General features: G+C 38.3%; 4 protein-coding genes across 12 annotated transcripts in view; all 4 read right to left on the bottom strand.

Annotated features, from left to right (window-relative positions):
• Positions 1-9,790, bottom strand: part of zgc:114200 (Gamma-secretase subunit Aph-1b-like) — a 12,706-nt gene extending 2,916 nt beyond the window's left edge. The window contains exons 1-6 of the mRNA XM_053475742.1: positions 9,228-9,790; positions 7,985-8,155; positions 6,346-6,419; positions 5,010-5,132; positions 3,480-3,607; positions 1,369-1,492 (exon numbers count right to left, since the gene is read on the bottom strand). Coding sequence (XP_053331717.1) covers positions 1,369-1,492; positions 3,480-3,607; positions 5,010-5,132; positions 6,346-6,419; positions 7,985-8,155; positions 9,228-9,340 — 733 coding nt within the window. The 5' untranslated portion in view covers positions 9,341-9,790. The remainder of the gene's footprint in view (positions 1-1,368; positions 1,493-3,479; positions 3,608-5,009; positions 5,133-6,345; positions 6,420-7,984; positions 8,156-9,227) is intronic.
• A 3,695-nt stretch (positions 9,791-13,485) lies between these two features.
• tpm2 (tropomyosin 2 (beta)) lies at positions 13,486-39,780 on the bottom strand. Of its 8 annotated transcripts, none has more exons than XM_053515602.1 (9): positions 39,488-39,776; positions 36,703-36,828; positions 26,093-26,226; positions 25,719-25,836; positions 24,284-24,354; positions 22,348-22,423; positions 21,868-21,930; positions 21,676-21,745; positions 13,486-14,678 (listed from the first exon to the last, which is right to left on the bottom strand). In XM_053515602.1, the coding sequence occupies exons 1-9, from the start codon at positions 39,599-39,601 to the stop codon at positions 14,596-14,598; spliced, it is 855 nt and encodes a 284-aa protein (XP_053371577.1). In that variant the 5' UTR covers positions 39,602-39,776; the 3' UTR covers positions 13,486-14,595. The 8 variants fall into 8 exon arrangements, with proteins under 8 accessions (XP_053371577.1, XP_053371575.1, XP_053371582.1 ...); XM_053515600.1 differs by lacking the exon at positions 22,348-22,423 and adding an exon at positions 22,936-23,011 and having other exon boundaries at positions 39,488-39,773; XM_053515603.1 differs by lacking the exon at positions 13,486-14,678 and adding an exon at positions 19,344-19,906 and having other exon boundaries at positions 39,488-39,780.
• Positions 39,781-42,307: 2,527 nt separating this feature from the next.
• On the bottom strand, positions 42,308-125,939 carry tln1 (talin 1). The gene is made up of 57 exons (XM_053476223.1): positions 125,772-125,939; positions 98,759-98,829; positions 91,626-91,788; positions 90,378-90,475; positions 89,224-89,353; positions 88,935-89,087; positions 88,521-88,663; positions 86,172-86,299; positions 84,823-84,883; positions 84,221-84,325; positions 83,889-84,044; positions 82,806-82,907; positions 81,445-81,521; positions 80,855-81,035; positions 80,139-80,252; positions 79,910-80,018; positions 79,508-79,716; positions 79,321-79,419; positions 77,227-77,394; positions 76,730-77,024; positions 76,203-76,369; positions 75,685-75,813; positions 74,412-74,525; positions 74,017-74,130; positions 73,774-73,908; positions 73,488-73,616; positions 72,819-72,921; positions 71,932-72,140; positions 71,561-71,680; positions 69,899-70,096; positions 69,665-69,804; positions 66,525-66,618; positions 65,533-65,622; positions 65,330-65,452; positions 62,154-62,297; positions 61,390-61,551; positions 61,026-61,166; positions 60,562-60,743; positions 60,113-60,245; positions 59,744-59,845; positions 59,457-59,627; positions 58,944-59,189; positions 58,661-58,780; positions 58,350-58,496; positions 58,023-58,189; positions 56,576-56,759; positions 54,645-54,770; positions 53,745-53,861; positions 53,143-53,328; positions 52,938-53,045; positions 50,946-51,051; positions 49,972-50,096; positions 49,280-49,405; positions 49,029-49,091; positions 47,108-47,290; positions 44,707-44,832; positions 42,308-43,789 (listed from the first exon to the last, which is right to left on the bottom strand). Exons 3-57 carry the CDS (start codon positions 91,753-91,755, stop codon positions 43,655-43,657), a joined length of 7,623 nt encoding a protein of 2,540 aa, XP_053332198.1. The 5' UTR covers positions 91,756-91,788; positions 98,759-98,829; positions 125,772-125,939; the 3' UTR covers positions 42,308-43,654.
• Positions 125,940-129,789: 3,850 nt separating this feature from the next.
• On the bottom strand, positions 129,790-141,433 carry hmgcs1 (3-hydroxy-3-methylglutaryl-CoA synthase 1 (soluble)). 2 transcript variants are annotated; one of them, XM_053476283.1, is made up of 10 exons: positions 141,331-141,433; positions 137,328-137,785; positions 137,008-137,133; positions 135,978-136,142; positions 135,516-135,684; positions 134,109-134,279; positions 133,404-133,510; positions 133,176-133,301; positions 132,863-133,020; positions 129,790-132,175 (listed from the first exon to the last, which is right to left on the bottom strand). In XM_053476283.1, exons 2-10 carry the CDS (start codon positions 137,773-137,775, stop codon positions 132,086-132,088), a joined length of 1,560 nt encoding a protein of 519 aa, XP_053332258.1. In that variant the 5' UTR covers positions 137,776-137,785; positions 141,331-141,433; the 3' UTR covers positions 129,790-132,085. The 2 variants fall into 2 exon arrangements, with proteins under 2 accessions (XP_053332258.1, XP_053332256.1); XM_053476281.1 differs by lacking the exon at positions 141,331-141,433 and adding an exon at positions 139,173-139,275.
• Positions 141,434-144,179: the final 2,746 nt, after the last annotated feature.

The raw sequence follows: 144,179 nt of genomic DNA, 5'->3' as shown, positions 1-144,179 counted from the left end.
CATTCTACAATGAGAAAGATTTTTTACAAATGAAAACATTTAAGACAAATGCCAAGCTTCCCAAGAGTGGACGTCCCAGCACATTCATCCCCACGTCAGACTTTGCAATGCTCAGAGTTACATCTCAGACCCCACAGGCCTCAGTGAGCATGTTAAATGTCCATGACAGCACAATTAGATGAAGACTACAAAGTACGGTTTGTTTGCGACCCTATGGGGTTGCCAGGAGAAACACTTCTTTTTTTTTTTTTAAAGTAAATTTCTTTAAAAAAAAAAAAACATGTGGTTTAGCCTTAATGCCAAACACATAATTGCAGCCAAAACACATCATATGGAGGGGGAATGATTTGGGCTTGCTTTGCAGCCACAGCGTCTGGTGGTCACCTTGCAGTCATTGATTTGACCATGACCTAGTCTGTATATACCACAGAGGTAAATGTGAGGCCTTCTGTACAACAGATGAAGATTTGGCTGAAATTGGTTCATGCAACAGTACAATGATCCAAAGCACGCCAGTAAAACTACATCAGAATGGTTTTGGAATGGATTAGTCAAAGTCCAGACCGCAGCCCAGTTGAAAGGCTGTGGTGGGCTCTTAGGAGAGCTGTTTATACGTGAATTCCCAAAAACCTCAATGAACTGAAACAATGTTGTAAAGAAGAATAGGCCAACATTCCTCCACAATGACGTGAGAGGTTGATAAAGTCATACAGGAAATGATTACTTCAAGTTGTTGCTACTAAAAAGTGGCACTACAAGCTACTGAATCATGGGGGTATTTAGTATTGCACACGTTTCTGGCTTCATTTTTGTGAAATAAATAATGTCACAATAAAAAAAAGTGATATGTTGTTGTTTGAGGTGGTATTTGTGTAATACAGTACTAATACCTGCTAGTTTAATAGTGTTTTGAAACAAAACCACATAGAATTAAAAGACGGAGCACTGACTCTTACGCATGTGACTGCACAGTATATGGCGGTTCCCTCTTTTGTTCTTAAGAGCCCAGGATAGGACATGTTGGCTCATGCTCTTCGATGGATTAGCAGATAAGGGCGTTTGGTGCAGGAATTAAAAACCTTTTAAGGCACATATACATAATATATATATATATATATATATTTTTTTTTTTTTTTTTTTTTTTTTTTTTTTTTTTTTACCAGAACCTACAGTAAAGGTGAACCGAGACAGAGGAATAATGATATTTCCCGTAAATCTGAATTTTGTTCAGAGACTATAGTTGATATCCGTGTAGGGATTTTATAAATAACCTCATTAGTCCTGTTACATTATTCACATGCAATTTAAGTAAAAACTATGAAGGTTTAAAAAAAAAAATTATAATAAAATAACAAGTACAGATCTTACGTGTGCAGAGCTTTGAGAGGTTGTTCAGAGACCCTCCTGAAGAGAAGAACGCCCACACAGCCATGACTGCTGTTACAACATACACAGGAGGCAGGCTACCTTCGTACAGCGGGTTCATCAGAGACTGTCGGTGTACAGGAGTGTATGAAAGACAAAGAGGATAATGCAGAGTATGAAAGGGTGTGAGACAGTAAAGCAGGACGTCTGGCTAAAATGATAATGAAATGCAGTATTATTGTAGCAGTAGTCATGACTGCAATCCCATCCTGTGTCACTGGGGACTCTTGAGCGGATTGTTTTGTTACAAGTCCTAACCACTAATGTATTTCTGTTCTGATTGGATGCAATCATGTGGTTTAATTCTTATCGACACATCAAAGTACATTCCCAAGCTTTACCTTTTTATACACAATGAAGATACCATACCATAGATACCATGTGGGTCATGAAAGAAACATCCAAAATATTTTGGATTCCTTTTTCTCACTAGTATTATGCGATAAGTACAGACATGCAAACATCTGCAAGGAAGTTTAACAGAAATGGGTCATATTAAATAGACTAGATCAAGAAGTCACCATGTTCTGCTGAGGGCTAGAGAGAAATCTAGAGGGAGTCAATTACAAGTGTTTGATTTACATTTTGTTGTACTTATTTATTAGCCGTTATAATGTGTAAAAGTGATAACAGGAAGTACCTCATCAACATTCCTTTTCCTTAAACGCAACAATAAGTGGTTAAAAAGCATGTCTTGTTCTTTAATTTATTATTAGAATTTTTTTTAGAAAACATATGTATTAAAACTTTTAAAATATTAGTTGGCATGTCTGTACATTAAAAATATTTGCAAAAAAATTATAGAATGTAAGATAATGATGGAACACATCAAGATAGAAATTTTCTCTGTCTGTGCACGCATTATGTAAAAACTACTGAACAAATTTTAATCGGGTTTTCACAAATGCATTTGGCTGTATAGGCTTTGTTTCATCGCAATCGGCCCACGGGAAGCGAAGATACCCTACTTAAAACAATTATTAGGGAAAGAAAAAAAGAAAGAAAGAAATCGACCTTGAAAAAATCATTAGTTCATCTCAAAATTCAACAGATCAGTACATTTTCTAATATGTGCTTATGAGTGTTCAATTAAAATCTACTTAATAAACGTGATCGCACACTTTCATTCCACACACTTCATGGTAACACGTAAAAGTTTTAGTTCATTCCAAAATTCAACATATAGCACAGTAAATTTTTTAAAACTTGTTTATGAGTGTGCAACGAAGTCGCGGGCACACTTTAGGATGAGCTGTTAATGGGAATTAATTAACTTCCAGTTACTTGGAGATTTTGAATGCCGTTGCCATTGTTTTACAATTTGGAAAGAAATAAAACCCAAACGTTTGACTGGTAGAGTACATTTTCCTCTTGAATGGCAACTTATTTAAAAAAACCATGGAAGAAAAAAGTTAAATGTAGGTTTATTGACAGAATTCATTGTGCTTTTTCTTCAGCATTAAGTGTACAGGCAATTTCTCAACCACTTGCACTTACCATTTGTCTTTACCAGCTTTGTTTCACTCTTGCTGCTACTGGAATTAGGTTTTTAAGTTCAGTGCTTAGTAAAAAAAACTCTTTTTGAGGCTATAAAGCATTTAGAAAATATTAGATGAGGGAACAGAAGTAACCTGAACTGGCTATGTCAAAGACAAGCAGCGTCTCCCCCCGGTGGCTATAAATGATGCTAATGAGTTTCTTCAACGCTCCTTAGTTTAGAGTTTTTTTTTTCAAGTCATTCTCAAATCAAAATAGGTGACTTGTTTCTTTCCCCATGACTAGCTGTATACTAGTCGTACGTCTATTTCCAGGAAAAGTAAAAAGCTAAACCCATAAACCTGGGGTTAAGCGTGGTTTAAGAGCAACATTAACAGACAGCGCAGGTCAAATTATTCAAATGATTCAGTTTAAACTGTTTTCTCTCTTTAAATGAATCACAAGGTCACATTTTACACTCCTGTAAAGCACATAGTAAAACCAGGCGAAAAAAATTAGATTCACCTGATGAGTGCAGAACCTGAGGCTGAGGGTCATGTGACAGCTTGGTTGCTTACCAGACTGGAGACCAGCAGATGGAGACACACCACCACAACGATGACCCACCAGCGGCTCTTCTCACAGCCCTCGAAGAACACCACACCCCAGAACGTGTGCAGCAACGTCATGGCCAGAGTCATCAGAGCTGTCATTAAGTCCACAGGTCAACTTTAATACCAACCACTCACAACTTCAATACAATCACACTCTCAAATCAATAACAGCATACAAACCTAAGCTAGAAGTTCTACTGATCTGCTAATGACACATTGACATGAGAAAAATATCTCAGGAATCTCTATACATTGAATGAATGACTGCACTTCCTTACTTCCTTAATAAGGATCAACACTGACTAATGTTTAATAAAGTACTTTTACTTTTAAAGTACTTTTATGTTTAAAAAAAGTCACATTTATCAGTATAATTCACTGTAGCAGCATCATTATGAAGAATAATTAACTTTTATTTTAACATTATGTAGAATGCATTTATTCTCATGATTACTATTTTTATTGTTCACAAATAGTTTATTTATAATATAATTAACGTGTATACAATTTACGTTTCGAAAGTAAATGTGTACAATTTACACACATTTACTTGCAAGAAATTTTAACATAAAGACTTTAAAAAAATTACCTTACTAAAATAAGCGTTATCAAGCATTTATGTAAAGTTTGCTTTAAATAAACAAATTCATGTCAACTTTACAAATATTTACAATAAGTATATTCCAAAATTTTGGAATATGGCCAATAGTTTGTGGACACCTGACCATCACATCCATATGTACACTAACAATCAAAGTTTTAACTTTTAATTCTTGGACTTTTTTTTATTTTTTTATTTTTCTTGAAATTATATTAGAATGTGTCTGCTACTTATGCTCTGTAAAACATTCATAATAACATCAATGTATAATGTTTGAGTCTGGTAACTCCAAATTAACTTCTCTGCAGCAGTGGTAAGTTTTGGCCTTGCTTTTCTGGGATGGTCTTCATGAGAGTCAGTTTGATCATGCTGCTTGAATGCACTTTCACAATCACAATACTGTTCTTGCAAGGACTATATGGAACAGTGGAACTTTGTGTCTTATAATAAAAACGAACTACCTAATGCCATACCTTATTTCATAATAAAAAAAATCAGTATTGTTCTGAAATGTAGAAATTTGGAAAGACACTATTGTACAGTATACGATGTCCCTATATGCTATAGCATTACACTTTCCCTTCCCTGAATTTTATTAAACAATTATAAAATATCTTACACAAAGTTCATATTATTAAAATACTGTAATTATTATGTCCTTTATTTATCAAACTAGGTTCAAAAAGCCTGAAGAAATAAAATCGACACACTTGGTACTTGTGTCATCAATCACAGAACATGCTATTTGGTCTTTGCATTCATAATGACTCAAAATCAGCAAAAAAAAAAAAAAATCTTTTCCTATTATTTTTAATTACACTACTTTTAGAAAAGAAACAATTGCATCACATTCACAGGGGAAAAAAGAGGAAGATGTATGTGCGTGGACTGACCTGAGGTGATAAAATAGTACTGAGAGTCTCCAAAGATGCCCACAGTACCTGGGCCCAGAGAGTCAGACAGGATGTTGATCATAGAGAAAGCGCCGCTCATTATCCCAAAGCCGAGCCCTGCCACTGTACACATACATACACACTTATATATACAAACATACATAAACAAAATATATATTTACAGTCCAGACAAATCATTCTTTAGTACACAGTTAAGAGGTTAACTGAATTATTTATCTGACGTTCTCTGAAAGTCGATAAAACTAAAGAGATGGTTGTTGACTTCAGGAGGACATCAATGGCTCCTCTGTGGAAATCGTCAACAGCACCATCAAATTCCTGGGTGTCCACCTGGAGGAGAACCTCACCCTCACCAGCTCTGTGCACATAAACAGCCCAGAAGCTTCTTTTGGAATTGTACCGTCTAGGACCACAACACCCTACAGCGGACAGTGTGGACAGCCGAGAAGAACATCGAGATCTCTCCTCTTCATCATTGACAGCTACACCACACACATTGTGGCTGATCATACACACCCCTCACACTCACTTTTCACCTTCCTACCACCTGGAAAACGGTACTCACATCCAGACTGTTCAACAGCTTCTTCCCACATGCCAACCGTCTCCTCAATAAGGAAGGACTGGACTGATGCACACACACACTCAGATAAACATTAACCTTAATAAAATAGTTTTCTTTTATATAATATTTATAGAAATATATACAATATTTATATTTTTAGCTGCTATTTACACAAGTACTCTTTTCTGTCTCTGGTTCTACTTTTACAAGAAACGTTTACTGTTTTTTATTGAACATGTCATTAACTTGCACTCATCTCAACTCACTCTCGCAGTATATTGTTGTATATATCTGTTGTATAATACTAAAAATAGTTTTCCTTTAATTGATGGTATCAATTTGGTTTGTCTTAGTCAGCTAATTAGGTGTCCTAGTTAGTTAGTTTCTGTTAATTTATGTTGCATGTATGGACCTGGAGGAACAGTGTTTTGTTCCACTGTGTAATGAACTGTACAAGGTTGAAATGACAGTAAAAGCCTACTTGACTTGATTTAATCATAATAATTACAACAAAACATCCAGCACAGTCCAGTAATGAGACTTATAGACGCAGTAAAACATCTGAATGGTGCGGACGTTTTAAAGAAGCCAGTACATTCGTGAATGATGATCCCGGCTGACGTGGCTCAGAGCTCACTGCAGTTGTTCTCGTGAGCACTGTGAGTGAAATTCCTTGAAAATCGACGGATAAATCTGTCTGTTGGAACTGTACACACAATCATTCACAAATTACCAAAAAAGAGATCTTACCATAAGCCATTTGCCGGACGGAAATGGGTGAAGTTTCTTCATCACTAATCGCTGCCAGGCCTTCGGTAGCCTTCCTGATGATGCGAAACACACACATAAAAACACACACATGCTGCAAAGCTCAGGTTTGTTTCCATTGGAAGTGTAACTGAACATTCATCCTCCTCCTCCTCTTTTGTTCCAGCTTCAATGTTTTTTTTTTTTTTTTTAAGTCATACGTCTATACTTAATTATGTTTATAATACACTGAGGTTTAGGTTTAAAACTCCCTGTTGAACATTTTTAATGACTTTCTTCTCAAGTTACACATTTTACGAAAATAATAATGATAATACCATGCATGCATTTCAAATACATGCCCATATCTACAGGTGGAACCACGGACAGGGTGCCAACCCACACACTCTCACACCCAATAATACACCACGGGGAATTTTGAAATGTCAATTAGCCTACACCTCAGGAACAACATGCAACTTACACACACACACACACACACACACAGATTCTAACTGTAAAAAATACAGGCAGGAAGCAGACTGATTGTAAGGCTGAGTTACAGCTACAGCTTATGTTCCTTCTGTACGAAAACATTATATATAGTACATGTTTCACTTTACAGCATTAGACACGCCTAACAAGAGTAAAAGAGGAAGTAGAGGAAATGCTAAAAGCAAATCACATGCAACATTAAACCGATTCCTGCTGATGGTAAAAAGCGTAAATGCTACACGCCAGGACGTCTTACTGGAGTTTAACTGACTGTGCTGCTCCTCATGAAACTCAAATCAGTGGTGTTAAACCATGGCATGACACCTCTAACCAGCTCTACATAAACCTTTGACACTGTTATAAAAACCACTGACGCCTCGTCAACTCATCATCTCATTTCCCAGTTGTTCATTAATAAACCCTTCCTGTAGACACTGTGCCTCCTCGGCTGGAATGTCGAGACAATAAAGACGACAGACGTGAGCGATGTTGGATCTGGGCTGTATTAGAGTGGAGGAGACACCCTGGTAGCATTTTCATGCTCAAAGCACCGACAGCTTCATCGGTTACCTTTTTTCCCTCCCCAATCTAAACTAAAAACATATATAGAGGGGCCCAAAAAAATGTAAACACACTTCAATAAGAAAAATATATGCCTCTCTTCTGATGGTCACATGATAGCATCAATTATGGTGTGACTACTGACATCTGTAGAGGAAACATAATACTATGCATTGCTGCCATAATTGAATTTTTAAAAAACTCTTAACTCTTATTTTATTCTCAAGTACTGTATAGAACTCTGGACAACGACTGTTGTTGTAGTAAATGTGCTTTATAAATAAAACTTGCTTGTTAACAGACAAACTTTTTAGCAAGAGTCACTTGTTCATATTTGCCATGAAAATCCTGTTATACAGTACATAACTGTTTTTGAACAATTTGCTGAAGTTTCTGGCTATTCAGGCTACATCATGGAAGTCTTGAAAGCTGTGTTGAAATTGATGCATCCCAGAATGCACCATGACAAAGAACTCTGTCCAACAATGCCATAATTTCTAAGTCAGAACATGTGTGAAAGGGTTTGTATCAACCTACTTACAAACTATTGACTATCTGTTGACTATTGAACAGCGAGAGCTCTCACCTGAGCAGTCTGTAGTAGGTAAATCTGAAAACTTCCTGAAGGAGGACTGAGAAGACGACCCCGAATATCAGCAGACCCTTTTGTAACTTGACATCTTCTGCACTGCTAGCTTTCACCGCAATGAACCAAACCAGAGAGGATAACAGGAGGGACAGAAGCCAGAAGAAAGCCCTGAAACACGCGCACACACAAACACACATATACAGTATATATTCAATTAACTTTATGCATGATTAAATGAGTGTCAAACAGACACAGCTCATTACTCATAATTCTGTAGTTCAATCAGGAGCAAAAAATTTTTTGTGAACACATTAAATAAACCTCTTTTGATTGAATTGGCTTTATTGGCTTATTTTTTCTCCCTATATTGGCCTAAACATTATATTCAACATATACTGAGCATATTCAACTTTATGACTGATCAAAAGTTTGTGGACACCTGGGTGGAAATATTTAAGACGCAAAAGATGCTGCATCCACAGACTTGTCCATGTTTGTGAAAGCAGATTTCTTTTGTGTTATAATGATTTATATTTATCTTTACTATCTTAACAAGTTCATTGATAACTAAAGACACTAAAGTGACAAATATTATTTTTTAGAATCGACAGTGAAGATTGTTTGGACAAATGATAATAAGATGACAAACAATAAAACTCAACAGCAGTAATCTAACATCTATAATGAAGTGTAAGAAGAAAAAGATAGGGAAAACGCTTTGTTTTTCATTAGTAGTTTAGAGCACGGTGAAACTCTTCTTTGCAAATCCAAACTTGTTAGGAAGTTGAGGTCGGAGCAAAGGGTCAGCCATGATACACTGAAGCAAACAGGGTTGAGGAAGGGCCACTGACATTGGTGGTACTGAGACATAAAACTGATAACAGCATGCGTTAACAAAAGCTGACTTCAATGGATACTAACAAAGCCATAAAGACAAACTTCTTCAGGTTAGTGTTATCTGAGAAGGAAAAGTAATGCTGAACCAAACCCTGGGTAACCCTTGAGCTGCTGTAAAAGCACAGATCATGCATCAGACTTAACCTAGAGATCCATTACAGTATCTCAGTGTTTCTCTTCTACAGTCACCTGAGGATCTAACAGTGAGTTGGGTGCGCGAGAGGGTCTGCGCGTCTATGCGAGAGTGTGCGCGTCTATGCGAGAGTGTGCGCGAGGGTCTGCGTGTCTCTGCATGTCTATGCGGGAGTGTGCGCGAGAGTCCGCGCGTGAGCTCTCTACTCACCCTGCGATCAGGATGATGACTCGCAGTGGATCTCTGGCGATGGTAAAAATAAACAGCGCGAACGCAGGGCCAAATGCTATAAAAGCACAGCCGAAAAACACCGCCACAGTCATCCTCCTTCTTCCCCTCCTCCTTCACAAACTTCCAGCTAGCCAGTTAGCACCAGGGCTGTTCACAAACAGCTAACAAGTCAAGGGTGGAAGTTTTTTCGACTCCTGGCAAAAGCTTTATCAGATAATGAGAGCTAAACTTCCCTTAAACAGAACAAAGAAAGCACCCATGCGAGCACACAGTCATTTCACCGGCTGCCACACACACACACACAGACACAGACAAACACACAGTTCCAGCAGGAAAAGCTAAAACAACAGCACTGCTGCTAGCCGCCTCAGAACTAAAACCTGAGCCGTTTTTTTGACTGAACGCCACTTAAACGCGATTTTATATCCGTTTTTTCTCTTGTGTCATCTTCAAAGTAGGGAATTCCTCTTTTTCCTCTCGTAGCGGAGCATGCGACTTCCTGAGGCTTTTGTTTGTCAGATGATTTGCTTTGTTGTACTTCCGGGTTTTCCAGACCAGCAGCTCTGGGCCGTGTTCCAATCACACCAACCTCTCTCTCTCTCTCTCTCTCTCTCTCTTTCTCTCTCACCACAGAGTGTGCACTCCAGTGTTAAAGTGAGACTTGGCCCGCAGGAATAAGACGGGATTGTAACATTCATGGCTTGTGGTCTAGTTGTTCTATCTTAAGAGATAATTCTGTTAACAGTTACAATGAGTAATTTAAATAAAACAAGGCAGTAAAGGTTTATTTTTGTTTTTTTCTTTCATATACATATACAGAAGTACATATACATATACTGAATGCATGTTCTTCCGGTACTTGGTGGGTTTCCTCCAGGTACTCCGTTTTTTTCCCACAGCTCAAAGACATGCAGATTAACTATTAACTAACTGGCCTTCCCAAATTGCTCACTGCGCACCATAAGTTGGATAGGCACCCTGTCCGTGGTGTACCCCACCATGGGTACCCAAAGTCTCCTGGGGACCTTTTTAAAATATATTTATATATGCTGGAAAAGCATCACTTGACTGCTGCTTAATTAGAAGATCAGGTCGATCTGGTCCAAGCTCTGTAACTTTTTTTCTTTCTTCGCTCGATCGGCTTGCGAAAGAGTATTTTTGCAAAGAAATTACAGAATTTTCTCTCCTATTAAGCTGGCTTTCACGTCAATCACTATTCAATACATTAACTAACAATCTGCTGACCGTTAATAAGACTCGTTGAGAATGGTCCAATCACATGAGCCCAAATATTTAAAAACAATATTGATTCGCTAAGTGGGAGGGTTCAAAAGATGATTAAAAAAAATTCAATTAGAGCTCAGCCTCAAATCACATTCTTTTCAAAAATTTTCATGCCTACATATTTTCATGGCACCCGTTTGTCTGGCGCCCCGCGTACACGAACACAAATTAACGTAATGCAGTTTGGATTTTTTTTTTTAAATCGTAAATAAATTATATTAAGTAAACAGGAGAATATTGTGACTAAAGGCCTTTATTTCATTATTTAAATAAATCATTATTATGTTAAAGTAGCATTCTTCTCTGCCTAACTTTAAGGGGGCGACGCCCCAGCGCCCCTTATTGACCGGCTGCCACTGGTCCTGGGATAGCCTCCTGGCCCCTGCGACCAGAATAAGTGTTATAGAAGATGAATGAATGAATGAATGAATGAATAAAACATATTGTATAACATGACTAGTTGTTCCAGTAAAAAAGACATGAAAAATTTTCTTAGTACTTATTCATGTGACTAGGGCTCATTCAAATTTTCGAAAAAGAAACATGGCTGACACAGAGATCACAAAATTAAACAGTAACAGACGCTACAAAAAACAGATGAAAAATCATTAGTAATTAAGGTAGCGTTCACATAGGGCTGCAGTTTGAAAGATGGCCTTCATGTGATTTTCTCACACGTTGCATTAATGTGAGTTTAATGATGGTCACTAAACTGACTGCATTAATACAGTCTATAAGGTTGGTTGTTCCAGATCTGCGTGAAAAAAGGCACTAAACGATCAGTAAAATTAACTTCAGAAACAACGCGAATAAAAAGATTTTTCACCGATTCTGAATTAAAATTTTCTTTTTCTTTTTTTTTAATAGAATGGCATGTTAGATTGTGTCCCACAAGCTTTGGTGGATTTTCCATAAGTGAATGTGTTAGAGAAATGTATAAATGGTACAATTGGTATTTTTCAAAATATTTAATAAAAGACTGCAATTCTTGGAGTTGTGCCTCTCATGGTGTTTATTAAACTGTATTTAAATTTTTAATAGAGAACACAGGGTATTATCTGCACAAGTGTCAGAAGAATTTCTGTGCTGGGAATCACGAGCATGAGTGCATGTTGACGAACACTGATGCATAGGCGGTTTTTTTGTCTAACATTTTAATATATTAACCTTAAAGCAGATAAATCCTAAATATTACTTTTAACACTGTTGACTACTTATGTCACACACTTATTAAGTATGCATAATGTACTTAAGTTGCATACTATCCATTGTAGTATGCATACTTATTTTTTAATACTGTACATACATGTGTACCTGCTAATTTTACTGATTTTTATAGACTTATGTTTCTGTGTTTCAATTATTATAAGACAGGATACGATTAAACCTTTCATCTATGCTTAATGTCAAATGTTTATTGTGCACTTTGTGTGCTTTTGTACTTTATCACCATAAAGTCTTTAAGTAGGGTAGGGAACTAGCAGACAGATTACTAGCATTTGCTTACCATTTGTTTTTATTTATTTGTGGGATTTTTAGGGACATTTCATGTTGTTACAGGTTAACATTCATTACACTGCCCTCAGTTATTTTTTTTAAGCCAATGTAGATAAATAATACCAGCTTTAATACACCATGGTAATAATTTGAAGTGTAAATCATGAAACAGGAAGAATTTAACACATTCTAAAAAGAATTCCTGCAAATAGGAAAACTAACAGTAAAAACTGTGATATTATGTATGCATACAAAAGATAGCTTAATAACATTTATAAAAAAATATATAGATTAAAACTGATATGGTATACATGCATAATAAGTATACATTTTTATATTTTTCAAGAAAGTTAGTGTAAAATAAATATGCATACTTTAAAAGGAAGGCAAAACCAACATTTATCACCCTGTATTATGGTGTATTCAATACTAAGGGTATCTCTCATCTTACCTTTAATATTTTATTTTAAGAAAAGTTACAAATGTTAGGATAAAGTTTTGTATTACCAGATACAAGGGAATTAGTTAAGATGTACAGTACATTTATGACATTTGGTAGCCCCCCTGATCTATAGTGATTTACAGAAGCAACTTACGCTAGATGGACCAATCAAATAAAAAGGAGAAATACAGTACATCTTCTATCGCCACAAATATCTTATAAATCTCATTTGAGTGTGATGTAGAAACTTTCACTGAAAATCTTTCATGTTACACACTCCATTGGTCAGCACAGATATTCATTTTGCATACCAGGATTTTTTATTATGCATGCTTATCATGAGTTTATATGAAAATATACACAGTATATGGTATATAAGTAAAGTTAAACCCTGACGTTTAATAGTTTAACTTACAACTTTACAGTGCAAAAATGAATGGTTAGCATTTTTGACTTAAGATATTTACCACAGGCAATGGATCCTAAGTTGGGAAAATACAAAATGTTTTCCTAATAATTTACCCGCAGCTCCCCCACATGCAGATCATGACGCCCACATGCTACGTACACATGCTACGAGTTAACTCGCTGCCACTCCTCGTGCAGCTCCAGTGATTCGGCAGATATATTATTACCTCACAGTATGCGTGTAAATAATAATAGTATGCAAAATAGGTATGCATGTCTTCCAAATAAGTGTGCAAAATAATTATGCAAACTTCTGAAAAACAATGCAAAATAATAAAATAAAAATAAGCATAAAATACCCAAAATTTAAGCAGCAATGTCTCAAAACAAGAATATGTCTTTGCTAAACGTTTGCCTGATCATCATCAGCAAAACAATTAATAATCATACACTAAAACTTTAAGGCATGAAAACTACCCAATACCACTAAACTAATGTGGGTAACACTGTGTGTATTGAATTAGTATTTATTGTATAATGAACTCTTGAACAAGTTTTTATGAAGACAGCAGAAAAAGAGTAAAAATAAAGGCACAAAGAGATCGCTTGTATTCAACATTTTAATAATCTTTAACAAAGAGCTTACACAATTGCATAGTTAGATGATACTTGGTGGGCTGTTGCTGATCAATATAACGTCACATTCCTGTCAATTATTCTAAAAGGCCACAACCTTAAAAAAATCCTGTTTATAAAAAAAAAAAAAAAAAAAAAAAGTAACTCAATGGCATATGCGTCAGATTTAATACATCACGGGAAGAATTTGAGGGGAAACACCATGAAACAGGAAGTACCCTAGACATTATATACTGTCCAAATCAGAAATAAAAAATTGTGAGTGTGTTTAATTAGCATGGCTACTTTGGCTATGACAGACATTTTCGATGGAAAAAAAAATAGACTGATTTCAAATCTGTAAACATGCACTTGTGTTTACTCTGAGAGCCGTCTGGTCCTGACCCATATATTAAGAACAAATTTGACAAAAAAGTACTAAAACCAGTTCCCTAGCTGATCTTTAGTACAGTAGAGAGTGTGTGAACTGCACATGAATTAATGACCCGTCATGGACTGTTCATGAATAGAAGCAGTAACAGCCATGCAGGTGGTCTATTTGATGGTAGTAATCGGTAAACATTTAAGATTATTCTGTGCTTTGTTTACACACAAGTAATCAGTCCATATTACATAAACAAAAAACAAAATCCATAATTAAAAAACGATGAGTCCCCCTGTTGTTTTGATATATTTGGTCAAGTAAAACAATGGAATGACTAAAGCACAGGGGATGAGGCAGTGGAGTAGTTAAAGCATCACTGTTATTGAATAAGCAAACAGCTCCTAGGTTAGAACGAACACCTATTAGTAATTAGATCAAGAAGTAATTTTGGTCTTGTGTCAGGACTACTTCAAAAGCCAAAACATTGTCGTGTCCCTGGTCTCGATGGGTATACTATTGGTTCTAGAACTACGAATAAAACTTGATCATATGGGCCTAGGGTCTAGAGTGTAATTTCAGGGAATCTGGAGCTATTAAACTAAAGCTACTCAGACCTTACCCCTCTGAGGGATGTGTTTGCAAACGTTTGCTGCATGGACTCCACTGGAAAGCTCTATGCCATGTAAGACTCTTGTTTGTGGCGCAGATTTCGCACTTTATAAATTGTTCAGCTCCATTAGAGTCTGGTCCAGCACTTGCTGCATGCCTAGGTTCTCCTCTTTAGCCTGGGCTAGTTTCTCTGGTGGCAAAAATGAACAAAAAGGACAAAGTCAGAAATCTAAAAGTAGACATAAATCCATTTTTCCACTTAGTAACCATCGGAGCTGCCTTTAATAGAGTAGACAGTTAAAGCAAGCATGTGATTTTGTTTAGACGATCATTAGCAGGAAGCAGATTCCAGACTCTCGGTTCGTCCCTAAACGAGACGAGCCTGAGGTCTCTCTCAGCACAGAGACTGGTTAGTGTGTGCTGTGCGAGTGAAATGTCAGGTAAGGTTTGGGTTTCACTCAGCACAAAGGAGCAGTCACAGAGGACAGCGTCTGCTTCAGCTCAGCGCCTCAACCACACCGGAGTGATCAGCCAAAACATTCAGGCACAATTAATGGGACAAAATTATACTGTAAATGTCCCAATAATGCTTCTTCTGGTAAAAGGAAAAATATTAATTTGAAACCATATATTTGATGGACTGGGAAAAGTTGTTGGGTAATTCTGTGGTCAAATTCTGGTAAACAGCCAATAAAGGACAAAAACAAAATGTTTTAGGCCACTTTTATCTACTTTACACATTAGTATATGCTAACTTCCTGCACGAGGAACCAGTTTAACAAATTCAAGGGTAAGTTCAGTTAGCTTGCCTAAAAGCCTTTAAAGTGTTAAAAACTTCCTAGTTAAGTGTGAGTTCCTCAGATAGTGGAGATCAGCCATGTGCTATAGCAAACACACACAGATCTAATCGTGTCGGTTTGTAATCTGCCGCTGGAGGTCAAAATGCCTAAGAGGCACAAAGAACTGAGTGCGACAGTTACAGTAATTAACAATATTGTAGATGTATTCAAAGAGCTAAGTCAGCAGTCACAGTGGAATATGACCTCATAAACACAGAGGTTTATTTAATAGTTAATTTACAATCAGCTGAAAAACAATAATGCATTAGTCCAAAAGAAACAAGCATATTTACAAAGCATAAAAAATATCACAGCCTGAAAATCAGAACATGTCTTTGTATATAAATGTTTGTCCAGTTCACATAACCATAAGTAATCCCATAAAGGGACAGATGGAATCATATAAACCATATTCCCATGCTCCAATTACTCCCACTAATAAACAGCAGTCTTGATTTCAAAGTCACAGCTAAAGTATAGACAAATATTTCCTGTGAGGTTAAAAAATGGCATTTATGTTTGTTACTGTTGCTTTGAACAAGATTAAAGTCCTCAGAGCTGAAATTATGATAAATAATAAGTTCATGTATTTCCCATCATGGAGAATTAAGCTCGATATGACGCTTAGCTGAGCGCCCAGTCCAAAAGACAAGAAAAGTCCAGTCCCTGTACCTGACCAGTTTCAGACGGAAGTCTTTTAGTTTGTTAAGCCACACCCATGAACCTATGAAACATTAAAGCATAAAAAACTTCTAACAAAAGCCATGAACCAGTGAGAAACAGGTGCAGATGATGACAGATCATCAGACCAGTGACTGGTATACTGGTAATGCTGAATGTTTGGAACAGATGAGAGGGGAAATAAGGTTGCTGCTGAGGTTGATATGAATGCTAAACTGCAAAGTTTGTAAAAGTGTACATCCTTTACTACAAGAATGACTTTGGAAAGTTACGCATTCTGCTTTCTTATAACTTTCAAGTAAAATGCTGTTGAGGCAACGACTCATTCTTCCTATAGTTATAATGATAAGAAGCAAAAACATGTTTTGCAGACGTTCCTAAACATAAACTGTAACTATAAATAGCCACAGTAGAGTATCTTCACAGTGCATATTACACCACCACACCATTGATTAGTTTCCTATCACAGCATTCTCTCTTGTGTACGTTTAAAATCCAAATGTGGCACATTTGACTGGAATATGCTGGGTTTTTTACTTTATTTCTATGATTGATTGATTAACAGGGCTGATAATAGTGAACAGCATCAACCTGCAGCTACGTGGAAGGTGAACATTACAAATGACCTTATATACCCAACAGCCACATCAGTAGGTACTCCTTGCAATCACATTGCAGCAACTCAATGCAGTTAGGCATGTAGACATCTTATAAAGTTTAAACTGAGCATTAAAATAGGAAAGAAAGGTGATTTAAGTGACTTTGAACTTGGCATAGTTCCAAGCATACATAGGCAAAGTATGCTTTGGGTTCTAGTAGTTTTCCGAGTATTTCCTGAACTGCTGCTTTTTTGAAGTCTACTGGGATTTTCATGCACAACCATCTTTAGGGTTTACAAAGAATGGAAAAAGAGAAAATATCCCATGAGAGCCAGTTCTCTGGGCAAAAATGTCTTGTAGATGCCATGAGGTCCAAGGAGACTGGTATGAGCTTAGGGAAAGAAAACTGTAACTGAAATAATAGGTTAGTTAGGTAGACTGAAGACCATCTCTGAACGGATGGGCTACAGCAGCAGACCTGTCAGCTAAGAACAGAAACTAAGGCTACAATTGGCAAGGACTCAACAAAATTGGACAATAAAAGATCTGGTCAGATCTGATGAGTAGCACAGACATTCAGATGATAGGATCAGAATTTGGCAATAAGAATAAACGAAATGAACGCAAGGATATAAACATTGTTTTAATAGTTTAGGCTGCTGGTTGTGTACCGGTGTGGGGGTAATTTCTTGGTGCACATTGGACCCTTTAGAACCAGTTGAGCAGTATTTAAATGCCACAGCATACCTGATTACTGTTGCTTACCATGTCCAACCCTTTATGACCATAAGATAATGTGTCATGTCACAAAGCTAAAATCATTTCAAATTGGTTTCTTGAACATGACAATGAGCTCATTGTACCCAAATGGCCCTGAAAGTCACCAGACAAGCAAAGGAACTGTGTGAAGCCCATATATTAGTATGGACCAGGATCCAGCACCTTGCTAAATCTTGGCCATGAAGAATGCAGTTCTGGGGGGAGGGGCGGGAAGGTCAACCCAGAACTAGCAAGGTGTATCTAATGAAGTGGCCGGTGAATGTGTGTCATTTTTCTGGAGCTGTAGATATGGTTTTTATTTATACTGTTGGGTTTTATATTTCCAGGCAGGAATATACATGCCTGGCTAAACAATTACTGCATTAGAAGGTTGAGACCATTAGCCTGCATTAAGCAAGGAAAACAACTAAGGATTTTTTTACTTATTGAAATTGGGTTAAGAAATGTTCAATGTTTTTCTTTAGTTTTTTTCCTGGCTGCAAAACAACAAATAGAACAGTAAGAGTAATATGCACAATGTAATGAAAACATCAATGACTGGGACTAAAAATCAGTGTAGTCATAAGAAAACCACACGGTGAGTCTAATCATAATTTTTTTTTTTTTTTTTTGATAATGACCATAAAGACTGGACTATTAAGCAAGTAAAGGTCGTGTAGTCTGATGGGTCCTGGTAGACCCTATTTCAGAAAGATGGGTGGGGTGGTTCAAGGCAAGAAGAATCATGCACATTAGTTACTGTACAAGCCTCTGGATGCAGTGTTATGATGTGGGGCTGCTTCAGTTGGTCATGCCTAGGCTCAGCAACGATATGTGACAATAAAATGAAGACCTGAATGTACTGAATGACCAGGATATCACAATTTCCTTCAGGTTTTTCCTTCCCTGATGGCACAGGCTATATGCCAAAACTTAAATTGTAAAAAAAAAGGTTCTGGGAGTGATGAGGAATCATTTTCACATTGCATGCGATAAATAAAGCTACTGTATTATTACTGTATATTGCAGCTGTTGATTTAGAGCTGATGCACGATCTATTTCAACTGCTATTTGTCCTAAAATGGCATGCAAAGGTTTCATTTTATGAGCCAAAAGATACAACTCACCAAAGTACCCTTCAGTCTGCTGTCTGACAGAATAGGTTTAGAGTTTACACTATTACCCCTAAAGTCGGCCAAATTTTTAGTCACCACATATGAGGGTGAATAATCTTGAATACGAAAAGAATTTCATCTGGACAGACTCAGCTGCTAAGCTCATTTAGACCTACTCTCATGGTCGTAAGTGTGTTTTTCTCCACCATCTTGTGTAAGGTAATCTATTTCAACATCAATGTTAGAGCAGAGAGGATAGAGAGAATGATAAATGAGGAAAGAAAGACAGGGAGTGAGAGGTTAGTGCAGTAAGAAAGCACAAGCTGCTTCTTAAAACTACAAAAATAAACTACAATACGCCAATACACATGAATGATATGGGAAAGACATCATGGATACAAACATGTTTCTTAGGCCTGGTTTTATTATAACTATTAACACTATGATCATTCATATGACAATCATCTGAGGGTTTTTGAGTTATGTATTTCATGGTTTAAAAAGACTTTTGCTTTTTGGAATTTTGATTACAAATTAAAGTAACGTGATATGTATGAGATAAATAAAAACTGTTTTAATGAAATAATACTAAATAATAAGACATAATTCTCAATGTACTGTATCAACGTCCTTCTCTCTTTTCAAAACTCCAGTGACGAAGTGAATCTTAAAATTACTAACAGACATTTGGCACATCCCTGCTGAAGGTAACAAATAGGACAAATAATCTTAGTTAACACAGGACATAAATCATAATATTCTTGGCAGCGAAATGCAAAAATTCCATCCAAAGCTATAAATGAACTGGCGACGAAGAAGCATTAATAGTGTCTGAGTGGAAAAATAAAGAGGAACGAAAGGAAAGGTTTTTTGCTTTTTATTACAGAGGGAGAAAATAAAGCACTACAGAAACACAGAGAACAAATAGTGAACAAGTTCCAGCAGAACAATGAAGCAGATGTGTAAACACTGACAAACTGCCAAAGCTCAAGAAGTGAAATATATTTTAAACAGAAAGGCAATGAAACAGAACACAGTGTTGTTACCTCGAAAAAGAGGAAGGGGAAAAAAAAAAAAAAAAAAAAGTAGGACCCAGACCAGTTCCCTGGGCTACACAGTATCAAACTCGTTTATTAAGAAACTATACATTCGTTTTTTTCTGAAAACTGAATTTATGACTGAGCCCGGGATCTGATTTAAATAGTTAAGTTAAATAAAAACATGCCAGGATAACAATAAATGAACCCCAGATGAGCCTGATGTAGGAAGCGCCAAGGAAGAAGGACGGAGGAAACAGGGATGACGAAGAAGGCACAGGTGAAGAAAGGGTGAGAGAGTGCGTTTAGAGGGTTGTCATGTCGTTGAGAGCCAGATCCAGCTCCTCGCTGAGGGCTTTGCCCTTCAGCTTCTGAGCGTATACTTCGTCTGCGTTTCATCCACGAGCACACAGCAGGGGAACAGTAAAAGAATAGGCAGAAAAAGACAGAGGGAAACAAAGAGTGGGGGGGGGGGGAAGCAGAGACAGTCAGAAAGCAGAAATAGTTCTGTTAGCTGCATAAAGCAAACCTATGACTGGCAACTACACTGACAAATTGGATTAGATTAATCCCGGTAGGTAAGAGTCATCAATCTTATCTGCTGGAGTGGCTGTAAGGCTCGTATTCTAAGCAGGAGTCACATCTGATTCCACTGGTTTACTAGGCTTTTTTGTTTTATCTCATCATGAAAGCTGGCAGCCACATAGGTAATTTGCTGATAAGATTGAAGACTGCTTTAAATCATATAAATCCATAGTGGCGATCGTAACTATTGGGCAGTATGTAGCTTATGTGCGAAATAAAACATGCGTTCTGGACTTTAAACTCAGCATACACCACTTGTTCCAAAGCCAGTTAATGAACTCCACAACGATTACTTGTTAGTGTTGTGCGGTCGGTTCACACAGATATGACGATGTACAGCTTTGATGGTGTTAAAATATCTGTCTAACGAACAGGCAATAAAGCAAAAAGACCTGATTCAATTTAATCCTTACAATTAAGCATGCTAAGCCGAACCATATTTATCATGATCTGTCATCCAAGTACGTTATCAGCATTAATAGCAGCAATTAGTTAACGTTAATATTAGCAAATTTCACTCCTCCACCTACACCATGTTTGTTCAATGATAAAACGCAATACTTCATACCACATCACATAGGTTAGTTCTTAACCACAGCAGACAATTGTCAATCCACATGTTTTAATGTAATTATCCTACAGGCAGGTGACACAATGAAACATCTACCGATTTAAACATTGACTAGTCAGTTCTCCGTGGCAGTATATTATTTATATACAGTATGGACTTGAGAGTATAGCAATCATAGCCAGTACCGCTCATTAAAATTAAATTCATTAGTGCACATTTTGAAAAAATACTTTTTAAAAAACTTTTTGAAAAAATTAATTCTCAGTAATGGTTTATAGCAGAGATTTGACCCTAAATGGTTTATAATGAACTGCGGACAGAATAAGAATGAGAGACGACAGGTATAAATCCCTAAATGGGATAATCTTTTAATTTTTTAGTCTCTGATAGGTCACACCATATCAAGCTGTACTGTCTTATGCAAAAGTTTGAAAATCATACACATATTTTATTGGTTTTCATAAAGTGCTGACTGTATGGTTAGTTCTACAATGAGCCTGTCTACAGTCCACACACGCCATTTGCCCAAAAGGGTTAAAACAGTCCACTGTACAAGTTGCGCCAATCTACACTCACTAGCAAGCTCTCTCATATCATTGAGAAAGGTGAAGACTAAAGCATGCCTCTTTGGAACACCAAGTTAGCAACCTTTAGCAACCGCCATCTGTCCTCTTCCATATACATGAGTTTTACATAGCCTAATGACTGGCTGATATTTTGCTGACTGACGCATACCGTCCTTCTCATCAATTGCTCATGGAACATTTTACTTTCTAGGACTCCTAGCAATAAACGGCTGTGGCATGGGCGGGATTTGTACTCGCATGCTTCCGCATACTGGGTTAAACACTTCCCAGTGAATACATGCATATGTTAACAACACACCTTGGTAAAAAACTTAATACATGTTAGCGCAAAACATTCTTAATACAAATGCAGTTAATGTCCAGGAGGTCAATTATTTATAAAAAGCCATGATTTTTGATAACTTGCTAACGTACCTTCCAAATCATCGATGGTCTTCTCAAGTTTAGCCACAGATCTCTCTGCAAACTCAGCACGAGTCTCAGCCTAGAAATAAACATAATAATAATAATAATAAGTCAACCAACAGGTTAAAAAAAAAAAAACAGCTGCATCAAGCACAAGCACTTTATTTGATTCTAATAATAAAGCGTGAACAGACCGCTCACCTCTTTCAGTTTTTCAGTAAGAACTTTGATTTCCTCTTCATATTTGTCTTCTTTTGTTGAGTACTAAATATTAAAAAGTGTAAAACAACATTAATAATAAGATCAGCATTACGTGATGCTAACAAGTGATTGCATTATGCACGATTTGTAGCAATACAGAGGAAAGGAAGAGCAGTCTACCAGAAGAGAAGTTTTAGAGACTAATACACTAGTGTGGCACAGACAAGCACAATCTTATTTTAAAACAATTACTGATAACTTGAGCAAAGAAGTAAAAGCGCTATTTATCAGTTGGGACAATTTTTTATTTTACTTTACTAGTCCTACTGTGTTGTAATCAAGCCTTTTGGCTTCATACTGCCCCACTTAGTGCTTCAGTAACCGTATCTATAGTTACCCAAACACCCGTGAGCTTGTAACTGGGAGGCCCTGATGGCTTTTCACAGATACACAGCTACCAGCTGTTGCTGCTTGGCCTACCTTCTCTGCCTGGGCCTCCAAAGACTTCAAGTTGTTGGTGACATTTTTCAACTCTTCTTCAAGGTCACCGGATTTGCTGTGCCATAGCAGGAGAGGTAGATGAAAAGTAAGGGGGGAAAAGAGGAGGGAGAGAAAAGACAAGAAAAAGAAAGTGCATTTTAAGCAGATGGAAAAAGCAAAGGTCTAGGCTAAGGAGACCCCAACCTGAAGAGGTTTTTCTGATAATACCAGAGACTACGGACACAGCTAGGAATAAAAACTTACCTGAGCAACATTTAAAAAGTGCTTAGCTAATATGCTTTAGGAAAAAGACTTACTATGTGGTTTTATACATGTATAGAGGTGTAGCGACTATTTTTTGCCAATGTTTCTACTCATTAGAAGTCTCTTTCCTAAGGCTTTAGTAGGGGCCACCTTTGCCAGGCAGAAGAGATGGTTCACCTACGAGCTAAGAAACAGGAGCCATTCGAGGCACAGGGTAGGAGTCGCACAAAGCTCAATTGAAGGTTAGTGAGTTCCAGCAAGAAAGAAGGAAAGAAAAAGGCCAGCATTAATATCAGGCTGCTTGAGCAACAGTCACTGCTGTACCTCTTCCTCCCCGCACATCATGGACTTCAAATTCTGATCCATGAGTCTAAGCTCCTCCTCCAGCTGTCTGGCTCGACTGGGTTAGTCCAACATGAGCGGGGAATGGGGGAGAAGAGGGAGCCACAAACGTGGTGTGTCCCAGGGTGGAGTGCATTGGAGCATGCGTTTAGGAAACAAACGAAGAGAAAAGACCAAGATCCTCACTGTGGTTAGTGAACCCAAGAGCTTTTTCTTATATTTTTTTTTTTTTTTTTTTTTTTTTTTTACATACAGTATTGGGGTGACTGAAAGACCACAGGCATCTGGTGAACAAATAGACAGTGATACAAATTCGAATCTCAAGCCCCATCCTTTTTTTCCCCTCAGCCACACAATTATTGCCGAGCAACCACTTTGCGATGGTGAATCCGTTATTACTTTAGTCAAGCATTTAGAGCTTTAGCAGGCACACTGGGTTGGTCTGTTCTGTGGATCTGCAGACATTTCCCTATGTGGCTAGTTTATATGCAGTAGCGAGAGAAAGTTTGACTGAGTACTCATGTTGTGCAAGTGACATTTTGTACTGTATATGGTTTTGAAAACTGAAATGTGTTAAATTGCATGGAACTTTGCATGCCTTTCAATCACGAGTGAAGATTAAATCATGTGAAAAGTGAAGAAAATCATTCCTAAAGATTGCTTTCTGGCTGCAGATAATCTGACAGTGTCTGAAGACAAACTGAATCGATTAGACATAAGTCGGACAAAGATATCGGACAAATTGATCCATGTCTTGACACATCACACATAGTTAGGAAAATTATTATTTCCAATTTAGACATAATCCATTTACTGTAATTCTGTAAACGTTTCTTGAATTCCAAAACTGTCTTTCATGCCCAGTGGTAGTAGACTTAACTAAATGCCTGTCCCTTTTCCAGCATGACCTACACTGTAACAGTAAACATACTATGTGGGTGTGGCTTGAGATTAGACAACAGTACCTTGGGGTGGATTCTTAGAAATGATCTAGCATCATAAAAGGATCATTCACAACATGAAATATGAGACAGTATCCTGCCTGTTGCTTTAGAAAGTCGTTCAGACCCCATGAACATGCAGCATTTGGCATCATGGTTCATGCAAAATATAACTATAACAGCAAATACTATATTACACAACCATAGCTCTAGTCTAGGATATACATTTAGTATGGACAAACATGTAACATTCAAACTATTAATACAATTTTAAATTGGATAAATAGTATCTATAACATAAACAGACAAAGCAAAAATTATTTTGTCATTGTTAACATATAACGGTTGAACTTCATGCATGTGTTCTGTTGATTGTAAATAATACTTACGCCTCAGCCACTTCAGCGCGCTCCTCAGAACGCTCAAGGTCACCCTCAAGGATGACCAGCTTCCGGGCCACCTGCAGGTAAACAACAAATAAACAGTTAACAACACAGTAATACAGCGACAAGGACAAGTGCTGCTTCCTCCTTAATACGCTGCGGGTCTCAGGGGACTTGACAGACTTGGGGAAAGGAACTGTAGATAAGTGACATACTGTAGGTAGGACAATAACATGATAGCACTATATCTATAAGTTTTCTCGAATCTGAAGTTGAACTGCACTACACATGTAATTGAACTGAAACCAAACTGTACGATTCTGGCACTTTACTTGAGCTGTAAGGATTTAAAAAATTGCTCTGCAAGCACTAAATCAGAAGGTCTGTATTCCAAAGGTTAATGCAGTGTTGACTTTACTGTGGGATCAAGAGTCGAGTCACATGTGTAGCTGCTCTTGAAATTGTTAACAAGCATGCACAACGAGGTGGGTAAACCTGCTGCGGCATTGCGTAAAATGTAACGGTGATTGTCTTAAAGTTGTTGATTCTCTAATCAATATTGTATAAAAAAAAGCAAGTCTAAACCGTTGTGGCGCATTAGGAGGGAGTTTAATTATTAGCTAAATCCTAATGTAGCTTTCATAGCAAAGTCATTTCATTTCTAACTAAACAACAAGACAAACAAAAGAGCAAAAGAAACACAAAAACAGTCACATTAAATAGTACCATGTGTGCCAAAAGGGGGAACCGATTGGGCATTGGGAACGTATTAAAAGATGTAAAAGGAACCCCTGTAGAGAAGGAAATTGACTCCACAATAAAGGAAAAACACTTTTAAAAAAACTTTAAAAGTTAGAAGGCCCTGAGAAGCCAAAGGGAAATGTAGGAACTCTATTGGGCTACATGTAATACAGACTTATAAATGTTTTTCAACCCAAGACATTTACATTACAGCATTGGCAGACACCCTTATCCAGAGCTACTTACATTTTTATCTCATTATACATCTGCGCAGCTGAAGGTTAAGGGCCTTTCTTAAAGGCCCAACAGTGGCAACTTTGTGGTTCTGGGATTTGAACCTGGCACCTTCTGAACCTGGTCCAATGCCTTAACTACTCTGTTGCCTCTGACACCAGTGTTAGACTGCGTCAGAACTGACAACAAAAGATCAACCAAAACCAGACATAACACCACTCCTAATATCTGAAATCACAAGTCTATTTGAATCGACCCAGAACCATCAATGCCCTAAAAGCCGAATCAACTCTGCATGTATCAGTTCAGTAAGATTTTTAAAATGTTCAGCTTTTTTGCATTTATCATATAACCAGGTGCTGCAGCTTCGGAGACCATTAGTTTTTGCAGTAATCAAAATTTTTTAATTGATTTTTGCTTATGGAGCTAGACGTTTGGCCCACCCTGTATAACTGAGGGTACACACCTCTTCATATTTGCGGTCAGCCTCCTCTGCAATGTGTTTGGCCTCCTTCAGCTGCATCTCCTGAAGCTCCATCTTCTCCTCATCTTTTGTTGCTCTGTTCTCAATGACCTTCATTCCTCTGTGGACAAACGAATTGAAAAAAAAGGGAGGGGGGGGGCAATAAATCTTGGTTAGTCCACCACTTCCTGAATGTCACTATTTAGTTGTGGCGGCCTCCATTACAATGAACCACATAATTATTAGCTGGATTGGAAGTCTTTGATTGACATTATAGAAGAACAAATTTTTGTCCAAGTAAACTCGTCAGAGACTCGCAGACCGGTCTTACTTTCTACACGCCCATTTTCTAGAAATTCTAGGTCCAAATAAATCACCTCTCGCTCTCATCTGCAGCTTTCTCGGCCTCCTCGAGTTTCTGCAGCGCTGTGGCCAGTCTCTCCTGGGCCCTGTCCAACTCCTCCTCAACCAGCTGGATACGTCTGTTCAGGGAGGCCACTTCAGCCTCTGCCTGTGAGGACAAAACAGCCATGATCAAATACACTTATCAAAACACATAGTTTTTTGTACTATACTGGCACGTTTAATGCTGTAGTATAAAGTGTACATGTTCTGTTAAATAGAATTTTAATAGAATAGAAACTGGGTCACCACTGTAAATCAGGGTATGCAGCTGTTCTGCTAAACTTTTTTTACACTCTCTGAACAAAACAGCCTTCAGGATATTATTAAACCCATCAATGTATGTTACTTAGACATACACCATGGGAACCAGTGATTTTAGGGGTTATATCATGTATGAACTTCCTCTCATGAGACATAAAGAATAATTTTCTTTCAGAAGCTTCTCGGATAAGAATCCCAGTGTGAAGTTTATTTCCCCTTGGGAAATGTAAACCAGCTAGCTACTCATCACCCCGCCAGCTTCCTAAAGCAGATTTACAGTTTAGGTGCAAAAACTGAAAGGTTTAATAACCTACAAGAAAAAAAACTATAAAGGTGGCCGTATATTATCAGGCCTAAGTCTATGTTTTAAAATAGAGGTGCATTTGAATAAACTAGTAAATGCACAGGTAGGTGTTGTATTAAATTACTAAGGTCATGATTTGGTTAGTTTTTCATTTTACATTAAAATTAAAGTTATGCACACAATTTGATGAAAATAAAAATGTCATGCACACAATCTTTGGGTCCACAAAAAAAAAAGGCACTTGATGCTCACTAACACAGCAATTCTCATAAGTAAAACTCTTTCACCATACAGTTTTGACTCAAGGTTTTACAAGGATTACTGTACAAATTAATAGAAAATAATATTATTATTGCAATTAGTCAGCTTCTGGGTGATTAGAACTATGAAACGATTCTATTGTTAAAAAAATTTAAATTACAGCACGCCCAAAGTGTTTTATTGTGTACTTAAGGTTCTTGCCAACAATAAAAAACCTCATAGCTCTAATATTCAATAAAGCTTTTGTTGTACATTCATACATTTAATTAACTATGTCCACTCTGCCTAACCAGAAAGGTCATCATTGTAGAATTGTAAAATTAGTTATGTTCATCAAGCAATGAAAACAACTAAGGAAATATAAAATTCCTAGAACTCTTTATAAAAACCTTATTTATAAAAACCTGGAAGGATAGGGCTGAAATGTCAACTTTTTGGAAGAAATGTGGCAGGAAAAAAATCATGAATAAAGATCATTTTAACACTTGAAGTTGCATGGGAAAAACAAACAAAAACAAAAAAAAAAAAAACAACAGTCACCATAGCTATGTTTAATAATAGCTAAAAGAGAACTCACAGGATTGGAACAAAACAGCATGGCCATAACAAAACAACCTTTAAGTGAGATTAATCAGAAAACAAGGCATGAATTTACTAGGGGGCATAAAAATTGGACTTGGGACCAATGGAAAAGGTCATGTGGTCTAATGAGTCCAGATTGACCCTATTCCAAAGCAATGGGCATGTCAAGGTAAGAAGGGAAGCGCATGAAGAGATGCACCCATCATCAGTGTTGGGGAACATTACTTTTTAAAGTAACTAATTACATTACAAAATTACTGTCTTTTAAAGTAATCAGTTACATTACAGGGTAACATTCTGATAAAAGTAACTAGTTAGTGTACTTTTCCATTGCAGAAAATTAAAACTTCTTTGTGATTCCTCATGCATGTTGTTATACTTAAAGCCCTCATAATTATTCTACCATCATCACTCAGTGGAGTTTGGCCCATAATCTGCTAACTACTAATACCCCAATCTTACCTATGCAGTTTCGCGCGGTGGCCGTAAGTACAGTACATCGAGATTCACCGCTAGTTTTGGCGCTGTGATTAGGTTTTCATCTTTCCGCCCTTCAGTCCTCGTATAATCAAACCACATAGGTGAGATAGGGGTATAACAGCAGGAATAAAATAGGGGGGGGGGGTTATTGGGGCGGGGCTTGTAGGATGATTTTCACACACACTAAAGGATTGGGAATGACTGGTGTCTGGCTTACGGATTACATTAATTGTCTGAATAACATTACATTTTTGAAAAAATAACTAAATAACTGAGTACTTAAATGACGGACCTAACGCATTAGATTACTTGTTACATCAAAAAAGTAATCCAAGTACTCTGACGCTACTTTGTAACACGTAACACCCAACACTGCCCATCATACACAGTGCTCACTATACAAACATCTAAAAGCATTGCTTCAGTTAGTCAGTGGTTCGCTCAGCAACATTATGTGGCAATAAAATGAACTCGGCTGACAACTTAAATGTACAACAGACTATCACATAAATGGAATTTTTCTTCACAGGCAAAACCTAAAAGCTGTTTTCTTATGGAACTGCACAAATTTGTGTCTAGAACTCCTGATTTTAAGCAATGAGTTTGTACTCTAAATATTGACTGTTTATTTTATTACTCTTAATTGCTCTTTATAAAAGTTTATTTTATGCGGAAATGTTTTCAAAAGCATCTTTTGCTTATGCCATATTTTTGTATGTGCCCAGGACTTTTGCATAGTACTATATGTAAAATAGTTGTTAGGTTTTATTGAGCTTGCTGGAGAATATGGGTTCTTCTGATACACTCACTCCTTTCAATTTTTATGCAAATCCCAGTGTACATTAGGTTTTTTGTTTCCCTCTGAAAACTTGTCTGTCTTGTACTATTCTTTACAGCCATGTATATATTTTTCCGTAATGTTATTTATTTATTCATTTTTAAGTTATATATGGAAATACTGAATAATTTTGTACATAATTATGCAGACATGATAAACATATAGAACAAAATTGGTACAGCATATAATATGGTGCCTAAGACTTTCACACACTACTGTATATACGTCTTAGCTTTGTCCAACACAAATAAATGCACCAATAACTGGGGGTTAGTTAGCTGAAAATAAGAATAATTGCATATGATAGACTGATCTCAACCTCAATTGCAGTTCCTCCACACGGATATCCAAATGTGTTCAATAATCCTTTCAAGTACTCAAGTATCATGTGTCCTCAGAAAGCTGCAGCAAATATATACAAGAGTCTGTAATGCCAATGATGTTAAGACCAATGCCTGAATTGCATAGAAACCACAAATTATGTGAATCTCAATGTGAATGCAAGGCAACCTTCTAGGCCACATAAAAAGGAAATGCTCCCGTGCCTGTAAAAAGAACAGCATTGTTTCTTCTTCAAAAGAAAGATCTACTGTATATCCCAGCCCCAAATGTTCAACCATTCAACTCCCTGCATACTAATTTTAGTCTACAAATAACAAATAGCTGGAAAGTTACATAACCTTTTTATTTATTTATTTATTTTTTAACTGTAGACTTTTTGATTAAAATGGAATTTACATCCATATTAATCCTATCTATTAACAATGAATGGGGAATGTAGGAATTTAGGCTAGGAACAAAAACATGCCACATACTGGTGTACAAAGCAAAGCCCGAATGCCAATCCCATGCAAGGAATTTGGTTACTATTTATTACTATGCTTTTGGGTTAAAGGTGTGTACACCAGTGTAAACCCATTATTGCTCCAACTGTGGAGAGATGAAGCAGCAGGTTCAGGAAGAGATGCTGATGACTGAGATGATTAGACTTTGGCTTTAACATTCCACGTTTCCCACTGAGCCAGAGGGAGCACAAAAGAGCTAGTGTTCTACTCTCACTCCTTAGCAGACGACAGCTATAATCAGACCCCCGCTTCGTCAAATCCTCACAGTCTGAACCAATTGCAGTGTGCTTCAGCAGGGCAGCTGTGGAATGCCGCAAATGGCATCTCAAATATTCCTTATTGCTAAAGGAAATAGTTCATAATAAATGCAAGTCTCTTTGTCGATTTAAGTGCTAAAGGGCAACTGGTTAAGAAAAAGCAACAGTTCCAAGAGCCCTCAAGGACTCAAAGTGAGAGCAGCTTTGTTTGGTGAAGTATCTGCACACCTTGGATTCTTTTTTTTCTTCTTCATATAATCCCACTTAAACTACAACCTGTATTCACTCTTAACTTATGATGTAATCTTATTTTTTTCGCCTTCAAAGTTTTTAAGGTTTGTACATTTAGGAATCTGGCAGGTGGTCTTATCCAAAGCAACTTACAAAAAGTGCTTTGAAGTTTCCATCATTGAATAGATTCCTACACTAGGTTACCAGGTTACTAACTAAGTGCCATCAGTCAAACATAGTTTTTGGAAAGGGGATTTTTTATTTTAATATGTGGAGGGGGTTATTCCAAGTTTTTAAAGTTTTTTTTATTTTAATGTAGAAGTATTGGTTCAGATCTTTCACTCTTTTCATAAATGATTTGAAAGATTATTTTGAGCACATAAGTTTACACAAAGTCTTCAGTGGCAGTTTTCAGTTGGCTCAGAGTTTTCCCGTCTGCATGAAATCTCCCTAGAGTGAAATCAACCGCTAGGTATCTGATACATACGAGAAGCCTGGACATTCCCAAGGTCTTTATTTGCTCACATGCAATGAAGAGCACAGGAAATGATTAACCTCGTACTCTCTGGGATCGAGGCCAGGTTGAGTCAAGCCAATGGAGATGAAGACTGGGAGGAGACACAGGAAGTGAGAGAGCAGGCTGGCTAAACAGTCTAGCTGGGTCAAACCATTAAAGTCTCTACTTCAGCTATAGGGTTAGGCTGTGGAAATGAGGTGTAACCTGGAGGCATCTGTGTCAGCAGAATGTCCCAGAAACAGCTAACATGACATGGACAGTACATGTAATGAGGGGTATTGTCAACTCTCTCATACACAAAAAGTATATTTGAGTGTTAATAGGGCGGCACAATGAAGCATATGCCTTTTAGTATGTTTAGTATCTTCCACCTTGAAAAGTTTATCCATCCATCAAAAATCTTAAGCGCAATAATGTACTTTAATCATTTTAAAATATATAATAAGTTTAGGATACATGTTTCCATATCTTTTTGATATTAGATAACCAGACTTTATTGATAAACAATCTTTATCGATGTGAAGAGTACCTTGCCAAGTTAGTAGTGACGAGGAAAGCCATAGTTTAGTATCTTTTATTTCCGGAAAAATGAGTTCAGTTAAAATGAAAGTGTATTGTAATAACTGAAATGTCAAAGTATATGATCTTGATCGATATCACCATGAATGGTTGAAAGCTCTTATTGAAAGCTGCCCTTTTCTTTCTTTCTTTCTTTCTTTCTTTTTTAAGTTAGACACACTTTATAACCCGAAAAAATTCCCCTTTGTTTTTACTCCATATTGCTTAAGTATGCTTGTTATTATTTCCTTCATGGTCATTTTAGTTTATGAATGACACTAAGTCTCATGTTGCCTGAAGGCCATAAGCAGCCTGGGGCAGAGTCTCTATAGTAACCCTGTAACTTGATCTGCTCTCCACAAGCAGAAACCAACATCTACAAACATCTCGAGATCATAGCAAATAACCACAAACGCACATTAATAAAAGGAATAATGAAAAAAATAAATTCTCGTCTCTGTATCTCTGTGTTAGGGGGACAAAGTCTCCGTCTGTCTCTGAGGTCTTACCCTCTCCCTGGCATGTCTCTCCGAGTCCACCTCCCTCTGCAGAGCCTCGGCTCGGTCCTCTGCATCGTCCGCCTGCTGCTGCAGAGTCTGGATTTTCCTTTTCACAGCCTCGATGGATGACATTCCGATCCTTTAAATCCCACTCTATAACCGCCAAGTGTTTTTGTTTGTTTCTCGTTCGCTTTTGTTACTAATATTCAGGCCTGACACCTTAGAGAGAGAGAGAATATCTTTTGGGCCACCTCCGGACCCTGAAAGCACCAAACCTGCTAAAGTTTTCTTCTTTATAGCAGACTTGGGGAAAGGCGGTTACTTAGTTTCAGAGCTCTGTGCAGAAGGAGCAAATTGCGTTTGTAGAAGTTACACACTCCACTGCGTCACAAAGGCTCCACCCCCTCTCTCGCGCTTATCTGAAGTGACGCCACCAGGCCGCTCGCGCTGCTAAACAACCGACTTTTTAAATCTCTTTGTTCTTTTTTTCCTCCCTATAATTCAAAAAAAGTAACGGTTAATGTTACCGTTTAACGGTACTAGTGCTAGCTAACACATTTTACTCACTTTAACCGTTACTCGGGACATTCTACAAAAATGGTGGAAAGTCCTGTCACTTGCCAAAATCATTTAAATTACCACAACAGACAATTTTCTTATATATATATATATATATATATATATATTTTTTTTTTTTGAAAATATAGTATATACTTTCAATCATGAGATACACTTTCTCATTGCTATGATCATACATCAAAGTGAGACCATATACTTTTCATCTAAAGATGTTTTTTTTTCCGTAAAATAAATCAGATTCACAATAACATCAATATCTTATAAAATAAGTTAAACATTAAAATCCTAAAACAATAATTGCTAATAATTAACTAAAAATCACCCAATATTATGTTATTGGTGTCACTCACCCATCATCTATACTGCTTTATCCTGTATACAGGGTCATGGTAGTCTGGAGCCCATCCCAGGAAACTAAGGGCACGCTGCGGGGTACGCCCTGGACGAGGTGCAAATTCATCACAAAGCTCACATACTCATTCACATACTATGGGCAATTTTGGGAATGCCAATAAGTCTAATCAGCATGTCTCTAGACTGTGGGAGGAAATCAGAGTACCTGGAGGAAACCCTCGAACATGAGGGAGAACCTGCAAACTCCATGCATACAGACCAAAGGGGAAATCGAACCGGGACCCTAGAGGTGCAAGGCAACATTGGTGTTACCTTAACACAAAAAGAGTTTTATTTTGGAATGCATTTGACAATTAGACCTCGTTCATGTGTCAGGGATCACTAGATGAAGATCGCTGGACAAATGCAAAGGTCATGTCAGATGTCTCTCTTTATTTGTTTAGAAATTACATTATTTATTTTAAGTCCGTCATTGCTGTTATTTATTTTATAATTATAACTGTCAAAAATTGGACATAAAAACTGATTACATCGAATAATTCATTGATTCTGACATAACTGCAAACCATATGGTCTTACACATGGAAGCCATTTTGTAAATAGTTAAGATTTTTCTCTAAATTGTGATTGGTTTTACCGTCAGTGGTCTTACCAGAAAAAAACTAACACCAGTTACTAAAAGTAAAAAAAATTAACATGCATAAAGCTCTACTTTTTTTGGATTTAAGTTATTTTTATTAAAGAAGTTCTAGCTGTGAAAGTAGAAATACATTTCAGGAGATTTTTATGACCGAAATTCCACCTATTTTGTAAAATGACCCACTTGAGCTTTTACCTCCATCAAGGTACATTCCTGAGAACTGTTGTGTACTTGTGAGTAATTGCAAACATATGAATATACTTCCTATATAATATACTAACTGTAACTTTCAGAAATCTACACATGGTTATACAGATATCCAAATTTTTTGTTGTTTTGAACAAGTTTGATGAATGCATTTCACTTATTGCTAAATTGATATTTCTTTGTATTTTTTTAAAAAACTGATTCTTTTCCATAAGAGCAGCTCTGACTTCAGGATGGTCACACCAATCCATGGATTGTTTTCCATTAAAAATTGACCAAATGAAAACATACTGACCATTTCTACTAAAATCTAACTTACAGTTTCTACTGAAAACCTATTTTCCCACTAAAAAATACTGCTTTTACTGAAATTTCCTATTAAGAAAATGCTGACTTTTCTTAATGAGAACATACTGCGCCTTCCTACTAAAAACATATTGACCGTTATTTCTAAAAACATACTGACCAGTTTTACTGAAAACCTATTGACCATTTTTACTGAAAATTTCCTGACTGTTCCTTCTGAAAACTTACTGATCTTTCTTACCAAAAACATGCTGACCGTTCTTACTAAAAACATACCTACCATTTCTATTTAAACATACTGACCTCGTTTGTACAAAAAAAAAACATCATCCAAGATTCCCATTCTTGCAACCTGGGTTCGGTTCCCAGGCTGTTCACAAATGTTTATATTTGCCTTTGAGATTAATAAAGTACTCTATCAATTTAAAACTGAGTGACTGCTTTTAGTGTAAACCTAACAGAATGTTACTGCTAAAAACATATTGATCATTCATACTGAAACCATGGAAAATAATCAAATTATAGAATTTTGCACCAAACCCCATTCCAAGTTTTTCCCTTATTATTTAGTCCTTAGATGAACATATGAATAAATAAAAAAAGTTCCTTAAAATGTCAAAGTAGAAGAGCTATTTAATGAGCTACACTGCATGAACGCTGACATGTCATCCAGTGTGAATCCATTTTGTACTGTACATGACAAAGAGAAATGCACTTCGCAGTGATTTAGTCAGCAGGACTTTACACTGATTCACACAAGCTCTTTCACACTGCTGTCTAGAAAAGGCACGCTAGTTGTGAAGTGGTGAGCAAGCGCTGGAGAGCATTACTTCAGTACACTATAAACAAATGACTGCATTCTTTTGATTCTTTCCCTTCTTTGGTCATATAATAACAATACTAAGACCCGGGGTGGATATAAATCTTCCTAGCCTACACGGTAAAACATTATATTACCATATACTACTCGGGACTTTCCATCCTCTATTCATTACTATTGTTCTTGGAAGTGGCAATAAGATTTACAAGAATTATAATAAGCCTATGCATTTTTGAACAGTTTAATAAGAAATGTTAATCTGGAACACATATTTAAACTTATGCAGCTCGCAGATCGTAATAAAACTTTATATTGTCACATTTAATATGTTCTTTTTTTTAATCACAATGGAATCAACAATCCAACTTTTCAAAGAGAGGTGGATATATAAAAGTGATGGCAACTATATTGGGTGATACGCATGCACATGACAGATGTTTGCCATCTGTTGATTTCGACAGCAGGAAAGCGTTTGTTTAAAGAATATTACTAAAGGGGGGTCAGACAGGGGCAGTGAAGATTAGAAAGTGGGTGAGAATTGTAAAGGGAAGGGTGTTATCATGGAACATGGACAGGAAAGGGAGGTGATGCTGACAGACATTGCTTATGTTGTGTCATTAGGGCAAACCATTTCGGGCCAAACCATGAGCTAATAAAATATACAAGTCAAATTATATACACACCTAGTAATGCACTATTGTGTTTTGCAAACGTACCCTGTGCTTTTGATTAAGCAGGATATAATTAAATAGATGGTTTTATGGCATATGAGTCATAGATATAATTTTTTGATTTTATTAAACTTTTAACATTATGATCCACTTTTTGCTGCAGAGAGCACAAGCCACATGTCTGGCCCAGTATCCCGCCACTTACCCTTATTATCACAGCTGTCACCATAAGCAACATGACATGAGGGCCTGATAATAATTATGTACAGACAAGCCTAAAGCCATTTTGTGTCTAACATGTTCTCCTTCCTTACTGTTGCAATGCACTGGAGGTCTCAAGCAGTATAAGATAATGAAGATAGTCCAAAATAGTCCCACTTTTGCTATCTTGTCTGACTGATTAAAAGGCATGGCTGGTGCTGACTGGCTTTATGGAGTGTTTACAGTCAAGTGATAGCCGAGAGCGGGTGGCACTTCCTCTAGAGTGCCTGTCGACAGCACAGCTACTACTTAGTGATTCATGCCAGGGATTTCTGGCATGGTAAAGAAAGGAGGACCGGTCGGAGTCAAAGTGACTGACAGGGACATGCTGCTAAGATGTAGTCTGTGACAACACCAGATATCATGGTAGGCAGATGGTTAGGCATACAGTACTATGCAGGAATCTTGAGGCTGCTCATTTCTTCATATTTTGCTCGCAAAGAACCAGACTTTCTTGTAAGTTCAGTTTCAGATTAATGTTTTTTTTGTTGTTGTTGTTTGTTAAGTCACACAGTGACTATGAATCATTCAATTGTATCTTTAGGCACTTTGCTAGTCTGAGTTCGAATCCCATCTCTGTGTGCATGAAGTTTGTATTTTCTCCTAATTGGTGTAGTGTGTGAATGAGTGCTTGTGTGTGTGTGTGTGTGCCCTGCGATGGCTTGGCATCCTGTCCAGGGTGTCCAACGCCTCATGCCCTAAGTCTCTTAGGATAGGCTCCAGGCCCCCCGCAACCCCATATACTGTACAGGATTAAGCGGTATAGATGATGAGTGAGTGAGTAATATGAAGAAATGATGGACACCTCAATTTTTTTTACATAGACCTGTATTTAACACTTGATTTTTCCATTTGGAATGATTAATGGTTGAGTTTTAAATGATGGATTAAAAATGTGGCTAATGTCATTTTCTTCGAACCTATGAATCGTTTTGTATGTGGAAAGAAAAAGACTAGCATTTTGAGGAAATAGCGCCACACTGTGGTAAAATCCCTCAAATGCTTGTGACGTCAGATTCTGATAATAAAATTCACTTGTATGATGGATACACATGACTGTGATTTAGTCCAATGAGAGGGCTAGTGCGTTCTCTCTCGTGCATCACTTACGTCTGTGGCTTTTTTCTCAGCCTGTTCCAGCTTCTCTTGCGCATCCTTAAGTGACTCGGAGTATTTATCTAACTCGTCCTCCACACCCTTCAGCTTCTTCTGCAGGCCCTGCAGCTCCTCTTCCAGCTGTATCACGCGCACACACACACAAACACATATACAGTTTAGTGTTATGGATTCCTAATTAAACATCATTCAACCTACCTGTCATTTTTGTAATGGCATGACATATAGTTACAAGTTCTTCGCAGTGACATTATAGCAAATAGAAGGCCGCATAAAGTATTGTCTATTCAAAACTATAAATAAGTTTGGTGCCGTACTGAACGGCATGCTGGCCGAAGATGGCATGAGGACAGGATTATAAAGGGAAGGTACGACACAGCCTTTTGTGATGCAGGCCTTGACCAGGGTTCCAGCTGGTGAGGCACGTTTTGCCCTTTCAACACGCTATGATAAAACGTTACCCAGTAGCCAGGCAGCCATAACACAGCAATAGCTATGTATTTGATATATTGTGTTCTTCGATCCTTAGGGACAGTCTGCTACTGTATATGGCAGCGCAAACCACAACTCCTGTTATGAAAATAGACAACAGTTCATGCACGGCCATGATTAAAGCTTTCTACTAAGCTCATGAGATCACGAGCCCAGGCGTTCCGTGATCTGCCAAACCCAGAGACTTTGATGTGTGAGGAACTCTCGGCCTCTAGTCATAAGAACGGGAGTGTTTTTTTTTTTTTCACTGATCAAGCTTAAAAGTAGTACAGACTACTAAAGACTAGACATAAAAGTATTCGGAAAAGTCAGAATACTTTTGGAGAGCATTAAAAAGATTCAATTTGGAGTGCTGTTTAAATAGATACCTGCAGCTGCTCCTGTCCACACTGCAACAGGAGACACAATAGGCCATAAACCAGAAATAAAAGGACTATAAAAAGCCTGACTTTTGACTGACAGGGCTGCTGGTGAGAGCACAATGCGCTCATGATAGACACACTGAGATGTCTTTAGGTCGGAGTTATGTGAAACTTGGACGTCACGTGTAGACAAGGAATCTTCCATCTACATCAACACTGCGGCTGCTTCATAGGATAACCTTTAACCCTGTATACAGCCTTGACCCAAAGGGTGTCCAGGAATAATTCCAAGACAGTCAGGGTAGGCAGAAAAAGTAAAGGAACACAAGGATGTCATCAGTAGCGACCGCTTAGTTTTAAGACTGTGTATAGTCTTCTTTAAAGCAATACTAATTAAGAAGAATACTCTCATATGTAGAGCAACAGTTGTCTGGCAAAATTAAGTAAAAGGCCAGTATAAAGTTTTATAGATGATATAAAACATGGATTGTTTTTTTTTTGTTTAATCTTTTGATCATACACTACCGTCTGAGTAAGTGGAGTCCATTTTATGATAATTGGAAAATTGTATTGCATTACACACACACACACATCCAAGGACTGGCAAATGTTCAAGGACACATGCTTCTGTGTACTCCATGTAGTTCTTCTTACTTAAAAGGAAAAAAAGAGAATCCAAATTAAAAAACCTGCACATCAGTGGCCCCGTGGGAAAGTAAAAAAAAATAAAAATCGTAGAACAGAAGAATCAATAACTTCTCGATAACATTCCTGACCAGCAAAACCATGTTGCAAAAACGGCAGTAACTTCGAGGCCAGTTTCCTCTTCGTTTACGTGCATGAGCACAATATTCACGAAGCAATGGAGTAATGCCAAGGTATTAATGATACAAGAGAGAAAAAATGTAAGACGGAATTCTTTATCAACATGAGGCGGTAATCTGAAGCCAAGTATGAAAAACAATTGGGAAGCGAGAACATTCTTGCTACCCAAGAAGCACATTCTGAGTGACCAGACAAGCATGTCCTAAAATCTTGTCTAAATATAACATTTATCCAAAAGCCTATAATAACCTCAAACACACTTTGTGCTGTGGCTCTTGATTATATGTGTAAATCTTACACCTGTTTGATTACATGGATCCGAGCATACATTTACATTAACAGCATTTGGCAGACGCCCTTTTCCAGAGCAACAAATACTGTTATCTCATTATACATTTAAGCATTAGGGGCCTTCCTCAAGGGCCCAACAATGGCAACTCGGTGGAGCTGGGGTTTGAACCTGGGACTTTCCAATCAGTAGCTGAGTGGCTTAACCACTGAGATACCCCTGAACTGGGTGCAGTAATTATACATACAGTATTCATCTCTAGCATTGCTTAAATAATTTAGGATTTGACAGACCTTATGGAATGAAAAATTATAAAATAATGGATGATAATAGCTGTCTGTACTTATCATGACGTCAGAGAAACCATTAGCAGAGGCCTGGCTTAATCTATGCATCAACCGAGGCTGAGAATAATCTAGTATTTAATCCAGATTGGTATCCAGGCAAAAAAAAAAAAAAGAGGGAAAAACTTTAGGAAAAACTTGTATAAATATTTTCATGCTATATATATATATATATATATATATATATATATATATATATATATATATATACTTCTCAGATTGATTATAATTTACTTAATTGGAAGCTGGATGTATATTTTTATGCTGAAATGAAAAGTCTATAATAATTTCAGATAACATAATTAGATTGCAGGTGGTATACAATCTCAAACCTTTTAAAGTTTTATTTTCTAATTATTATTCCTAAAAAGTACAAGAATGATGAGGAACCCCCCCTCTCTGTCTCTCATGCTCTCGTTGTCTCTCTGTCCCTCTGTCTCAGACACACACACTCTCGACTCGAATACCTGTTTGCATTTGTCCTCTGCTCCTTTCTTGTCCACTTCAGCTTGTTCAGCACGGTCGATGGCATTCTCCTTGTCCAGCTTGAGCATCTGCATCTTCTTCTTGATGGCCTCCATGGTTGCAGCTTTGGGACAGAGTCTCCTGCACAGACAGACAGAGGGAGAGAGCTGGGAGCAGACGCACAGGGCTGAGGCGAAGTACTGAGCAGCACCGAGGGCTCCAGCAGAGTGAAGGTCCGGGGGCTGACTCGGATTGGGCGGTGAGAGAGGAGCAGAGGAATCCTGTCCAAAACGAGAGCAGAGACTTTTTTTGGAAAGTCACCCGGCGGAGGAGTGACGTCGCGCGCGCGCTCGCGCTCGTGCTGCCCCGCGCGCAGGAGTGCTTTTGCCCATGTTTGGGAGACTCTGTGGGGAAGAGGAGCGCAGTGGGGCAGAAACACGCAAAATACCAGCGGGGAGGAAAAACAGGCTGGGCTTTAGGTTGTCGTGGTGTTTTCTTTTGAATAAAAGGTGCCGAAAAACAAACTGTGGATTTTATTTCACACAAAGTTTACTCAACTCTAACTCGTTTAAGGGTTTATCTTTCATTTTATCTATTATTTTCTGAACAATAATCTTATTTTTTATATTATGAACTAGCACTTTACAACTAGAATTACATTATAAAAAAGTGTTTTTGAAAAAAAAAACTTTTTCATTTTTTTATGTGATATATTAAATGTGTAAGCTGAAGAAGGTACTTGGTGAAGTTTATGCAACAGTTAAGCCTTTATTCGTCCCATATACATTACCTGGGGTCAGAGCGCAGGGTCAGCCATGACACAGCGTCCCTGGAGCAGATCGGGTTAGGGGCCTCACTCAAGGGCCCAACCGTGGCAACCTGGTAAAGCTGAGGCTCAACTCGCCAACCTACCGAGCAGTAACTCAGTGCCTTAGTCCTCTGAGACACCACAGCCCTAACAACATGGAAGTAACCAACCTTGCTTTCCCAAAAATTTCAAGTTGCTAACTTCAGCCATTTTTCGAAAGATGATTTTATATTTATTTAGATATTTTATTTGAGCCCCAAAAATGCTCATTTTTGTTTTTTAGTGTTAGACTGATCCGTTTCAAACAATAATATTTTAAAAAAATAATAATTAATATTTCTTAATGAATATTGATACTAAAATTTGTGTAATCCTCTATAAGCATACTTTTTTTTTTGTAAAAGCAAAAAATCTATAGTGTCCATAACCATGTGAAATTTATGTTGCAATATCTTTTTTTTTCTTGAAATCTAAAAGCAATTTTGCATTTTAGAATAATGCACTTTTTCAGGATTATGTCTTTTCATGTGAAATCTAAATTGGCCAAGACCACACACTTTTTACCAATACCATGTTTTGGCCGAAACTTTTGACTGGTACTGTGTGAAATTATAGCATCTTTTCTTATACAAACTAAAACTATTTCTCCATCAGTATAACTAGCAGTGTACTAGTACTGTATAATCAGATTTATTGTGTCTACAGTAAATACTTATTTAAACACTAGAGGTAGTTAATAACACTAATTGGTGTTCATTATATGTTTAAAAAATATGAAAATTCTGGCTGAAAATCAGCTTTAAAGTGCAGAGATGTGGTAATGGAAACAGCTTACTAATGATGTAAATGTTAGTGTCTTCACAGCTGAAGTATTTGGGATGTTCAGTGGTGGGTGTTTAAATGATTGGCATTTTGGACCTAGGTCATCGGGAGAGAATGAAAGACTTGGCGCGAGCGAGAGAGAGGGGGTGGGGGGGGATGGGGGGTTCAATCTGACCATTAGAAAATGATGTTGGCATCAATTTCTTAAAACTGAAATTCTTATCTCTGTTAAAGCTATAATATTAAGCCTAAAAAAAATCACCTAGCATAAGTCTTTAAAAACTTTTTTTTTTTTAAATCACTGCATTATGTTATGCATTATAACCATGATGTTGCTATGTGCAAATACAGGGACTTTTTCAAAACACTATATTTCAATAAAACAATCCTTTTCTAGTTTCCTTACTGAAATTTAGCACATGCATCTAACCTTTTGTCTCCTTCTTCTTCATGACAAAGTTGTAGAAAGTACTCGGTGAGCTAAACTTAACTATAAGCTTATACATCTTATGGTTTTATGAATTAAATTCCTACTCAGGAATGATCACTACAGTTGCATTACAATATTTTAGATAATAGTCCAACCATACACATCTTTAAAAAAATCAGAATTAGAATGACAACACAATTTCGATAACTTATATCGCCAAAATCTCTGTGGACACCTGATCATCACACCCATATGTAACTGTTAAACATTCATGTTAAACAATCCCATTCCTGATGTATTTCCTCTTTGCTGTTGAAGTAGTTGCCACTCTTCTAATTAGTACTTCCACTAGAGTTTAGATCGTTGCAGTGGGGATTTGTGCTCAATCATATACAAGAGCAGTAAAAGAGACCAGGCACTGATTTGGGTTTGAAGTCCTGGGGTGCTCAGAGACTTTGAGGTCAAGGCTCTGTCCAGGACAATTGAATTCTTCCACACCAACCTTGACAAACCATGTCTGCATCACTTTGTGTGGCACCGTCACGCTGGGACGTGTGGTTTCAATGAAGAGAAATTGTAACAGTGGGCCAAACAAGGAGAATATACTGTATACAGACGTGTGCTTCCAACTCTGTGTTAATTTTGCAAAGAATCCCATATGGGTGTGACAATCTTTTGACCATTAAGTGTGTGATTTTTATTTTAATTTTTTTTGCTTTCCTAGTTCTAAAAAAATGGAAACAGATATACACAAACACGGAATAGGGACACAATGTCCTTGGAAGAGTGAATTTATATGATTTTGTTAAGTTAGACAAAGAATGAAGTGCACATAAAATTGGTAAATGTTAACAGGTAGGCATACACACTTATTAAAACAAAAAAAACAAAACATATGCAGGCACTTTTAAATGCATTGAATGCAATATAGCTGTTTGTTCAAACATGGATATTTAGATTTCTGTCATATGACCATTTATATCAAACACTGATAAGGATTTCATCAACTATTTTCAAATTATTCTCATCATACAAACGGCAATATCATCTTTATAAACATTTAGACTTAAACACCTTGATGCTTGTAAATCAGCTAATGTCAATGTTAAAAAGGGAATCCATTTTGTAGCACCATAGTGACAAATAACCCATGATTTGACAAAAAGAAGAAAAGTATGGCTTTTATACTCCATAACAGACATATTTACCAGTAAGCTTAACTGTTCTTACAAACAACAAAACACTGACAATCGTGTATTAACATAAATTTAATAGAAGATAGCATTTGTAACATTTTCATAGCTTTATAATTCTTTTATTATTTATTTAAAAAAATGATATGTTTTCTCTTTGAATTGTTTCAACGCAAGTTAATCATTGCACTGCTGGTCCAACTGGTACAAATGTGCACTCAACTGTTCCTGGTTTAAGTGACTAGAAGAAGGCCTAACCGATAACCTTCATCACCAAACCGCATCATCTTTGGAAGCTGACTAAATGTCACAAACACCCCCCAACCCCACCCCTATATGTCTCTCACAAGTTGTCAAAATAGCTCTTATTGCAAGCTTTGGTCATCTGACGCACTCCAATATATATATCCACATAATGACCAGTTACTGGAGAAACCATTCGCCCGCTCACTTCTAATCGTTCAGCTCTTAGAAAATACTACTGTTCAACACAGCCGAAGGTCTGTGAAATGAGTACGGATCATTAAAAATGAGTGAAAGACCCATGCATTTTAAGTACACCAAACTAAATAATCGAAATAATCTACTACTAAACTAATTATAATGCTCTATTAAAAGCACAGTTACTTGCATACAAATGTGCAAAAAAAAACAAAAACAAAGAAAAGCAAAAAAGCAACAAAAAAAAAGAAACAGGTGGCATGGTGACGCTCATAATAGAGACAAATAAAGAAATAAACAACTTAAAACAGATATCCTGATACATTTGTTCACTTTTTTTTAACCCATTGCATCGCTTTAATTATTTAGCCTGGATGTTGCTCCAGCAAGCCTGCAACTGCTAAACACTTGGATAGAAAAAGCGCTCAGGCCTAGGAGCCCCGAGTGGCGTATTTGAGACTGTGTGAGAAGCTCTTCACTGATCGTTGCCATCCTCCCTCAGCTCTGAGGGCAGAAACTTATACTGCTGCTGTCGGATCTGGGCTAGCTTCCTCCTGGCTTCATCCAGCTCCCTTTCCTTCCTTAACATCTCCTCCTGAGCTGCGATGATCTGTACACAAGGACGAACACAAATACATAGAGCTTGTAAATTCATACCTTGTCAATTAATCAACATTGTGTAGAAATGTATTTATTCATTTATTTTTAAATAGAAATAAAATAGAAATGACGCACAATAAAACAGGGAATCATCAGATGTCTGTATGTAGGTCAAATGCAGAGGTGGAAGTAATGAGGCTTATTCAAAAAAACTACATGTTTGCAGCCACAGTGCTTGTGCGTCACTGCTTATTTAAATCCACATAAACACACACAGACAATGAAACATGTTGTTTCACATTATGTTTCTGGTGTTTTATGTGCCTCCAGGAAAAGCACAAAACAAGATGCTGTTTAATACCTGTATTAATTTATGGCATTTTTAATGTGGAAGAATAAATAAATCGAATATATGTAATTAATTAAATAAAAATAAAGCCACAATTTAAATACATGCTTGTAGAACAGAAACTCTTTGGGGTTTGTTAATAATCAAAATTTTTCTAGAGGGAAAATTCAATGACTGTTCCACATGTGGTGATTCCAGTGTGAGTTTGGATCCAGAGAAAGGAAGACATCCAACACTGTGGCCATGATACTACTAAGGAACAGCGGACAAAACCTGTTATAGCCTGGGTTTTTCTGCTGATAAAAACATCCTAATTAAAAGCACTTAGAGGGTCTGCATTTGTGTGGATAATGTTTGTGTAAAATTTTGAAGGCAAAAAAAAAAAAATGGGAATAGTTAATAATACACTCAAGAATTCGTCAACAGGAGAGATGAGCTGTAATCGTGAATATGCAGAATTTGGTTGGTATATTTCCGTGGAAAGAAAATCCGTAAAATTTTTTCCCATATTTCCAACTAGGAAAATTTTTATATTTACAAGTTATAAATATTTACGTTTTCGACTCTCTTTATCTTACCTGAGCAATGCCGCCCACCATCTTGCTCTTCACCATTACAGCCTGGTCATCCTGGGCATCAAAAGCAGCCTTCTGTGCTGCCTTCACTAAATTATCTGAAGCCTTCTTCACAGCGTTACCAGCAGCCTGGAGAAGCAAAAAGCAGCAACAAAAAAAGTTCATTAGTTATCAAAAGCTTCTCACAGAGATCTGCCATATCTGTGGTTCTTATACATGATTCTGTTCTCTTATGCTGTTTCATCACTGGTTACTCATGCTTTGATAAGTAGACAATTTCTAAATTAACGCTATATTTTGAAAACTTAAATCCACAAGCTAACCAAAGAAGACACTTCGGCCAAAGTGAATCCAACTCAGAAACTAACTGCTATCTTAGTGTATTATACATTCACAAACATGTATGAAAAGGAAATGCAGGCCTTCTAGGAAGACTGCGGTGAACCATAACACTGCTCCTGAGATGGCTTTAAAAGGCAATGCGGAACAAATGAGAAGTTTGCCGATGATTCACTCGAAACAAAACACACATCTAAGTGACTCCTCTGGCAGCTCTTCCTCAGACGTTGTTTTTTCTCGTTTTGCCTTTTGAGGCAGTAATGGCTAAAGATCACTTGCTTGCTACTGGAAAAGATTCAATGCTCCGCCTGTACAAGTGTCAAAGCTTTAAATTTGTCCTCTTACTCAATGCTAGCATTAGGCTGGCCAGGACATGAGCCGTGATCTAACTTGGTTGCCTAGGTACAGCAATGTCAGAGTAGACAGATATATATTGTTTATATTTTAACATCAGCATGTAGTACATTACTGGTTAGAGGCCCGATCGTCTGAAAGTTTAAAGCAGCTCTGACATAATGCAGAAAACATTTGTCTGGGTGTGGGACAAAGCTGGTGTCCTCCATACACAGTCCTTTATTTTTTTTGGTGCTAAAATGTCCAGACACTAACTTGTTAAACTTAGTGATCAAGTGGGCTTTCTCCTAAGCTTTGGCTTTTTTGGCTTCTTGAGTGTCCTAGGTTATTGCAACTCTGTTCAAACATTACTTGCTTCTAAAGACCTACAACAAGTCCTAATACAGATTTGTGTATTTTTAGTTCTAGTTTGTTTATTCTAGTTTGTTTTTACATTATCTCTGTCAAGAATAAAGAAATGCTGTAAATGAACAAAATATGCAAGACTCCTGCAAGCTATCTTTTAAACAAGTTTCAGACGACTCTTTTATTTGTGTGGAACTTTTTAAGAAATAGTCTATAAACAAAATTAAAAAAAAGACTTACGAATGGGCTGCATTACAGAAAATAATCACTTTTTTTTTTACATCTCGGGTAAAAGATATCATATAACATCATATAGTAAACATCCACAATGCTAAAAGGCTCAGCTGCAGGACCTAAATAATCCCTGACAGGCTCAGTGAGACACAGTGTAGCTGAGGAAATGCTTGGTCCACACATATGAGCAGGGTACAGCTGCCTCTACAAATTTTAAAGCCCTAAGACTCTGATGACTAAATAGGAGATCTTAAGATACCGCAGAAGTGCCACAATCTTAAATGGAGGTTATTTGCAGACTCCCAGAGGGCATTTGATACAAGTGATAATTAATTGAGGAAAAGCTAATGGCTAGATAAATTCTTAGGACAAAAATAGGTCCATGAGCACCGGGAAATGTGCGAATATAGAAGTTAAACACTATATACTTGCTTAGAACAGTGCGAATTTGAAAGTGACTGACTGTAAACTTCATTTTTAATCTGTTGTTGTTAGTCTTTCAGCTGCTCCGGTTTAGGGGTCACCACAGCGGACCGTCCAATCCGCACGCAACTTTGGCACTGGTTTTTATGCCGGATGCCCTTCCTGACGCAACTCTCCCATTTTATCCGGGCTTAGGACCGGCACTGCATCCAGTGGCTAGGGTTTGGGCATTGGTTTGGTTTGAGACTCGAACCTGGGCCTTCCGCATTGCAGGCGAGACACCTACCACTGAGCCACTAATCCATAATGAGACATCTAAGTGAATACAACTGATGTGTATAATGGGGCTAAACATAGCACAACCTAAGCTTATTGGACCAGTTGGACATGGATGGGAATGCCATGTGAGCCTAGAGGGTAAGACAAGAGACTAATCCTGGCTCCAAATGCACCTCTAGCACCACACACACTTGTATTGTTAAGTGGAAGGAGAAAAATCTTAATTTTCTTTAAGCAAATGTCAATATCGCTGCATCAGAGGTCTAGCAGAAAAAAGATGGATGATGAGAGAAACATCATAAAAGAAACAGAAACAAAAAAAAAGCAATTTGTACCAAAGTTTTAGTGACTAAGCAGTTTTTCTCCAAAACTATGGCTTTTTTGCCGCTCCTCGAGTGTCCTAGGTTATTGCTCCTCTGCTCTTACTGACCTGTAGCCTCTTCATGGTTTGTGAGTCCTGGTCGGCCTTCACCTTGCAGGCCACGAGCAGCTGAGCTGTTGAGGCAGCCACCTGTTTGGCTGAAGAAATTAGCTTCTCCTCACTAGCATGGCCCTGTACTGCCGAGTTCGCTGCCTCACACAGGTTATTGGTTGCCGCAGCAACCATGCGGGCCTGAAACAAAAGAATAAGCATGGTTACATCATCACCAGCCTGTGAGATTAGATATTTGTTTTAATCTTTCTTTCATTTATCTGCCTTCTGTAGATATCGGGCAAAAATGAATACCATACAACACTGCTTTCCCAGATGGGAGAGAAGCCATTACAATTTCAATATTCATATTTTACCATCAATTCTTCATTAGGATAAAAGAGAAGCCAGACACCATATCAGTCAGAGATTAAATGAGAGAAATCTGTTTAACAATTTATTATTTATCCCTTAAAACAGAAAAAGCACAGATCCGTAGCGGATACACAACATTGGTCACCCATAATAGAAACAAACAAACAAAACAAATAAACTCTATATATCCACTATATTTGGATGTCATGTGCGGTGTTTGTCAACAGGTGGCGGCCTTGAGCATCAACATGCGTTTGGGCTTTTTCGATGTGTCATGAAAAGTTCAAACTATTTTTAAAACCCTAAATTTGAGAATGGTGTCGCAGAAAATGTAGAACTTACCAAAATGTTTTAATTATTAGTATTTTTAGTAAACAAAACAAAACAAAAAAAAAAAACATATGAAAATTACCAAAAAACATGTGATCGGATTTCTTTGCCTATGTGAAAAAGGCAGTGGTGTGTAATCCAGGGAAGCTATTGCACAATCATTCAGACAAAAGGTTTTTATTTTTTCACATGGGAATTTTTGTTTTGTTTATATATATATATATACATTTATATATTGTTTTGAATATATATATATATATATATATATATATATATATATATATTAATTCAACCGTATTTGTTTAAGAATAAGCGTTTAGAATTTAAATCTGTAATTAAGATCTTATTGCGTGCGTGTGCATATTTGCCGCTAATTCATTTTTTAAAAATCAAATCATAAATAAAATATCTGCTTAGACAATAAGTTTTTTTTGTTTATATTTAAAATTTTAATTGCATTTTTTAAAGAATAAGTGTGTTTATAATTTTAATCTGTAAATACAGTTTAATGTGTGTGCGCGCGTTTTTTGAATTTGCTGAAATGAATTTGCTGAAATGAATTTGCTGATAATTCCTTAAAAAAGTCTAATCATAAATTAAATATCACCTTATACAATAAAGTTATTATTATTATTTATTTTAAAAATGATTGTATTTGTTTAAGAATAAGTGTGTTTATAATTTAATCTGTAAATACAGTTAAATCTGTGTATTTGACAATGTATTTTAAAAAATTGATGATTAAAAAAAACTGATTTAATTTTTTTATATAGTTTTTGCTCAGTCATGTTTATATAGTTGGGTAAAATGTATTAAAATTTCATCATACTGGCTTGATTGTTCTAAAAAATATATATAAGACTATATTACACAACTCTAAGCTTTGATATAATCATTAAAACATAGTAATAAACCTATAGTAATCAAAGGCACATCTAACTAAAAATGTTCAGAGTTCTAAGGATTAACATGAAAAATATAGATATAATATACTATATATAACATAAAATAATCCGAGTGACTAACTGACATTAAATTAATGTTAAATGCAAATTGGTTTCATCTCTTATTCTGAAGTGACCTTAACAAATATACAACAAGCTTGTCCAAGTTTCCAGTTACGTAGACATGCTTCTGTTTGTGTTACAGAGCTTTCAAACACCACCTGCCATCTCTGAAAGTGATGGTCTAAACTGTATGCAAGAGAGATTTATCCACTCTAAACAGTACTTACAGCTGAAATGAGACCCTGAGACCACTGTCCATCATCAACTGCGTTTGCTGGGATGGCACCGACCTGAACACAGGACACAAACGCACAGATGTTATAAACCAATGCATTTCTTTTCTATATAATTACAATATGCTCATGTATTCCAAACACCACCATACTCTGGGATAAGTAAATAAATTAATAAATAAATAAGTAAATCAGCATTATGTCCAGTACAGAAAGTTTCAAAAGTATATAAGCAGTGACTTTACCTTGCCCTGGGCCACCAGCTCTCTCTGTGCGGCAGATGCCGCCTTCACCAGCGCACTAGTGGCAGCAGCGATGGATTTGGCTGCCTCCAGAATCTGCTCCTCAAAGTTCAGGCTCTCGTCAGCCTCCTGTACGAAAACACAAGACAACACTCCTGTAATTTCTGTTGCACGGCAGGGAGCGGGGAATCTACAGATTTTTTTTCTGCATGCTGGATGAAGAAAAACGGCAGAATGAAACCTGGTTTTATGTCTAATGATGTGGGGAAATGACAATGATTTATATCATGCTGGATATGAGACATCAAGTAAAGAAACCCACAGTTTTATATTCAATACAATTTCGGGTTTACCTTTCTTCCCCGTGCAAACTGTGTGAAGCAAACAAGAACATGTGGACATGTTGATTTCCAGAAAATCGAAGTCAATCGTTCAGCATAATAGAGCATCAACAATATCAAAACAAAGCCAAGACCATTTGCATACAAACCTAGCATGCTAATGTATCTGTATTGTTTTGTTCCAGCCAATAAGGTGATATTAGACATTTCCTCTGCTCGCCACGTCAGTAAAGGGAGGGCTTTAAATGTGGTAACCCAGTCCAAGGCTGAAACACAACTATAGAACAGCTAAGCCTGTAGCAGCTGGCTGGCTTGGGTGTGACGGTGCTGAAAGTGGTAGAAAAGCTCTCTCACCTTGGGTTTGGCTCGTGGTTTCAGCTGCTCCAGTTTCTTAGCGGCAGCTTCGATAGCGGCCGCTGCGCCCAGCAGCTCGTTCTCTGCGATGACAGTGGGATCCTCGGGGTCAACCCATTCAGTGCCTGCCAGAAAAACAGAAAAACAAGAGGTTAAGAAAGTTATTCTAAATATGAAACGAGGTTAAAGTTAAGATGCGTCTAGTAAACGTTTTAAATCTTTGAATTTTGTCCTACAAAATCTATAAGAATTGATTTGAGAGAAGTACTACTGTTAGAAAGCTCTACATATAATCACATACAGAATGTAACTTTGTCCTGGTTTCTCTAGGCACCTCATATGATTTATTTTTTTTTTTGCTTATTAAGTTTTATTGTGACAGCTAAACTAGTGTGTTGTCAAAACTTTTCTTCCTATGCTCTACCAAATCCAATATCAAGTTTACCGATAAGAATTTCAAAGAGAAAGAAGGATTAGTACCAGTTATTCCTATCACACATAACCTGAACGCAAATAAATTGCCGCTTCCCAACTACCTTCACTAATTCAACATTGCACTGAATCGACAAGTGTCTTAGCACCTTGACTGAGCTGTAGGTTTGTTTCTGTGGAAAAAAAAAAAAAAGGCTTGACTGTGTGAACAAGTTAGGACGAAAAAAAAAAACTTAAAAGAAAAAAAAAAAGCTATGCAGAGTTTCAATCTGTGAGTACACATACAGTAGGTACAATCCAACTATAAATCCCTTGAACATGCCATAAATATTCTGTTAGTGGATTTGTGAAATGTATGTTGCTTGCTAAACCTAAAGTCTGGTTAAAAAAAATCCCAAACACATATATATATATGAGGTATGACAGGAGATATCACTACTACTATGGATGTGTAAAATAAACGACACAGGCTTATGACTAGGTTTGCTGCGCATCTTGGTAAATACAAACAAGTTTTCTTTTGTGTGTGTGTGTATCAGCACCTTTCATGGCTTCAGCTGCCTGGATGAGCTCAGAGACCGAGCCGGCCACCCGCTTGGAGAAGGTTGCCAGCTGCTGCTTCAGATCGTGAGTGGGCTTTTGAATGATCTAGAGAAATATACAACAGTGAATGAACATGGAACATTGGCATAAGGTTTAGTAATAGATTAATTAACAATATAATACCATTTTCTGGTTTTTACTAATGCTTATTTGTAAGTGTGAGAGAGAGACAGGATGTCCTCAGGGTGTCCTTTAGAGCTGTCCTGGTGATTGTATAACAGGTGTTTGTCATTACTTTGTTGGCTATGAGGGCTGGTAGGCATGTTACTATCTGCCTATTCAAACAAAGCACTAAGAAAAGCCCCAGCCCCAGCCCCACACACACCAAAGAACACTACAAACGTCCTAAAATGCATACATACCGAGTAATTACTAAATCAATCCAGTATAAACAAGTTAAAACTTTAAACATTAAAATATTTAGGAGTCAGCTTGATGTTCATGATTATGGTTAATCTGTTACAAATACACACTAAATCCATGCAAGTCATTTTCATTGGGTAACTCATTGCATGTTTAACCCCACATAGTACGGCGGCTTTGTCCTTTATATTGTAACCCTACATTCTTTTACATATACAGTACAAATCCTTACTTTACAGACCATTTTTGGACAAAGCATATAACCTTAAACATTTAAAGAGTGAATGTAAACAATATTAAGTTTAGAAAAATATGATGTAGCATTACCCAATCATGGTTTTTACCCTATGTATCTTTTCAATGGGATATAAAGACTATTAAAGCACAGTTGGACAATTTCAAATGTCCGGTATTAAAACTACTGATCTGTCATTGTCTTCCTTTTCATGTTGTATTCAATAATAGCACATTACCCCCTCCGTGGTCATGCATATTGTTCTACAGAAAATACCTTCAGTCCACATTGTTGTTTTAAAATAGCAATGCTCTGAAAAAATTTTGAGCCATGTGTGAGTGGATAAGAATAACTCTCGGGGGTCAAATGCTGTTAATCTATTTGGATATACACACACACACACACAACAAAGGGCATACACTCGTGCAGATCAGTCAATTTCTACTCACCGGCTTACACAGTGAACCAACACACACAAATACATATATACAATGGTAGAACAGAAAAAATATATTTTAAACGGTCAGGATACAGTATGACAACTTGTAAACGTTGGACATTTAATCATTTGCCAAAAATATTTCGCACAGGATTAAATGTTTGACCGCTTGTCCAGTACTAGAACTTGATCTACAGTGTCAATCGTTAATTAAGATTAAGTGCATCTGATTGAGTGTTTTTGGAACACTTTTTAAAAACTGTGATTTAAACTGATTGTGATTGAAGCGTCCAGCTAATAAAGTAATCCACTCGTGGGGCTGAATGTCCAATAACATTTAACATTCTTATTACTTCCTGTTTTTTTAATTTTTATTTATTTAACCTTTATTTATCCAGGTAAACTGTTTGAGAACCACTTCTCATTTACAAACATGACCTGTCTATATTCATGTGACCTGGTTTGAGACTTGGAATAGTGGGAAAAGACTTCTTGTAATCTGTAAAATAACTCTTTCAAGGGAAAGTCATTATTATCTCACACACTAGGAGGTACACAGCAGAATTAAAAAGATATCAATTAAAAAAAAAAAATAGTAAATGAACATTAATAAGACAAATAACTTGAAAACACTGTGTACATAGAATAAATTACAGAATATTACAATTATTGTTATAAATCTACAGTTCAGAAGAATTTATCAGCATGAAAACAAGTCTGAAGTAATAAGCCTCTGTGCAGTCAGTCGTACTGAGAAAGTAATTAAAATAGCAGCTCAATGTTGCAAGAAACCCCAAGTATTCCCAATGACACTCACAGAAGTCTTGAGACATTGTGTGTGTGTGTGTGTGTAACAGAGTAAGAGGATCTGTTCTGTCAGAGGCACCGACTTACCACAAGCACATGCTCCAGGAGACCCAGATAGCCATGGGCACACTCTGTTCCAAAGCGCAGAGCACGGCTCTGCACCTCGCTGTTTACTTCAGGGTGATAAGCAGCTTGCTGCAGGAAGAGAGATTAAAATAATATTTGGAATAAAAAAAACTATACAGGAACTTCAAGCTAAGTATAATATGTGCTAGGGCTGTAAGACTGTCACCTTGCAGGAATGCAGCATTTCGGCGATGGCTCTTCTGCTCAGGTTGGCTGTAGCGATGATGTCCTCCTGGCGACATGAGTTTCCAGCGGCCACTGCCTTGGCTGTGGCCTGCGTGATGCCTTTGGTCATGCGGATAAACTCCTCTGGTGTAGCCGTCTTTGGAGGAGGATCTGGACTGCGGAACACCTAAGAGACCGCACGATAACAGGTCATCGAAAATCATAACAGATAATGATGAATCAAAAATGATCAGAAGATATTCATGAATTTTGTAACAGTAATTTTCTAACAGTTCTGACAATAGTGAAGGCTGTAATTTAAATCTGATTCACCCATGGCATCATATTATTCACAGTGATTTAATTAGGAGATGCTCCAGATAATGCAAGGCTAATATTAAACATATAATAAATAAATGAAACTTATCCTGAACAAAAGTTCCTGAAATTGTTAACATTTAAAATATGAAATCTTTAAAAGCATAATTTCAGTGCAGTGTTATCACAGCTGTCCTGGCGAGTCTCCAATAAGCTCACTATCGATTACGCAGTTTCAGCCAGAGTTCAAATGACAGTGATAGGGGAAGTGAAAAATGTCCTCACAGTCAGCTCCTGTTTGATGTGCTCAATGGTGGCCTCCAATGCTCGCGTGCCTTTAGTGGCCTCGTCCTCCACAGCTTTCACAGTCTTCAGCAGCGACGTGACGTTCGTAACCATAACCTAATGACATCGACCAGTGCGGCAACTTAGTGTGATGCAACTTTCCATATATTACAAGCATAAGAGACACAATGAATGCATAACGAATGCAAAGAGAAAATATTGTACAATATGTATATATGATTCAATATATTTCAGGAATATCACCAGTAATTGCCCAGCCTGATTTTTTATTTTACTTTCATCTAGTGTCTCATTCTTCTTGTTGAGTCTGGTTCCTATTGTTAAATCAGGCAGTTTTTTTTTTTGCCACTGTCGCCCTCGGCTTACTCCGCAAGCACAAACTGATCAATATGATATATACGCACTTTCTCACACTTTTAAAAAGTAATTTTCATAATGTTTTAAAATTTATTGAATTTATCATTAGCATGTAATACTTGGTGCTAGAATGGGAAGTTTGTATAAGTGTGTGTGCAGGCTTGCAATCAATTAGGCAATCAATAATGCAGGCTTAAATGACTCTCTCTTGCTTTGGACAAATGCCAGTGTATTAATTAATAACCATTACTCACAGTTAAAAAAGAAATGCATTTGCATTGTTAAATGTAGTTCTCACAAACAGATTAAACAGGTGTGTATCTAAACAGGTGTGTATCTTCTAGTCGGGTATAATCTGTCAAATGATAGTTCTTGTTTAAAACTTTTATGTCAGGCTTGCTTTAAAGCTATCAACATCTACACCAGGATTTCTGTTAAGCTTCTATGTGCAGGAACTACGTAAATCAAATGTAATTCAGCTTATGAGAGATGTGTAAACTTCAGCCCCAGTGCACGCTTTACCTTCGCAGAGCTCTTCAGCTGGAGCATGGCCGGGTCATCGTGAGGCTTGCCGGCTGCTGCCTTGGTGGCTCTGATGAGGTCACCCAGAGCTTTAGCTACATCTTTGACCGCGTTTATCAGGACCACCTGCAACAGACAGCAGAGCATTGTTACTGTGAATAGCACACGGAGAAAGATGACCGACACTGACATCTACTGTCCACATGCATTCATTCACGCAAGAGTAGAGTAGAGTAGTAGTAGTGTACTAACAAACACTGCAATGTGGACATAAACACAAAGAAATGAGCAGCAGTCATGAATGGAAAATAAATAAATGAGAATGATAAAAAATAAATTAAATCATGAAGTAGTAATGTGAGTTCTAGAGAAGTGTGAGTTAAGCTAATAAATGATGATCAAAGTTCAAATCATATAACATTTATATAATCATTCTGACTATTCTACTTTTTAAAGGCAAGAATATCCTATCAAAAGATTAAGTATATTTACTTCGTGCATAAAAGTTCTGCAGAATATAATTTTTTTATTCTAATGTTGACAGCATGTAATATAATAACATACTATAATTATTACCCTAAACCCTAATGCATAAATGCCACTGCATTCCATAGAGGACAATACAAAGTTAATGATGTGGAAAGCAAGGTTTTGACATAAATTCAGCGACTTCTAGTAAGGAATAAGCCCTGTTAAAGTGAATTAATGTCAAACAACAGCAGAGGAGGAGCCCCACTGTCTGAGCATTCTCATACTGAACAAAACGTTTCTAAAGGACAGCCAATGTCAGAATGAACAAAGACCCAGAATGACTTTTGTAGGAGGCATCCGGGCTGAATACAGTCAGGCAGTCATTACAGAAATACAGTACCGTGCAAAAATCTTGAGCCATCCTTTATTAGATGGCTGATTAAACTAAAGAAACATTAAACAAATGTTTTACTATGACAGGCTGCAGAGTGCCCAAAGTTCTAATTTAAAAATAGGTTATTTATGTATCAACCTTAGCAGCAACCTCATTTCCCCTCTCATCTGTTCCAGTATACCAGTATACTAATTACTGGCCTGATTACCTGTCATCATCCGCACTTGTTTCTGACTAGTTTACTCCAAGTTATTGCCAAAAAAAAAAAAAAATACTGTCCTTCAGCAAGACTGGAGAACTTTTTTTTAAGACTACATTAAACACATACAAGAAAAGTCTTATCTTATGTAAGCAAAATATGAAAAAATGAAGGTGAGTTGGCTCAAGGCTTTTGCATGGTACTGTAAATAAAAACCACTATACTCAAATACTACGCTATATATCTTTGCTCACGTGGCCACTGGTGTTTCTCAATAAAGTAAACAATTATTTTTTGAATTTTCTTTGTTTTTCTAGGAATTTCTGAATGCTACCATAGAAACAAGAGAAAGCAGAACTGTGTGCCAAAATGCAGTGTGCACTGTCTATGCTCTACATAAGGCCACAAAGAGATCCATGCAGGCCAACGTTTGTGTCTTTCTTCATTCCCGTGGCACAGACATTAACACACACACACACACAGACACACACAGACACACACAGACACACACAGACACACACAGACACACACATGTCATGAAGACTAGAGAAAACACACACAAGCAATACCCACATCCTGACCAACAGGAAAGCCACAGGAAGAAAAAAGTGTCTTGTTTGTTGAGAAGAGAGCAGTGTGAACAGTAAAAAACAGAAAGAAAAAGGAACTGAGTGCAACAACAGTCTGTCTGCATAGTGACGAATCCAAGACAGACTTTAAAGGATTGCGACAGTAACCACATCAAGATCATCAGATGCTAGAGACATTAAGAATCATTTTACTCAGAAGGATTGGGTACATTATTCTTAAACGCTTCAACCTTTAAAAAACCTTTACATCTTCAGAACTTTTAAAACTTATTTTTACCTGTGTCTCAGGGTCCTCAGATCCCAGGCTGGCGGCCCCCAGCTTGACCACATCGGACAGTTTGGTAATGGTGTTGACTGATGACTGAGCGGCCTGTGCTAGCTTCTCCTGACTGGCTCCTGCTCCAGACACCAACAGTTTGGTGTCCTCTACCAGAACTTTAGCTGTCTTCAGGATGTGCTCTCTGAGCGGATAAAAACGAGAACAAACCATTTTTGTCTGAAAACCATTTTAAGAGTGACCTAGGTATTATATATAAGCTCTTACTAGCAACAGCTACACTATAGGTTGTTGGTTCAATAAATGCAGACTGATGCATTCTCAGTGTAGAAGTATACATATAATATGTTTGTCAAAATACGGTAAAATGTAATTTTGCTTTTTTTTTTTTTTTTTTTACATAAAATTCCAAATAAATAGTGTGGGAAGAAAAGGTTAATCTCTGAAAGATGACTGCTTTATCACCTCACTATTATTTAAAGCATTTTTTTTTAAAACCCAGAACAGTTGAACATTACGCTATAAAAATCATAATACAGGGAAACCCTGGACCGAGTAACTTGGTCTGACAGTGTTTTCAAGATAAGCAAAATGTTTAAATAAATTTTAACTTGAGAAACAAGCATGTACTTTGTCTGCCAAATGTCACGTGATCACAATTGAGCCAATGGTTCTTCTATCTCTCGCGCTGAGGGATTGTGGGTAATCACCATGCTCAGTCTTAGTGCGCGTGTCATTTTGTATGATCAACATCAGTGCGCGTGTGTATTGTTTATTATAACATTGTGACCACGTGTGTGCGCGCACACAAAAAGCAAATGCAAGTGTCATTAGAGAGGTTTCTTGTTAAACATCCAGGTTCCAAAGTGTCTCTCTGTCAGAGAACGGTGGTTGCGCATTAGTGTGTACGAACGGGCAAGTGTCATTAGAAAGGTTCCTTGTAAAAGACGGAGCATTGTTTCCGTTAGCGATGTGTATAAAAATCGCCCTACACAGTAGCCCCCTCCCTCCTCTTTTCTTTCGTCTAACTTCAGCTTCTCACACACAAATACACACACCAAAGAAAACATTGCTCTGTCTGGATTCTTTTTAAAGGTAAAGTGCAGGTTAATTTGTTTTATTATATAGTCTTTGACGATCTTTAAAAGACAACTCAAGACGCATCTGTTTCTTTAATACATGGACTAATCACAACCCCCACCAAAAAAAAAAAAAAAAAAAAAAAAAAACTCTTCCCAGTTGTGTTTGACTGATGGGACTTCGTTAGTAACCTAGTAACCCAGTGTAGGTAACTATCCAGTGACGTAAACTTTAAAGCACGTTTTGTAAGTCGCTCTGGATAAGACCTTAATGTAAATGTAAATATACAAGCACGCTTCCGGAATGAATTATGCTCGCATTCTAAGGTTTAACTGTATTGTGAATCCATTTTAGAATGTTTGGTAACCTGTGATCGGCGAAGGTCTCTGCATTCTCCCTGTTAAGTGTACCCGCTGTTGCAAACATGATGGTAGTGTCCAGGTCAGCAATGATGCCAGCCACAGCACTGGCAGCTGTGATACAAGCCTGAGTACCGCGGTTACCGGCCTGCAGTGCGGCCAACACATGGGACACCTAAGGCGGAAAGCGAGAGAGACACCAGTATAAAATTAACTTTGATTTTAGACAAGATCATTCTAGCAATATTTTATAATAATGAACAAATAAGCAAAAAAATAAAAAATAACAATCTGGGTAGCTGTGTGTGACAACTTCTACCATGCACTTCACTCACTTTCTCAGAGACTTTGCGAGCAGCGTCAATGAGCTCTTTCTTGGTGATCGAATCGTTCGGACTGCACTGCAGAGCTCCTGCCTTGGTGACCAATCCGGTGCAACCGTAGCCTAGTTCTGTTACCTGCTTCTTAATGTGAGAGCCAATCTAGAAGGGTGCAGGAAGGATAATGAGTAAATTACACACACACACATACATGCACCAGCAGGCACAGTGTGAGACTGCAGATGCTCTGGAACACAAAAATATGCACTGAAGACAGAAGTAAATGCTAATAGGACTATTAGGAGAGAAACAGTGTTACTTATTACCTCATCGCTTTCAGCCGTGATGGCGGCACACTTAGCCTCTGACGCCAAGTCACCGAACTCAGTGGTCAGCTGATTGGCGAGCCCTCCGAGCTCATCGGGGTTGGTGTTTGATTTAGTGACCTGGTTTTAAGAACAAATAAGATACGTTTTTAAAAAAATATTTTTATAGGGATACGATTAAGGAAGTTTATTTCGTACAACTTTAACTAACTATTCTAACTGCATACTTGCATGCCTAATGACTTGGAATTGAAATTAGGCAAAAGGAACACTCAAGACATACCATCTCCTGCACAGTGACCGCAATTGCCTTGGCCGTCTTCACCATAGTAGTCTGGTAATCCACAAAGGTTCCTTCAGGCTCCACTCCAGGGTCTTCCATTTTGTTAATGGCCTGACTGATAGAGTCGACCATCCCTCCTACAGATCCTGCTGCACTGGCTGCTTCAGCCATTGTACCTCCCAAGTCATCGACAGCCTCCTTCATCATCTGCACAGACTCCTCCAGGGCTTCCTGGGTGTGAGCCGCCTGGGGTGTAAGACCGAGCAGACAATTAGTAAAGCTCACCCAGTCTTACTGGAGCAGTTGGTTTAATCATATTAAACAGATTTTATGGAGAAGAACATGGGGTTTGCAACATAATAAAATTGGCCATAACGTAGAGACAGTACGAGGGCAGTCGAAAACATGACTTCTCTGTAGTGAGCAAACCTTTACCCCTCTACACACTCACATTTCAAAACTTCTATATGTCCTCATGATGGATTTAAGAAACGAGAGTTATCTTAAACACACCTTAGGGTTGCCGCCTGCTTCTTTGGCTGTATAGAGCATCTGCAAGGCTGACTCTGCCAAAGTCTTTGTCTGGTCCAACACGTTCATCTGCTGCTGGCTGTTCAGAATTTTCGATGCGGTGCCAATGGCTGCCATGATGAGCGGCTCGAAATAGCTTGCCATCTGAGACACCTGCAAGATATGATGACCAAAACCATGAAGTAGTATACATTACCACCTCTTCGTGATTTGAAGCAGATGACGGAGGTGTAAAACAGGAGTAAAACAAACTGCATGCTGAATCGTACCTTGTGTCCCAGCTGGGAGGCATCGGATCGAGCTGCGATGGCCACTGGGTCGATCAGGTTGCTAATCTCCTGCACTGAAGCTGCCATCTGTTCATGCAGGGCCTGAGACAACAAACAAGACGCTCTCTGTTGAATCCAATTATCATTACTGACTCCTAGTAAAAACAGTTTAAATTACTGCCAATTGCAATAGATACTAACCTACTGTAATAATTAAAATTATATATATACTGTTAAACATAACTGGAAGCTCTCAAACAGAACTTGAGCTTTGTATGATGTTATTAAAGGGTTTAAGGTTGAATGTTTCTGCTTCTCCTTTTTTTTTTAGTATGTACAGGGAGCAAATTCTGAAGGGATGATGCACACCTCGTGGGAGATGTCATCTCTGGGTGCAAGTTGTTGGCTAATGGCAGCAAGAGAAGCCTGGTCTACGTCACGGATGCAGTTATTGAGAACGTCGATGGCCTCATCACACTCTCTCTGACCTGGAGCCTTATCTCTGCAAGCAATTAACAAAGAGTCATTAAACTCTAGAAACACTAAACTAAAACATTTTTTGAGCAACAGATACTAAAGACTGAAGGGCAGGAACTGAGAGAAACTAAACATAGATACATGATTGCTAAAGTTTTAAATGAAGGGAATTAGAAGAATTAATAAAGGTTAAAGATAAAGTTTAAATAAGATTTTGTTAAACTTTAGAGACAAATAACACCTACATCAACGCATGCTAGTTCATTTTCATTTTTATTATTATTAATTAGTTCTAGTTTTACAGTTAGTTAGTTAGTATGCCTTTTAAAGTATGGCAGTACCTCATGTTGGTGATGAGCTTCTTGATGGAGTCGGATACAGTCCTGGAGTGGCCGGCCAGCACTGACCACTTGGGAGGGTCTTTAGGGTTCACGGCCAGTGAGCGCGCAGTCTCGATAAGACCTGTCGAGCTCTCCAGCATTGTTTTAGCTGCAGCCACGATGGGCTCCATCGCAGCCAGACCCTACATTAAAGAGCGCACACACAGACATAAACACACACTAAATCATGTTAATCTGTTACCACCTAAAGTAATTAGCCCATTTAATGTTACACAAAACTCAGAAGCCTACTTAATATGATTAGCTTGTTTTCATTTTAAAACAAACAGGGTAAACCTGTATAAAATAAATAAGAGATACCTGGATAACTAGACACCAATGACATAAATGTCCTGCCTTTCTTCCTGTCAGCATTAAATAAACCAGATACATATAGATGTGTTTAATATAAAAGCTTACGGTACCTCTGGGCTGATCTGTGCAGGCACACTGGCGAACTCTGGGTTGGAGGCAAAGGCAGTGAGATTATCCACTGCCTCGATCAGCGGCCCTGTTGCCGCCTTGCACTTCTGCCTGTTCTCCTGGTTGAAGGCTCCATCCAGGGCCTGAGCGCACACAATAATTTCCACTTACACACATTAGTGGGAATTCCGCTTTCATACACCTCAAACACTCTTTTATTTATATTATTATAATATATTATTTTATTAATCTTAATATAACTTCTTAAAACCTTTCAAAAACAAGAAAAAGAAAAAAAAGTCTGGTTTTGACCATTTGGTAATTTTCATAAACAATCTTAAAGAATTTTTTGGGATTAGCACTCACTTTGATTGACTTGACAAGGTTGGCTGTGCTGTTCGCCACTTCTTTGGCACTTTGGACAAACTGTCGCTTAGCAACAGGGTTTGATGTTTTGGAGGAGGCGAGGCGGCAGGCATTGCAAAGGGCGGAGGTGTGTTTGGCAACAATCGTTGCAGCAGAGAGGACCTTGGGAAATGCAGAGGGGTGAGAAATTTTTTTTTTTAAATGTCTAATGACAGATTTGACCTGTGAGCTTGACTTTTTAGGCAAATACCAACAATAGCACATCTTGTTTGCTTACATGGCAAAAGAAAAACTAGTTTCCTAGTTGATTGCACTGAATAAGAGCACTCCAGAGTTTCCTATTGATTGCTGAATTATAGAAAAATATTAAATATGTGTTTGTCTTGTCTCATAATGTAATATGCAATGAATTTCCCTGACTGATGCAAGCAGAAGGCAATAAAGTGGAGAACGAATTAATATTATTAAGATCAACAAAAATATCCTGCTGTGCACAAATGTACCCGCATGATACAATATGTGAGGCTTAATCTTGGTGTCACGTAACAGGATTGCTCGGATTCCATCAGGGTATGGAATTTTTAGGATTATTTCGGTAACAAGACATGTTTAAATGACACCTTCAGGCCTTCGCTTGTGTAATTCCATGAGGAAAACGATCAAATGTGAGATGTACTGCGCTTTCTAAAAATCAGTCGAAGAATAAGTCAAGCAGTGACGATGTTAAAAGCTTATCAGTGATATCCAGTCTAGCTAAACGGTACCTGGGACTGAGTGCACGCAGGGTCCACCAGGTTCTGACAGGCCATCTGAATGGATTGTTTGGCTTTGGCAAACTGAGCAGGATCCACCAAGCCCTTTTGTCCAGCATGGCTGTTCGGATCAGAGACACCCACCAGATAGGCACCCTGCAAGAGAGAGAGTGAAGAGTTTAGGAGATTAAAAGGTTTAAGATTTGACAATTTGTGTTATCAGTGGGAGGTTGAGGTTGACACAACACATCTGGGGTCTTTTCCGTTGTCTCACAAAAGATGTATCTAAGAACCAAAGACAGCATGTTTATCCTAGAGACTTAATCAGCAGCCCTGTGGTGGCTGTGCGCTTCTGTCTAGTCTCTTGGTTAACATTCGCTGATCACATATACAGTAAATTCCCCTTTCCTATAGCTCAATAGCTCAAATCATGGAAAATATAAAAAGTGGATAAATCCTTCTTCTCAGGGTCTCAGAAAAGGCAAGGACTTTAAATGTTACAAACGCTGATTCTTCTTTTGACCTTTTATTTATTGGAGTCACATCCTGTAGAAAGACAGGCTTTTCATAGACTTAGTTCTGATCTCACCAGAAGAGCCACATCTTCCAGTTTAGCTTCTCTCACCATCTGCCTTGGCAACAACTCACACACATACACGAGCTACTCCAAAACACTTTCCTCAGTATTGTTCTACTAGAAATCAGTGATCTGAAGGCAGAGAGAACACTTTTACTGCAGATAGAGAGAGAGAGAGAGAGAGAGAAAGAGAGAGAGAGAGAGAGACAGAAAGAAAGCGCGCATTTGAACATGAGTCATCATCATTCCCTATTAAAGCCATTATAAACTTCCACTGTGCGTATGTGTGTGCATGCATGTGTGCTTGTATGTGTGTGTGAGGCAAAATAAAAAAAATAAAAAAAATAAATCAAGACTCACAGCAGGCTGGAAAAAGGAGAGGAAAAAAAAGAAAGAGGAAAGAAACAGTCCTTCTATTGTTTTTTTTCTGCCAGTTTGGTCTCTAATGATGCATCTTAAAACCCTAGAGCCTCATGACTGCCTTTTCTCTCCTTAATGATAGGCATATACTCATCTTACTGTGTGCTTAAAAAAAAAAAAAAATATATATATATATATATATATACACCGTTATTTTTTCCCCATCCATGCTGGTTTTATGATCGAATTAATCATACTCATACAAACTGCTCATACACCTGCGGTTGATACCAATTGATGAAGGAATGTAATTTATCTAATTGTTGCACTAAAAAATGGACAACAATAATCTGAACATCTTTCATGATTAATATCATCAATTAACACGAACCAAACTTTAAACAGTGTTCTAAGAAAGCCTTTTATTATACTACAAGTAACCTGATAAAACATTGTAAAAAAAAAAAAATCTCAGCACAAGGAGTTCACTGCTGGAGGCACAAAGACAAACTATTTGCTACAGCAAAGGCTTGCTAAGCGAGATAAACTGTCTACAGACTGTGCAAGGTGATGTAAAATACCTCACCTAACTGGTATATTGATCGCTGCTATCAGTCATTAGCAGCATTTATGTGAATAAAATATATTCAGTCCCCTAGAAATCGTTCTGATTAAAGATTTCAGCTGAACTGTTTACATAGATGCTGATCTGATTTGATGTGAGTTTGCATGCACAAAGCGTATAAACAGGATATCATTTTTGTGAAGCCTTTTGTTAGGATCTTTACTACATGGAAAATTTAAGCCAATCGAAGACTCTTCTTCCTCCAAAGACCTGGAGCCAGTAGACAGAAGGGCAAAGTAAAGACTGATGGGGGAGAGAGTTGCTCTTACTGAGGTTACTGATCAGGAACAGAAGCAGAATTTCCATTGCAGAAACTCATCAGAGCACCTAATGCTACAAACATTACACTTAATCAGACTGTTACTCTTTTGTCGAAATAAATACGCACACACAGTCAAATGTATGGTTTGATCCTGTTTTCCTGGGTTTCATCATGGTGCTTGATGGGTTTTGCAAATGCACTGTTCTTGCAAGAACTGTTCCAGAATAGATGACCTTTGTATCTTAAAATAACAACAGTCTGTTGTTGTTAATTAATTACCTTATTCCATATGTGTTATTTCTTACTTTTGAAATCTGCAATATTGTTCTAGAACGTAGAAAATAAATCACTAAACAAAAACATTTGAATTAGTATATAGAGTAGTATATTGTATTATAATATTATAGCATATTTTCACAAGAGAGAGAAACGGTCGGATCGAGTGTTTATGTGACTAATGTTTACACCGCTAGAAAATTCAGTCCGATCGGACATGGTTACGTGAAGCATTGTATTTCTGACTGGGCTGTTTGTTTATTTATTAAAAATGAGCGTTAATGTCAAACATAAAAAGCAACTAGCAAGAATTCTTAAGAACTACTACAATAGTGAAGTGACGTTTGAATCATTTTAGTGAATGAACAAATCTTTTTTTGAGTCATTTGGTTAATTTCTTTCTTTTGATCAGAAATAAAACAAAATTTAGCATGATGAACAGAATGAGCAGCTCACCTCTCATATCTTCTGGTCCAAATCATTCGTTATTTTGACTCTATTGCACTGAATAGCGTCCAGGGGAGTCACGTGACAAAAAACCGAATGACTAGAAGAGTCATTAAGAAGAACCGATCAGTTCTGTTTCCTGTGTATTGCAATGCATACTGTAGCGTCTATGGGAGTCACGTGACAAAAGAACGAAAGATTCGGACTAAAAGTACTCATTTTGTTTCCTGTACATGCGAGTATATAAGCGTCTACACACACACACACAGGTTTTGAGATGCTCTGCACATGCGCGCCCAGTAGAAAATTAACAATTCACTCTCTGAGACTACTCCTTCTTCTGAGACACGTTAATTACACGTTTAAAAAGAGCAAATCCATCATATAGAGATAAGCAACAGATAAACTCATAAAATAAAAAAAAGAGAAACAGAGTGGTGGGCTGTGTATGCTTATTTGCACCTCTTTTCTAAATCCAGATGTGTGAGATACCAGGAGACTCAGATGCTTCACTCTACCCCGTTCTAATTAGGTTGAAGTAATAAGGCATGCATCATCAGGGGAAGTAACAAACCTCACTGATATTTCGGTCGCAGCAGAAATACGAGGTAAATCCGCACAGAACAGTGCTGCTTGTTTACCTGAGAAGCAGCTTCGGTGAGGCCACACAGGGCTTTGGAGGCAGAGCTGACGGCGTCTCCGAACTCGGGCAGGTTGCTGTTCTTTGCGTTGTGGGAGATCCCAGCCATGGCTTCACCCAAAACCTGCGGACCAAACGGCACGCTGTCACGCATATGAACAAAAATACTACAACAAGCAGGAAGTGGAAGGACTTGCTGTGCACCTTGGAGTTTTCCATCACACTGTCGATGCAGTCAAAGTAGCCCATGTCATTCACTGCCTCAGTTGGGTTCTCCAGCATGCCCCGCACCGTCTATACACACACACACACACACACACACACACACACACACACAGATACACACAGATACACACAGATACACACAATTTAGTTAAAAAAACACCCATGATCGTGCACAAAAACTAAGTTAACGTAAATGAAAATACAAGTGTCTATCATAATAAATTGCTGCAGTTTCTATGTTTCTACATGTATAGTTTTATAAAGGAAGAGATTAGAGCACTTACATGTAGTGGTATAAAACAAACATTATCATAGCCAATTAGCCTTATTTAATTATGAATGATGTTTAATATCATAATAGTGCACAGAAGAGCATTATAAGGAAGCGCTGGTATATATTTCTATTGCGTTTAAGCAAAACAACAATAGTGACTGATGCATTACCCGTACCTGTTGCATAAGTGCAGATAGAGATGAAAGCTCTAAATGCTTTAAAGTTAGTTTAATCTCTAGGCATCGCATGTTGCATAAACTCTTATGGAAAAAAGCCAGCATTCCCACGGATTAAGTAGTAGCTACAAAAACACAGCATTTTTTTAACCATATACTCACTCATGCCACTGAGTAAATCTGTAATGCAACAAACTCAGCTACTCAGTTGAAGTAACAGTTCAACCGTGGGCCATTAAACCCAAGGTAATGTGACAAATTAGACAAGTTGTATTGCAGAGAATATTGCCTGGTTTGTGCCACAGCACACCTTGTTTAAATCCCTATACAGTCTTATCTCTATACACTTCCCACCACAGTGTCAGTAAATATGATAGTTTCCTGCTATATGACATGAATGACCATTCAGTGACCACTCGAAAACAACTTTCTTAACCTTCCGCTAGCCCGAGTCACACAAATGAACTAAACAGAAAAAGAAAGAAAAAAAAAACTCCACAAATGTGAAATTAGAGAAATACCTCGAGTTCCCTTAGCGCGTTGTCACATTCCTTCTGACCCGGTGCTTGCTGTGTACACATGGTGATCAGCTGGTTGATGCTGTCAGTCACGGCACTGTTCAAACCGACAGAGAAAGACGGAGATGTAAGAGATATGAGATACGCATGAGATGAGGGAGAGAGAGGGAATGTGTGGGAGAAGGAGGGAGAGTTAGAGACATGGCGATGAGGAAAACACAGAGATTGGGGAGAGAGAGAGAGAGAGAGGGAAAGATACGGGAGTATAGAAACACAGTCCGCCCACACACGTTACCACGCACTAGCTTCTAGCTCGCTCTCTTGCTCTTACTCTCTGTATGTGTGTCTGTGTGTGTGTGTGTGTGTGTGTGTGTGTGTGTGTGTGTGTGTGTGTGTGTGTGTGAGAGTGAGAGAGTGTGTGACTCAGCTAAGCTCTTGAGTGGCAGTATAGGAGTTCGGTAGTTCTGGCTCAAAAAGGCCAGTCAAACCCACTCACACACACATGCATGTTACATAATTGTTCCCTTTTCCTTTTAAATGTATAAAGTCAAAAAGACAGGACTTAAAGAATGAAAAGAAGTGACTTTTTGGAGCATGTTGGAAGCGAGTGTCGATTTACAAGCCACTGAGATTTATGCCAGTACCCATTTATACAATTTCAGCTTTGAACTGGAAAAATTTGCATGCAGCATGTGATGTTATTAGCTACGGTGTATAAATGACGCTGTAAGGAGAAAAACAGTGGGGCGTGGAAAAGGCGATAATCTGGCATGGTGATTCCATGGATAATGACAATTCAGCTCTGGGGTTCGTTATGAGGGTCTATATACTGTACACACAAATATAAGATGCAAAGGTTTTACTGCCACAGGCTGCAAAGTGGCGATACGATTAAAAAAATTGGTGATTTATGTAACAACCTCAAGCAGCAAACTCATTTCCACCCTCGTCTGTTCCAAACAATGAATGAGTCATAGGTCACTATATGGCAGAACAAACAAGCCACTGAAACTGGTCGGGTACAGGGACCGGGGACTGTAAATAACAGACAAAAACTTGCCAAAATGGGAGACATAAAGGTACTTCGTGAATACTGGAGAACTATTCTTCAAGACTTCCCCCAGTAAAAGTACAAGGAAATCTGTCTCTTAGAAAGCAAAATATGAAAAAAAATTAGTAATATATATATTTTTTATCTATCCATCTAGATACGATAAGGGCATTTAAAGGGCCATGACTAGCAAAGAAATGTAAAACTAACATGTGCTGCTTATTTTGGACAATTGTTTAAACCATATTTTTTTGGAACAGATTTTTTTTTGGGGGGGTTGAAAGCATGCAATCACCACAGAAAATCATACACATTCACAAGTATACAGGTCCTCTACTAATCATGCAAAAACAAATTCAAAAACATAAATTGCTAATAGGAAAAAACATAAAAATTATCACAAAAACAGCCTTTTTCCATCTTAGAAATATTGCCAAACTTAGGAGTATCCTATCCGTATCTGATGCAGAAAAGCTAGTTCATGCATTCATGACCTCCAGACTGGACTATTGTAATGCATTACTAGGTGGTTGTCCTGCATCCTCAATAAACAAGCTACAGTTAGTCCAAAATGCAGCCGCCAGGGTTCTCACTAGATCCAGAAAATATGATCATATAACACCTATATTATCATCCCTGCACTGGCTACCTGTTCAATTTAGAATTAATTACAAAATAGTACTACTTACATACAAGGCTTTAAATGGTTTAGCTCCCTCATACCTAACCAGTCTTTTGATACGCTATAATCCACCACGCTCCTTAAGATCACAAAACTCCGGACTTCTGGTAATTCCCAGAATTTTAAAATCTACAAAAGGGGGCAGGGCATTTTCATATTTGGCTCCAAAGCTTTGGAATAGCCTTCCAGACACTGTTCGGGGAGCAGACACGGTTTCCCAATTCAAAAGTAGGCTCAAGACGCATCTCTTTAATCTGGCATACGCGTAACACATCCCATAACCTCATACTCCAGTACACCTATCCTGAATGGCAACTACGCTAATTCTCTCCATCTTTTCTGTATTTTTCTACCCATCCTGAGACATCTGGAGATTGTGCCAGCTTCAGTAGACAAAGGCCAACCCTGCGAGGTTTCTAAAGCATCTTGAGAAGGACCTGCTCCAGCTAGATTCTGCTTTATGATGGCTGGAGCTACACATCCTGCTCCTGTGCTTCCAGTGATCTGACCCCATCTGCCCTCTGCACCTACTGCTGAACTGAATCTACACAACTTCTGATATATTGAACTTTCACCTGCATAACACACTTGATGTTATTTCTATCTGTTATCACCCAGATGAGGATGGGTTCCCTGTTGAGTCTGGTTCCTCTCAAGGTTTCTTCCTATTGCCATCTCAGGGAGTTTTTCCTTGCCACTGTCGCCGTCACCCTTGGTTTGCTCATCAGAGACATTTCATTCATCTTTCATTCATTTAATTATTATCTAGACACATTTTTCTCACACATACACACTTCCAAATATTTTCTTTTCTTTTCTTTCTTAAAAAAAAAAAAAAAAATCTTTCATTTTTTTCTTGTGAAGCTGCTTTGGGACAATGACCATTGTTAAAAGCGCTATATAAATAAAATTGAATTGAATTGAATTAAAAAGGCAAAGTCTAGAATTATTAAAACTCTCTCTCTCTTTTTTATACCCAGAATAAGTTGATTATTAAAATGCAATAAAAACTAGTTTCTTTAGTGGGTTCTGTTTAGTTCAGGGTTTTGTTTACAAACATTACTTTTCCCACTCACCAGAACAGAGCCGCTCAGCCATTCCTTAAAAGCTGACCCACAAGGCATATATGATATTAACTTAACAGCTGGTGTTGGTTGGGCTTCATTGCAACTGCAATCTAATTTACAGACAGCAAAATCATCTAAAATTATAAACAGCTTTTTTAAACAAAAGTTACTTGATAGGATAGTGTGACAAACACCAGACAATATAATCAAGAGAGACTTCGGAGACTAACAGAAATGAAGTCTTGGATATCAGTTCTGGTCCGAGTGAGTAAAATAAATGTGTGCAGAGAGACGGAAGTCTGAGAGACAGAATAAGGGCAGAAATAATGTATGGGGTTCTAACCGTGCTGCAGCAGCCAGTTGGTTCTTCAAGTTGGGGGAATTGGGGTCAGTAGACAGAGCCTTGGCTGCCAATAGCAGCTTGCTGGATGACATAGAAATGGTCTTCAGGTTGGTTACTACCTGAGTCTGGTCTTCTTTAGACTGCACAAAGAGAAAAACAATTAAATCGTCAAATAACATATAGAGATCTTAGCATAAACAACATTAACTGGAGCAAGTTTATCTGTCCACCTACCTGAGATTGTCCGGCCATGTCCACTCCAGCCTCCAGGAAGTGGCTGAAGTCTTGGCTGAACTTGCCCGATGCCTTGGCCAGGTCCTGCGTGGTGCCGCGTGATGCCTGGACCAGCTCGTTGGCAGACTGGTTGAGCCCGGCAGCTGCCTGGTTTAGGTTCGCCTGAGCTTCCTGGAAGCTCTTCGCACTAGCAGGGAACTGAAAAATGTGGGAGTGAGGTGTTACATTAAATACAACTAGACAGAGTCCTGATTAGAATTCTTTGTGTTTCATTTCACACTGTAGTGCATTTATACTGTATAATATACTGTTTGTACTGTGTACAGTACACTGGGTCAACATGTACCTTCATCTAAAACATGTAAATCTCTGGTTTAAACCTACAGCATTGGTTTGTGGTTGGAGCGTGATGCCAGGTGTAGACAGAAAGGTGTACATCTAGCAATAACTACAGGTACTGTACTATTGACACATGGCAGCTGTGACTTCAGTCTGGGTCACCTTAAATTTCTTGTTGAAATTTTCTTTCACTATTGTGAACAGGTGTCTCAAACAAAAACATTACATTAAAAGGTTGAGGTGTTTCGGGAAACTAGTAAGGATGTCACCAGGATGCCCCCCTAGGGAGTTGTTCTTGGCACAACCAGCTGGATGAAGGCGACGAGGCAGACCAAGGATTAGGTGAAGAGATTATATCTCCACACTGGCCTGGGAACGCCTTGGGATTCCCCAGTCAAAATTAGCTGAGGTGGCTGGGGAAGGGGAAGTTTGGGGTTCCCTGCTGGAACTGCTCCCTCTGCGACCCGATTTTGGATAAGCAGTTGAAGATAGAAGGATGGACGTTAAAAGGTGTTAAAACTAGTTTTCAAATTTTTTTTTAACTGTTTTCTTTTTTTTTTTGCAATATAGGTCTGCAAAAGACTTTCAGGTGTGCTTAGAATGAAAAGTTTTAGAAATTCAATAAACGTATCAGGAAAATCAATCAGTGTTAATCATAATTATAAGGAGAGCAGCAGATCACAAAACTCATGATTCGGATTTCATCATGGTGTTGAGTCATGGACTATCATTTTGGGGGGAGAAAAATATTTCTATTTTTTACATATTAAATTTAATTGAAAACAACAAATTAATTTTAAAATAAAATAATATATTATATATATTTTATTATTTAAATGCAATTCATAACATTGTGTGGGGCAGGAGGATTCTTATTTTTTTTGCTGTTGATTTGAATTTTTTTTTAAATCATCTGCAAAATGCATCTTGGGCAGGTAATAAACGATCAGGCTAATTTTAGTAAAACAAAGTACAGTATTGTGCATATAAACCTGAGCTACGGTATGAGTTCTCCTACTGATTTTTGGGTTGTTTTTTATTGTAGTGGGCACAAGTTCAGCACTTTCTAGCACAACGTTTCTCTAGGTAAAAATGCCCTGATATATAACACAATACTGTGGCAGTCATGGTTATACTTTGCCAAACATGCCAAAGTATGGGGGGGTATCAACTCTGATCCATTACATCACTGTAATTACACTACGGGAATACTTATAGTACAAAAGTATACGATTTGAGGCAGCGCTCTAGTATGTTCGGGTTACGTTAGTTAAGCATTTAAAGCGATTTAAATGCCACATAAGAAGATGAAGCTGTGCTCACCTGATCAGAAAGCAGTTTTTTGCTGGCCTCTCCCACATTCCTGATGGCATTATCCACATCTCTCTGTCCGGGAAGGCAGTTAACACAGCGGTTCAGAGCCTGAGACACAGCCTTGGCCACCTGAATGAACACACATAACACACGCACACCAGCAATTATCATTTGTTCTAATAGAGCACTAATCATAGATTACTTGAAAAAGAAAACATTTATCTTTTCAGATAAGTGAGCGCTCTGATGCAACCAGCAACATTACCAAGTCTGATGTTAGCAATTAAAGGGAGGTTTTGTTCCTAAATATAAACCAGCTCCTCTAGAATGTTAGACTCTGCTACGCATACTGTATGTCTGCTATGTATTGCATGTCTAACCTGGGCGAGACGCTGCTGGCTGTCTGGGTCTCCAGGTTTGGCGATAGCTCTCTTGGTCTCTTCGATGAGGTTGCCTGATTTGTCGAGGACGTCACCGGCACAGTCCAGCATTGCGCCGCGTGCCTGTGGGTCCTCTGTGGTGGCAGCCACACCACGGGCTGCAGAGGCGAGGGAACGGAGAGCCTGAGCCACGTCACGTGCTGCCATGCCTATAAAAAAAGCGTACAGCCATTATGTTCAGTTAAATACTTTTACACTGAGGAATACATTGTTGGTTTGATACCTTCCAACAAGAAATCCACATTTATTCCAGGCTCTTTGGAGCCTATCGCAGGAGACTTAGGGCACAAGGCAGGGTACACTAATCCATCACCAGGTACATGTACAGTACATACACACACTCACCCACAACGGGCAATTTGGGAACACCAATTAGCCTAATCTGCAGGTCTTTGGACTGTGGGAGGAAACCGGAGGAATCCCACTAAGCATGAAGAGAACATGCAAACTCCAGACGGGAATTGAACCTGGACCCAGGAGGTGCAAGGCGACAGTGCTAACCACTACACCCCTGTGCCACTCTTGTTCATGGTATTAACTTAGTAAGGTTTTTTTTAATGACACAGTAAATCTCTTGGGGTGATATTTATCTTATAAATAGAGTGACATTTTCTTATCTGACTAATCTGCACACTCAAATGACTTGTATAGATTTCTAAGATTCATCACATTCTGTAATGTTTAGGATGACTTTAAATCACTATGGATAGGGGGTGCTGTAGGACACCTAAAGAAAAATGTGTAGCCCTGAGTAGACTATTCAGTATCCAGCATAGTGCATTAATTGATCTTGACTTTAAGAGCAACTGCACTGATAGAATCCTTACCGGTGTAATTCTCATTGCCCTGTGTAGCTTCACTCAGTAGCTGTGCAACAGCAGAGCTCACTGCCTTGGTGTTGGAGCCCAGGTCCTGAGAGCACTTCTCCAGCTGATACACACACAGAAGACGTCAACTTACTGATGAAAATTGTGTCAGTGTTTGTTTTTAGATATTTTTTCATCACGCTCACAATACGTGTTAGGATACAGACAGGTCTCATTCATCTGTTTCTCAGTCTTAATGCTTGATAACTTATAACTACATATTTAATGTCATCAGTGCTGACTGCATTACTCATCCTCAAAAAACTGCAGCACAGATAAACAGTCAATAACTAGCTGAAAGGAAATCCTCCAACGGCTGCAGCTAAGTGTGTGTTGTTGCTGCTGCTCATGTGACAGGAAGTGTGTGACAGAGTGGTGACAGAGCATGGGAGCCTGTTACAAATGCTGCACTGTAAACTGGGGACGAGATGATAAACGCTTAACAGCAAGAGACAACAGAAATATGGTCTCTCTCTTTCACTTTCTGTTTATCGTCTTTTTTTTATGTCCCCCCCCCCTCCCCCATCAAAGTCCTGTACCACAGATATATCATCTTCATTTATTTAGCTCTCTATGCATAAAATTAAGCGATGGTGTGTATAGTTTAAACAGTGAGAACAGGATGAATACCGTCTCTCCAGGAAGGGGTCTGAGTTTCCCTTCGGCTGCTGCGGCTTTAGCCTCCTGCATATCTTTCTCCAAACCCCTCACAGCGTTCAGGGCGTTATCAATTTCCAAAGGACCGCAGGCTTCCTGAGCCTGGGGGGGGGGGAAAAACAGTGGACTTGAAGTTGCAGTAATTCATAAAGTAAAGTGTTGTTCAGATGGACCAAGGAAATGTGAAAACAAAAGTGTGGTCCTTGGAAAAGAAGAGAAATATCACTCACAGACAAATACACATTTGTATTCGCATTACCTTTTGAGCAGCTGTGCGGAGTTCAGCCAACGCACTGGCCAGATTTTTGGCACACTGACTGAGCTGCATGGCAGAGGCCTGGTCGCCAATAGTGGGCACTGTAGCCTTGGCTGCGGTCACCATCTTGGCTCCAGGCTAAAAGTGAGAAAAACAGACACCATGAGCCAAGATGTCCGCTTGCGGACGCACTTCAATAAAATAAGGACAGGCTCTTGGAGGAAAAGACTAAGCAGCGCAAAAAACCTGAAGGAAGTTCTGGCTGGCTCCGATTAGGGCGAGCTGAGCGCTGGGGCTGTCTGGCTGCGCCTGGCTGCCTCTTACTCCCTGCACCAGCTGAGGGATCTGGTCCGCCACCCCCTGTCGATCAAATACTTGTGTCAGAAATACATCATGGAAAGTTGCACTTGTGTTACACATTACTTATGCACGATTAGATGCTAATACACTGAAGTATGCAGTCTTACAAACCTAACAATTACAATATGCAGACTGAAAAGAAATGTAAGCGTCTCAGCGACTTTACTTTCCTACTGTATATGGCCCGGTTTACCTGATCTTAGAAATGCATGTCTGGAGATGTAATTGTGGTATTCTGTAAACTTTGACCTCGTCATGATCCTGCAAAGACAGGAAATTACCTTGCAGCTCTGTACAAGTTGTTGCTGTGCAGCAGGGTTCTTGTTTGATGAGGCGGCGTGCTGGGCGGCTGCTATGGTCTGCGTTGCGGCTGCGGCGGCCTGCTTTGCAGCGTTCTGCAGGAAATTAAGAATTACAACATGAAACCTTACATCAGAGACATGTTTACCATAAGCCAGCGCTACAGTCATTTGATGAGAACAATGCAAAGGCAGTGGCGTAGAACTACACAACAGCGCAAGATGCGATGAAGGTGCGATGAAATCACAGTCTTTGTGACTATTTGTTTAAGATTATCTGTTCATGCAGGTTTTTTTTTAAGTTGAAATCTCACACAAATGAGAATGAGTGGAAACAGCATTAATATAACACTGCTCCATTTAAATTACGCATAAAAATACTATAATGTCACAATCTGTTCTATTTTTTGTGCCAAATAAATGCTATGAAAACTCTCTCCTCAGGGCGTTTAATTTAACACAAAATGCCGCTTCCTCATTTGGGATTTTGAAGTACTTGCTTCACTGTTCAAACATGTATCTTCTGGTAATTTGGCTGTTCTTGTTAACATCCACATAAAACTTCCAGCACACTGATTTTACAGAAGCAAAGGTTTTTTTTTTTATTGCAAGATTAGTACATTCTGTGTCTTTTGCTCTTGCATGCTGATAAGAAAAAGCAAAAATTAAAACAATGTCAATGTTAAGGCATATCCTCTCATGTCAGCTCCTTTGTTCCCAGACACGTCCTGATCAGTTACATAAAGCATGTCTTAAATAAATCAAACAGTCTGAGGTTTGATTAACCAGTTTTTATGTCTGGTTTTTTCTTTAGTTCTATATTACGGTTAGCATCGTTTACACCCAGCATAAATGTGTACTAATGAATTTCCATCGTGTTTTTATTCAGAAATATTTGCATTCCTGCCTTTTTCAATATAAGCCCATGTAAAAAAATCAGAATATGACAATGTGTCTTAAGCCTTGGGAGTAAATAATCATCTCTACAAAATTGATAATCATATCATGTAGTAGATAATCTGTCTGTGATAATACACTTCATCCATGCAGGTCTTAGCTTATGTTTATGTTTAATTGGACGTGGTAATTTTAAGAAAAATGGAGATTGGACAGAAGCAAAGTGTTACAGGTGAGCTGATTAAGACTTATTGGTCATAAATGGAATTGGGATAAGACCATGTTTTTTTGGGAGGAACAAAATTACATTACAGATGACACTGATATACATTTGGTTTGGTGTTATATTTGTGTTTACCTCCAGCTTGTTGACAAGTCTCTTTTTGATGGCATTCTGTGCTGCTGCATTGGTGGCCATGCGCAGGCCCTCAGCAGCCTCACGCAACTTCTGCTGCTGCTCCTCACTGTCTGGGTTAGCGGCAGCACCCTGCGTTCACACACACACACACACACACACACACACACACACACACACACACACACACACACATTATTGCGGTTATTTACTTTAGTGTGTGATATTGATTTATAGACAAGCACCAATCAAATTCATGAAATACAGATGTACATGTGAAACCAATTCGCCAATAATTCAATTCTACCTAAAAAACTTTAATTCCCCATTAAATCTGGATTTTATTAACAAGCTTTTACCCTACCACGTCTCTAGCTGTCTTAAAAAACTTAACAGGATTGGACTTGTAAGTCATTCTTTCATTAAACGTGCTTTGGTAAGAAAACATCTGCTCTGCATCCATAAATCCTTAGCTCTGGATGTAGTCATACAAACAGCACCCTTTATCTCGGGTCACGCACCTTGGCAGCTTCCACCATCTTGGCAGTTGCATCAGCAAGAAGCTTCGCAGCTGAGAGCAGTTTACGGGAATTTTCCAGGTCTGTTTCTCCCTCTGCGTCTGCTTTAATGGCGTTGACCAGGTCGGAGGTGGCCTGGGCCAGGATCCGAGCCTGTCTCACCATCTCACCTTCACAAATCATCGGGAAGAGAGAGAGAGCTTAGTCTGAGTACTGCAGTTAAAATATATAAAATACAACTCCAGTTTATAATTTTTTAAAAGTGTTTCTAGACTCATAACAAGCCAATATATTTACGCAAGTTTACATTTTCGTGGACCAGAAATTAGCCACACAGAGTTGATCAGATTTGCCCCAATTCCTTAAACAACATCTGTGTGCATACACAATGTCAATGTCTGTCAGTGTCTCGAAGGCAAACAGATAGACCTAAAATTACACTGGAGGTAACAACCACAACTATCATCTAAACTTCATTAGGTTTCTCTTTACTAGGTGATATATTTCCACAAACATCTCCCTCGGCACACCTGCATCTCCCATGGAGCTGAAGATGTTCTCAGTTACATCCAGAATGCGGTCGGTGGCCTCTCCATGGCGCCCGATCGGCTGGCCTCCGCTGGCGTACTGCTTGATGTGCTGCAGCAGCTCGTTAAGGGCCTGGGTGACACCTGTGGCAGCCGCACCCACTTGTTTCAGCAGCTGCTCGTCATTGGTGGCCCCTTGGGATGCCTCTACGCAGCCTTCAACCGATTTAGCCACCAGTTTCCCTGCCTCGATCAGCTGCTCCTGACATACTGGGGAACTGATGGTAGGAGCCACAACCTGGAGACGCACACAGAAGCATCTGGCTCAATCAGTGTTTCTGTCCAATGGAATTATATCTCCAAGTGCCTGAAGCCACAATGAAGCATGACTGCACAAACCATAAAATTTGAGTATTAAATGAGTTGGAAAGATGGTGTAAGTAGTCTGACTGTCTGCGGTCTTCCTGTGTACGAGTATGATTTTTTTTTTTTCCCCTCACCCGAGTGCATGCCACCAGCTGAGATGTGGAAAGGGCACACTGTGTGGCAGCAGCGATGACACGGTTTTGCTGGGCCGAGTCTTCTGTCTTCTGGGCCACGTTCTTTGCCTTCAGCACCAGAGTTGCTGCTGCTGTAGCCACAGCTTTAGCCAGCTTCATTAGCATGTCCTGCAAGAACCAACACATGCACACATTATTAGTCTTCTGTACAGATAGCACTGATTAGTTTCACACAGGCGGGAGTTTAAATGGGCTTTTTGATTGACATGTTTAGATTATGATGATCGAGTTGGTCAACACAACTGCAAATTAAGCCAATTGTGTGATATTGGTATACATTATTAACAAAAACAACTCAAATATAGTAGGCACTGTCATTTTCACCAGTCTATCATCTAAATTACAGTAGACAGATTATCCAGTGTTAAAGATATCAAACAGCCCATCAGTTTAGGGTTCCATGCCCAAAACGTATAACTAGTCTAGAACGCCCGAGTCCTATTGCTAGAGGCTGTTTGAACTGGCTGAAAACAGTCCCATGTCCAAAGTTGGTGGGAGTTGTGGGTCTACATTTTCTATTTACTGTTTACAAAGTCTAGGATGCCATAGATAACAGAATGTAATAAAAGCATGTTACTGAAAAGTAAACCAAGGTCCAAAAATTATAAATGAAGAATCCAAGACTGACAGATGCATCTATTGGGCACTTTGAATTCTTTTCATAAGGCTGTCTCTGCACAGATACACAACAATGGCATGTCATAAGGTTATGTTAAAAACGAGTAGGGAGCTCTCCCGATATTTACTGTGGATGAAAATGCCATATTTATCAAAGAATAGAAGTGCAGTTCCTGGGAGAAAAAAGGTAAACAGCTAAAATATTCATTCGATCGATTCTAAAGTAAAAAGACTATTTTAATGAAATGAGAACTCAGAAGATAGGAGCTGTCTCAGCTTACAAATATCAATAATAACAACAGCAGCAGCATATAAAGTGCTATTACTAACAGTAGCAGCAGTAACTATTACATGGGCTTCAACTGTCACTCAACTCAAAACACAAAACACACAAAAATCCTACTAAATAAACAGACTACCAATGCAAAAATACAGAAAACCACTCTGATATTAATATTTAAATATACTTTTATCGTGGGTGACTAATGCACACTAAGGTTCTCTACTCGTAAAATATGATTTAGGTAATAGAATACTTTTTACCTGTACCTTCTTCAAAAAAGATTGTTATTCCTACAGACAGTACAACTGTTGCTGATTTACATATTTTGTGTGTGCAAATTACATCTACAGTATAAACTAGACAATTAGAGAGACCCCACACCAGATGTTTTCACCCAACGATTATAAAAAGAAGGAACAGACTGGATGTTCAAATTATAAATGTTTAAAGTAGTGTTGCACAAAACTGATAAATATTATACCGATACACATTGAGATGTGAACAAAAGTTGTAAGAATATTACATGTATTTTAATATATGTGTATATATTGAACATTTTATAATAACACTATCAAAGCATGCACCAAAAAAAAAAAAAAACTCATGAAATTTCTGATTTAATCAATCATTACTTTTTAAAACATGGTTTGCTTGTTCATGGTTTGCTTGGCAGGCTTTGGAAGAGTGATAAACAACCAGTATATTGTGCAACATTACTTTAACCTCACAAGTAATTTACTTCCTGGTTTTGATTAAAAAAAAAAAAAAAAAAAAAAAAACTTCTGGCTGAAACTGAATCTCAAGAAAACAAGGAAGTAAACGTTCTCTAAATTGTTGACCTAAGTTATATAATATGTAGCTCTCATTATGATTAAGAGTGATCTTCAGCTAGGGTTACTAAATGTGATTAGGGAAGAATTAGTAAGATTGGCTGTTGAAAATGAATTACTCTTCTTCTGAGGACGTTTTTGTTACCAGCATTTGACTATAATGATGAATCCGTCGCGTGTGTCTGAATGATCCTCTGCCTAAGGACTGGTTAAAATCCATGACAAAGAAAATTCAGGTTAAATATAGTTATTTGAATGCTTTTGATTGATGTGTGTGTGTACATCTGTGAGTAAGTATCCCACCTGGAACTGCTGGTCAGCGTCGCTCTCTCCTATCTGTTGCAGCAGCTCTCCACTGGCCTGGCCCACGTTACCTGCAGCCTGCAGGAGGTTCTGTCGAGGCTGTGGAGGAAAACACTCATGTTCATGTTACATGTCTCGAGGTATTGACCGTTCGTTAAAGTGCTGAATCAGACACTTAGTGTTGTACCTCAGCGCTGGAAGGCTGGGCGGTCTTTAGCATGTCTGACACCGCGCAGGCGAGGTTACGGGCGGCGCCCAGGAGCTGCTGTCCGTTTCCACCCTCATCCTCCATCAGCGCCGCCAGCAACTTTACACCCTTGGACATTTCGGTCAGGTTGGAGGAGATGGTGGTCACCGCGCAGCCGACGGCCGTGTAATCCGTCTCTGCTGGATCTCCTATGAAACGTTATATATATATATATATATATATATATATATATATATATAAATATTCTAATTACATTCCAGGTGTACTTTGTGAACACTGGCACTAAAATACAGTAGCAAACAATATTCCAATATAAAAGCACTATTTACTTTAGTGTTTGAAGTAGCAAACACAAACTAGTGTGCGTGTATGTAGACTCACCTGCAGTGAGATTAACCATAGATGCAGTTCCTGCAGTAATAGCATCCACCTGAGAATGGATTTCATGTTTGGACTCGTCCATTTTGTTCTTCCTCCAGGCTTGAGAGGCCTTGCAAACAAAAAAAACAAAACAAAGACATAATTATGACTGTCACCAGAAATATTAATTAAAATAGCAATCTGTGCTGCGTGTAATGAGCACAATAAGAAGTATAATAATTTCTCTCACCGCATCAGTGCCCAGTGGTGGAAGGCTGTCGAAGTCAGTCAAAGAGGCCTGGGCTGCCTGCACTGCCTGCATACTGGAGTTAATTGTGCCTGTCAATGCCTGCTGAGCCGAAGTCTGCCAGGAGAAACGCATTTCAGGGTTTTACACTAGGTCTGTTAAAGCGATCTATAAACGCATTTTGATTTAATTTGGGTAAGAGTTTCAGCAGCTGAATGCACACATACTGAAACAGACTGCAAAAACTGCATAGTCCCAAGCTGACTTGCCTCCAGCTATCAATGTTTTCTAGTCTCTGATATTTATCTACATTTTTAATTTCTGTAGAAACCCAGAATATATGCAAAGATCTGCCATCTTTAACTTTCCTGCTTTCACAAAACAAATTATAAGGTTGAATATAAACTTGCTTCCTATTCACTATATACTCACTACAGTACATGGGTAAGAAAAAAAGTCCTACAGGCTCAGTAGCACAGAATTTAACTTTGCTACTTACACACTACGTGTATAAGATACAGATTTTACGAATTTCTTTATATTTAATTCTGATATACAATCAATACAAGAGTTTTTTTTTTCATGATGATGATTTCTGTCTCATATCTGAAAAATGAATGAAACAAATTCGAAAGACAACAGTCAGTGTTTAATTAGCTGTATCAAGTGCGTAACGTTCTGCTATAACCCATAGTGGGTTATCCGGCTGGGGAGCTCACCAGGGGTGGCATGTGTCCTGTGTGCATTTGGCCGCTGGTGATTTGCTGCTTGGCCTGGGGCATGGAGCCCATCTGGAAGCTCTCTGGACCTCCTGCACCTGGGCGCATGATGACTGGCAGAGCAACAGAGCCTGTCTCCACCCTTTCCACCTTATTGAACTGCTGCTGCAGCAGTGTCGATCTGTACGCGACACACACAAGGAAAGTTACAAATGCGATACGATGTTGCTTCAAACCAAACAAATATTATAAGTTAAGTCAGGGAGTATGCTGCAGTACATTATAATAATTATGGTGATAAAACACAAAAGATATAAGGGAGGAAAAAAAATGCTTGGAGAGTCATCAAAATGTATGCTCATTTAATTTACAATTGAATAGAACATCATTACATTAAATTTTGCATTCGCAAATCTGTTCATTCTGTCTTCCCTACGAAACACTAGCTGGTGCTGGGTAACTGCTTAAGGATTAAAAAAAAAAAAAAATTCTCTACCTCAGTTGCTTTAAATCTGGCATTTCTATGATCCTAAAATAAATTTAGCCATCACACATCAGGCAGAGTAGATGCCATGTACCATCATGCTTACTTTTTAGGTGAAACAGAATCCTCCAACATGGTGGACTCCTCATCTCCCTCCAATCCGAAGTGGTCTTTGCTCTTTTTCTGTAGACAGAGTTTACATGGTTACTTCCTGTGAGTTTTTCAATGTTACACATAACAGAAGCCTAAAAGAAGCACTTTGCTGTCAAGCTGTTCTACTTCCTAAGCATTCAGGTTTGTTGTGGAATTTCACTGTCTTCTGTGAACCAGAGGTGGTACCTTCACACAAACAAGCTACATAAACAATACCTTGTTCGGGGAAAGCCTTCGGGGGGAAAAAAAACTGACTGGAAAACCATCAGGTTTGTTACAGCCAATAAAAATATACAGTATTAATGTAGGATAAATACCACTATAGAAACGCTAATTCAAGAATGTCCTGTGTGTGTGTGTCATAACGCTACTAGTGAAAAAGTGACACCTGTTAACATATAGTGAACTAGTTAGCACAAAGTTAGTTTGAATATTTTAAAAGAAAAATAAAACAATCCGGCAGGCAGTGAAAAACAATGTGCAATATTTTCTATCCTGGAAGTAAATGTATTTATTTTTGCAAACAATGATGTATAAAAATGTCAAGAAAGTTGATGAATGAAGTATATAATTTTTATACAACACGAGAAATGTAAAACACCATATAAAAAGGAAAAAAATGTAACAAAACACACATGCCTACGACACACCCTCTGGCTTAAATGAATGTGTGTCAAATGGGTCATACATACATTCCAATGCATGAACTAGTTTATATATTAAATCAGGCAATACCCGGAATTTTTTTTTATTTTATTAAATGGCTGCCATTTCTAAAAGCACGGCACTGTAGAACCTCTCAGTGTAAAGTATACAAAATTTTCTCCAGCTTAATAAAAAATTATAAATCTTTAATCCACTGAGAGATGAAGAAACACTTAGACATCCAATGTAAAAGTATGGAATGTCCAGCCAACATAGATGAGAAAGCTAAATCATCTTTATGTGCAGACCTAAATGGTACTTAATCTTCTGGAGTACCAAATATAGCAATCAATCAATAGACACAGTTGCAACTGCACCCCATGTACTGGATAGTGGACATAATACTGAAAGAAAAGGAATTTCAGGAATAGTCAGGGTGAGTCTGGAATGGCTGCATTTGACCAATCGATGGTCTGCACTATTTTTAGCTCCAACCATATGTCCTGTCCTGGCTTATTTGGTATCTGGCCAAGATGAGCAACCAAGTCAACATGTGTATTAAAGTAGTATTGCTCACACGGCCCTACAGAAAGCAACACACAACTCAGAAATCAGAATCACGGCTTATTTCCCAAAATGCAGCGAGTGAGATGCATTAGTGCCAGTAACCTTTTTGAGGATGATGTCGATGTATCCAGCAATCAGCTGTGCGATCTGTTCTCCTTCAGTGGTCTGGACAGAGTAGTAGCCGTCTTGATAATCGCCAAAGTCCTAAAAAATATATATATAGCGTCCACAAGATAATTTATTTAGCTATCTTAGAAATTAAAACACTTCTATGATTCGTAAACTTCCTTTTTCTAATTGAATTTCATCTAATTATAACACTGTACATATTTTAATTCTGCTGCATAATGTATCATGAATATCTTTATTATTAAGGGGGAGTTATGATTTTTTTAAAGCGTATGTATTACAATGACTTGTTCAACATTCCCAAAACCAAAAGCAAGGAAATCCTTTACAGAATAACCCGCAGACGTGACCGCTGCCCACAGATAGCTTCTGTTCACACTGTGACGCTGCTTAGGAAAGATTATGAGCAGGCCACAGCCTTAATACTGAGTGCATTTCAAACTTTAAAGCCAGCTTCCAGCTCTTTGGTGAACTGCCAGGAAATAGTTTCCTGAAGATTTCCCTAGACTGTCGAAAAATAAAAATAAACATGCACATAGCCTCTTCTTTTTTTCATGATGTGAAAAGGACAAAAAAAAAAAAAAGTCCCTAGCAGGAAATTAGAACTATCGAGGATACGCCTCAGGAATCTCTAGCTTACTGTATCTTTCTCTTCCTCTTCTTTTTCTTCTTCTTCTTATGATTATTATAAACAGAACCCGTAGATCAGCAATTTTTTTCTTTTTCAGGGAAGAGAAAACTGTTAAACTATTGCATCTAAAGAATCTTGAACATTCTTTTGACCTTTAAATACTTTCTGTTCTTCATGTCCTGTGGATCAGAACTTGTTTATAGCCCCATTAAATAATTAGATGGGTCATAGGACACTTTGGCTCGGCATGAGATAATTCTTAAGGAAACATTTTCTTCTTAAACGATTAACAAAAACAAAACATTCAGGATTTACAGGGGGAAAAAAAAATACATACTATAAGGGAAAAAAATGGAAATCACATTTCTATGGGGGAAAACAAACAAAAATCACAGCAGGATTAAAATCTTTTACTCCACACTTACCAGGGTGAAGCTTTTAGGGGAGGCAGCCCAGCGCTTGATGTTTGTCAGGCTCCACTCCTGAATCACCTCCTTGGTCTTCTCGTCCACCCTCATCACGCTCTCCTTGGTGATGCCCAGCAGGCGAGGGACCAGCTTGTTTTTCCCTTTCATTTTTTCCTGCAGGGTGGAGACACACACACACACACACACACACACACACACACACACACACTCCATGGAGTCTTTTAACAGACTAAGTATTTCTAAACCATTTACAAGCAGGGAACTCTTTGGGTGTAAGTCTGCTATTATCCATCATTCAAAGAAGTTAAGTAATAAATTGGTTATTTTACCTTTACTAAGAAGAAGGACACTCCGTAGGTTTTGAGAGAGCGGGCCAGTTTGACGTAGCTGACTTTGGCTTCAATCTCAGTCATATTTTGGCAGTTCTTGTGCGCCTGATTGGTGGAAAGAAAACTCAGTCTAACATCCAAAAGCTCTTATTTCCATTCAGCATTAGTCAGAGTGCCAGGATGATCGGATATTTTCTATTAGACAATATGAATGATGTCCTGGGAGTGTGTGAACACTCCACACACATTATAGACATTGCAAATATTCCAAGTATAAAAGTATTAGGTTAATACACATTTTTTCAGTCTAACTATTAAAAAAGGCATATGCGGCTTCAGGCCCCTAGTGCTTTTATCATTTTTTTGAGAAAGCTCTACGGTGCCATTAAAAGAAATGGTTGGGGAACAATAAAAGATGCTGCTGCGATTTTTTTGAATTTGACTGAGTCTAGCTCATATGTTTTCAGTCTGTGCTTTCATCCATAGCTGAAGCACAGAAGAGGGGAGGCACAGCTGCCTGCAGCAGCCAATTCCCTGTGCACATGGTTATGCTTGACCCTACAGTGATCTCAAACCAGGGACATGCGTCAACAACCACTTACCTGGAAAATCTTCTTCTCGCCTTTGTTCTTTACATACTCTTTGGGTAAGAACTCCTTCAAACTAGAGGAGTATAAAAAAAATTAAGAATTACCATTAAAATTTTTGAACATTTAACACTAAATTATTATATTTAAGCGCTATTGCCTCAGACAAATGCTAAGCAGTCTCAACCATTTAGCCTTCAGTGGGGAACTCGTCAGGGGTGTCCTCTTAGCCTATTACTCTTTAAACTTGCCATTGAGCCACTAGCAATCGCATTCCGTAGTTGTAGGGACATATCTGAGGTTTGGAGGCAGGGAGAAGAACATAAAGTTTCTCTTTATGCAGATGATCTTCCACTTTTTATATCAAATCAAACTTCCTCACTGCCACATGTGCTGTCATTGCTTAGTGAATTTAGCTATTCTTTAGGATATAAATAAAATTTGCGCAAAAATGAACTGGTTCTGCTAAATAATACAGCACTAACAACAGAAATACACCATCTCCCTTTCTAGATAGTGAAAATGGATAGTGATTAGTTTACCCATCTTGGTATTACAATTACAAGGAAACTAACACCTTTTGAAAGACAATTCTATTAGATTGTTGAACCAAACAAAAAAAGACTTGGGACAATGTTCACTCTTTGCACTCTTTGGATATGCACTCCCCATTTCCTCAATTAAATCAATCAATAATTCAGTTATTAGGCACACCTTGGGAGTATGGGCTCAGTTCAGAAAGCACATCAATCTTCTGGGCTTTTCTCTTTCCAGTCCTATCGTCTCTAACTATCTCTTCCAACCTTCTTTATATGATTCAGTGTTTCAGGAATGGTACAATAAGGGCACTAAGCTTTTCAAAGATCTGTTAGTTGATTAGAGGTTTGCATTGTTTTAACCTACCCAACTCTAATTTTTTCAGATATCTGCAAGTAAGACACTTCATTAGCTCTTCAATACCAAATTTTTTGAGGCTCTTAATGCAAATTTTATGGATAATCTCCTCTGTTTGTCCCCACTGCGTAAAGGCCTAATATCCACAATATACATTTATAGTTTGATTCCCTTTCTATTTAATTGTTTGTTTGTAATTTTTTTTTCTCTTTTTTTTTGCATGCAGAACCAAAAAACTTCCAGCTTCACTTTTTTTTCTCTTCTTTGCTTTTTTTAAATATGCCTGGCCTTCTTATGCATGTAAAGCCGGCTTGGAATCAGGGAGGAGTGGGAGCTATATGGGTTTATAAGGGGTTATAAAATGTGTATTGAAACATCACATGTTTACCCTGTTATATCCCTGTATAAAATCAATAAAAATTATTAATATATGGTGAAAAAAAAAGAAAGAATGAAAAAAAAAAACTCACTCGAGGAATCCTGGTTTGTGTTTGGATTCATTATGGTCACCAAACTGGATCTGACACTGGTACCCGGCAAACTCACAAGCTTTGTCAAATGAGACAGGATGGGATCCGTTCAGAATGTCATCTCGTGCCTGTGTTTAAAAAAAAAAAAATTATATATATATACACACACATATAATATACATTATGCATCTGCGCAGTTGAATGTTAAGGGCCTTGGTCAAGGGCCCAACAACTTGGTGGTTGTGGGGTTTAAACCTGGGATCTTTCAAACCGTAGTCCAATGCCTTAACCAATGAGCTACCCCTGGCTCTCTCTCTCTCACTATCTCACACACACACACACACACACACACACACACACACACACACACACACACACACACACACACACACATTTGGCAGACGCTCTTATCCAGAGCGACTTACATTTTAATCTCATTACACATCTGAGCAGTTGAGGGTAAAGGGCCTTGCTCAAGGGCCCAACAGTGGCAACTTGGTGGTTGTGGGGTTTGAACCTGGGATCTTCCGAACCGTAGTCCAATGCTTTAACCACTGAGCTAATCCTGCACCACCCCCAACCCACCCCCACACACACACACATACACACATACACACATATATATAAGCATCCATTTTTCAGGACTGTGTATTTCAACAATAGTGTTGTAAAAATCCAAATAACTTTACAGATCTTCATTGTAAAGGGTTTAAACAATGTTTTCCATGCATGTTCAATTAATCATAATCAATTAATTAACATGCACCTGTGGAATGGTCATTAAGACCTTAACAGCTTACAGAAAGTAGGCATTTAAGGTCACAGTTCTAAAAACGCAGGACACTAAAGAGACTTGTCTACCGACTGTGAAAAACAACCAAAGAAAGATGCCCAGGGTCCCTGCTCATCTGCGTGAACGTGCATTAGGCATGCTGCAGGGAGGCATGAGGACTGCTGATGTGGCTAGGGCAATAAATTGCCATGTTCGCACTGTGAGACGCCTAAGACAGCGCTACAGGGAGACAGGAAGGAAAGCTGATCATCCTCGCAGTGGAAGACCACGTGTAACAACACCTGCACAGGATCGGTACATCCGAATATCACACTTGCGTGACAGGTACAGGATGGCCACAACAACTGCCCGAGTCACACCAGGAACACACAATCCCTCCATCAGTGCTCAGACTGTCCGCAATAGGCAGTCCATGAGGAGGAGATGCACTGCAGTACTTCAAGCAGCTGGTGGCCACACCAGATACTGACTGGTACTTTTGATTTTGAGCCTCCCTTCATTCAGGGAGACATTGTAAAACATTTTTAGTTTATGTCTTATGGTGTGGACTCTTTTAGTGTTCATACAAATATTTACAAAATAAGTTTACTGTAAGTAAAAACAGTTGAAAGTCAGAGGACTTTTTTTTTTTTTTGCTGAGTATACATATATTTCAGCTGTACTGGTGACTGGACTAAAATGCATAAAGGCATCACTTGCACTTTACTTGCGATAAATATAACCTAACCCATGTTACTGTGGTAACTAAAAAAAATGGTGTTAAAAATAATATATAGAAATTCTAAATTCTGTTTTTTATACTTTATTTTTCCCCAATGTGACACACATCTACTTTTTTTAGGGCTGTTTGATGTTTTTTTAGATCAAAACCGAGTGTGGTCCTAGATTTCATACATGTGACCTGAATGAGAACAAGCAGATTCGAGTTTATGTGAACTTTTACGTTTGCGCTGACATCAGTGGTGCTCAAACTGCTTGCTCTCCCTCCAGAGCAAAATCCCAAACATATTCTTTAAAAAAAAAAAAACATTTTTACCAAAATTGCTTCCATTAGTTGAAATGAATGAACGGTCAAAATAACTTAGAATGTGTTTTAACCCAGATGGCGTGAGCAAAGATTTATCGACATGAGCAAGCTTGCCATTGCAGAGGACAGACGTGTGATAAAAGTCGCTTGTAATTATAAAGGTGAACTGTCATGACATGATGCAATTTTAATTTCATTAAAAAAAACAGAACAGTCGATATAATATAGCACTTATTATAAATAAGTACAGTGAAAAGTTATTATGCTAAATAAGCATGCAGTGCATCAGGGTAAAAAGGGAAGTGCATGAAACGATGCACCCATCATGTAGAGTAACACGAGTGCACGGTTAAAAGAGCAAGTCAGCATCAAACACGTTCATAGCTTCAAGTGCATCAGTGTCCCATATACTGTAATGAATAAAAATCAAATTCAATTCGAACCATCATAACTGTTACGTCTTTATTAGAGCGAAACTGCATGACATTCTGGAAAGCTGTTTTCCATATTGTGCTGTTGGATTGCGTACCTGTACGTAGAGCAGGTTGAGCTGAACCGGGTCTCTGGAGTCTACATTCTGGTCCGAGTAGAAGAACTTCCTCCTGAGGAGTAGCATCTCTGTCTCCTCCACGCCCTGCTCACGCAGCGTTCGCCCGTGGTCCAGCCAGTTCACTAAACACACGAAGCAGCACAAGACTTTACACTTAACATCCACTGATTTCTATCAAATAAGAGCTTCTGATACTGTATTTCGTTTTTAACTACAATGAAATTTGTTGCTTATGTGATTAATAATTTAGGCTTTACAAAAAAAGCATTAACGTCTCATATAGTCTTCTATCCAATTTTAAAATGTTTAAATTGGGTCATTTAAAAATAAATTTTAAATAAATAAAAAAACTGTGGAGATTTAAGATTCTGGTGCAGTGACAATCTGACATACACTCATCGTCAGTGTGGAGCTTCTGCTTGAGTTTCTCCATCTTTTTGTCGTCCCTCAGGAGGGTTTTGTCTCTCTTCAGAGTCCCTGTGGTCTCCTCCTTCTTTTCCTCACCAATATCACGCACCAGGGAGTACTCATCATGGTTTGTAATGCCTGAGGAGTGAATCGAATCAACATACTCCAGCCGCACAAAATCATACTCGATATTAAGGTTCAATACAAACATGATAAGGGATTCCACATGTTCATACCGGCATAAGTGGACACACACCTGTATCACTAGGCTTACCTATTCTGGCACAGATGGTCATGAGCAAGTCGGTAACGATTTTGGAGTCGTCCACCATAACCGTTTTCACTGTCCCGTCCAGCATGCGGATCTTGAGTGGCCTCTGTTTCTTCTTGTATTCGAGCGTATCCTAAAAATACGGTCAAGACAAGAGACACTTACTTAATCCAATATGTCCTACAATTATAATTAATGCTGCACTGGGGCTAAACTCACACATGATGAGGATGTTCAACTAATATAGCGCTTCGGAACTGGCAGGATACACGTGGTACAGGGTGCCAATCCATTGTATCGAACACACGCTCATTCACTCACTAAGGGCAATTACTTGGTCATTTCTATCATCCTAATCCGCATGTTGGAATGCCTGGAGAAAACCCACAACCTGCAAACCCCACACACACACACGCACAGAGACCCGAGGTGGAAATCGATAATCTAAATCTGGAGGTGCGAGGCCACAATGCTAACCACTACACCTTTCCAAGAAAATCAACAACTAAAATCTTCTCATTTGCTAATCTAGTCTTTTTTCAGCAGATGCTAATGTTCTATTAAAGTGAAGAGAAGATGTGCTTCTTAGCAAAGTCTTTGTGTAGCTAAAATATTAGTTAAATTTAGAAACTAATTATACTATATATACAGTGAACAGCCTTTTCGTTCTTATTGCACAACTACAAACGCAGCTTTGCACGGACAAAATAAACAGACATAATCTATAAAAAAAAATTTTTTAAAGACAAGCTGTGCGGCCATAAAAGTAGAAAACTATTTTTACAAAGTTTGCAGATTTCAAAAGCTTGCTGACTTCCGCTTTCATGTCAAAGCTTGCCCGCCTGCCCCGCCCCCTCCACTGCCGCTTTGTGGGCCAACTGTGATAATGAACTTCATTAATCACTGCAGTGACAACATACAATATGGCAATCAATCTTTCACGCGTTACTGAACACGTGAAAGATTGATTAATATGAAATAAATAATAGGTGAGCCTACTTGGAGTTTAAGTACGTGTGCATAAACACACACACTAATAGTAATACAGCACTCACTGGTCTAGATCGTCATCCCCCTTTTCTCAGTAGTGCATTTCCTCTCAATGGGGAAACATGTGGTAGCAAGTAGACATTCCTACCTCTGAGTGACTGACTCACCCCGTTTCTCAACATGTAATAGTCCAGGGCTTTTCCTGCTTCCAGCCAAATGCCTTTCTTTGGGTCGTCATCTGACAGGAACAGGCCATAGTCGTTGGCTGGGGGAGGAAAGAACAATCAGAGCTGATTCGACTGATGTGTGTTGTGTACTGGCTGTTTGACAGCTTTGGTGAATAAAAAAATAATAAGTCCAAGTGTGTCAAGACCAGCTTTAATAAAGCCAGGAGAATATATTTATAAAAAATCATTACCAGTGAAGTGTTAAAAGGGTTGTAAAATATGCATCTCTCTTTCCCTTTTAACATGTACAGACTGCAATAACCACCAGAAATACCTCAAGGTGGTATCATGCAAGTCACTCCCTTAACATCCCTGGGTATAAGTCTTCATGTTCAACCACAAAAGCATAGCTACAATCACTTTTCCCTCCATTCGGCATCAGAATTCTCCCCTCACCCTCAGGGACTGTGTAGTGTCTCTATAGTCTGCTAGTTTAAGATGCTGAACATTCCATATTAGTTGTTGACGTTGGCCAAAAAACAGGCGCTCAAAGTGGAAAATTACTCACAGGTTTGGACAAGAATAACACAAACTGCATCTAGCGGGAAGTTATTATGTAAGACTGGAGAGCCGGCCACACCCTGATCATAGAGGAGAGGGAAAAAAAAGCGGCTTTGTTAAAAACTCTGAAGTTGCATTTTCTATTCTGGGATATTTTAAATTTTGGCGGAGCCTGCCCCACTCGTTTTTTCCTATAGGAGGGGCTTTCGTGGAAACTAGAAGAAGAAGAAGAAGAAGGAGGAGGAGAAGGAGGTGGGTGGAATCAGGACTTGTTCTACAAGAGTAACTGAGGTTACTGGACCGGAGGTTCCTTGAATACTTTAAGCTTAGGACTGAGGTCTTGCTTGGAATACAACTAAGTCAAATATAGTAGTACATAAGCTGTAGCCTGAATTTAGCACTCCTGTTCTGACGAATCAAACTCCTGATATCCAGAGTCATGACCCTGGAGCAACACTTTGGGTTTAAGCCATAAAAAAATAGCAAAAGACAGTTTCTTTACAGAATCACTGAAAAGGAAATTTCAGGAAGAGAACCGTTACAGATTACCTGTTTATTACTGGCAAGCTAATTCAATATCTAAAATACAGGACTGAAGCATGTGTTCAACATCTGCTGCTTGGGTTTTATATCTACAGGAGTGGGGTGCTTGCGTGTGTGTGTGTGTGTGTGTCAGGAAACACTCACGTTGGCCGAGCTGCGCCTCAGGAACTCTCTCCCGGATGATGCGACAGGCGTCGTACACCATGGTGGAGGGCTCGAACTGCATTGTTTTAACCACATTTCCCACCCCGATCTTTAGTGATAGCGCCACCATGACTGCGCTTGTGTGTCTGGGTCACCGTTACACCTGCAGTAAAACAAAACAAAACAAAAATGTTTAAAGGAACCAGAACATGTAATGTCAGTAAGAGGAACTGCTTCACTTCAGCTCAATTATCTTTAGTGGTATCGGTGGTATCGCAGTTTAACCTGACATTTTTTTTAACCCAGATCTGATTTTAAAAAAACATATCTGATTTAAATAAAAACCACCAAATACCAATTAATAACAGATATATATATATATACATATACATATGTGTTCCTGATCTCCAAGTGTCTAAAGCGATAGTGATAGTAGTACAGAATGCATTTTACAATTAGAACCAAAATACACAAATACAAAACTGTGTTCCTCTTGACGGTCAACAATATCTTATAAATTCTGTGCTCGCATTTCAATTATTTTGAATTTTTTTGGTTTCGCTTCGATCAGCACATAGATGGTCCCTGGTTTCAAATTTGTTACTGAACCGTGAATCCTGTACAATGGAAAAGTTGTTGGTCACATTACACATAAACACATCTTTTCCTTGTTGAGAGAATTAAAAATACAGCCATACACTTCACGGTCAACATTAATTCATGACATACCAAAATTTCTATATTGTTCGCTTGCCTGAAATTGATGATGCCTTAAAACATCAATGTCATTGTTTTCTTAATCACAGAAACCTATCTGCTCTCCGCCCAGTGGAAATGGTGCATGGGTCTGGCCTAAATGATGTTTACTTCCCCTTAAGATCGCTAATTTTAAAATAAGACTTGGCTTCCTTTTTTGAACAGCAAAGAGGAAGAAAGTGTTTCACAAAGCAGGACATTTATTAATTCAAACTGATTAGAATAAAAATGGCCCTAAAGGACAAAACTAAGACACACTGCTTGACAATAAACCACCCATTTACACAAATTGGAGACTGAGAGCTTCAGGCTTTCATAATGTTAAGACTTTTTTGTTTCTCTGAAATTATATCACTGAACAGCAACATGCTGGACCTTGTGGATCTTGTCTCCTTGTCAGTGTCCTCAGAGTCTCTTTTACACATCACGTTTCAAGCATTGATTATTTGACTCTGTGGAGCTGCAAAGAGATCAAGTTTAATAATGAAAAAACAATTCTTGTAAGCAGAAAACGTGGCGCAATAGAAATAAACCAGTTTAGTGGGAATTAAGGGAGCGTGATGTATCAAATTTAAAACCCATAGCTATTCAGTGACCAGTTTGTGCTTAGTAATATGACTGAAAAATAACAAAATTTTTTACAAAAGATTTACAAAAGCTTTAAACTTGTGGCACACTCCCTCACCTCAGCTTATCCCTAAAACATGCAGGATCAGGAATGCCGAAGAATACGAGCAAAAAAAAGCGATGATAACAAAAACAAAAGCACTGCCAAAACCTAACAGCGGTATCTAAAATCTCACCACTGCTTTCAGAATTTTACCTTCGACAAGTCAGGAGAATCTGACCCAACCTTGTGCAAAGTGCAACGAGGATGCGACTTAAGGTGCGACCAAATTTAGTCGTACATAATACGGACGAGCTATGCTTCATGCTCTCTGCGTTGTGGAAATGCACTTGCAAGCACGGCCTCGCTTTTAACGCCATTCGCTAAAAGAGGAAGAACTCAGACGCAGAGGAACCATTTTAAGTCTCAAAGTGAGAACTACAAACCACGCAATAAAAAAAAAAAAAAAAGAAACCTCTCCTCTTTAAGCCCTCGTGAAATAAACGTTCTCCATTTGGGTTTGTTTCTGAGGCCAGACAGCATGTAGGTCTTTGAACACTGAGGTTAACCCGAACGTTTAACACTTCTCAACTCGGTGAAGTTCGAACACAATGAACATTTCACAATTTGGCACAAACTCCAAAGGAGCGCCGGCCAACGGCTGCTATTGTTGCGCGGTGCACTTGAGAGCAGCAGCGTGCTGGGTTTTCTCAGTTACTTATGCCACAGGAATCTCATCAGCCTCTACGGCGCTCTCTCCACAGCTATGTTCTCCTGACGGTCAGCACGGGTTCTATGGAGGGGGTCTGCTTGCATTCCGGCTGCTCAGCCCCAGCAATGCCGTCCCTAAATTTAGGGAAAGGGATGAGAGGGTAGACTTCATAGCAGACTCATCACATGATTTTCACAGCTGCAGCTTTAAGAGGGCTCTCATGGGGTGTGTGTGTGTGTGTGTGTGTGTGTGTGTGTGTGTGTGTGTGTGTGTGTGTGTGTGTGTGTGTGTGTGTGTGTGTGTGTGTAAGGGTATGTTTTACCGTCACCATGTCAAGTGCTTGCTAGGACCTCACTGTAACATACTGCACAACACGTCTAACACTTTTTTGGCATTAGTATATACAGGTTTACTTCCTAGTTTTTGAAATGAAACTCCAGCAGGTTCCCAGACTGGGTGAACTTTTCAGTCTAGTGGTTTTGGGTTTAACGAGCAAAAACAAATAAAGTGTGAAAACAGACAAGTGTCATACCCTTAAAACCCTAGGGATAGCTTCTAATTAGGGTATGTAAATCTTGTGGACACAGCTGTATAAACTATTTGCCAGGATGTGTCCCCTCGTGTAAGCTTTACTGTCCCTGTGCATTAGTTCTATCATCTCATTATGTACCTGGGTCAAGTGAAACAAGGGCTATAATTAAATTTTTGTCAACACCTGATTAACAAGAACAGCATCGGTACAGGTATACAAGTTGGGGTGGGTCACTTGTGCACTTCTATTTGACTGGAGTAGCTGCTGTGGTGGCTGGAGACCACTCGATCATTAGACCACCTCTGGACTGTTCTGTCAATTCTGTCAATGTATTATATAACCGAGCGATCTGATTGGACGACAGCCTTTCCACTGGCTCTGATAATAGTTATGTTACCTTCATGTATTACTCTGCGTGACAGGTGTTCTCGTAATCATTAATTACAATAACTGTTGGTTGCAGCATACCGTATGTGAAAGTAGGTCTATGTGGTCTGCGATAGAAAAAGAAATTTTGTGCAAAGAAAACACATCTGTTAACGTGATGTCATTTTAAACAAACAAAAAATAAATAAAATTAAAAAAATAAGTCCCTAAAAACACATTTGTGTACAAGACATTTGTGACCTGGATCTTGTAGCCTTGTAGAGGTTTTACTTTAAAAACGAATGATAATCATTCTGCTCACTCATTCACAGAAAACAATACATTCATTTCAATTTTCTAAGACACTTTTTGTTGTTCACGTTTTACTTTGTGTCTTTGACACTTTATAACAACTTGATGATACATAATTTTACATGTTATATTTATGAGGAAACGAAAACTAAAACTTTTTAGGCATGTAATGTCACTCCTGGGTTGATGTGTAAACCCAAGGTACCTGATGCATATCTACTGTCATTTATTGTTTTAAAAGAGTTGTACATCAAATGTACTGTACCTTTGCAACTTTCATATGTGTTTTCTCTTTCCTGACCTGAAAGTGATAAACGCTGGCTTTTAACACACACGTGACCTGCACACTGCTTTCTAAATCCAAACGCAGCCAGACTCTGCTTGTCTTTCATACTTTTGTTCTGACTTCATGTGGACGCAGGGCATAACAAATACCTAACTAGTGAATGGTGATGCATTTTTATTCAAACTAAGATAACTGTTCTTTAGAGAATAACATGGGATAAAATCCTGCCCAAAGAAATTGCGTAGTAGCTTAAACCCAAGTAGTTAAACCGTACTGATTTACTGTACACTATTTTGATAATAATAAACAGCTATAGCCATGTAATAATTTCACATCAACATGTGCTTCCAGACGAGTACAGGCCAGCGATAAACCTCGAGTCAAACAGCACGGCACAAAACTTCCTCAGTGTTCTTCTGTCTGTGACTTTCATTTATCGTAAAACGGTAATCTACCACCCCACTGTGCTAAGCACATGCTAACCACTTGATCTATTCAAAGAGTCAGGAAACCTAAAGTCCTGTTGCAGCTTGCGCTTGCAGAAACACTCACACACATCAGCAGCAGCGCGGAGTCATAAAAACGTCACAAGACAAGAAAGAAAACAAAACCGCCCGAAGATACGAGAATGCAGATGGCTACTGTTTGTAAGGGTTATGAAGATAGAATTTACTGCTCTGTTTGAATGCGAGTCATGATGGAAGAAACTGTGCATTTTTTGTTGAGAGGATTACTTAAAAAAAAAAAAAAAAAAAAGGAATGATTTTATAAACTAGAAAAGACATATCCATTTTAAAAGCATTCTAATGTGGGGTGCAAAGGCACAGCCATGGTCTTGGACAGGGCATCTGGCTCTAAGGGGGGGGGGTAGGGGGGCGATAGTCCAGGAAATGAAAAACTAAACAAGAAACTCTATTAATGGAAGCCTCAAAGTAGATCAGACCAAGAGACAACAACAGTGTGTGTGTGTGTGTGTGTGTGTGTGTGTGTGTGTGTGTGTGTGTGTGTTGAAACAGGCCTTTGTTGAGACATTTAAAGAAGAATTTATGAAGGATCTGAGTGATTAACTTTGTGCTCAGGCTATATAATGGCATTAAGTGTTACTACACAGTCGGTGAATAAGACGCACTGGACGACACTACAGGATTAGCCAACTTAATACCAGGGTCAAGTTTTACACTAAAGCAGATTCTTCAGCTGTGGTTCCATGAGAGAACATTCCCGCATGCTTCCCATACACCAAAAAAACGTGAGAATGTTCCGGAAAATGCAACACTGACTTAAAAACCATTAGCTAAAAGGAACTATTAGGCCAAGACCCAAAATACTTCATTAAAAAAGTACAACGTTAAAAAAAATGTCTACATAAACACTGGACCAACAATCAACTGCTGATCAAGCCAGGATATAAATAATTTGGCACGGCGCCGGCGGGAAAGCATCTGCCTCCTGGGTCAGTGACCAAAGTCTTGCAAACTAAGAAACTATACACTGTTTAAAAGAAAAGGAAAAAAATAACTTGGGAAAGCACAAAACAGCAGAAGAAGACCGAATTAAAAAGAATACCAATGTTTCTAATCAGCTAAGCAAAAAGTTTTAGGAAACCAGAATGCTACTTCTTAGTTCCACTTTCACACTTATGAGCAACAGAAACACTTTGTGCCATTTCCAAAAAAATAAAAAATAGCGCCAAAGCACAAGTGTATACATTTGTACTTAAAGTGAATTAAGATCATGTATAACTTAGTTAAATTCTCGATTCTGACTGGTCATAAAATGTGTTTTTTTTTTGTTTTTGTTTTTTTTAAACGGCAGATCTGACAATAATGCTGACTGTGACTGAAATCACATGGATGTATTTGGACTTTGTGGTTTCTCAGTAACATGAGAAGTTGCCTTTATTTTGTCTTAATAATGGAAAAGTTCCTGAAAGTAATGAGGTGACTGGTTATAGTGTAAGTGATAACAGGAACTACCTAGTTTCATGGACATTCCACAACGCTAAAAGCAACTAGAAAGTGAACAGGTCATTATATCATTTCTTTGTGACTTAAAACATATTAGATGGCAAACTGCTATGATATAAGAGTTACAAAAAACTTTAAGTCTTATAATTAAGGGAAAACAACAACCTTGGGGTGGCAACACTAAGTCAAGCAATTGCCAGACGGTCTTGTGTAGACTTTACAAAAGTGCCGTTATTGAATATTATCCTATAACAACAGCACACCTTATTTCATTTTTATTTTATTTTTCATTTTTTTAAATCCTTACTGTACTACTTTGTTTTAAAACGGTCCTGGGGATGATTTCACACTACGACTTTAGGCATGGATCAGAGTACCCTTGACCCCAAAGTCTGTTATGACTAACCAGGGTATGTTTGTCTAATGTGAAAACACCTTGTCTCTCATTGGAGCGCATTTTGTACTGGTGCAAAAATTCATACAAAGTCAGAGTGTCAACTAGCTAGGTCTTTGTGCGTCTGAGCATCCATCCATCCACAGCGCTTCGACGGTGAGGAGCCGCTTCTCAGAACACATTAGTGCTATTTATGTGACAGAGTCCAACAGTAAAAAATGTGAGCTGCTCAAACTGGCAGAATGGCATGTAGTGAGGTGATGTAAGGTGGTTTAAAAGTGGACCGAGACACAGGAGATGGGCGAGGTAAAAGTTCCCTGGCTTAAAGAGCAAAAAAAGAAAAACCCACTCTGCATGGATACAAATTCAAAAACAGAACAAAGTAGTAACTGTCCGGCTCTGAAAACACACAACGTCTTAAAGGCATGCTAATTGTGGTGTTAAGTAGCAGCCTTGGGGAACACTTTCCTTAGACAGCTGTTTTCTAGCAAGTGCTAAACGGGCGCTTTTGACAGCGCGCGATTTACACCTTTAAAGGAGTTCACGAACACCAGCCGACTGATCCGATGCGCAACATTAACAGACCCTCTGGCCTTGGTAATTTTTTTTATTCAATTTGACACTTTTTACTTCACACAAGAGAGAGAAACCTCCCAAATTTAAATTTAGCTTAAACTTACTGTAATACTAACTAGAAGGTATCAAGTCACCCAAGCACCATTACTTAAGTGAAGGTAGCGGTCAACTTGTTTTGAGGCATAATAAATGCAAATAAAAATATATATTTTTGTTGAAATCTGGTCAGTGAATAAGCTGCTAGGAAAGCCTTCACTAAACATACTAAGGTAACTTAGCATCTCAGCTAAGTTGGATGAAGTGTCCTATACGGTGCAGCTACAAACATTTCCCTTCTTTTAAATGTCAGTTTTTCGGCACTGTGGTGTAGTGGTTAGCACTGTCGCCTTGCACCTCCAGGGTCCGGGTTTGATTTCCCGCCAGGCTCGATTCCTGTCTTAGAGTTTGCATGTTCTCCCTGTGCTTGATGGGTTTCCTCCGGTTTCCTCCACAATCCAAAGACATAAAGATGAGGCTAACTTGTGTTCCCAAAATTGCCCGTAGTGTGCGAGTGTGCGTGTGCCTTGTCCAGGGAGTGTCCAAAGCAGTGTTTTAAACAAGATGACCCTTATAGAAGATAGTTTACCTGATAGAATCTTCTGGAAATGGGAGAAGGCCTCCCACAGTGATGGGGCAGTTTGGGGTCTTCTGCTGGTTCTGTGGACGCAACAGAAAAAAAAAAAGAACAGATGACTAACCTTCAGAGCAGACATTTTTATATCCAGGCTTTTTAAAGTCGTCTGCTTAATTACGATCAAGCTGTAATGAAAGGATGTGTGCATAACAAACGCTAAAGGATCAATCGTCTGATTACATTTGGGCATTTAGCAGACGCTCTTATCCTGAGCGACTTAAATTTTTATCTCATTACACATCTGAGAGTTAAGGGCCTTGCTGAAGGGCCCAACAGGGGCAACTTGGTGGTTGTGGGGTTTGAACTGGAAACTTCCGAACCGTAGTCCAATGCCTTAACCACTGAGCTACCCCTGGCCTGATTAAACCAGTTCACTCAAACAATGCCAAACTTTTATCCAATGGAAAAAAAAAAAAAAAAAACTTAAAAGACAGGAACAATTGTTTGTAAAGACATATAAATCCTTGACCAGGTTGGACAGTAATCTGTCAGATGCTCGATTTTCATTTCTTAAACTGCCTGCGGTCAGACCTGCACCTCCGGACTTTTCTGACTACCTCGGTTAAGTGAAACTGTAACTCGTCTATCTAAATGAACCACTGCAAAAATTCTACACATGTGGTTTTGTAAAGAGCGAGCCCTTTTATTATTCATACTTTTCACGCTAAGCATTATGTGAGCATCATGAGAAAGGGTGTACAGTTCCTGTGATCAAAATAGCAGATACAGAGACAAAGCCATTCTGCCTGTAGTTATATTTTAGTTTAGATTTTTATCTCTCCTCACTCGAATGTAATGAAGACAAATAGCTAGTTAAAAAAAAAAAAAAGGTCAGAGCCTCAGGATGGATTTATTGTCAGTGATATATCAGGATCGCTGTTTCTGCTCTGCAGCATCTAAAAGATCATTCAACATAAATTCAAAGACAGAAAACGGTTTCCTTCTATTGCACATGACAAGATACAAATAACATCTAAAACAGTAACCCACTCAATTTAAAGTAAAAAGTAAAAAAAAAAAAAAAAAAGGTGTCTTTCAGGGGTAAAAGTAGGTTTTAATTCTTATCGGTACTATTTAGCTAAAAGATGGGGAGAATAAACCATGGAGGTGGTGGACAGTCCTGCAAATCTTTTACATTTCTCTTTATATTTTCACTTATTCTGTTAACTTCCTCATTTCAGGGTTAAATCCTAAGTAGTGTTAAATACAAAGCTAGTGCGCTATGTAGGGTATGCACTTGCTTAACACTCAATAAGTAGTGTACTTGATCAGGGGTTGGACAGAGATTTGGGACTCCGCCAATATTCGTGCAAATAAAACGACACAGACGGTTCAGAGGCTAATCGGAGCGACTTAGAATCTAGGAGTCAAATTGTTGTTTAGGATAACATAACGTTATCAGATTTTTTTTTTTTAACATTTGATGACAGTGCTTCTGCTATCACCCATGCTGCGACCGACAGTGACTGTACAACGAAGTGATTTAGTTAAACATCCTAGTGCTGTTACCACCCATCATCATCACACCTCGTGGAGTGCCTGTTGTCCAATCATATTGCTCAGTCCGAACTACCTGCTTACAACAAGACCAATCAATCTGTCGACCCAGTCAAAATCCTTATACTTGCCTATTTTTTATTCCAGCACATTCAATACAGCGACGAAATGTTCCCCTGCTGCCTAATGCATCCTACTGACTTCCAGGCGCCATTAAAGTAATATAATCGATGTCTTCAACTGTCAGCGCTCATAATGTTATAGCTGATCAGGGTATATAAATACTTTACTGTATACATACACACTCTCAGAATAAAGACTGAACACAACTACCAATTCCATGGTCGTATGTTTTTTATTTCTTCCTAGATTTTAAGACACTGCCGAAGGCATCCAAATTATACAATAATCTCCTTTGAACAGTTGATATTGTGATGTGTGTGTGCTACTTATGCTCTGTAAAGCCTTTATAGCATCTCTATTCGTTAATCGGTGATTTTTGAGGTTGGTAACTCTAAATGAACTCCTCCTTGCATCATGGTGCTTAATGGGTTTCGGAAATAAACAGCTGACCTTCGTGTCTCAAAACAATAACGGGCATTTACTGTTATTTACTTACCTAATGCCCTGTGTGTTATTACATACTGTAGTTTTTAAAACATCCAGTATTGTTCTAGAATGTAAAAAATAAATGCCAACTCCTACTGTACATACATGTAAAGGTTCATGCTTATCATACAGTAGGAACTAGTTGTTCTCTAAACTGTCTGGCTTGACTGAGAGCCTGGCAAATGTTTGAGTGACTACATCGATATGAAGTTCCTCTACGTCTCCTTCCCTTCTGAACATAAAAAGTAATGACATAAGCGGACAGTGTAAGAGCTCTGCACCCTCAACGACCATGACACACACTTCTGGCAGGCTACTTTAATAAAAAAAAAAAAATTAATAAAAAAAAAAAAACCTCTGCCGTGTCCATCCTTACTTTCCCAGTGTACATGATCCCTTCTCCAGATCTCCTTCTCAATCCACGGCCAATACAAGCGCGGGGATTTTTATTTGTGAACCTTTTACTCAGTTTCATTGTAAAAGCATGAGGACTTTTTTTTTTTTTTTTGCAATTTTAGCTGAGGATAAGCTGACTCGAGGCGTCGAGGCGGGGCGAGTCATGCCGTGTGGAATGCTGCACAGCAGAAGCAACTCCTGCTCTGCCTTAGCGTAGTGTGATGTCATTTCCTGTTTGAAAAGCACTTCAACGCCATAAAAGGGAATTTTAGCTATCTGCAGGCGGAGAGGGAGCACGCGCCACAAAAACACACACACACACACACACAGTGCTGGCTCTCTCACAGCTGGGAGCTCGGCATCCTGTGCAATTACGCGCTGGAGCTGAGGAAGAGAGCTTTGTTTAGCTTACTGAAAAGGAGGGAGTACAAATTTAAAACAAACCTCTGCATGTAAAAATCACACGATCGTCTCATCATAACATCAGGGATGTGAAATGCTCCTAGAACTGCAGCCTAATCACATCTGACTTAAACAACTATGTGCAACCTGAGCAGTTTAACACTTTCACTCTAAAGCTTTAATATATAACAATCTATACCACAAATCTACACCACAAATCTATACCTTATGAGCTTAGATCACATCGTGTCCCATATTTACTCTGCATGCAGTTAAATAAAAATTTATTCCGCCACCCACGTTAAAGTGACCTTAAACAGACGCCACTTCATTCTGGCAGAGAGGAAAAGAAGAGTAATGATCTTGTTGTTTAAGGCCCTGAAGAAACAAAAACAACAACAACGCTGAGAAAGAACAGAAATCTCAATCGCACTCAGTGATTGGAAGTTTCACAAAAGCACACACAAATGACCGGTTCATAATTTAGCAATAGACTTTAACAGAGTCTAGCCTTAAACGGAAACATGTTCCCATATGGCCTAAGTTCCTCTCCAGAATTCGTCACTTCCTACATGTTGGGCTGCACCGAGATATGAGATGTTAGATAGCAGCTATAGCCGGGGTTTCAAGCATGATGCGCTTTTACTACGGTGCTGCAATCGAACACTGCAGCGACAGCAAAGAAGAAAAAAGTTAAAATGAGTTTAATGTGAGGTTTGGTTTCATTCATACCTTGAGCTTTCAAATAAGCGCATCAGGCTGTTATATACAGAGAATTAATCATTTTTTGAACAGTTCTAATAGTCTTAAAAAGAAGAAAACTACATAGTAAATAAATAAATTAATTAATTTATAAACGACCACATTGCCGACTTTCTACTTCACCAGCCACGTCTGTGCCAGTCGAAGGATGAGATCAGCACAAGCTGCATTTATGCACAGATTACAGAGATTTGATTCCAACCATGCCTGAGTAATACTACTACTACTACTACTACTACTACTACTACTACGTACAGTGCTTCGAGGCACCTATTAAGTGGACTTAGTGTGTACAGAGTGTGCATGCTAGAGCTGGAGTTGTAGGTATAGTAATTCATAGTATTAATACTTATTGTCTGATTTGCCTCAAGCAGCTACATTTCTTACAAGTTTTAAGGTACTAAAAACTACTAAAAAGTATTTAATATGCACTGAAATGCTGTGTTGAGTGTTTAAATCTCATGCCTTCTACAAAGTGATAAACGTCACAAAATGCTGAAGTGGTTTGCATTTTCTGCAGAGATTGTGGTCAACTTAAGAAATCTTAACATTTGGAGGTTTACCTAAATAGTTCAAAAAGTGTGAAAGGATTCTGAGTTGAAAACTGACTAATTAATTAGCTAATTATTTAATTGAATTGATTGCACAAAAAAAAAAAAAAACAGGACAACATGCATAATCAACAAATCGAATTTAAACACAAAGCTCTAGTTCACACCACACACACAAAATGTTGCAGACTTTGGGTCCATGTGTGTACCCTGATCCGTGACTCTAATGCGAACTTTACTACGCAGGATTGGAAAAATAAGAATCCTGTTAGTAAGCAGAAGGTTCTTGTCTGTACTTGTTTAAGCTTGTGTTTCACGCAACCTAACACTTTACATGCGCATTAGAAGTAAGTAGAAAAAAAAAATCCAGTGTACCAAATGATTATGTGCACTTATTACAAATGTATACAAAATGTTTGTTTCTTTACAACCTTTCAGTAAACGGCATTATAAAAAGTGCCCAAAAATCTCTATACAAAGGAAAAATTTACTTTTTTTTTTTTTTCAAAAAGAAAGAAAAAAACAACCTCTACATGACTGCCTTTATAAACACACATGGAGTCTTGTCTTTCACTCATGATGTATTTGTGTTAACGCAGCTGGAGTTGTGTGTAATTGCCCTTTTATTGCATTCGTTTAAGCCCTGAGAAGAATTTCAAGACATTCTTCCTTTGTGAAAAACATCTTAAAAGCAACCTGTATAACCTATATAAGCTTATATTTAAATAAAAGGTTTATATGATTGTGTGTGTGTGTGTGTGTGTTCATTTGGCCTATGCGGTGACAGTTTTTGGGACACCCTGTAGAACTGTAGAACCTAATTACACAACAGTTCACCAACTCCAAATCAACAATACTGACATTAATCAGATAATCTGTCACGGCATGAAAATATTATCAACTTAACCCAAACGAGACGCTCACACTTATGCAATAAGGTCTTTTATAGCTTATCATGTTTTCAAATCACTTTGTGTCTTATCTGTATTTCAAGGCCTGGTTGGTTCACAGCAAATTTAAAATAAAAGCTAAATAAATAACCGGTGCAGGGGAGCGTACTGTAAAGAGTTTTTATACAGTAGAGAAAGCTGTACTGTTTGCTCTGTGCTTTATGACGCCCTTTGACTAGACAATGGCGACTATTTCTATCATCGATTTGGTCAAATAACTGCTGCAGCTCTAGTTCACACACTCAAGTAAAAGTCAGGAAATCAACAACCAGCCGCTGACTATGAGCTGGTGTGTTTCCTCTTCGCAAAGCAAATAAAGGAAGATTCGAGTCTGAATGAAGATTTTAGTCGATATGTTCAGCAGGCTGCTGCATGTTGTCGCATGGTTGCTTGGTGTTGTCAGTGTTTCCACACATCTGCATGCTCCTAGTAAAAAGAGGCGCGTGTGTTTTGCAGCACGTGATGGGCTTAATTACTGTTTTTAGTGTTTTCCTGATACATTAGCAATGCTGTACTATACACCGCATGAACGTGTACATGACTGTTCCCCCAACCACCTGAAATCTTGCTGTGATGTAAACCCAAATTTTCCTTAATTTTGACCTACAAAGTGGGGTATCAAGGATGCTTTCATGTTTAGCATTCATTACCAACAAATTAACCATTGGGATATTTTTTGCCTACTTGACAAACAACTAATACATGTGATCTTTAACACAATATTAAAAAATGTTTTTAGATATTTTGAAAGATCCAACCCCTGACCCTTTACATAGGTTACTTTATGGAAAAGAGAAAGACAAAAAATGGCTAAAAAAAAAAAAAAAAAAAAAAGATCACTCTACAGTCTACAAATAAGTCTACAAATATGTCACAAATATGTCAGAGCATCTTAATCTAGGGTTTTTCCCCCAAGGAAGAGTTCACGTCTCGTACGGTTTCCTACTTCGTCTTCGCCCAGGTTGAAAAATGATGTAACGCGACCCCTTCAGGATGTAATGCAGGGTTCTATTTTACGTAAACTTGTTTATCTGACTTTTTAGACCTGTACCAATTCCGGATTTCTGAGGTAATATTTGAACCTGTTGCTAGGCGCCTCAGTCCTTGGCAAAACACTTCCTGCTTATCTTGGTCCATGTTAGTGTGTTTTTAATGTAATGGCAGAGTATTTGGGAGCAGGACAGGCTGTTCGAGGCTTATATTAGATTAGGAAAACTTTTAGTTTATATTGGCTTGAAAAGTTTCAAACAGCATTTTACAGATGTTTAAAAAAATAAGTAAATAAATAAAAATTAACTATGTACGAGGGGTGTTCGAGTCAAACTAGTACTTTTAAATGTTATAAGAGTAAACACTACTTTTATTTCTCTATGTAATCCTCTGATACAATTAATTTCCCTTTATTAGTTCTAGTAGGACACCATCAAGGTAGAAAACAAAGTACGCCATGATCAGAGTGCCTGCTTCATGTCTAAAACGCTGGCCTCCCAGGAACTCCTTTTAAATGTGGAAAAGGCTTGGAGCGAGGTCAGGCCGAGTTCCAGTAATGTGCGAACAGTGTCCGTCAATGATCGTTTGTACAGTTCCCACAGATAGATACGTGCAAGTAAGAGGACTGTGATACTCTGCAAGTTGGCAAAAAGTTATACAGGAAGTCGATTTTCAGGTGTTTTGCTCACTGTACGTTTACAACAACAAGTGCAGTGGGCTTCAGGCCACCACGGCTGGTATCATCGTACACTGATGTACAGCCTTCTTTAAAATGCTTGCACCATTATAATGTTTTACTGTGGCTAGGAGTTGCATCGCCGTATTGTGCTTAAAATTTTCTTTAAATGTCAATCGGTTTCATCACAAAAAGGTACAATCTTGATAGGAGCATTATGAAAATCATGTTAAAACATTAATTCGCATAAATCTAAAAAAATAAAATTGGTGCTTGTAATACCCTCCCTGTCTGCGTCTTCAAAGAACGTCTCTCTGTAGCCCCTCTTTTACACAGCTTGTTAAAGGCAAGGATAGCAGAACAAACAAAGATTAAGAGGAAACGTGACCTCTAATTAATCAAAATCATGTATGTTGCCGTTCTCCTGGAGAGAAAATATATTAAAATTAAAAGAATTTTAAAAAAATGAGAGGCCTAATATACTAGGGCAGCCTGTTTAAGCTAGGAGCAAAATCTATGTGGTAAACGCTGACATTCATGCAGTGAGTGGCCATGTTGTTTTAATGTCACTCGATGAACTTGGAGACCGTCCCGAGTTCTGAGGAATTTCAAGGAAATTACGACCTCTTTATGACCTGAGTTATGACCTCTTTCTTAAACAGCAGGCTGTCACATGCAAACATTAACACACATACATGTGTAAAATTAAACACATTACATCACATCAGCACGGGGTATGCATGAAAAGTTGTATCCACCATCATGGGAGCTTGACGCCTTGTTTATGGTTTAATTTTGGAAAACTGCAATCACAGAGGACCTGAGAATACAGCAGAGAAACACGAGAGGAGGCACACTAGCTCAGTAACAGATCCTTATTGGCGCCATGGTGTTGCTTGTGTGTATGTGGAGCCTGGAATGGGATCTACACAGCAGGAATGCTTCTACTTAAATAAAAGCGCCGTACGAGCATGACATGTCGAAGCGTCACATGGCTCGTTACTGCGTTCTAAACGACTTTTTCACGTGCGTATCTATAAGCAGGATTTCTCGCTAAGACTGAAATGATGGAAGAAGCAGCAACAGAAATTCTTAGAAAGGCAGTTCTGAGAATGTCATTTGCATTAAATTTCTTACAATGTGAGGAAAGGTGGAGAGCCAAAAAGATTAAAGTAACAAGTGAGGTAGTGTACAGTCCTGCTTTGCCAAGAATAGATGGTTCTTACGATAAGTTCTCAGTAGCAGCACGTGCTTCTCCAAGAATCTGATTGTTATTATGTACAATAAAGATACATGCTCACATGCTGGAAGGAGAGTAGCGTAAGAATTTCAGAGAAATTCTTAGCGTAGTGTATGAGTGCAGTCATGTCTCCTGTGCTGAGAGACGAGTCTGGCTGTAGTATGATTCTAAGGGTGTTTTTACATTAGGCATGATTGCTCTCCTCACTCCCCTGCTGTTGACCTTCTTTTTTGTGCTCCGTTCTCGGGTACGCTTGTGTATTTACTCTCTCTGATACAGCAGGTGTCAGTATGCACCTACATGGTTCGTGAGCTGCCACTAAACACAAGTGAGGTGGAGAACAGGGACTTTAACATTTTACATTAATGCCTAATATCAGTGATACATCAAGAGTGACACTCTCCTGTGCCTTCCGACTTTATCAGAGGTCACCGGCCTTTATCAGCTTTGGCTGTTTAGCTTAAAGGCACCAGATTTTAGAAGAGAGCGATTGCACTGGTCACGTCACATCTAAAACAGTGATCTATGTCTGTTCTCAGCTACGAAGGGCTTTCCTATCTGATTCGACTCATGCCCGAGTACGTTGTATCCCTCTCAAGAACACTTCTTCAAGCAGACTCGGGCATGGTTCCCGAACACAAGTGTTCTCACTGATCAAAATAAACCAGACTTTGGGGTGAAGTGTTTTCGAAACCCGATCCTGGGGCCCCAATGTGAAAACTTCCTAAAAGAGGGTCTATTTTGCTTAATCCTGTATACAGGGTCGCCGGGGGACTGGAGCCTGTAGAGCCAGGGAGACTGTGAGGGCTTTTTCTTTTGTACATTTTGTAACGGTGGTCAAAATCAGAACTTGGCTTTATTACATTTATTATTGACTTGTAATGGTCTCTTACATTAAAAGGGCATAATCCAAACCTCAATAACTCAATAACAAGTCACCAAGTATATAGAAAAATGATTACTGCTTATAATTAAAAGAAACTATAAGCAAAATGTAACTCTTATTAGTCACTCAGATGAGTTTGGATTGAGTAATGTGCCTTGAATAGGACAATTACATAACCGCTCCCCACCCCCTCGCTAAAGTGACCTCATATAAGGAGACCATCTCCCCTGGCTCTTTGGAAAAGCCGTTTTTTAACTCGTTAATGGAACAGTAAAAGATTGTAGGCCTACTTTAAATAACAAGCATAAAAGAGCAAAACATTCGGATTCATCGAACATCTTGTTTATAATCTTTAATCTTTCAGTTAGAGCTCTGTCACCGCCAAAAGATTTAAATCGTAATATATTTGGAGACCATGATCATTTTCCAAAAAATTTTTTTATTTTTTTTCCACGCTGCTGGAACTGGAGGGGCCAAGTCTTTTCAGAAATTCAAAGCCATTAAATGTATTTTGGTACACATGCCCGAGATTGATCCACATGCCTAAAGACCAATTCGCTTGCTTTAACTAGTTTGACTTAAAAACAAATCTAGGGCACGTGTTGATGGATGACATGTTGATGGACGATCTTTGGAATCAGACAGTCGAGGGGGAAGAGTGTCAAAATGCTTGACTGATTTCCACAAGGGCCAGTTGTATTTGAGATACGTCCCTGCAGAATGTAACTAAACTCAGCGGCAACTTAGCAAATCTCTAATATCACCAGTGAACTTTGCAGAGGTCACCGGCCTAGACAGAGAGGTGCCGTGTGTTTCTGGAGTGAGCCAAGATCTAGCCATAGATTTAGAATAGTGGTAACCATAAAAACAGAGCGACAATTTATTTTGCACCTAAGGGTCAGAAAGGCAAAACACAAAACTTTAGTTCAGTGATAAATAGGGGTGCAACGATAGATCTTTATTTATTAAAATCGATAATCAACAATTAAATCTGCAACAAATTTATCTGTTGTTTCGTTCATGCCGTCATCGCGCTTGATTATGTCGAGAACTGTGAACGCTCAGACGTGTAGGTTGTGAGGCTTACTGAAGTGTAGTGAGAAACAGATCAACGGCAAGCACTTTCTCAAGCAAAAATCTCCTAGGTGTGGGAACAGTTCACTCTTAACTTAAGCGAAAATCAGCTGGAATAAGAGGAAAAGACTTTGTAAAGGATGAGAGAGTCGGACAAGTGGAAAAGGATTTACACCTGAAGATTATGTGAATAGTTAGTGACTGGGTGTTGCTGTGAGTAGGGTTTTTATTACTAGTTCTGCTCAATTAACATTTTTAAGAATCTATAGACACTATTTTGCATTTACTTGTTTTTAGAATTTGCTTTGTCTGAAAAACTCATTAAAAGACATTTTTACTTTAAACTTTATTATCTTGATTGTTAGTTACCACATGCACAAAACAACAGATAGTCAAATGCAGATTTCCTGAGCCTATAACATGACCGTTTACTACGCCTTAAATTTGTTTAATTAAGGCAAGAAGCATTTCACCAAAATAGCAATACTTGTCCCCTCTTAGTTATTCTGGAAACTCGCAGAACTGTGACCGGCTTCCTGTACGACATCTTGAAAGTTGCTACATTCGGGTCAGGTTAACAGCTGACAGGAAGCACAGACATTCAGAACACAAGGGTTCAGCTTCAGGTCATACACATCATCAGTTAACCTACTTAACCTTAAACAAGGTCTTCTTCTTACCTCATCCTCGGCACGGTGGTGTTTGGGGTCTTCGTTACGGCTTTTCTCACAAACGACACACCCTTTTATAAGGAATATGTGCCACATTGCAAACACGAGGCTACCTGATAATTAGTGTCTTAAAAAAGCTTGAGAGTGTTTATGAATAAAGTAAAGGCTATTTGTGTGTGTGTGTGTGTGTGTGTGTGTGTGTGTGTGTGTGTGTGTCAGAAATGAAAAGCATTTCAGATAATATGGTATATTAATAGCATTTTGATAGGGCGCTGACCAGACCTGAGAAATGACCGGACCATGTGAGTCTAAACGGAAACATTAAATAAAAATGTAATTCTGAAGTTTTGATGCTGATGTGAGATGTGTGAATTTAAAGCTATTAAATGTATTTTGGTACACACGCCCGAGACTAATCCATGTTTATTTTGTTTATCTTTGTCTTATACATAAGGAATCTTAGAAAGAGTCACTTACGGTACACGACTCAACTAAGAAAATGAATTATCATCATCAGCTATTTCTCAAACCCATAAACCAGACAAGAGGTTTTATTCGGATTGAATGTGTCATTTTTCTCCTCCCACCCCTTTGTTGCAAATTTCTCTATAATACCACACCCCAAGACATCATATGAAACATTCCTAAGTGATCAGTTTTTAAAATTCCACCCAAGTCTGAGAAGATCTGCCGGTCTTGTGTCACCCTTCATCGTAAACCCTGAGGTGAGCAGCTCTTTTTTTAGCCATGCCCCACAGAGGGCCAAACTAAAAGTTCTCACAGGGCACGTAAAAACTGCACCGCGGTGTCGCCGTGTGAAACGAGAAGGGCGGTTGAAGCGTTGTCGAGTGGAGCGTGTGAAGGAGTGTGCGCTCTTAATGCTCTGTATCAAGTCAATACAAAGCAGAACCGTGCAGAACTGCGCTTTCAAAACTAATGACACTAATTATGTATACATCAAGGTCAAAGCACGGCGTAAAAGCCAGCCAGACTTCAGCAGAGGGTCAGCAGATCTCTAATGAAGCAATAAGCCGCCGTAGAACTGTTTAAATTCACCGGATCGTGTGACATTTAAGCAGGACATCAGTTAGATCTTTATTAATAGAAAAAAAAAGTCAGCCATGACAACCATCTCCTTTTGAACGTCATGTCAGTTGCACTAACCAACATGATGTCTATTCTGAGGACATGTCCTACTCTACATACTTCTGTTGAAGTGACTGTGGTGTGTGGGGTGTGTGACGGTGGTTTTGGTTTTGTTATAATAAAAGAAATCTGGTGTTTGAGCAAGCTATAATCTAACATACCTGAAAGCAATACTTTTTATCGGCAACTGCAAATCAATATACAACTCACTTTGACATTTTTATCGTAACAGATGTTAATTAATAGCATTTAATCTATAAGAATTTACCAGATTTTAAATGTTATTAACCAATAATGTTTGTTTTGCATAATATTTCTCTCTTACACCTCAGTCTAGTAACTTGTACAAAAAAAAGAAGATTAAAAATAAATTTTTAATTACTAATCATTAAATCTACTATTGTTTGTTAATGTGTAAATATCGATTAATTTTGCAAACCTTCATAATGATATAAATCGTTTTTTTCGTCTATTCATTACTCATTAATAGGCACTTTAGGTTAATCAGGGCTAATCCCCCCTCCCTAACACAAACAATTTATCCACCCACTTGCATGGTTTCCAAAATAAATAAATGAATTAATTAATTAACAAATAAATTAAAATTAAACGCTAAAACAGGATATTTAACATTAAAATGTAGTTTTTGTCTTTACATTCTAATTAGATCACATTCACTTAGGGCTGCAACTAACGATTATTTTGATAATCGATTAGTTGGGCGATTATGTTTTCGATTAATCAGATAAAACCTAACCGCTTCGTTAATTTGATATTTTGCTTATAACTTTAAAAAAAACAAAAACATAAATCAGGGTATTATTTATGTATAAAATAAACTTTTAAAAATGCAAAAGCCACATATAGAGTTTAATAATCTTTAATTTTGACATTTTAAACCTTAAATGAAATGTAGTATATAATATATACAGTATATATATATATATATATATATATATATATATAGTTTAAAAAAAATACACTGATCTATTCAGTTGATAAGATATAAACAGCTAAAATAATGTAATTTTGTATAATAAAATAATGTATGCATAAGTAAAACCACAGTAAATTACAAGTTAACTTTGTAGTGGACTATAAAAAAACTGTGGAAATGCAAAAAGCTAATAGTCACAAATATACTGTTATTTGCATTCGCTGAAAACCACAACAATCACTAAATGTAATATTCTACTGTTATTTACACCGTGTAAATTAAGCTAATCTAAAATAGCGCCATTTAACTAATCACTATTGCTCATGAGGTGATTGCGCAATGTGATTCTAGCGAGTAGCACGTGAAAAGATCTAGCGCGACTGCCCCGAAGTTAGCAAACAGTTTAAACAAAAGCACTTAAACTATACAACTTTTACACGATGAAGAGATACAGTTTTCACTGACCCTGCTGACATTTCGCCATCCGTAACACCAACATGTTTTCTTTTTAAGTGTTCGGGCATGACATGCCATAAAAGCTCGGTCTTGCATAGCGTGCAGGTTACCGTCTTCTTAGAGGCGTTTAATGTAAATCACTCCCATACCTTGGAGGACTCGGGGCGCGCTTTTTCCTGCCGGCGATTCTGGAACCTCCATTGCGCGAGCGGCTGTGTATCTGTGTGTATTTGTGCATCTTGGGGTCGCGCTCCTCAGTGACATGAGCAGCCCAACTAATCGATAACGGCATTCGTTGACAACGAATTTCATTATCGATAATTATCGATTTTATCGATTAGTTGTTGCAGCCCTACATTCACTACAATTTAAACATAAAACAAGAAAATCAACAGGGAGCAACTGACACGATATCACTATACCAACTCGACGTTTTAATCTGTACTGCGATTTTGTTAGCATCCTGATTTTATATCACAATTTCTTTTGGTTATTTATTTTTTATTTTTAGATTTTTAAACAAACTTGGCAGATAATTTGCTGTAACCACACAAGATGCTGTGAATAGTGCAGAGAGCACCCCCTGTAGGAGCATTGAGAAACAACAACATTTCGCCACCCAAATTTGGTCTTAGAGTCGGTATGTGGCGATGCACTAACTGACACGAAAGTATCCAGATGCTTCACTGAAGCGGTTACTTCTCCCATCTGTATTAAACACTATTCAACTGTGATGTTTACTCTGACAGCTCTCCTGCTGATTCACTTCCCTAGTCCTGTATTTGAAGGACAGTGGTTTCACGTCATCATCATGTGCGTCCACTATGCTGTTCCTTATCTCCATCCGCAAGCCGTCTCTCCTCATCCTCTGCTGTTTGTTCTTATTTATATCTCTCTCTTGCAGAATGGCGTTAAAACATGCACAACTACATCATGCATAGCAATGCTGCTTATCATTACAAGTCATGTCATTTTTCTTCGCAGGAAGCAACACCCATTAACTGAAATCATAAAGTGAATCAGCGTGTATTGACACGATAAACATGTCTGGCGTTCCTGCACGGCTTTGACACACGACACGGACTGCAACAAATCTGCAGATTCAAACACGGAATATTTTTTGCGTGTATACGTTCTCTGCAACACGCTTGAGTGCATATGCAAGAAGCTGAATATCCTAAATATAATAACATTCTGTTTTTCCTTCTTTTGTTAGCAGTGCTTATTAACAGTGATTGAGGAGATTAGGAGCGGTTACAGATGACCCGAATTTGAAATGTGTGAAGTCGTGGACTGGAGACGACATGGCCAACAAACTGTGAATTCCAGCACAGCAATGTGAAGTCCAACAGAAAAGCTGGTCTGCGTCTTCTGCTGGCAGGAGTCGCGACACACTGATGACTTAAACATGGGGGAATATAAGCAACAGCTCTGAAACAGGTGTTAAAGTGTAATCTGCTGAACAAATCCCTGCTGCTCTAATCTTATAGCACATGAGAGGAAAAAAAGTCATCTCACTGTGTAGAATAAACAAACAGGGAGGGTTTTTGAAGGTCACAGCAAAAAAGTGGGCCAGCCTTCAAAGAAAGTATAAGATTATGAAAAGGAGCTCATTATAGAGATAACTTAATAATGTGCTGAACAGGGATGTACTAATGGGGTGATATTTACCATAATTAATGCAACAATAACAACGCTATGATCAATTATACTTTTTTAGACATTAACAAGTAATAAAAAAAGACATTTGATATATAAAACACCTGAATCTTTTTGTACAGCATTTAAAAGGCTAATATTAGGTGATTTGCATCTGTGGGCGGCTTGGGCTATCTTATTGAAATGTGCTTTATAGATAAAATTTTTAAATCGAAAAGCCATGATGCAAATATGATGTGTAAAACCATATTGTAAAAAAAGTTTACATCATGCTATTATCAGAATTTTACATGGTGTGTTATACTTTGTGTCACAAAGACTTCACAGCCTGAAAAATCTTCTACTCTAAAAGAAAGTGCTTTAAAAATTCCCAGAAGGGGCTTAAGAGGTAGCTTCTACATCAGTAGAAAACTGAACTACCTCTTCGGTGCAAGTAGACTTGTATGCTTACATTTTTATTGTTGTATTTTAATCTGTTATTGTTTCTGAGAAAAATGCATCGTCAGCAACACTTAAACAATGTTAATCTACATAGGCAAATGCAGAAATTCGGAGGCAAATGATGCGTAGACCCATAACATACTAATGCAGTTGGCAATCGATGTAACGGCGTCTATAAAAACCCACACCGACTACAAAAACTAACCTCCTGTCTTCTGCTAATTCTGTTGTAAAAAGTTCCTTCCGACAGAATCAAAATGTGATTTCTATATCTGGTATAAAAATGTTCACTATTTGTAAAAGTTCAGCAGTGGAGCATGAACGCTCTGAGTCGTATCAAGGCAGTTCCTTCGCTGGCATCTTTATGGCTCGATTCCACGCTACATTCCACTGGAATTCCACAGCGATTCTCGGTGGACTCCAGGCGAGATAGTTACGAGGGCGGGGAGAGAAAGCAGGAAGGGACGGCACAGGCACTGAAGAAAGGGGGGGAGGCAGCGCTCCATGTTGCAGGTCTACTTGTTTTGTTGCTTCCCCACCAACTTAAGGAATGTAAGAGAAGGATTTGGGAACAGTCTTGTTGGTGACAAAGGAACTTTATCCGAATGATCTGTCTAAGCGCGCACACACATACACACACACACACACACACACACACACAGGCTTGGACTGTGTAGCTGGAGCTGCTGCACAACGCTTTCCAGGAATTACACACGACTGATAATTCTGGATTGGGATTTCGGAAATAAAGCCTCCTAAAAGGAATTCTTGGCATAAGAAAAAGAGTTTTGACGTTTATAATCTCGGGCTTCAGAATGCGAGGAGATGCAGTCCATTCAAACAAGCGGGAACATTAGCGGAGTTTAAAAAGTCACTGCTGTGTGCGATCACCTCCTTTATCTTTGCTCTGAATAGGGGTGGGAGCTAAGTCATCAATCCAATTACACTGTGAAATGTCATTCTTTGTGTTTGGTGTCCTTTGAGAAGTTCTGTGTCGGACTAATTAATGTCACGCACATCACTCGGTCAACTAACTTTAGCACTTTCGCGATTTATGTACGTATTTATTTGTATGTACGGTATATACACTGTGTTCCAAATTTTTATGCACATTGGATGTAAGTGTCAAACATTAAATTTTTAGTTTTTAAATTAAACTCATGGATGGTGTTGTGTCTTGGGGCTCTTTGGATCACTGAAATGAATCTCAGACACGTGTGATAATTAGTTTGCCAGACAAACCCAATCAAAGAAAAGGGACTGAAGAAGGTTGATCCACATTATTAAACAGGCCACAGGTTTCAAGCAATATGGGAAAGAAAAAGGATCTCTATGCTGCCGAAAAGCATCAAATAGTGCAATGCCTTGGACAAGGTATGAAAACATTAGATATTTCAAGAAAACTTGTGATCATCATACTGTGAAGACATTTGTGGCTGATTCAGTGTACAGACAGGTTCGTGCAGATAAAGGCAAAATGAGGAAGGTTTCTGCCAGACAAATTCATCGGATTAAGAGAGCAGCTGCTAAAATGCCATTACAAAGCATCAAACAGGTATTTGAAGCTACTGGTGCCTCTGGAGTCCCACGAAACTGTAGGACTGTAGGTGTAGGATCCTTCAGAGGCTTGCAGTTGTGCATAAACCTACTATTCAGCCACCCCTAACCAATGCTCACAAGCAGAAATGGTTGTAGTGGGCCCAGGCATACATGAAGACTAATTTTTATACAGTCTTGGTTACTGATCAGTGTCGTGCAACTCTGGATGGTCCAGATGGATGGAGTAGTGTAAGGTTGGTGGCTGGCCACCATGTTCCAACAAGGCTGCGACATCAGCAAGGAGGTGCCAGAGTCATGTTTTGGGCCGGAATGTATGGTCCCTGAAGGTGTAAAAAATTACCTCTGCAAAGTGTATTGACTGACCACTTTCTTCCATGGTAATAAAAGAAGAACCGTGCCTTCCATAACAAAACCATCTTCATGCACGACAATGCACCATCTAATGCTGCAAAGAATACCTCTGTGTCATTGGCTGCTATGGGCATAAAAGATCATGGTGTGGCCACCAACCTCCCCTGACCTCAAACCCAAAACCTTTGGAGCATCTTCAAGCAAAAGATCTATGAGGGTGGGAGGCGGTTTGCATCAAAACAGCAGCTCTGGAAGGCTATTCTGACATCCTACAAAGAAATTCAAGCAGAAACTATCCAAAAACTCACAAGTTCAATGGATGCAACAATTGTGAAGGTGATATTAAAGAAGGGGTCCTATGTCAAGATGCAACATGCCCTGTTAGGATGTTTTTGATTAAAACTGTGTATGTTTGTGTATGTGACAAATAAAATTTGAATTTGAATTTGAATTTTAAAACAGCTTTTTATTTCAGTAAATACAGTATGACCTCCTGAAGCTGCAAATTCAACAAAAGCCCATTTTCAGTTCTTTACAGCCTATAAAATGTTTTAACTCTCTTCTGCATAATATTGTGTTTTTGCTGAAAGGCTGTTTGGTTTTTGCCAACGTGGCGCTGGGCATTAAGGCACTTTGGAATCATTTGTTCATGAGACATTGTTCCAGAAGCTTTGTGATCAGGTCAGATGCAGTTTTGCGAACCTCAGTCATGCTTCCATGACAGACAAGGCTTTCTCCTTCCAAACAAACATACTTGTTCAGTCTTCTTCTAATTGTGTGATCATGGACTTTAACAGTGAACATGCTCAGTGAGAGATTTCTGTGGGGTCTGAGACATACAGTAGCTCTTGGTTTTTTTTTTGTATTCCCCTAAGCATTATACGGTCTGACCCAACCTTCTTGAATGCTTTTCACTCGTGGATAATCTCTTTTATTGTCGAATGTTTAAAGTTGTTTGGAAGTGGTTTCATAACCCTTTTCAGATTGATGATCACTACTGTGATGCACAAGATGTCAAGACCCGCGAAACATCTCAGATTAAAAAAGAAATTAACCAGCTCACAATATAACAATATAATACATTATATAATATAATAATAATATAAATAATATAAACTTATGAAACTGTTTCATTAAAACCGAATGCAGCTTTCGGTATGAAGGATTTTATCTGAATGAAAGACGAAGAAACAAACAAGACGCAGCACTCTCTCTTCCAGATAATGGAGGGCAATGTAAACTGGTTAAGAGGAAGTATTTGCCAGCCTTCTTCTTCCAGACGTCTTTCATGTTTGTATGCGACAATGTAAAGCTACTCGGAAGGTAAGAAGTCTTCCTAATGGGTGTTCAAATGGGATTATGCAAAAGGCAGAACCAATGTAGATACAGGGATTTCAGAAGTGCACTATTTTCCTGCCACACTTCAGAGTAAAGTAATCTGAGGCTGCAGATAAGCCCTCTGGGAAGACATGACCAGTGACGAAGGCCTTTCTGACATTCTTCAGTCACATTCTCACATGGAACAGGAAGTGGATCTGCACATTTTTTACATCCTCAGACATATCCAAGCGATGCAGCTGTCCCCCCCCCCCCCATCCAAAACTGCACACCATCTGCTTCAAATACCAAACATTAGGCCAAAAATCGTGCTTCACGGCCTCATCAGCTAAAAGGCGAGACCATCGGACTGCATTTGACTTCAGAGCACAGATCAGGACTTCCATCAACACTGCACAAAAGCCAGAACTTTAATATTTACTGTACTTCACAGCTACTGGAAGCTCGGCTAGTCAGGCTAGCTTTCATAACAGCAGCAACACACCTCCTTCCCTACAGATAAACATTAACGCAGTGGTCCAGTCATGCGATCATGTGGCAGTAACACAATATATACAATCCTGAAAATTGCTGCTTACACCAATAAGGGAACGGCCTAAAAGTGACTATTTGTGGCACGATTGTTGGTGCCAGATGGGCTGGTTTGAGTATCAGACACTGTTGACCTGGGACATAATTGGAAAAAAAATAACATGATATGATGTGCATGCTGAGATGCTTTTCTGTTCACCATGGTTGTAAGGAGTGTTTATTTGAGTTACTATAGACTTCCTGTCTGGTCTTTCTCCTATGATCTCTCTCATCTCATCAAAGTGTTTCAGCCTGCAGATTTTTGGCTTAAGGGAAGTTTTTCCTCTTTGCTCCATTCTGTTTTAAACTCTAGAGACAGTGTTGTGTATAAAGATCCCAAGAGATGAAAAACTACTTAAACCAGCCCATCTTGCACCAACGACTATGCCGAGGTCAAAAATTACCTTTTTCCTTCTCTCTGATGTTTGACATAAAAATTAACTCAAGTGCTTAACCTGAATAACCATGATTTTAATTATCGAGCTGAGGTCACATGACTTAATAGCTGCATAATTGAACAGCTTTAAAGTGGATAGTGATATGTAAAAAAAAATTATTTAATGTACTACCACTGGGCTGCTGATGTCTTTTTGGATGTGCCAAAAACCACATTTCTTTTTGGATGTGTTAAAAACCACAAAGAAAATGCGTCATTTATGGTATAAAATAGCAGCTTATGTTATATTACATGAGCAACAATTTACAGCACATGGGGTGCAAACAGGACTGTTCCATAAAGAACATATTTCATTTTTAAACCAATAAAGAATGGTTTATTGGTTCCAGACTGAAATAGCACTTTTTTTCCTGCATGCGAGGTACAAAGAGGTGTTTTTGTTCACACACACGAACCTCGTGTGAATCATGGGCCGACTGGCTTGGTTAGGATTCGATCCAGCTTCAGTTGTGACCCAGTCTTTTAGCTATCCCAGATATCCGTCGCTAACCACACTCCCTCGACCAGGCGCTGCAGATGACTCGGTTTTGTGTACCTCATGTTTGTCACGTAATGTAAACCAGTGCTAAAAGCGGCTGGAGCGGGGTGAGGGGGTGTGGATGTCTCTCAAAGCTTCATGGGTTACCGATGCAGGGCAAAGTGTACCGTAGTGGGGTCGTGGGCTTTGGTGATTAAACTGAATATTAAATTGTAAAATTAAGCTTATTAATAAAATCAATCAATCTACAAAAACATGGATAAAATGTTCGAGGGCATGTATTGTATGTGGGCTGGTGATCTGGAGTGACTTCTCTTGCACTCTGGAGAGAGAGTTAATCCGTGCATGTTTCTAGGGCACACTGCAGTGGCCGAACTGCATCGCTGGAAGATTGATCTTTACTGAGAGATAAATGAGGCCTAGTGCGTGCGGAAAAAGAGATTTCACGATGAAATAGGGATTTGACATCAGTGCCACACTAAGGACTGATAAAACTGACGAAATAAACACATACTCCTCTGTTAACCGTTCCCATTGCGCTCGTGACACATTTCCCTTTTGAGTCATGATGACCTCCCGAACAGACATTTGGTAATCATATGTATAAACTGTAGAGTGACTAATGCCTCCTTCCTTACAATCTCTGAACAAGCACTACACAGACACTCCTAGTTCGGTCACTGTACATGGAGTACAGGCGCTTAGCATTCAGAGTAAAAAGCGGCTCTTCGATAAACTCATTCATCAAAGAGCTCGTCTTTACTCGTGCGGGTGTGATGCCGTTAATAAAACGCCGCCCGTTACAGGCTTGAGGGAATCCACCGGGCTTCAAGAGTGAATGATTTCTCTCGCCTTTGGAATAGCGGTACATGTTGCTTTGACCAAATATGGCTGGCTCCAAACGGCGGTAGAAGACGGCCTCCTGCACCTCGCAACTAAACCTCGAATCCAAATCTCCTAAACGGGAGAGACTGTGGAGTCACTGCACACGCCAGACATAAATCCAGCTCCAGTCATCGCTTTTTTTGAGACTCACCGCAGATGTTCTGCCATACTAGGGCTCTGAAAGTCGGAAAGCTGGGCCAATTTTGTTTAACAGCCTTGAAATGCAATTTATTAAAGAAAAAAAAAAGAAAAAAAAAGTAGCTTATCTGATAAGTGTGTTATGTACAGGGTAAAATACTTCCAAAAACAAGTTCATTACTAAGAAGTCTAATCAATGCCACCACTTTTAATTTTTTTATATTATTATTATTAATTATTATTTTAATGTCAGTTGTTTTTCTTGGCATGTCACCATCCTAAATATGTATTTCTTGCTGTTTTTAGTTTTATGGCATTCAGGGGATGTTCACGATGACTGCTATGTCCTGAAAATTCTCCTACAAAAAAAAGGAACTTCCAAGCACCCAAAAAAAAAAAGTGCTGAACACACCACACACACGGTCCTATTGAAATACCATGCCAAGCTGAACTTATATTGTGCGCAATATAGCAATAAAAGTGAACACACCTGGAAAGAACAAGAACTAAAAAGTTCACGGCTGTTCATGGCATCAGGGAGTTATGAAACCTTCAAACCGACATACAGATATATTTACTCTGTAGTGATATAAAGGACAGATAAGTTGCAAACATTAACTTTTGCTCTGCTTCAGCTTATATTCAGTGGTTTATAAAGTTCAGCTGACTTTAGCTTAAATGGGAGGTTTTTAAACTGGATTAATGAATCAGGCTAAACCATAAACTTTGTTTTTTTTAACACCCAACACACACAGTTTATAGGAGTATATGTTGAGAAACTCAGCGGTGCCTACAGCTGCGCCTAACCACAGTGGCTTGTAAACATACAAAATTCATTATTACACATTTTCTTTAAAATCTAGATATTTAAAATATGCTTGTAAACAGAGTATCAAGGACATCATTCCTGATATGGAAATATTTTGGCAATTTTTATAATAGGAAAAAAATAGCATGATGATTTATCAGAATACACATTAACGGGAGGCCCCAAAAGACCTTTAGTCATGTTCATGTACGGCCATTAAGGGTTGTGTCTGATCCGGGACGATGGGCGGCAGGTCACCTGGTGAAGGCCATGCATTAAAAAAAAAAAAAAAAGCATGTCCTCCTCTGGTGCAACGCGTCTCTGCTCTTGTCGCAGCAGGATTCTCCTCCAGAGTCCCTCTTGAGTAGACAAAGGGAGCCTTCATTCTGCACGAGCCCACCACAATACCACACAGTGTGCCATCAATGGCAACCTTGTTGCATGCCGCGCCAAGAGAGAGAGAGATAGAGAGGGGGGAGTGCTCGCTGCTGGCCAGAACAGTTCCCATCTTTTTTAAACGTGTTCCTCGAACGTGTTTGCGTGTGATAATTAATGTGGGAAGTCAGGCGGAAACCAGGCTCCGTATTAGTGCTGAACTGTAAGTCATATCGCTAAGTTTCTAGGAGGACAATACCAGGAACGTGACAAGCTGACATCCTGAAAGACTCTTCCAAAGAAAAAAAAAAAAAAACTGCTGTGTGTCCTATTGTTTATTCGAAAGGAACTTGCTCCTTACATCAAAAGCCAATAAGAAACGATGGATGAAGCCTCTTTCTCAAGCCCTGAACGGTGGCACCGGAGCAAGTAGCTTAACGTTACATTTGCAGGCGAAACAAAAGAAGCGTTTAGCAAGGAGTAGTACATCATCCTGTTCGATACACTCGCAAATCCACTCGGAATCCCTGAAGGCTCTATTGATTGCTCTGCAGTATCGAGTGCAGCACTGAGTGCTCATTATTTAAGCGAAATGATCGATGAAAGCTACATAAAGAGATTTTCAACCAAAAACTACAGCTGTCAAGAGCAACAGTGTTCAGTTAAAAATTGGTTGATTTTTCACAAATAAATAATAATATAATAAATAAATAAATAAATAAATAAATAAATACTTTAGCAGGTTTTTAAAGTTAGGACACGCGTCATCATTTATTAGGGCTTCACTTACTTTACTTACTTACAGCAGAAGGAGTTATATGGCAAATTCATGTATGACCTCATTTGCTCCGTTTCCACATACCTGTATGTTCCTGAATCTATAAGGAAGCACATTAAGGGTGTTTTCACAGTAAGCATAATTGATTTGTGTCGTACCCAGGAACGATTGCTCAACCCCCTCCCCAGCTTTCACACTACTTTTGCGCTCTATTCTCGAGTACACTTGCTTATTTACGATACAGCAGGTGGAAATATGCGCCTACTTGGTTTGTGAGCTACCATTAAACACAAAAGAAGAAGAAAGCAAGTGGGGTAACCATTGCGCTATGCCTAATATTACTGATATTTTAAAGGAAAAATAAATTGTCAGCTCTCGCATGCTTTGCAATTTCATCAGCTAATGTTGTGTAGGCCAGGGGGTGAGATTTCATAAAGATTTCGAAAGAGACAGACGGCACTAATGATATTTCGTCTAAAGAGGCATCTACTTCCATTCTCGGGTATGATTGGCTTCCATGTCTGATTCGATTACTGTATCATTCTGATGCGCTGTATCATTCTCCAGACTCTGGCATTTTTTTTTGCTTTCTTTCCTTGTTGGTGAACTCTCCTTGTCTCAAGTGATCTGCTGTACATTTGACCCATCAGTACTGACCTATACTAATCTGTTTAAAAGCTTCTTATTTATAAGCAAGAACAACTGCATTTTTTATGTGAGCCTATGTGTTAGTCTATGTGTGGACACCATGTGCTGATGTTTACCCCCACCTGCTCACACAGTGCTGAAATGAATACACTTTTAGCCATACAAGAAACTGGAAAGGAATTGCCCTGGGCTGAACCACCCAGATTCTCTGACAATCCATCAAGATGGGGGTAATAACTCTGGGACACAGCATGCTCTCTTCTGAATCTGGGTCATAAAGTGCAGAATGAATTGCTGGTGCTATTTTTCAGTGACATCACACACACACACAGCTTTTGGCTGGCCACAACGGTAAATGATGGCTCGGTCAAACTCGACATGATTCCTTGGTAAAAAAAATAAATAAAAATGTTTAAAAATAATAATAAAAGAGATCTATACACACACACACACCATACTGAAATCTTGCAGTTAATACATCACATTTCTGGCTTAGGAACAATCTTAAGTCTTAAACTGTCACACAAAAATGTCCTTTAGCATACTTTACAGTATGTGCACTGCCAGACAAGTAAAATATTTCCTGCAGCGTGTATTACTTGGATGCATTTTTCACCCTTAATATTAGGCTCAAAGGATGCGCTACTTTCACTGCGCTGTGTCGCCAGATATTTGGATGAAATAATTGCTTTATGCGTTCAAATATTTGGCCACACTGTGCATATTGCACTCAAGTATTTGAAGTACCCCACCGAGTGCAAAAGTTTGCGCTCTCTGATGGTTACTGAGTTTAAAAAAAGAAATACCAATGCTCTATTTTAAACTGACTGAGTTAAAGATCAAATGTCACTTTGTACAAAAAGACACCAATTCATCACATATTGTTTACGGTTTGCTTCAGACAAATCAATTTGAAGACATGGGACATGTGAGAGTTACGAAACTGACAGGATAAGAAAAACAAGAAAAGACTAACCAATCCAGAGGAGTTAGAACCGTTAGAGAACTTGTTCGTAAAAGTTGATTCACAAAAAAAAAAAAGATGAAAAGCAAGAAAACACAAAAGATACAGCTTTCAGAACTGGACTGATCGATGCATGTGGCATGTGACAAGCGATAATAAAAGAGCACCTTTAGATATAAAAAGTTATGCAAACTTTTGTAGTCAACTGTAAACTTAAATACTGATGTCAATTATACACTCAGGTATTTTAACCCATAGTGTGCTTTATACACTTAGGTATTTGAGACCAGAGGGTGAAGGGCTGGGGTATCTCAGTGATTAAGGTGGTGGACCACTGATTGAAATATCCGAGGTTTAATCCTTAGCACTCAAAGTTACTACCAAAAAGTACTACCAAAAAGTTACTACTGTAAGGCCCTTGAGCAAGGTGCTTAACTCCTAATTGCTTTAATGTATAGTAAAATTTGGAAAACTGTAAGTTGCTCTGGATAAGGGCGTCTGCCAAATGCCATACATGTATTATACACTCAGATATTTAAAACCAGAGGGTGAATTATACACTCGGGTATTTAAACCCATTGTGTGCATTATTACACACTTGGGTATGTAAATATATCATATAGATATTTAAACCCTGATTATACACTCAGGTTATTTAAATCCATTGTGCGCATTATACACTTAGGTATTTGAACCAATAGTGCGCATTATCATACACTCGGGTATTTAAACCTATAGTGTGCCTTATCATACACTAGGGTATTTAAACCTATAGTGTGCATTATTACACATTTATGTATTTAAATTCATCATATAGATATTTTAACCCCGATTATACACTTTATACACTGATTATAGGTTATTTAAATCCATCCATTTAAACCCAATTGGATGCAATATACACTCATTATACAGTCAGATAGGAAAATGCAGAATGCACATTAAATACTCAAGGTATTTAAATCCAAAGTGTGCATTATTATACACTCAAGTATTTAAATCTAAGGTAGGCATTATTAAACAGTACACTCAGGTATTTAAATCCAAAGTGTGCATCATTATACAGTACACTCAGGTTTTTAAATCCAAAGTGTGCATTATTATACACTCAGGTATTTAAATCCAAAGTGTGCATTATTATACACTCAGGTATTTAAATCCAAAGTGTGCATTATTATACACTCAGGTATTTAAATCCAAAGTGTGCATTATTATACACTCAGGTATTTAAATCCAAAGTGTGCCTTATTATACACTCAGGAATTTAAATCCAAAGTGTGCTTTATTATACACTCAGGTATTTGCACCCTGAGGGTGCATTTTTTCCCCTCTGGCGCAACCTGTTTGACAACCATGACATGCTCCACACACACACACACACACACACACCTAGCCAGGTGAGATATTTGCGACACCTCGAGCTAGCTATAATAAATGGCATGAGATATGTAGAGAGTGTGAGTAGGGTGACGGTCCGAGTAACACCTGGACTTGTGCGCATAGGAGCAGGACATCAGGACTGCAGTCTCAGATCTTAGTGTTAAATCTGATTAGTTTTAGTATAAATCTGAAACATCTGGGTGTGTCCATTAGTTCTTCATTCATTATTTAAATAGGCAAGACACGACAAACTATATGCATTGACTGACTGTGAGTGAGAGAGAGAGAGAGAGAGCGCGCGCTAGCGTCAGTTAACAAAACGCCTACGTTCACTTTACAAGTTCATACTTCTGGTACAAAGTTAAAGCCTGCAGGCCGTGAAGTTTGGCTTACAGCACAGTCTCTACATCTCCACACGACTAAAGGCACACACACATACACACACACACACACACACTCAGAGAAGCACAAAGCGGAAAAAAATTAACGAACAAACCTAGTTAAAGTAAACCGAGAGCTAGTTAATACAGGCAGCAGGTAAAGCTGACCGTTAAAACCGTTACTAAGAAGCTACAAGGTTAGCTAACACTTCTGCCCTTAACTACAAAACCATACTCGCCTTTTTTTGTAGGTCGTTTTTATTTCGGAAATTAACATCATTAAACGTGTATATCTTTCGACGTGACGCCGTATTACACGCCATTTTACACGTTTTTATTTTGAAAACGGTTTAGCAGCAACAAGAAGAGAGAGAGAGAGAGAGAGAGAGCCGTCGGAAACGGAACTTCCTTCCCACCCGAGACAAAGTTTCCTCCTCACAACGAAATTGGCTTGTTTTTTGTTAGTTTTTTATTTTTTCTCTTAAAATAAAATCACAAGCTTCATCTCTCACCTCTTTTTCCTGTCCTTGACGCGACCGCTAGCTGTCCACTCCGGATTATATTTCGATATAAACAATCCCGTTCCCCAGCAGATACACCGATGTTCCTGAAATCGCTGCTTAAACGTCAGTAGCGGGGCTTGTGGACTCACTTACTCGCTCGCTCGCTGCTCCGAGGCGCCGTTAGAGCTCCACCCTACAGCCGCGTCCCAAACCACACACACACACAGACACACATAACTCCTACCGCCCTACTACACTACTACCCTACTGCATAGTGCGCACTACATACAGCAGCGCGTGCGTACTACATACTGACGTAGTAGGCTAGTATGCGCTTTGAGACGCCGCTCGTGTAACGTTTTCTAACCTTTGATCGTCGTTTCCACCAAATAAAGAAATAAAATCTTCAACAATAATTCCGATTAAATTAGTTGCATTATAACTACCCGTGACTTTTGATTGATTTTTATTTTAATAGATAATGTTCATCTCTAAAGCAAACTAGTTTATATACTAATGAAAATAGGTTTGAGAAAAGTTTATCAACTTTTTAGCGCGCGATAAAAGAGCACGGGACTTCTGTGATGGCGCCATCTTGTGGAGCATAGTAAAAAGCAACCTTTTATTCATTCATTCAATCACTTATCGTCTATACTGCTTTATCCTGTAATCAGGGGGCCTGTAGCCTATCCCAGGAGACTTTGGGCAGGTGGTACACCCTGGATGGTGTTCCAATCCATCGCTCATTCACACACACTAGCCTAATCTGCATATCTTTAGACTGTGGAAGAAAACGGAGTAGCCGGAGGAAACCCACCAAGCATGGGGAAAACATGCAAACTCCATGCATACTGACCCAAGGCAGAAATGGATCCCGGATCCTGGAGGGTCAAAAGCGACAATGTTACACCACTGTGCCGCACAAACTTTCAGTCTTCTTGTTTATTTATTCATCTTCTATGGTAGGTTTTTTGCCTGCTATACAAAAGGCCCAGGTTTAATTACCACCCAATGCCCAAACACCAGCTGGTGTAAAACTGGTGTAAAAGTTGTTTTGCAGATCAAATAATCCGCTGTGGCAACCCCTCAATATGAGCAGCCTAAAAGACTAACAACAACAGTAACATTCATTCATTTATTCATCTTCTATACTGCTTATCCTTTACAGGGCAGCAGGAAGCCTGGAGCCCATCCTAGGAAAATGTAGGCACGAGACGGGGTACACCATGGACAGGGTGGCAATTCATTGCAGAACGCACATGCACACACCACACACTAACACACTCATTCACGCACTACAGGAAATTTTGGGAACACCAGTTTTCCCAATCTTTGGACTGTGGGAGGAAGCAGGATTATCCAGAGGAAACCCAGGTAGCACAAGGAGAACATGCAAATTCCATGCAGACAGACAAGAGGGAGGAATCAAACCCTCAATGCTCAATGCTGCCAGCAGCCATATATAGGGTTTAAAATATAATATACTCCTAATACTAATATCAGAATTAGTAATGTTTACAAATGACTACTGTACAGATTTTGGGGTACAGGGTAGCTTTGTGGTTAAGGCATTGGACTACTCCTCAGAAGGTCATAGGTTTAAATTCCACCACCAACAAGTTGCTGCTGTGGTTCCTGTTGCCTTTAAGCAAGGCCCTTAACCTTCAATTGCTCAGATGTATAATGAGATAAAAAAAAAATTAAGTTGCTTTGGATAAAGGCATCTGCCAAATGTCATAATGTAGGCTACAGTTCCAAAAATTTGCCACCTCTAAAAAAAAAGACGTGTTTTTCAAAAAAGATGCAAAATTTTACTCTTTCTATACAAAAAATTCCAGTTAAAATTTTAAAGAAACAATTCTGCCCAACATTATACCTACACAATTATGTACTTATCGCAAATGTGCTCAATCAGTCAAACTGCACAGAAGCTATTGTCACCAATACGTACAAGAAAATCATGCCATCTCAAGATAAAACTTAAGAGCCAAAGCTGTGATGTGTGGAGGATCTCAATTCATTAATTTACTCCCATCTCCCAAAAAACAATGCCATTAGGTGGATTGGCACTGATAATTTGGCCCTGAATGTCAAATGAATGGCATGTGTGCATAGTGCAATGAACCGGTGTCCTTTTCAGCTTGTATCTGCCAACCATTCCTGGCATAGTCTCTAGGCACACTGCAACCCTCACTAAAATATAGTTATAAAGATCCACTGCTCAGCCAGAAAAAAAGGTCAGAACCTGGATTTTACTAGCCTAATAGTTAAAAGCCATCCATTGGAAAATTGCTACAGTGATTAATTTGTTTTAGCTGGCAACAAGTTATTATACCCTAACTAATGCAGTGAGTAGCTTCTCATTTCTTAATTAACTGCGTTAGAAGACATATCCTGTGGCTGTGGTAAGGATATATAACTCTGTTCGAGTAGGGTCAAATTATTGTCCTGCAACTAACAAAGAGAACAACTAAGGATATTGCTGAAGCTACTAAAATAGTGTTAAGAACTGGGGGAAAAAAAAACTTATTAAAACCTGGAATGATGGCGGTAAACCATCATCTTCGAGAAAGAAATATGGTCAAAAAACGCTTTAAAATCAAATCCTTAATAAAACAAACAAACAAACAAACAAAAACAAACAATACTACAACCATTTTTACATGCCAGAGAACTCTAGGGATTGGGACTTAACTGCTGTGTAGACGTAAGAAAACCCCTCATCAGTTAGGCTAATCTGAAAAAAAGAAAAGGCCTAACTTTGCTAGGAAGTATAAAGAATGAACTGTGGTGCATTGAAAAAAGGTCTGAGGAGTCCAGATTTACCCTGATCCTGAGTAATGGGTGCATCAGTGTAAGAGTTGAGGCAGATGAGGTGATGCACACATTATGTCTAGTGCCTACTGTACAAGCCTGTGGAGGCAGGGTTATGATCTGAGGTTGTTTCTGTGGGTCAGGTCTAGGTTCAGCAACATTATGTGCCAAAAAATGAGGTCAGCTAAAGACCTGAATACAGTATACTGAATGACAAGGTATTTTTTCTTCCCTGACGGCACGGGCATATTTTAAGATGACGATGCCAGGATTCATTGGTCTCAAACTGTGGTCTCTGAGTGGTTTAGGGACCACATTCAGGGGACATCATCTAACATATGTAGGTGTACAACAGAGATGTGCTGAAGAAGTTTTTACTTCTGTACATGTCCAGCCCAAGATGTACTACCTACAATATAAGAGTGGAGAGTGCTTTTGTAGAGGGGTAACGTTTAGTTAATGCTAAAACCTATAAAAAAAAAAAGAAAAAAAAAAAAGCACATTCCATGCATAGGGAACAAGGCTTTTGTGACAGCGCCATCTTGTGGTGTATAAAAGCACAACTGCCACTTATGTGTAAAAAGCTGTAAACCAAAGGTAATGCGGCTAACAAGTTTAGTTTAGCAGCGCATAAACTGTATGTCTAAATTATCTGACTTAAGAATGAGGGTGGTTTCTCTTTACTGAGGTATCAATGTCATTTGTCTCCCATTGATATCACCTAAACAAACATGTACTGTATATAAAGGAAGAAGGAATTGAACACTGGTAAACTTGACCAATAGAAGCATGTTTGCTTGTGACAGATGAATGACTTAATAAATAACATACTGAACATATACTATAATATACTTAATTAATACTAATGATAACATAACCCACAGTTCTTTACACAAACATCATCTCTGCATTGGCATAAAGATTTTCATACATTCATGTATACATACATCTTCTGTACCATCTTATACCTGTACCAGGGTCGCTGGTGCCTGTAGCCTATCCCAGGAGCCTTAGGGCCCAAGGTGGGGTCCACCCTGGACAGGGTGCCAAACTATTGGAGGGGACATAAATACACACAACTTGGAAATGCTGATTGAAGTTCAGTATGTCTTTCAAATGCAGACCCTGGAGGTGAGAGGCCACACTGGTAACCATTACATCACCATGCTGCTGGTATAAAGATTAGTTTTGTGAAACTGAATGACAACCGAGATAAATCAAGAGATATTTATTTTCATTTCGTACATACTTACATAGATTACATATTTTTTTATACAGCTTGTTTTCTTTGAAATTATTCCAGATGATTTATTTGCATTTACAAATATACAAATAATTGTACGGCTAGTAGAGGTAACTGATCACAAAAAAATTTCTTGTAAACATTAGCCGTTTCAAGTGAAACCGTATCAGGCAATTTGTTCTGGCTGTAATATATATATAAATATATATGTAGACATACACTGTCAGAAGAGGGTACTACATTGCACCAATCCTTAGTGTTACTGTGGACCCTTTAAGCATCACACCTTTTGTACTTTTTCTATATATCATTTACATAACAGTATATAATGTACCTTTAATGTTTTACTACCAAGTTTACATTATATAACTTATTATTATTGTTTCTTACAGGGAAAAAAAAAACTTTTTAAAAAGGTACAATTTTCAGGTAAAAAATATATGTTAAAGGTACAAAATATAAAGGGTTCCACCACAACAGCAAAGGGATGATTTAGTACTCTTTTAAGTGTGTGTTGTAAATTACATTATTTAGATAAAAAAATTAAATAAAAAAAATCTGAATGAAATGAAATGCAAAATGTCTGATTCTGAAGGATTGGAATTTGTTTTATATTTATTATTACTGAACAGATTAAGGTGTTTATAAATGAAAAGAAATTACAGGTCTGTTTAGTAAGCAAGGGTCTAACTGATAACTCTGTGGAAGCTTGGTGACTATCTAAAAATATACAAATAAGAACCAAGCTGATAATGTTTTTTTTTTAACATTGTACAGTGAAAAGCATAATGAGATGCTGCTTTAAAAGACAATAAATGACACACTAGGGTACCAGGGTGCACTAATAACCCTTTATTCTGTTTTATATAGTGCTGTTTGACTTAAATTCCAGGTCATTGACAGATGGAACTCTTGCTCAAAAGGTCAGTGTTATTTACTTGTATTGGAACTGTCATATGTCCTAGTGCATGGTCAAATCTAGTTGGAAATTATTTTGTTTGGTCATGCCAATTTCGTTTGGCATGACCAAATACAAGGGGCTCAAGAGCAGACTGAACAAAGACATATTTTATCAAGAAAGCCAACACCTTTCCCTTAATGCTTTCCTGCTTTAAGTTGTCTTCATTTTTTTTTAAAATAAATAGTACGGTCATGTCTGTTAAACAACTTATATTATTTCTGTTATACTATAATCAATAAAATACTTTACCCTCATTTTGAACCACATTTATCCTCAGTTCATTTGACACAAGTGCTTCCTCATTACACTTAAAGCCACCCTTATTAGAGCAATTGACTTACAGCCTAATTTCTTTTCGGCTTGCTGTCACACAATACCATAATGCAAGATTGACTGTGACTATAATTGAGAACACACCACCTAAAATCTAAACTCATTAAAGGTAGCTCTCAAATGTAGTAGTAAGATATGAAGTATATAAAGTGTAACTGGATACAATGCTGGACCAACAGTTCCACATGCATCAACAGATGCAACAGGACATGCTATTATTGGGATAGACTGATTTTACATGCACCTTTAACTTCCCACATAATAAGATGTGGTGACAGAACGCAGCTTACCAGGCTGGTAGCAATCATTTAATAAGGGATAAGTTAATCTCGAGATAACAGGTGGCAAAAGACTAGAATTGTGGACAGTTTCGAACTTAGAGTTGACTCAGTACTCGCAATGGACTACGCTTATGGACTAATTAAACAATTACTCAACAAAACATCTACATGCGCATCCAGATTTAAAAAAAGGTGAGAAATGTGAGGGTAAAAAAAAGCAGCAACATGGCTAAATGAAAAACAGCATGCGGTAAAAATAAAAAGCCACTTACCAAACCTTTACTCCCTCTTACACAAGATTGGCCTTAGATTCTTATCATTGTCCCCGCTAACTTATTTTTTCTTATTTACCCCAAATAAAAAATAATAAAAAATAAAAAAACAGATGTGAAATGAGACTAAGGATTATTTGAAAACATTCCCCGTTGTCTGTGCATAGATGACATTGCCACATTGTGCTCCTTATGTCCCCATTTTCTTACCCCACCCGTCTCTTATCCCACCAACTTACAAACGATCAGCTTAAACTGTGACAGAATAACCAGGCTTAACCAGGAACAGTTAAAAATTCATGCTTGTTCATAAATGTCTCAAGACTAAGACAGAAAGCTCAGTCTCTACCTCTTTTTATTTTTTAGATCACGTGTCCATATTGTCACCTAAAGTATGAGCAACCTCACTGAGGTTAATGTCAATGCTCCCCATTGGTAATGCTGACTGTCTCAGAGGCAGCAGTGGTGGCTGGGATGCGAGGCATCTTCTTCACAGGGCTGGGGATGTGCTGGAAAAGACAAATGCAAATTAAATCAGACAAAACCCTCAGATTATGTGTAATGCATGGTATAAACCGAAAAAAATTGCATTAAACAATAAAAGAATAAATTAGCAGTGCAGGAATTAAACAGCAGTTTGTTGTTCTTCTTCTTTCCCATTAAAGGGTTGCTACAGTGGATCATCTGAGCTGCACGTTCAGCTAAGCGCAGGGTAGATGCCCTTCCTGTCAAAACCCTCACATTTTCATTTGGGACCGGCACTATGGATGCCCTGCAATCGAGTGGCTGGGTGTCGAATCAAGGCAATTTAAAGTTCTGTTTGCATATTTTTGAATTGTGTTCATAAATGGTTAAATTGAATGCCTTTCAGGTGTGGGTGGCGCTGAGTTGCTCTCCACTGCCACTTTTTCTTAAAAGGAAACTGAGTCACATGTAGGGGGGTCTGTTAGTGGGATGGGACTGCTCGTTAATGTTTTCTTCACAGTTGTAATTCATCTCATGGGCAACAGAGGGCGATGATATCTTTTTAGAGAAATTGAACTTTTAGTTTTTACTTCTTTTTTTCGTAAAACGGGACACAACTCAACTAGGATAAAGATTTTTTGCTCTAGGTATACGAGTATTGAACAGCTGTTTGACGCTTCCTCATCAGATAAAATAACCTTATCAGTAAACCTTCAAATGTTTCGCCGTACCTCAGATGCGGTAACAGAATTTAGAAGTCCTGCCTCAAGATGTCGATGTTCATCCAGGCAACGTCTGGCATAATACCTGCGGTGTTTCTCATCCACGCGCGTTAGATACCATGTTCCTGGGAACAAGTCGTCCACCGTACTCTGAGGGATGTAGTTTGCTATAGGGGTAAACCAAAGACCAATAGAGGTGGGGACGGTCAAGTTCAGTATCACTACATTCTACTTCCATCAGATCACAATATATGAAATTGGAAATAAAAAACAAATTTTAAAAGTTTAGAAAGCATTAGAGATAACGACTTCTGTAATTTACCCAAATGATGAGTCTCCTCTCTAAGCTTCATGTTGTCTGCAAAGACGGCAGGTGGAACCTTCTTCCTCGAGTCCAGTCGGGCCTGAATATCTGAAAGACTGGAAACCAGTTTATCTAGCGAAGAGCCTGGAGAAAAAAAAAAAAAAAAATACACATGCTTGCATAACTGGTGACTTCAAGACATCTGTATAGAATTAAGTGTGCTGTGAATGGTACATGCATGCTCACCAGGTGTTGCGTCTTGTGTCACTCTGATTGAATAGAGTGTTGCAGCAAGACCTGATCCATATGAGAACAAGCCAATTCTCTGACCCGCAAGCTGCTGAGGTGTAAATCTGTTAGGTTAAAAAAATAATAATAATAAATTAGTAGAGGTTTTACACTCTGAAAGCACCTAATAAAACATGCTAGAAGTGTTATATTATGTTTTCCGGGGTTCATTTGTTTAATAAAAACAGTTCTTGTAGAATTTTCTCTTACGTCCTTCTCAAACTAAGACATGTATCGCTAATGTAACTAAATCTGTCTTTGGAATAATTATAAATGTGTATAGAAAATTACTAAAAGAACAAAATAATTATTTGGCACCAAACATTAGTAACAGAATCAAACAATTCTGTGGTGGTCATCTGATGGACAATACACACACACACACACACACACACATATATATATATATATATATATATATATATATATATATATATATATATATATATATATATATATATATATATATATACACACACACACACACACATATATATATATACACATATACACACACATATATATATACACATATACACACACACACATATATATAGATGTGTATATATATATATATATATATATATATATATATATATATATATATATATATATATATAAAATGGCAAGATGTTTTAGAAAGCAAACTAGAAAGACACATACTGTGCCAGAATAGAAGCCAGACAGCCATACACAGATGGTGTGTACATGTTGCCATTCTGGTTGGATATAAGCAAGGAGGCCTTTGTTTTCTGCTCAAACATCTCTGCACTGGCTTTCATGAAGGCCTTTTCCACATCACGGTCAAAATACGTGTCCTCAGCCTTCACATCCCTGGGGAAAAACCATAATAATATAATCAAAATGACAAAGCAGAAGTAAATTTTTTTAGTTTACGTTTCGAACACTTATATTTCATTAATTAAAAAAAAAACAAAAAAAAAAAAACATTCGGTCTGTATGAACCGTTCTGTTAAACAAAACTAGTTTACTAAAATACATATTTCTTATACTGTACATACATATACATTTATATATACTGTACACACACATGAGCATTATTTTTAGACCGAAGATAATCAAACAGCAGAATTTTCCTTTATTTAAAACTACTGCATAATTTTAGATGATTTTTAAATAAAATATATTATAAAATATATTATAATAAATGTTATGTTTTATATTTTGTAATATATTTTATATTAGTGTTTTATAATAATTTTCATAAATGTATATAATGTTGTAAAAATATAAATTTGGGATTTAAAAAAAAAAAAAGTCATTTGGGATTTGACCAAACTGTGTGAAGAAGAAAGTTAAAAAAAGCATCTCTGTCTAAAGACTTAAAATGTTTATTGAAATCCTTCCTTAATCTCATCTTAAGACGTTTTATGTCTTGAAATCTTTGTCTGCTTTATAACTTCATTATTATGTCAGTATTAAAAAAAATATTTCCAGACATAGTATTCCAGCAAATATTATAGGAAAATATCTCTAAGCAAGAACCGTTTTTCAGATAAAATATCATCTTCTGAAATGTTCTGTTTTACATGCATGAAAAATAAGCAGTGGCGACAAATTCCTCAGAAGAACTGTGGCTGGTTCTGCAGGATGTTCAGTTAAACTTATAAACCCCTTATAAAACTACACAGGTTTTTACCTGAAACTATATTTTAAGCAAAGGGGCATGACATTAGTTATTGACTTTGCTTTACACTATATATTACTGTTTATTGCTTTTATAGTACTGTTGAATGTAAAAACTTTCTTTTGGCACAGTACTGTATATTGCTTGAACACAACTTTCTGACCATTTTCTATTTGTGTTAAATCTAAAAGCTCAAGTTAAAGACAACTGATTGGTTTTTGCATTTATTTTGAATCTCTCGAGTACTTCAGATAATAAAAGCAGTTGTCCTTGCATATACAGTAAGTATGCATCTAGTCTTCATGGCAGTAAAGTCATAACAGGCTGCCCGAAGCAAAGGATTTTGTACTTGTACGCAAAAGCTTACAAATAGAAATGACAGCTTAGTCTCACTGCAGTTCTCTTCATTTATAGATACTGACCTGAAGGCTTCAAGACCGCTGAACGGCCCACTCTCCATGTTGGGGTTGGGATGGGCCAGGAAGTCGTTCAGCAGGAGTCGAGCCAGAGACTTCTGAACCAATTTACAGTAGGGAGAGTGGAAGACCATGTAGCCGAAGTCATTCAGACTGAATCGTCTCTCCACACACTCTGAAACAAACATACAAATATCTATATATAAAATCTAAATACCAAAAAATAAATAAATAAATTATGCTGTGTTGAGCTTCAGTTATTTACTGTAGATAGAGGTCATCAACATAGATGACCAATATTTTATTAATGTCTATTCAACAAGCAAAAAACCCTACTGTATTCACTTAAGATCAAAACCACTTTGCGTCACTGGAGTTGCGTGGCCCCGCGAAGCGCCTTTGTTGTATGCATGACTGTTAGACTAACTTGCTTGCATAAGAAATAAGAGTCCTGAAAACAGTACACACCTCTTTGCCATTGGGCTTGAATTTTATTACGGTAGACAGAGTAACATCTGTCCAATGCACTGAGGTAGCACTGGATGGAGAGCTTGCCATCCACTACAGGATACTCAGACACCATGTCAGGCTTATAAAAATCATATGCATGTTGCATATGGGTCCCTCGTAAACCTGCAAGGGGAAGAAAAAAAGAAAAACAGACAACATTGGAAACTACTGTTTGAAAGAAAAGTTTTTACCGGCCATTATCATCACTGTGTGAATAAGGTATTATAAATAAATTTTATTTCTTAGTGTAATAACCATTAATTGATTTCAAAGCTTTACTGTCATCTAAATCCAGACTTCTAGCCCTATCTAGATGTAAAAGTGGAGTTGAGTGATACAGGACCATATACTGGGTGAAAACTTATAACTTTAAGTTAACTGCTTCTCCTGAAATGGACTATGCATCCTTCATTCTTAAACATAACACTCAGTGACAGGTACACTTGGGATTATACTCCCAACTGCTGAAATTTTGAGCAATCCTCAAAAAGTACACACCAAGTACACAGACCCGAGGCAGGAATTGAACTGAACCCCCGACCCTGGATGGTGCAAGGCCACACTGATAACCATTATCCCACTGTGCCACCCTGATTAGGTCTTGCAATTATATGTCAAATATAAAAAAAAAAGTAATTCTTCAAAATCAGACAACATACTCTTTGTTTGATGATTTAAATATAATTTTTAGGGTGCTAAACTGCACCTGTTGGCTGCATACACTTTGTAGCTACAAAAGCAGTCCAGACACATTTAAACTATTTAGTGTCAGACATCTTTGGTGCAATAAAATAAACAAACAAACAAAAAAACAACAGTCATTCAGGTCAAACTGCTACTACTTCACTTTTCTTACTATAATGAAATCCTAATAAATACGAGTGTTTAGCAACAGCAAAAAGTGGACTTTGACCTAAGCTAACAATCAAAACAAGAGCAGTGGTGTAAGTATACCAAAGGTCACCACTGTGTTTTTAAGGCCACATACCTCTATCAAATGCCAGAGGTGCATTAGGCCCTATTAACATGGCTACTGCTCCAGCGCCTCCTGTAGGCCTGGCACTGCCTGTGGCATAAACCGCAATATCTCCAGTCACAACCAGAGCGTAGCGACCTGCAGCAGAGTATTATAAACACAAATCAAATAGGAATACCAGCATTATTAAATACTATCAGAATTATAATAATGTTAGTTTATATAAGCTCTAAAGTATTCAAGAGTGGACATAAAAAGCCAAGATAAAACCTTCATAATTAATCAAGTTTCTTAGATGTGCATTTATAAAATGTATAACTAATTAAATTTACCGTCCCAGGAGCTGGACTCCACCCAGTTAACAGCATTGAAAAGAGCAGCAGTGCCACCATAGCATGCGTTAGTCGTGTCGATTCCCTCCACGTCTGTATTCCCTGATTCCTCAAACAACTGCATTAGTACTGTCTTCACCGACTTTGATTTGTCGATGATGGTCTCCGTGCCCACCTCAAGTCTTCCCACGCTCTCATACGACAAGCCATTTCTCTCTATAAGACGCTGCACCACAGTCAGACACAGCGAGTTAATGTCCTCTCGGTCCGAGCAGAAACCCATCCGCGCTTGCCCGAGACCGATGGTGTACTTCCCTGCTCCTACTCCATCAAACTCCTCCAGTTCTGCCTGGTCTACATACTGGGAGGGAATGTATACCTCCATAGCAATGATGCCAACATCTTTGGGCCAAGTGGTTGAATAGCTCGCAGGGAGAGAACCAGGCATTGTGATCGAGCTGGAAAAGGAAAAAAAAAAAGGCACAGTTTAACCGATTTCGCGTGCAGGGAAATAACAAAATGACTGTCGATTAAAAACTCTTTCATCAGAATATTTGAAAAGCATGTCCTACCACACGTGCAAGTCCAATGTAATCAAATTCAAGGTTTATTGTGGTAAAGGTCAAAAAGCTGTCATCCCACGAACTTTTACCTAGTTATCGGTCACAACAAGCTATCCAGAACAGTCACAATAATGGCTCTCCTACTATCTATATTCAAGCTATTGTTTTGCATCAAATATACAAAATGAGGAGAAACTGAACAGGAATTTAGTCAGTGACTGAGACCACAAACTTTATCCAAGCTTGCGTAAAAAAAAAAAAAAAGAACAATGTACCATGTATTGCGTATAGAAAAAAAAAATCAATATATATATTTTATTAAATCAGAGATTCTCAAACTTGTTCTGCACAGTTTGGGAGTTTCCTTCTTTTGAAGGGAAGCTAATTATTAGCTCACTCTCACTCATCGTCTATACGGGATTATCCTGTATACGGGGTTAAGGGAGGCCTGAAGCCTATCCTAAAAGACTTAGGGCACGAGGCAGGGAACACCCTAGACAGAGTGCCGATCAATTGCAGGGCAAACACACACATACCCAGTACCCAGAGGAAAAACCACCAGGCACGGGGAGAACATGCAGACTCCATGCATACAGACTTGAAGTGGGAATAGAACCGACAACCTGCAGGTGCAAGGCGACAGTGCTAACCACTAAACCTTAATCATTAGCTGATTATATGAATTTGATTCCCTAGGAGGAAAAAAAAACTGGATAAAACAGAAGCACAGCTTTCCAATAGTTATTATTTACAAGGAAACAACCAGATAGACAGTGTGTGTGTATGTATATAACATCCAGAAGTTATATATATATATATATATATATATATATATATATATATCGTCAGTTTTAAGCTATAATCCAGTAAAGTGTTGTCCCAGAGGCAGGGAGTCAGACTGTCCAGTTGGCAGAGGCAGTGATTAACTCTGACCTCAGCAGTCTGCCGGCTGAGTGAACACACACCCTCCTATAAGTGGCTTACACGTTACCCTCATATACACACACACACACCCAACAAGATATTACACGACTTGGTTATATACCCTTAAAAGCACTATTTGTTTCTAACAGCACATATTAATGAATAAACTCCGACAGTCCGTTAGCTTGTCAGCCCAGAACAGCGCCTGTGCCATGACAAGGCGTGAGGACGGTTAGCGTACACAGCTAGCGCGGCTAATCTAGCCGGAAACCTAAAAGCTAAAATTCACATATAAGAAAAATCTAACCTAGACAGTTAGTTTTCTCGGGAAAGTTCAGGAAACGTGATATAGTCCTACCTTACGAACATATAACCCAAACAAACAAAAAAATTCAATGTCAGAAAGAGAGAAGTTTCTGCCTCTTCCCGGAGATCATAAGGTCAGTTCTCTCATGTGAGCGCTCATCAGCCGGACGACAAAAGCTGACGGACCGACTTCCGGTTTAGCAAGTTGAGACGCGCAGTTGCGCACTATGGCAACCATGAGTCACAAATAAACACGAGTAACGATTCAATCAGTTATTGTTTATAAAAAAATATTTTACTTTTAAGTGCTCTGGATATACTTTAGTATTAGAAATTCTTTCTTTCCAAAACAAAAAGTTAACATTACAATACACATATACAACAAACAAATGCATTTACACATAATACAAACCAAACAAATAAATATCAGTAAAATGTTGGGTTTTTTTTGTTGGTCTTTCGACTGCCCCTATCGAGGGGTCGCCACAGCAGATCATCTGATCTGCACACAACTTGGCACGGGTTTTACGCTGGATGCCCTTCCTTATGCAACCTTCACATTTTAACCCGAGTTTGAGACCAGCATTGCATCGGCTGGGGTTTGGGCATTGGGTCAGGGAACTGAACCCACCAATGCCCAACAGAAACCAATTTTTTATTAAATATTAACTCCTACTGCGTCTTAGATAAGATAAATGAATTATGCCACTTTCACAGATCATTCATTCCTTTATTCCTTATATTAAATATGTATCTTGAAAAGTCACGTTAAAAGACAGGGAAGCAGAACCATGCCAAAACGTATGGAGAAGAACGAGTGTGTAAAATCGGCTTTAAGAGGCCTGGAAGATGAGGAAGCTTAAGACGAAAAGCTGGTGGTAATGTAACCTACTGAATTCCAACTGCCATTAAACAACAAAGAAGAACAATTGAAAGAACAGTCAATTTAGACTTATTTTAAGAAAAACTGGATCCCAAGCAAAAGGACACAGCGAGAACAGACTGAGACACATATTTTTTGTGATCTTAGTCAAACGGAGGAAACCTGAGAACCCAGAGGACCCAAAGAGGACACAGAGAACTGCACACAGTGTTCTGGGCGTAAGATTAAGCCGGGGGCAGTACATGATGACGGCACATGACAGTGTAACAGCGTGTAATAAACAGAGGTTCTTAGAAACACTGATCTGTGCACTAAACCCTTTGCACTTGTGTTTGCGATTTCCTGATTCATGCTTTTAAATAGTGTAAAAGTTACCTTTATAAAACTGTCCTACATGTTTGTTTTTTTTTATGATTACTTGGATGATTTTTAGAAAAAGCTGAAGTAGCAAGTCATTTTTAAGCAACGTTAACCCTAATAATAAATATGATTTTATATATGTTACAGTACTGATAATCCTAATTAGATTAATGCAATACTACAATGTCTACAATGTCTTGAATGTCTACAATTCAATGTAAATTCTGTTTTATAGATTTTTTCCCACCTTGTTCATTTTTTTTGCCTTTGTTTTTTTCTGCCTCATTAATTATAACATTGCATATGTAAAACGTTGTTCACTTGTTTATTTTATTAATAAGTTACACTAGATAGGAATTTATAATTGTTTTATATTATTTCATTGTTATCTAATATTTATTTAATTATTTAAAACAGTTTACAATTCACAGTAATAAAATTCACTCTTATAGATTTTCATGTATACAATAAATATATTGTGTAAAAACTTTTTTTTTTAATGGTTTGTTTCTAAATGTAATAAATTTGCATGAAGCCAGAAGTCTCAACCAATTTCTGAAAGTTTTTGTAATAAAGCATATTTCTAGCCACTGTTTATGTGAATGCTACTTTTAGTTAAAAAAAAAGTGTTTGCAGGAGTTTGTGTGTGTTCTTTGTAGAATCTCTTGTTGTTTTCGAACATTTATGAAATTTTTTTTATGCATATAAAAAAAAATTTTAAATATGTTTTTTTAATGCTTTGTTAATGGGTGTTTATCAGGTTATACAAATAGTTTTAACTAAATACTTATTGTAATAATTGTTAACTATTATTATTATTATTATTATTATATTAGATTTGTATTATTATTATTATTATTATTATTATTATACATTCTACATTATTTATTTAGGCAATATATAAGTCAAATACATCTTTAACCCAAAATAAAAAAAATAACCCAAACAGGGAAAAAATAATACTTACCTATATAAGTATTTAGTTCTTCAGTAAAAAGGCTTGAACCTAAAGTCACAGGTTTATCCCAGTAAGGATGGACACTTGAATGCTGATTCTCTTATATATACAGTCAGAGGACATTACCTGAGCGAGCTCTATGCAGTTTTGAGCGTGTTTTAAACACCCAATCAGGACACAGAACCGAACTTTAGAAGCTTTATTTCCCGCCCCTTTTTAACAACCCACCAATCAGACCGAGCGCAGACCCGCCGCGCTGTGAGTGGCTCAATGGTGTGAGTGAGTGACGGCGTATGGTGAGAGAGCGCCGACCAATCAGCGCGCGCCTTGTGGGCCGTCCCACGTGAGTGCGCCAATCCGCGCGACCCGGAGCAAGTTCAGAACATGCCGTGGCTGGATCTTTAAATACGTCCCACCTTGAACAGGAGTGATACACCATGATGCAATTATAGAAAGTGGTGTTGCTTCACTGGATAATTTTTATAAGATTGATTAATATAGCTTTGGAGAATATGAACAACCACAAGGACAAAACGATGTGAAACGTTCTTATTCACGTCATCACCCAGGAGAATAAAAAACTGTTTATCTAAGAAAAGGCAGCATGACACAGTGGCTTTTTGGTTAGCACTGTCACCTTGCATCTTCTGGGTCCGGGATGGCTTCCAGCCTCAGGTTTGTGTGCATGGAGGTATATGTTCTCCCTGTGTTTGGTGGGTTTCCTCTGGGATCTCAGGTTTCCTCCCACAGTCTAAAGACATGCATATTAGGGCAATTGGCGCTTCAGCATTGTCCCGTATTGTGTGAATGAGCGTGTGTACTTTATATGTGTGTGTGCACTGAGATGGATTGGCAATCCAACCAGGGTGCACCCTGCCTCATGGCCTAAGTCTACCGTAAGTCTACGCTCCAGGCCCTCTGCAACCCTGTACACAGGATAAAGCAGTGTATACGAGTGGGTGTGATGAGTAAGGGGGGAAAAAACATCTGGAGAAACCTGCTGTGTTCCCCAGAATCCCCAGAATACAGAAATACAATCAAGTCCTGATTTTTTACACCCAACACTGAATATATGTACTTAAACATCTACAATCTCCCAACATCATAGAATTACTGGCATAAAAAAATTATTATGAAAAAAAAACCCTCATTGAACACCAATTAAGCCTATAACAAGGAGAAAAACAGAGAACCTGGAGAAAACCTTACAAAGCAACCAGATAACATGCAAGCTCCACAGACAAAATAACGTAACAATGTGACACTAAAATGGAAAAAAAAAACTCAAACCACTGAAATAGAGAGGTGGATGTACGATTTGTAATTGTATAAGTATTCACTACTGCCATTGCTATTCGCTCACTATACATCCACAGGGTAGTGGGGGGCCTTAGGCCTATCCCAGGATATACTGTCCAACATGGTCAAACAAACTCATGGTGTCACACAATTCAACTCAAAATACCTGAAAAGATTTCCTGAGCCTTTAAATGGCCTTTCAGTCTGATTCAGTAAGCTTTTTGGTTGTTCACAAAAGCAGGGCCTGTTCAAAAAAAAGCCTGAGGTTGTCTTGAAGCAGAGACAACCTCAGGGACTTTGTACCTGGGCAAAGGACAAAAAGGACTGGACTGTTTCTCAGTGGGCCAAAGTCTTCTTTTCAGATTAAAGTAAGTTTTGCATTTTATTTGGAAATCAAGGTCCCAGAGTCTGGAGGAAGAAAGAATCCAAGTTGCTTGGTCCAGTGTAAAGTTGGGGAACAATGTCATCTGCTGGTGTTGGTCTACTGTCTTTTATCAGGTCCAAAATCAGCGCAGCCATCTACCATAAAGTTTTAGAGCACTTCATGCTTCCCTCTGCTGACCAGCTTTACGGAGATGCTAATATCATTTTCCGGCAGGTCTTGGCACCTGCCCACACTGCCGAAAGTACTAAAATCTGGTTTAAAGACCATGTATCCCTGTGCTTGATTGACCAACAAACTCACCCAACCAAAACCCTTTAGAGAATCTATGGGATATTGTGAAAAGGGAGATGTGAGACATCAGACCAAAACAACGCAGAAGGCCGCTATCAAAGCAACCTGGGCTTCCACACTTCAGCAGTGCCACAGACTGATCGGCTCTATGCCACGCCGCATTGCTTCAGTAATTCATGCAAAGGAAGCCCCAATCAAGTATTGAGTGCTGTGCATGTTCATAATTTTCAATAGTCCAACAATGTTATGACATGTTGTTTTAACAATAACTATGTTAAAAATCTTTTTTTTTTTATTGTTCTTTTGTAATATTTAAATTTTCTGAGATACTAAATTTTTGGGTTTTCATTAGCTGTAAGACAATCATCAAAATTAAATCAGTTTGTGTGTAATGAATTTATATGAATTTCACTTTTTAAATCAATTTACTAAAAAATTAACTTTTCAAATTTATTGAGATGCACATGTGTATCCAGGGGTAGCTCGGTGGTTAAGGCATTGGACTATGGTTCGGAAGATCCCAGGTTCAAACCCCACAACTACCAAGTTGCCACTGTTGGGCCCTTGAGCAAGGCCCTTAACCCTCAACTGCTCAGATGTGTAATCAGATAAAAAATGTAAGTCGCTCTGGATAAGAGCACCTGCCAAATGCCTAAATGTAAATGTATCCCAGTCCTCAAAAAGGTATCCATTTCACCTCTTCTTGTTTTTAACTTGATGGCTGATTGGTATATGTGCAAACATGTTTATATGCCCGGGAAACAAAAAAGATAAAAGTAACAGTTATTATGAATAGAGGGTGAATTTGTTCAAAATATTTCTTAAGGCTGTCAAGTAATTGTGGCACATCAGCGAGAAAACATTAAAGCAACATAATTAAAAC

Source organism: Clarias gariepinus, chromosome 17 (assembly GCF_024256425.1).
Source record: "Clarias gariepinus isolate MV-2021 ecotype Netherlands chromosome 17, CGAR_prim_01v2, whole genome shotgun sequence".
Lineage (NCBI taxonomy): Eukaryota > Metazoa > Chordata > Actinopteri > Siluriformes > Clariidae > Clarias > Clarias gariepinus.
Note: the sequence above shows the minus strand (reverse complement) of the source record. Positions and strands in the feature narration are given on the sequence as shown.

Coding starts and splice junctions, on each gene's coding strand:
- tln1 (XM_053476223.1), bottom strand. CDS start 91,755: ATGGTGGCGCTATCACTAAAGATCGGGGTGGGAAATGTGGTTAAAACA. Junction 73,617..73,773: donor TCCGCACAGCTGCTCAAAAG/GTAATGCGAATA, acceptor CCCCCCCCCCAG/GCTCAGGAAGCCTGCGGTCC. Junction 65,453..65,532: donor GTGTGATGGAAAACTCCAAG/GTGCACAGCAAG, acceptor TTTGGTCCGCAG/GTTTTGGGTGAAGCCATGGC.
- hmgcs1 (XM_053476281.1), bottom strand. Junction 136,143..137,007: donor ACCTCTGGCATTTGATAGAG/GTATGTGGCCTT, acceptor TTCCCCTTGCAG/GTTTACGAGGGACCCATATG. Junction 133,511..134,108: donor CTGGCTTCTATTCTGGCACA/GTATGTGTCTTT, acceptor TTAACCTAACAG/ATTTACACCTCAGCAGCTTG.
- tpm2 (XM_053515603.1), bottom strand. CDS start 39,601: ATGGAGGCCATCAAGAAGAAGATGCAGATGCTCAAGCTGGACAAGGAG. Junction 26,227..36,702: donor CTGAGAAAAAAGCCACAGAC/GTAAGTGATGCA, acceptor TTGTCCTCACAG/GCAGAGGCTGAAGTGGCCTC. Junction 25,837..26,092: donor GCTGCAGATGAGAGCGAGAG/GTGATTTATTTG, acceptor GTTTGTCCACAG/AGGAATGAAGGTCATTGAGA.